At 38.0% G+C, this 108,672-nt stretch overlaps 2 protein-coding genes across 6 annotated transcripts; one reads left to right on the top strand and one right to left on the bottom strand.

The window, feature by feature from the left end:
* Positions 1 to 19,456: 19,456 nt before the first annotated feature.
* On the bottom strand, positions 19,457 to 86,190 carry WDR25 (WD repeat domain 25). Its single transcript, XM_065839304.2, has 7 exons — positions 86,122 to 86,190; positions 82,741 to 83,512; positions 48,623 to 48,770; positions 38,395 to 38,525; positions 23,183 to 23,353; positions 20,758 to 20,898; positions 19,457 to 20,383 (listed from the first exon to the last, which is right to left on the bottom strand). Exons 2-7 carry the CDS (start codon positions 83,455 to 83,457, stop codon positions 20,162 to 20,164), a joined length of 1,530 nt encoding a protein of 509 aa, XP_065695376.1. The 5' UTR covers positions 83,458 to 83,512; positions 86,122 to 86,190; the 3' UTR covers positions 19,457 to 20,161.
* WARS1 (tryptophanyl-tRNA synthetase 1) lies at positions 86,096 to 108,310 on the top strand. Of its 5 annotated transcripts, none has more exons than XM_065839309.2 (11): positions 86,096 to 86,117; positions 91,121 to 91,337; positions 92,410 to 92,617; positions 96,679 to 96,787; positions 97,646 to 97,765; positions 98,843 to 99,025; positions 100,271 to 100,371; positions 101,614 to 101,726; positions 102,816 to 102,989; positions 105,982 to 106,122; positions 107,350 to 108,310. In XM_065839309.2, the coding sequence occupies exons 2-11, from the start codon at positions 91,224 to 91,226 to the stop codon at positions 107,506 to 107,508; spliced, it is 1,422 nt and encodes a 473-aa protein (XP_065695381.1). In that variant the 5' UTR covers positions 86,096 to 86,117; positions 91,121 to 91,223; the 3' UTR covers positions 107,509 to 108,310. The 5 variants fall into 5 exon arrangements, with proteins under 5 accessions (XP_065695381.1, XP_065695377.1, XP_071665749.1 ...); XM_065839305.2 differs by lacking the exon at positions 86,096 to 86,117 and adding an exon at positions 86,396 to 86,472; XM_071809648.1 differs by lacking the exon at positions 86,096 to 86,117 and adding an exon at positions 86,957 to 86,979.
* The last annotated feature ends 362 nt before the right edge of the window (positions 108,311 to 108,672 follow it).

Below are 108,672 nucleotides of genomic sequence, written 5' to 3'. Positions count from 1 at the left end.
GGCTGTCTAAAATAGTTCCTTATAGAGCTAAAATAATAACCTACCATTCCATACCTATTTAAAAAAAACATATATTTTCTGCTGATTCTATCAAAGAGAATTGGTAAGTAACCGATAAGTACCTGGTAAGTAACTATGAAGCAGGAATACAGAACTGCTCATTTCCCACATAACTATCTTAAATCAAGATTCAGTGCATTTTGTATCAGCAGTTCCTACTGCTTTCTGTATTCTTCACGGATAATATAAAAATTTGACCATTATTGATGTCTGTAAGCACTTGCTGTACTGTTTTGAAGATCTGGTATCCAATCCCTCCAAGATCTCTACTGGCACTGTGGAGAATAATGGTAGGTAATAATATCACGTAGATAAGGCACAACATAACTCTAAAGCGAGGCTTATTTCAGTACAAAAACTGTAACACACCTTGTGCTTTTATGCTCCCATACTTGCTCAAAGAGAGTTGAGTAGCAGGTCATGCCACGAATAATTCCATTAAGTCCATAAAAACCACATGGAATAAAGTTCCCCAAGGCCAACTGCTTCTTATGGCAGAATCTGATCTGCAGTAAATAGACTTGGAAATAAAAAAAAAAAAAAAAAAGTTGTTGTTTCACCTTCAAAACACTAAGATACAAAACAGAAGCAAAAAAAAAATCTCACTGTTGACTCATTCAGGTATATAACACTTAGACTGTCTCTAAGGCAAGACATCCACTTATTTGATCAATGAATACAAGGATTTGTATGTAAGAAGTTAAAATTAACTGTTATCTAACCTACGAAAACATATGCGCTATAGAAAAATAAATCATTACTTTTATGAACTAGAACACAGTATCAGACCAACTCTTTTATAATATCATTCACTATTTGACACTAAACTGCTATTTTGGCAATTACACAAAATTAAGTTTCTACTAGATATTATATATCTGATTATTTAATATCGTGTTCTATTATGCTCTTTCATACTACTGCGGTTTCAAATTCAGCTTCTATGCTTCCCTTGACTCTTTTTCCTAGTTTATGTGCACTGATACGTAGATCAAAATCAGCCCTTACACTGAGTTAGTATGGAGTTTTCCTTGAAATATAGTCTACAACTTTGCAATATTTTTCTGTAATGAATCCTGTTATGGAACAATATGTGACCCCGTAATGAATTTCAACTGAATCAATCAAAATGGTAGAAAAGTTATTCAACTTCCATTTTAATTTCTCCTTAATCAGAAAAACTGACAGTAAATTTGCAAAACTTCTATGAACATGAGAAAAAAAAAATCACCAAAATCTTCCCAGGTTTACAAGTTTAGCTATAGTTTGGTTTAATTTTTCAAAACAAGAAGACTTTTGAAAGATTATAAGAAGATATTTATTCTGTTTTGGCATGTTCTGTTTTGATTGTTTTGACATAAGACTAGAAATACATTAAGTGTTTTCACAATAGATTTACATTTTCCTTGTGGTAGTGTTTTAATCTTTTGTATACCTTCAGTTTTCACAGTGGGAGAAAATCATCCAAAGAATCCTGTCATGGAGAAGATTATTGGAGTATGTCATTGGTGATATTTGAAAGTGACTACCTTTCTTCACTTGTTGTCTCCAGTCTCACCATTGTGTGCTGTGAATTTAGAAGGGCTCTGTTGGGCCTCCAGACGACACGTTTGGCCCAAGTAGAGATTTAATAGTCATGGAGGTTTTAGGAGGTTGAACCTGGTTAAAAATAGACAAAGTAGTAGAGAGAAAGCAAATCAATAATATCTTGTTCAGGAGGAGATGATCTAGTTTGACCCAGGTGAAAGAGTGGTAGGCCTGTCTGCTGCGATGTTCCTCAGAGCTCTTACCTTCTGTAGGACATTTCTGATGGAAGGCAGTACCTGAAACATTGTCCTCAGAACTGCTTATTTATATTCCATTCAAAGAGGTGTGGTTTGATGAACTTGACACTACTCTTGGGTTCACTTAGTGACAAGTGACTCCAAAAATACAAAACAACAGATCTCCAGACAAAGAAATATGCCACAGACCCCTCCACTCCACTGGCTGAGAATTTGCCTTGAAATACCTTTTCCCAAGGGCATAAATGCCCAGTTTTCTCTTAAACATTATAAAAATGCCAAGGTGTCTCCACACTGGCACAAAGCCTCACTTTTCCAAGTGACATCTGAGGGGGTTTGTAGGTACCTACAGCAGAATTTTTTTGTTTGATTAACTATTTCATCTGCCATGAGTAAGAGCAGAGGGGGTGAGGAAAATAAGTGGTAAGTCCTCAGCAGTGCAGTGAAGCAGAAGATGAGAAATGTCATTTTAATGAATGAAAACTGGAAGCAAAATGTGCATGGCACAGAACAACGATCAGGGGAAAACAAAGGAGTCTTAAAGAGATCAGAGTGAGGCATATCAAATCACATATTAAAAGAGATACAAAACAGATACAAAAAAGATACCAGGGAAATAGGATACGATCCATTAGCAACAACAGTGCATAAGTATTATGAAATCATGCAAAGCAAATGCATTTTTGAGATGTGAAAATCGTTTTCTCACTCAAAATTAAGGTTGAAAAAAAAGAGGCAAAATCTCAATTTTGAATAACACATACAAATTTCTTTTAAACTTTTTAGATCCTATTTCTATAGTTGTAATTTCTGAGTTTCAATCATGGCAAGCCACAAAATAGGTAGTTTCAATTCAACAGTTTCTTACTTCTCCTAAACTACAAAATTTATCAAACTAATCTTTTCCCCTTCCAGCACTTCTATTTTAAAATAATTTTCACTCCAACATCTATAACAGAGCATGATTACACAGCTACTTAGATTAATTTTGCCTTGTTTAATTTTAAAATACTAATTAACATCTTTTGAACTTTCTTATAAAATTCTTATCCCCCATTCAGGTTTACAATATTGTAATCCTTACTGACTATTATGATGTCTCTCCTTAAATACTGTTTAAATTGAGCAGATGTGGTCGTCTCAGCTTTTCCTTGGAAGATACTTCCTTCAGGACTGTTTCTAATTTTTTCAAGGAACACCCTCCTCACCTTTCTACTACTGAACACCAGAATATTTTAATATGAACACTGAGTTGTTCAAACACACTGTATGGAAAAGCACTACAAGGAAAGCGGGGACTACACAGACCAGTGCAACTGCATGTGGGATGTTCCCAGCACTGAAATTCTCAGTAACTATAGGTAGTTGGTCAGAGTGATCCACAAGCAAAGCCTCACTCAGAGAAATGTATTTTCATATAGCCAAATATAAAGGTTTGAATTTTCATGCAAAGAATGCCAGGCCATGTTTCTAGTATGGCAGCTTGTCTCCTGGAAATGGATGCATTTGAAAAGCAAGCATTTTTCATATGCTTCCCTTTCGTGCTGTCTGTAATTTTCTCAACTATTATGCAGTAGCATACTGGATGTTAATGAGGAAACTCTGGGTTTGCTCATGATGGACTTGAGTCCTATAGAGTTGATTTGTATTCTTCTTGTTCCTCCACCTCTGATAAGTTTGAAGATACATTTTCAGCTATATTGTTTTCAAGTCCTGCACAGTTTTAGTTGCAAGTTTGTTAGACATTAGAGTCCTTCTCAAAATCAATAGATCTGACTCGTCTTAGTATCAGGTTTTCTAAGTCTGTAACCCCCATACAGCAGTTCTATTTCCAGTCTTAGAAACCTATGTCACTTTCTAGAAAAGGGCTAAGGCAACTTTCCAGAAGTACCTTGGTTCTAACAACAGTCCTCAGCGTAAGCAGCAGCTTCTAATGACCTTCAGCCAGACATCCTGATCTGTACGCCTTAAATGTTTCACGTTCCTGTCCATGTGGTCTTATATCAACATTATCAGAAGATTTTCATTGTTTTCCCAATCTTTCCTCCATGTCTTTTTTTTTAAAAACCTCCTTGTTATAAATCAACTTCACTAATTCAGTCATTCTTTAATAGCCTGTCACTAATTCCAGTTCCCCTCTCAAGTTGTGGTATTTTGATATTTTCTTTTGACTGTATTAGTAAAGCTGTTTTAGGAATGGAGAGCTTTTGTTTACCTGGAGCTAAAAAGAATAGCTAGAATTCTCATGCAATGAAAGGCTTTGCTGCTTGTGCACTGGATGTGCTTCCATTGACGTTTAGTCTTGCCCTTTTCACTTGCTGATTTTACATTTTTATTCTGAGGAAAAAAACGTTTTTTCTCCCCTCACTTGTGACTTCTCTTGTGGTTTCTCTTGTTATTCTTCTCCACCTCTCCAGTGTGGGATCTTCTAGAACACTCAAATCCAAAGGCTGTCTTGCTTACAAAGCCGCAATTATCACTCCTCAGTCTATCTTAATTCCTCCATATTTGTTTTCTAAATGAAGCAATAAGTGCCTGAAGAGAAACTTGACCTCAGAAGTGTGTACTTAAGTGTTCTGCTGAACGAAGTCCTACATGATGTGGCTGGAGAGGATGCACCATTATATGTGGATCCATTATGTGCCATGAAAATTTGCCTAAGTATTAGCAATATATTCTTATCCTTTATGATGAGAGTTAAGTGTATATATATATATATTCTGTCTCTAATGAATAGCTACTAACCATTTTCATGCCAAACTATACTGATGTTGAGCATTAACTAGAAAAGCAGATAAATATAAATTTCTTGCTCATAACCTCTTAATTGCTTCAGAATAGTTAAAATGACACTTCCCCACAATAAAACAATTTTAACAAACAGGTCTTCAATTTAGGTTTCAAAGTGCAAATAGATTTATTAAGATTTAATCCATAATTATCTTATATTTATTAAGACTTTCTCTTTTAAAAGACAAGTAACTTGTCTTATAAACTATCCCCAAATACCCACAAAGCCAAACCTCTGATTAGTAAGACAGAGCAGATAAGAATGCCACTCTTTCAAGGAATCACAAGAGAAACATGATCCTAATGTCATTTTTAGGGCCATGTAACACTAAACCAAGGTTTCCTAAAGCCTTTTAAAATGTGACTTAAACTGCAGCTGGCCACACAGGTCAGAGTCCCAGAATGATCCTGGAGTAAAGTGTTCACCTGCAACAAAGATGGGCAGGAGGCTCAGGTGGTGAACATCCATTAGTGGTCCCCAGGCAGCTTTTTACCTCACAATATTGGCTTAGGCACCAGCTTAGTGTCAAAGGCACTACTGTGAAGAGCCTGGCACTGTCTTCCTGATAACCTCCTCGCAGGTTTTGGAAGGTTTCTGTTTGAAGCCCTTGATCTTCCTCTCCTCTGTCCTTCTGGGGCACCCATGCTGCAGAGAAGTGCACTCTGCTTTCTTCCAGGTGGGAGCTCCTCAAAGCTGCTGACAGCCCCACATCCTACATCTGTGTGAGGTGAAAAGGTCCCTCCCACCCCACTCCTCTTTTGCTGAGGCAAAGATCATCCCTGCAGACAGTTATTACATCCCTGAGCAGGGAGAACATCTTTATCTGCAAGGGCCAAAAATATGACTGATACAAGATGCAATCATTGGAAAAGACCCCCGATGGGAGTTAAATACCTTCTCAGCAGCATGCCCATCACCAACTTACATACATTAATACTCTAACTATGATTATTCAGACTAATTCTTATTTTTGAAGACAGCTCTAATGAATTCATATTTAGATTTATACGCCCATCTAGATTTTTTCTTCGGAATTTATGAATCAGAGCAGACGCACATAAGAGCTGCAGAACCACAACAATATTTACTACACATGACAGCTCTATGATTTAGAAGAAGAGGAACAGCAGCAAGTCCCAGATTAATTAAATTCATAGTGTCAGCATCCTTTCCCCTTCCGGTTCTTCACAAGTGACATTGTAAAACTGATCACATGGAATCTACTTCTCTGGAGGTCCCTTCCAACCCCAACCATTCTGCGATTCTGTGTGACTCTGTGAATAAAAAGTATGCTCAGCACGTAAGGGCTATGAATTTCAGTGGGCTCCCAGTCAAGCCCTCATTTAGCTTTTTTCCTGCAGTAGAAAGCCTCTTAGTCTTGGCACCAGTTGTGTGTGAGGTGAGATGAGGAGGAAGCCCTCTACCAAATAGCAGAGAGCACACAGCCTCTCACAAGGGTGTTTCTGTGTCACCAAACTGAAGAGGTAGAGACAACAGCAGCAGCACTTCTAACTGAGAAATTTCGAGCATTGATTCTGGTGGGCTTATTTTTGGCAGGGAGATAAGTCAGGGTTTATGATTCACTTGACCATAATTTGACAATTTATTTCAATGAACCTTCAGAACCTCACAGTCCTTATCCTCCACAAGTGATGGAAATGTTTTTATCCCCAAAGCCCGTAGATTTCCACTAAGATGAGATCCCTAATCCCAGCTAGATAGTTAGGAGTTAGCTACTTTAGTTCTAGCAGATTTTAAGAATCTGGGCCTTCTGTTTATGATATAACTTGAGAAACAGATAAAGAATGAAAGCTTGATTTCTCAAGCCTGGTCTTAGCACAGGAACTGAATCATCGTTTTCTGATTCATCCCCACTTACCTCTGCTTTCAGAGTCCACAACAGCCTGAATATGAAGAAGGCAAGGCTTGAAACTGGAAGAAAGAAAATTCAAAAATTAATCTGTACATCAAAACTATTAAAATGTGAAATAATTTCTAAGACATTAGTGCTCATGTATGATAAAACAGGGCTTTTTTTCATATTTTTGCCAGAGAACACACAATGGAGCTTCCCAGAAAAAATATGTAACTGAGCGGAGAACTTGCAGCTTGCTTTTTTGGACCAGCTTGAATTTTCCTGACAAGCTGCTGGATAGATAAGAGAAAGGAGGCAGAGCAAGGATGATGGCTGTGTCAGCACAAAATGCAGCAAAACATTCCAGTCACAACATTTACTGTGTTTCCCTGATCTTTAGGGTACGTTATGAAAAAGTCCCAGGAAAAGGTTTTTAGCAACACAAACTATTTTCTTTCAGTCTCATTTTAACTTTTTTCCCCTCTCTTTTTCAGAGAGAAAAAAAAAAATATCATGTTTTGCAAGCTACAGTGACATGGGGTTTTTTGCTGGAGCTGGCAGTCATGTCTATAATGACCTGACTTGTGTCAGTAGGGAAAAATAAATCCCCAAACTAAATCAGTTTAACAAAAGAATATTTGTTACTCAAGAAGAAATGGTCTAATTGAAAAGAATGTCAGTAAATAGCTCATTACTGAGATCTCAGATCCCAGAGAGCCAAGGTATGGAAACACAACAAATTCACTGAAGTCACACTTAGCAAAGACCCTGAACAAGTATTTTATTTAAAATAGGTTTAGACTGCCTTTTACTTTTCTTTCATTCTCTATTGATGTTGAAGATGAAATGCACTTTTTGGCACTCTAGACAGCACCAATTAAACTTGATTTCTTTCTTGAGCTTCACATAACTCCACTTGTCTCTCACTTCTAAGATTATTTTGTTTTGAGCTTTAAGTTTCTGCTTTGTTTAAAGAGAAAGTGTTGCTCCTGCTCAAATAACCCCACTTGCAACTCATGAAAACACACATACAATTCCCAAACTCTGCCAAACAGTTAATTTGTTCAACATTAGTATTTTATCCTTATAAAAATTTAGGATATTTTTTCTATCTTTTTTATCCTGTGAGCTTATGAAGGACAGATTGTCTCTTATTACTTGATTATACAGTACTTGACATAATAGTCTCTTGATTGTAATTGCATAGGCCATGCATATTGCATTACCTGCCTAGATTTACTAAATATCATGTTTTCTTTAGCTTTTTTTCCCTTTGGTTGTGAAATCTAAAATTTCCTCTTTATAGCCCAGTCCCTGCACGACAGTACCTCACTGCAGAGCTACACATACCTTGCATGTTGGATGAAGTTCAAATAGCCCCCTTCATTTCTCTACGGTTCAGAAAAAATATGGACTTTCAGCTTTCTGGGGCCAAGTATCTAGTTTATGTCCGAAAACAGCAATTAATCAGCTACATAACATGTTCATTTCTCTCATGGACCCACCTCAGGTAGAATAATTTCTGTCAACATGAACGTGGCTGCCTACACATCCCTCCAGTGCCCCTCAGAAACGCCCCTTGCCTCTAGAGAGCCTTTGTGGGAACCACTGCAGCCGCTGTGATCCCAACCATAGTCCTTCCAGCCCTCTAGGCTTGGCTTAGTACATGATGAAAGCCAGAGCTCTTCAGAACCAGAGGATCTAGCATTGACTTTTGACTGCCCTCCAGTATTTGCAGAAAGTCCATTACTGTGAACCACCCCTTCCTCTGCTAGTCATTTCTCCTTACAAAGCCTTCAAACTCAAACAGAGCAAATGTCTCAATGTACAGTATTCCAAAATTACTACGGAGTAGATGGGCTTCACCTCACGTTTCTACAGGCACTGACATTGCATGTATCACATTTCTTAACACTCATCGGTTTATAATTATACTTTCTTGCAAGCCAAAGCTATTTATCAATCTACACAAAGGATCTAATAAAAAAGGCAATACCCTTGCCACAAACCACCTTAACACATCTGCACCTTCTTCCATTAGTGCCAGTACTTATGGATCGAGTTGAATCTTTTCATATTCTGCTGCTGAGTGGATACTGCTTCACACAACCGTTGAAAGAAATAGCTTTTCCTGGAAAATAAATTAAAAAAAAAAGGAAGGCTTCAGAGAGGCAGGACTGTGCAGGGAGTTCATTGGACTGATACAGCTATGAACGAGGCAACAAAGAAATACCAGCCATCTGAGAAAGACTTTCCAGAGGAACCTACTTCATTGCAGAGCACGTTCACTCTCTTCAGCAGGTGGTTAACTAGCAAGAGTCTACAAGAGGCCTCATAAATGTAATGCTGCTGACAGATGGCAACAAGCAAAGTCTCTTTCTCAGTAGCTCTTTCAAAGACCGGTGACAGTCAGATTTTGGTCACATCTACACCAGTACAAATCTAGGATGATTCCTTTAAGGCTACACAGATGCTGTTGCATTAGTTGTACTCCACACAGCAACATCTCCTCATTACATCAGTGACAAAGGTAACACAGGCTATCTGGGCAGGTTTTGACATTTGGGGAATGTACAATGTGAGGGGAGTGCGCAGCTGTGAATACTGGGGCGGGGGATACATATATATATATATGTATGTATGTAAAAAAATGTAAAAAATAAGACAAGAGCACAAGAGAGAAAAAGGTACATTTATACTTCAAGTCTTGGGATATACAATCCTAGCCCAGGTTTGTGCAGTGACGACAAACAGAATTAAGTGAGACACATCAGAGAACAAGGGAGAAAACAGCAGTCAAACCTGGGGACCTCCCAGAGCCTCAGAATCTACGGTGAGATTTACCATCATTATTACTGAGCCTGCTGCCCGTTGTCCAGGCAATAGAGCCTGGAAAGCAGGAGAGGATCAGTTCTGAATTTTCCCACAGGCTGACAGGGCAGACCAGAGAAAATCATCGTGTCTCCTTGTGTTGTAGCCCCAATTCTGCAGAGCAGGCACTGGGGCAGCAGCTCCTTGGAAATATAGAACAGAGGTAAAAAAATATATAGTATAACTGAACTTACCTCTCAAAATTTTTCCTAATTAATGGTGATGTCAGAATCAGGCTTCTACCTCACTGTGCTGGCTGAATCAATTAATTTTTCTCTGCTCCAGCCCTATGCATGTGTCAGGCAGGAGTTACCCACTGCATTCAAATGTTACCATTTTGACATCCATCAGCATTTTCTCTCCTCTCTGGGCAATAGGGTAATTTTTCATGCCATAGTTTATTTACAGTAAATTCAATTCATGCCTCTAGCCATTCTAGGGACATCCCACACACCAAATCTTATAAAGGCTTTAGGGTTTATTTTAAACCTACTGATGATACACAGAGTGTACTATCTGGCAGTGGAACGTCACATTTAATTGCCTTACACATCTGAATCACATTAAAATTATTCAGGAATTTAAACAAATTAGAACACAAACTGCAGATAAACTACTCATCTTGATCCTTGTCAGCATAAACCTCCCAGCAGCTACAGCAACCTGCTCTGAATTCTATTTAACAAATGAATTACAATTTGACTGCTGTATTATATTGTTTGCATAGAAAAATAGAAGAGATTTTTGCTGGGTCCCACATTTTTCTTTGCATGTATATCCACACCCTGATTATGACAGAGATATTTTCTACCATTGAGCTTGTAAACTTACATGTATTATTCCTGATATCTAAATTGTGACAATTTCCTTACTATTAAAAACTTCTTAGTTTAGATGAGTTTCAGTCCTACAGCAAGAGCTGATCTGAAACCTGAGAAGCAAATTGGATGCATTATAAAAGCTAGATGTACTTTTCTCCTCCAGCCACAGAAGAGACATTAAATGCAGGCCACTAGTACACAAATAAAAGTCTCATTTAAAGGCAGAATTTAACCAGCATACGAAACTGTACAATAACATTACAGTGAGGAACAAATATGTTGGTTAAACAGTGTAATTCCTTGAAAGATGAGGAAGTCATCCTCCTCAAAAGCTCTCCTTGCAGAAGGCACTCTTACCCAAGACAGCTGCCAGTTGCAGGGTGGTTCTTGTGCAGCCTACAGCACAGATTTCATTATGCCAGGTCGACATCTGATGTGTTCAGACTCCTGGCATATGGGATCTACTGATCATTTTCCTCTTCACAATAAAGGTGCAAGGCAACCTATCAGCTCTACTTCTTTTACTTATTGCACTAAAGTGTTCAAAACACTTCCTAAAAATGCTACTACAATACAAAAGTGCATAGCAGTTTGTTTTCCTTCCCCAAATAGAGTCATAGTATCATTCCAGTTGGAAGAGACCCTCAGGATCAAACCCTAGTATTTTCCTCTTTCTCAGCATTTCTGCAAAGGGACATTTTTCTCACAGGCTTGGATGAGCCAAAGACCAACGTCTCAGTTAGAGGTGGTGTAAGTAAATACCTCACTGCCTGCACATTTCTTGGGACCCTGTAGACTACATGTATACTAGTGGGTGTTATCCATGCCAGCGAGACTTCTGTCTGCAAATGCACATTATTACGTGTCAAATGTTCAGTGCAAGGCCTGCACATCCTTTGGAAACATCTGCTCCCAGTTCCTCCAAAATCCTGTAAGAGCAATTTCCAAAGTACTGCCTAAGAAGTCCTATACCGATACAGCAGAGACACTTTCAGTTACGAAGACCTTCAGGTGGCCCAGTTGATGCTATCTCCCCTGTGGCAGCCACAGGGTGAGTGCTAAGCACTCAAAGGTGTCGGCCTTCCTGGAGCAAAAATTGTGTTGGCTGCACCTTACAGTGTCCTTTGCTTTCCCTGTCCCTCCACAGGGCTCTGCAGGAGGTGAGGCCCTCCTAGGAAGTTCCAGAGAGAACTGGTAAGTGCATTTCTCACCCTGATGTCTTCTCCTGTGAAGTGGTCCTCTGCGAGCACAACTTCAGGACCTCCTGTTCTATAACCAATACGATAAGAAGAACATATGCTTTTTACCTTATCAATGGGCTACAGGGAGTAAGCAGAATAGGCTCAAGCCAGTCATCTATGTCATAGATGCATCAATAGGTCAGAGAAGTATTAGAGAAAAAACAAGCTTTACCATCTCACTGATGCATACATCATAACACTAGAAAACGTTCCTAAACAGGTGCCTGGATGTCAGGCTGTTCTGAAAACTTGTTTCTGGAAAACTGGGTACCACAGAAAATAATTCATTTCATGTATGTCTTTTTCACAAATCATCATATTATTTAGTTGATCAAAGATGGCATTCAAAATAGAGATATCAACAATGCTGCTGTTGTGTTGATATGTACTTAATAAGTTCTCAGTCACAGCCACTTCCACGATGCTTTAACATGTTCTCTACAGGCCAGATAAAGTGATGGCTGAATGTCTTCCAGCACCAGGTTTCTTTGTGGTTGTGCCCATGGTGGGACAGATGCACTACAGGCATTCAGCAATGTGGTAGTCCTTGTCCTGAGGGGCCATTAAGGGCCAAGAAGTAGAGAAAATAATAGAAGCAGAGGGAAAAATAACAAAAAATCATGAGGCAATTTAAACGAATTCTTGAGAAATGTGGTAGAAGTTATATTTAAGAGCAGAAAGAAGAGGTTTGTGTAGGAGCTTGTGAGGGTTGGACCTACACAGTGACGTTTGTGGAAGCCTTTGTTGGAATTCCTGTTGAGTCATCAAGGACTGGCAGTGACTTCAGTATTGATTGAACCGTGTCCCACATTAACGTAAAAATAAATCACCCGGATAACGTAGTAACACTTCAAATGTACTTAATTGTCATGAATTTTTCTCACAGAGATTTAGAGTAGTACTTGCTCAAAAAAGGAATGATTGCAGAATTTGAAATTTAAGCAGTCAGAGAGCAAATTAATGTCTAATTATGAATGCTAAAAATAAAAACAGAACTATTAATTTCAGGAGCGATGATGAGCCCTTATGTTATGAAGAAAAATAGCATTCCTCTAGAAAATAATTGAAGAGTCCATTGATATTTTTTGTCATAATTTACTCAAATTACTGCCAAAATTTTCCTCTATCAAGTTCTCTCATTAAACTATTTTGTATTCCCTCATATAGTTGCCACCTTACAAGAAGATCTCAGGTTCAGAAATAATTAATGCAAAATTAATGGGAATTTATCAAACTAGAGGAGTTTGGTGGAAAGTTAAGTACAGATAGGGTTCCTAACTTAAATAAAAATGCTACTGTCAGCTGTCAGTCCAGATTGTGAACAATTTGATTTCTTTCAAAGGTCTCTCTTGACAGACATCTAAGTAAAAGGCATTTTAAAATGTAAAAGGCAATTTAAAACACATTGAAAGGGATAATATATATATATACACACACACATTATTTTATGACTGCAGTCCCTGAAGAAATGTTTCAGTATCCTTTAAAATGTCTGGAAAATGGGAATGTAGAGAAAAGTGGGAGTGAACGAAGTCATCTCAGGGATACCTGTCACTCATTCCTGTGGCAACATAACGTGAACCAAAAAGCATTATTTCCAGTGCCAAGCCCCAAACTCATCGAAGAGCCATATTGAAGAAGGAATGTAAGAGTTTTCATTTGGTGGAATACCATTTCCAAAGGTCGCTTTGCATGTCAAGTATTTGTGTGAGCACATCCAAATTGGAACACAGGATTTTTGTAGTAAAGACCCATAACTACTGGCCAAAATGCAAATATTTAAGCCAAGGATTGTTTTTCCTTCGGTCCTGGTTACATTTTATTTTGAAAAAGAGAACACATTTTTAGTTATTCCAGTGGCATTTAATTAATTTGCACCAAAGAAAGAATGCAACTTTATATAAGCAATTGGAAAAGTAAAAGGAGAAAATGCCATTTCCCTCAGAGAAACCTTGTCAGATTTCTGAGTTGCAAACCTCCCTCTCCCTGAAAGGCATTCAAAATGCACAAAACAGCAAAAATCCCTATAGGTGCATAATTAATGCTGACATTCAGCTTGTATGTTGGCAAACGAGGTAAACATTCTATACATCATTAATAAAAATATTATTAAAAATTGCACTTCTGAAGTAAAGACCAGGTGTTCAAGTGTAAATTATATCAGAAGTTAGAATCCTCAAAAATATTGGTTTCATTTTAATAATGATACAATGTCTCCACTGCCTTCTCTGTAATGCTCTCAAAATGCCAATTACGCAAGGAAGAACACAGGTCCTCAGGTGAATTTTGCAATTCACCTGACATTGCAGCAGCCGTGACCAGACTGCTATAGCACTGCCAGGGTTTACTAATTGAAAACTAAAGTGCTGCAGGGTTGTCGTGCAAGCACAGACACAAAACTGGGGCAAATTTATGTTATCTGTTATGATAGGTGCAGTATGAGCCAAAGAAAAGCTCTCTGCTCTGGCTAGCATGGCAAATACAGCCTGAGCAAGCAACACCAGCTGAGAGGCAGATTTATTATTATCAGCTAGAGGTTGTCACCAGTCTACTGCAGTTCTGCTGCTCTAGCAGGCTCACAGTGTGCACACAGCAAATTAGGAAAAACATGGGAAAAGGACCGTTGAGTTCTCCCTAGCTGCAGTAGCTTGAGATGTTGACAGGAATGGAGCCTCCACTCAGGTCACTGCCTGGAGAGAGTGATCAGCTGGCACCTGCCTTCCCAGCTTCACCCACTTCAGCTTGCATTGCCGCAGCCTGCTCAAGCTTCCCAAGCAGCCAACCTCTTGGCCAAGGGCACAACAGGTCCTTCGCTGGCAGACGACTCACAAGGGCAGGAGGCAAGTGCTGATGTCTTCTCTCTGGTGACCAATGACAGAACCTGAGGGAATGGCAGGAAGATGTGCCAGAGGAGGTTTAGGTTGGACATCAGGAAAAGGTTCTTCACCCAGAGGGTGGTGGAGCACTAGAACAGCCTCCGCAGGGAGTTGTCACAGCCCCAAGCCTGACAGTGTTCAAGAAGAGACTGGACAACACCCTCAGACACATGGTGTGAACTGTGGGGTTGTCACATATGGGGACAGAAGTTGGACTCAATGATCCTTGTGGGCCCCTTCCAACTCGGGACATTCTATGATTCTATGAAATCTAAAGGTCTTCCCAGAGCTAGATCCCCCAGCTTCTTTTATTCACATCTCATATTTGCCCTCACTTTCATGGCCAGGCCAGTTCCTTTCCTTGGTACAGCCATGCTGTGCACACCTCTGTGAATAGTGCTGAGCTCTTCTAATCTCCTCATGTTCTGTGAATAGCTGCATCCTTTCTTCTCTACTCTCATCTCGCCTTTCTCTTCTTATCTTCTCTTATACAATTTTTCACCGGCCATTGCTGCTCATCCTCCAAGCACATTCTCCCTTTCCCTTCTAATCTCCTCCTATTCTACAAAGCTTTACAGACTGTGCTGCTGACTGCGTGCAGCCCCCCTTCCCTCCTGTGCGCATCTCTGAACAGCCATGCACATACTCAATGTAAGCACTACAGAAAGTATTGACAAATTGAGCCTTGGACTATAGGATTTTAGGGCCTTGGTATTAGTCTTTGTCCTATGACTTGTGATATACAAATGGTGCCTGATTAAAACAAAACAAAACAAAAAAAAAGAGGAATTTCTGTATATGTTCAATTCTTGCATACCATGTATCCTATGGAGAGTGTGCAATGACTCAGATATCTTTTTACATTAGAGTGTGATTCACCTGAGTGCTCATCAACAGCCATTTAGTTTCTGAGGCATTAAAAATTAGGAAAGAACACACACTGAAGAGAGCTTGAGATTAGTACCAGTGAACTGAACAGAAATGTTACTTCCTCCGTACTTGTAGAATGAACCCCATGTCTTTTTCCCTCACCAGGATTAGAATCTCCTAGAAAATTTAAAAACAAAAAAAACAAAAAAAACAAAAAAAAAACAAAAAAAAAAAAAGAAAAACAAAAAAAAAAAAAACAACAAATTCTCATGTTTGACATTTGACAAAAGCAAAGATCTGTATGAGCTTTTGGATATGATTAAGATTTTGCTTTGTTGCTTTTGCCCAGATTCAGAGGTCATAGATCTGGTGAAAATATTATCTCTCTGAGGCTGAAAAAAAAACCAAACAAAATCAGTCCATGTCATGTCTACAGTTCACAGATCACGTCTTTGATATTAATGGCATAATGAGCATTTCCATTTTTGTACTAAAAGCAGTACACGATTTGAAATGGTTACTACATTTCAAGGAATTGTATCTATTGAAACGAATCACAAAGATGCGCAAATTAACCCCCTAGAATGGCTGGGGCTAATGGATCTTTTATCTTTACTTCTAAGACATTCTCTTTGGATACAAGACGAGCTTTCCTTACCAAGGATAAACAAATCAACAAAAGGGAGGAAATCAAAATAATTAATTTGCTTTATAAGATAGGATAATCTTTACCTCATATTCAAATTAAATAGTTTGCTATGCACAGAGGGGTGCAAGGGTTCTGGAATTTACTAGTTTTACTTGGTGAGAAGGTAACAAAGGAGGTGGTTATGCATTAAAACATGAAAAAATAATACTGTTCCCAGGTGAGGATATATATCTAAACGATATTCTGAGGCAATTCTTTACTACTTGCTTATAAAAGAGTGGTAACAATCCGAACACAAGCAAATGGTTTTCTCAAGGTAATCAAGTCTGTACCATGGATAATACACTTACAAGTTATTACATAAATTGTTCTTCTAAGGACACACTTCAAACAATTTGTTAGTACAAATCTTACTCAAAACTAGAAACACTACATGAGTTTAGTGGCCCTGCTAATGGAAACTGGAGACAAACGGATCTCGCTGAAGCTGTTTGGATTGTAACTTCAGGCATTTTCAACCTTGGTGAACTTTGACCTTCTCCAAAGAATTCCTGCAAGAGTTTTTAAGAGGTACTTATTTAAAATGGTGAATATGTAAAAAGAATTACATTTGGATGAAGCTTTATCATGTTTGTGCAGTACCTGGGTACTTTCTGGTAGGCTTCTATAATGAATAAATCTGTGTAGAAGCATATCCAGGGACTGGGAAACCGAGGTGAATAAGCTCCCACTCCCATCTAGAGACTCACCATTCCCATTATAGACTAGGCAGCTGTGTCCCAACTCAGAGATGTTCTGCACATGTGGCAGAATTCATCAAGCTCTGGGCAGGCGCCAGCTTGTCTTACTAACACGGGAGATCAAGTGCTTCTAAAATTGCTTTCTTTTTCCTTCATAGACTAATTTAATTTCCTGCATTTCCACTCTTTGAAGTGTGAAAACATCAGACATATGAGCGCTCTGCACAGAGTGGTGAGTCACGAAGAGATAGGTGAGAGATTTTTCAAAGAAAGGGGAAGGTGCCAAAGACTCTTTGAAACTCCTGAAGCTACGTTTATGTTAGTAAGTATGAAGGCCCAACTAGAGTAAATTTGTAGAGTTTGTCTCACTCCTGAAAATGCAGCATCTAACCTGCATGCATTTGGGGTTAGGGGATACTCTGAACTGTTTCCAGTCCAGTCCCACCAGTTGGGACATATTAAGTATGCTCTTGGAGCACATCTTCTCATTTAGTTTCATTTGAAAGAAGTGCAACTTGCGTGCTCTGCAAAACACAGCATTGTAAGTGGCATTAACTGTGAGATTTCTTTGGTTATTATTATTTTTTCCCAAGAAGTGCACTCCTGACAAACTAAAACACTGATGTTGGAACACCTTGTAAGAGCACCTATAATAAAAAGGATCTGCAAGACAGTAAAACAATCAAAAGCAGAAAGTGAAGCAGACAGAAGAGAGGCTAAGAAAGAGGTGAGACTCTCCAAAAGCAATAAGCCTCATTAAAACTGGAAAACAGAGAAAGGCATGAACGGAGTGCAAAGTGCTCTGGGATTTCTGGCTACCTTTCTAATGACAGCTGGAACAAAAGCCTGAAAGCCACAAGTCAGAGCACAGGAAAAAGAAATGTATTGAAAAGAAGATGAAGGTAGTGCAAGCATACAGGCTACTATACACTAAAATGTAGAAGACAAGGTGCTGAAACAAGGATAGAAAAACTGAAATTTAAATGGTGCAGATGCGAGCAGTGGTTAGGAGGAGCTGGGATTAAGAGAACAAGATGAAGGTAGCCAAAGCAAGCTGAGCAAATATTTTCTGTCGAATGCAGTTCCAAACCCATATATCAGGATAACAGAAAATTTGAGATCCCCTGATATTTTGATTCTCCTGTTTTGTTCTATTCTGCCATAATCTTGTAGCTTTACATTTGCCTGTCCCTACAGAGTCGTCCCATTGTAATGTCACACCTTATTTTCGTGATTAGTCCTACAGTTGAAATATAGAGTGACTCACCAACAGTATTTCAGCTGAGTGAACACAATAATTCTAATAACCATCTGTTAATTAGCAGGTTTGTGAGATAAAGACAGTTGAATAGCTTGCATCCTCTGACACCCCAAATTAATAATGGTCCAGTAGCAAGTAATAAAGTGGTAGAGATTGGCATTATTACTTTTTGCTACAGTACAAAATAGACTAAAATTAATCTGGTTTGTTTATCTACATAGCCTAAACCATTTCAAAATGCTGAAGATCTCTGCTTTGCCTCTAGTATATGATGCCCTAGAGAGTTCTATATAAAGCTAGAAGAACTGCTCCTAAAGCAAGATTTAAACAGTTCTAGATTATAATTTTATGAATAAAATTAATTAACCAACAATTCATTACACTCGAAAAGCTTCATCTGACCATAATAATGCTTGTTTGCAGCCCAAACAGTATTTGGTAATTGCAAAATGATGGAGCAATGTGGATATTTTCTGATTACAGTTCATTACATAAGATTACAAGGAAGAATATGTCTTTGAATCATAATGAAAACTTAATTGACACCACTATGCTAAAATATTTCCAACTATTAAATTTCAGTCTGTGTCTTTATCAGTTTTATATTAGAAGATATTTTAACAAGATAATGCTGTGAGCATAATTTCATTGCATTATAAAACCTTTGGCTGGTTCTTATAAGTAATTAAAATTTCAGCCATCTTGGAAATCTAACACAAATGCAATTCCAATTTTAATATTCTTTAAGATTATACAGTATCAAGTTGTTTTTAGTTTTCTCTACTACCATTAATCAAATTGAAGCTTTTCCCTCCTCCTCTATAAATAGTCTAAAATTTCTACTTGCAAGATCATTTCAGGAGGGATAAACACCAGACACCAGAATCATGCCTCAGGACAGAAATTAAACTTAAGCAACAACATGGGTAATATTACAGAATGCAGTTACTTTTCAACACGATATGTGCAATGATTCCTAAAGAATGTATGTGAAAAATGGTTAAAAAAACCCTTGTGTTTGTTCCAATTAAAAAAGTCATAAGAATGAAAAGATGCTACACAGAAAAAGCTGCTATTATACATGACTTCTGAATTAGACATTTACTCCGTACAATTATCCCGTGTATGTTAAAATATCTTTATAGATGAATCACACCAAACATAAGCCAAGCTTATAGCACTCACTGCAAGGCACTATATATCCATATGGAGTTAAGGTTGGGTTTATGTGATGCATAGATATATTTTTTCAGTGATACATATATGTATACACACACATATAAAATGGATCTTATAATAATTCCTAGAACCACACAACACACGTGCAGGGAATGCAAATTAAAAATACATTTACAAGCAATCTATACACATGCAAATACACATTTATGGCCTAATGAATTTTCTGTTCACTGTAGAATAGCCCAGCTCCTATTTGAATGTCAAAGAACATCCCCTGCACTGAAAAGCATAACGACAATTTTCTGTACCAAAGGGACATCAACAAGTATGGAGAAATACATGTGTGTTCACAATCAATTAGGATGGCATATTAATTGTTTCCCCCCCAAGTATCAATTCCATGATAGACTTGAGTACTAACTTGTCAAGAATACAGGAGTAAAACAGTGAAATAGACACCAGGTTTTAAAAAATGTTTATTTTTTCATTAAAAATATTTACACATAGTTTTGCTTTGTTTATGTACAGTCATAAATGTAAGTTTAAAACTCAAGTTTAAACACTGGGATTTCAAGAACACAAATGTATTGACTTTGAAATTACCTTGAAGTTATCTGGCACACCTTTCCCTGGAACTTTCAGAAGGCATTTTACAATAAACTGAGCTGGTAACAGCTACACATTTCCAGAAGAATCAGTTCCACCTGCCTAGCGGCCTTCCTTATTTTTGTGTCTAGAACCTGTTTTGCGTTGAATTACACTACTGGTTGTCTAACCCTTCAGTGACCGGGTCAGGGAGTTAAAGTACTGAAAACCTGGTTTAAGAAAGCTCCATTGAAAAGCTACATAAAAAACTTTAGTTTTCTTCAAGTTCAGCTACTCAGAGTAGAGTGGGGCTAGATGAGCCCCAACAGACTGACACAAAAGGGGCAGAAATTTGTCACCAGGGCCCAGAGAGACAGTAAGACCACTTCTTTGCTCAGCAAACCACAAGACCATCTGGGCTGCCTTGTGAAGGCATACACTTTGAGGTCACAGAAGAAAAGGCAACAGTCTCTCCTCCTTACAACACATCACAACCAAATTCCACATTGCCTGCTGTGGTTTATTTCCTATGCCTTTGGCAGACGAACAGGAGACACCCTGAAAAGCAACCCTGCTTGTTATTGCCAGATCTTGATTTCTCCAGCCCAGCTACATGTTGCAAGGAGAGATGGTAAGACTGGGTGAAATATTGCACTCACACAGGCTTCTTTATGTGCAGACAAAGTGCGAATAATCCTAGCAGTATGATAGTTGTAGAAAAACACTTTGCCATCTGAACTTCCTGTCACCAAAAGTGTTCCATCTGGAGAAAATTCACAGCCCACTGCAAATCCTTCCACCTGTGAAAATCAATAACAGTGCTGATTAGAAAAGTTCATTGTGATCTACTGAAAACGCATATAGTACCAAAAAAAAAAATTGTATCTTTAAATAAATATACACTAAGGACTTCTCCAGGTGTTTAGTAAGACACGGCTACAACACAAACTTATTTAATCAAGCTATTAAGTATTCATAAAGTCTTCTAATAACTATTTTCTTTAGAGCGCATATGAGTTAAAATAGACTGGCACATGGGAAAGCAAATCAAGCTAATTAATATCTATCACTGATTTATAATCAAAGACTACTAGCAGACATTAAAAAGCACAGGTATTTTCCTATCTGTCTTCCTTCCAGACTTAGATACTAGGGTCCTGATGAAAAAGGATACCTTGTGGCCTTCATATCTTTTCTTTTTGTTGATTCGGTAAGGTCGTTGGGCAGAAAACAAAGCCATATAGTTCCCATTCGTCTGAGCAACAAACACAGAGTCTTTTGGGTGCAGAGTCAGACTTGGGCATGTGTAACGCTCCTGAAAATAATTTTAAAGAAAGTTTTGTTGTATGAAACAAAAGGTTTGTTCAAAGGAATCGGGTTATCTTCTGACATATTTGAAAGACCATAAAAGGTAAGGTATATGTAAGTCATCTCCACTGAATACATTATATAAAGAAAGATACTTAATTCATTACAATCCACTGCAAATCTTACACCAAGGCAGATATCAAATCAAATCTCTAATTTGATTTCCTAGATACTGACCAAAACACCATCTCCCTCTGACTCGTAATTATACTGCAGAACACCTGCAGAAAGGTAATTTCAACCTGATGGTACACAGTCACCCTCTTCCTACCCAAAGAAAACTAGACTTTCATTGCGAAAGTGAATCCTCTTCTCCCACATCCCTTCTTCTACAGCAATAACTGTGCCTTCCATGCTACTTGGTACAGTTCTCAAATCCTCCATCCTCTCGGTTCTGGCTACACCGACAGGAATAGAAATCATCCCATTTATACAGAGGCTTTCCCCCACCTCACCCTTATAGAAAGAAAGAATTAAAAAAAAAAAAAAAAAGGGATCATTACTAGCCTACTAAGTCAGAAGTTCCTTATGACAGTGATTTGTAGACTATTGCTAAATATCTTCAAAAATCACTAACACTTAGCTTTAGTGTTCCTGTTTAAGACTGAATTACTTTCAAAACTCTGCACTGTGATTGAATCAGAAATCAACTGCTCTCACAAAGTTTCCACCAGGTCCAAACTTCTTCTAGCTTCAGCCTAACCCGAAGACACAGTATCAAATTTTGATGCCAGGAATACAAACTAAGAGAGTTTTGGCTGTAGGATGTATCTGTATGTGAAGGACACCAGGCTGACAGTGACCACTGGAGACTATGGGCCGTGTGGTAGATTGGGAAGAGCATCAGACTGGTGTTTCGGAGTGATTAACCGGGAAAAAAGTTCTGGGTATTGTAAGGTATTTGGCACAGAAACCAAAACAGGATTAGGCAGTGTGCCTGGTTAGGGGTGTGTTCCATGGCAGAGCACTGCTTGCTTCTGGGGAGAAACTGGGTGTAAGAGGAAGAGATCAGAAAGCACAACACAACCTGCAGGAGCACTGTGTAGTGCTGGGTATACTGTAGCAATGGGTTCTTCTAGAGCTCTTAATTATTCATTTGTTAATGCAGGCAAGCAATATATCAAGTCTTGCTGGGATCTAATCTGTTTGGAGAGTTCAGGGTTCTCTCCCATCTTGAAGGGTTCAAAGGTGAAATTCAGAAAAGTGAAGCAGAGTTTCCAAAATCACAATCGAGTTTTGTTTACTCACAGCACAGAAGAGGGGGAAAACTGTCCATTTCAGATGCTGTAGTCCAGAGGAGGTAGATTGTGTGGGTTGTTTGTTTGGTGAGGGATAAGGAGAAAAAAGTTGTTTGGTTTTTACTCCTTTATACTGAACCTGATTGGTCTGTACTTCATATATTCATAGGTTGTTTTTTTTTTCTCTATTGCCTATCCAAGATGTTAATAGACCCAATACTGGACAAAGACAGAACTGTGAAAATTAAACATCTAACAATCCCTTTAGATCATCAACTACATGTTCTTGTCAGTAGAGAACCGTTCGTTTCAGCTGAAAAGCATCTGTATACAACCCAGCCATATTATATTACATAGAATATTAGACTTGGGTTTTCAGAAAAGACTCAGGGAGCTGGAGTTATCTATTAACTTCCTTGGTAATCTCCTTTGAAGCTGTCAGCTTTTCTAGACAATTTAGTCCATTAAACGTCTTGCCTGGATAGATTACTGAGAGAAATACTGCACCTGCACTGATAAAAGTAAATTTTTCCTCTGTGATTATGCTCTACTAGATATTTATATGCCTGTACCAGGCTGCTGTTATTATGTGAATATTAAACTCCATTTGTCAATAGCCTTCATTGCAGCTGACAAAAAATGTATCATTTTGCTGTTCTAGGAAAAGTGTGGGAAAAGAAATGCGGCATTATAGCAACTACTGCCATGCACCACTGGCAGGCCAGAACGACACTGCAGTGGCCTTGCCTGACTATAGCTGAGATGTCAGTGAATGAGCACTGAAATGTAAATACTTTTAACACAACTACCAGTCTTCAAGGTTATTTTTAAGAACCGGTGTTTTTAAAATATAAAAGTAAAGAAAGCCCTCAACTTAAGAGCATTTTATATATCACACAACAATCTTATGGACAATCAAAAGCCTTTTTTTTATTTACAACACTGACAAGCATGAAGTACTAATTCATGACCCAAACAATACATTAATCTTACATGAAAAATCTGATTGGAGATTTTCGCAGCACTTTGGAAGTCCCATGCAATAACAGTACGATCAGCTGAGTCCCGGCTTACTGCATCTGTGCTTGTAAGAAATTCTCTTCCTTCAGGGAGAAAGAGTATATCCAATGTCTGTTGTACTGCAGCTTTGTACACTCTTAACACCTAGTGGATAAAAAAGTTTGGTATTTTTTGACAGATTAGAATAACATTATCAGATATATTTTCTCTCTTTGCATTAATAACTATCTCCAACAAATCATATATTATTTTAAAATGTGAAAAAGTAATTGATTTTTAAATGTTGAAGCACTAGTGTAATAAATAGCTTGTTAATTTATGTAAAGAGTCCACACACAGGAAAATTAGATGAGAGAAAAGAAAGCATCAGTTTGTACCATTATATATACATAAGATTTTGTTATAAATGCGCACAGAATTAAAGTTAGGTCCAATAAAAGCTTTAGACAACAGTGTTGTGGAGCTGGGTCTACACAAATTCCCTTCTATTTTATGAACTCAGAACACTCTGAGGATCTCTTCTTCCTCCTTCCAGGAAACTTCAGATGTGTGAGTTCACAGTCTTTTTGTTCTCAAACTCTTCTGTTAGTTATAGAGCCAGTGAAAGGAATCAGGTTAGTGGCGATTTGGGACTCACAGGTATGAAAAGGACATGGCAGGAAGTGAATATTCTTGTTGATCATTCCAAACTTCATTATAAATCATTGTTTATGGCTAGGAATGAGTAAACTTGATGATTCAAGGCTCTCCCCATCCCACACTGCTGTATGTCATTGCTTAACTTGGAAGCAGCGAGACCCCGGCATCAGGATCGCTTGGCAAGGAAGCAAAGCTGGCACAGTCGGTCAGAAACTGCCTACGAGGCCAACGTGGACACCCTCAGCAGAAGAATGCCCCACCCACCCTGCAGAAGACACCTCAATCCCATTAAGGGCTCGGTCTCACATGCTCTCCTGAAAAAAGAAACCCCAGCAGAGTTTGCTCTTTTAAGGTGCTGCCAGAGATGGTGGGTGGAGGTGACAGGAGCACTGCTGTCAAACAGTTCCATGCTTGAAGGACTCAGCCAGGATCCTGCCTCTGTCTATGGGGATTCAGTCCGACACCTGCCACCTCACCTGCCTACGGGTGGTCCTGGCAGGAACCAGTCTCTGCTGCTTCTGCTATCACTCTGGTGAAAATGAAGGGCAGCAGGGAATCAGAGTCATCAATACTTTGAAGTATGTAGAGTAAATAATGTGCCCCATAAACTAGTTCCCATCATGTAATTAATGCATATGAACAATTTCTAAAGCAGTTTGTGATGTAAAAGGAAATATTGAAGTTCGTAAATTTTCTCCCAAATTAAAACCACCTCAGTTCCCAAATCTAGATCCTCTTTCAGGCCTTATACAGAAGTAGGTTGGATCCATGCTCAGCAGGTCCTCAGCCGCAGGACTCTGAATATTTTAACAGCCTGTGAGTTGGATCTTAAAAAGTAAGAGATTTTGAACTATTCTAAGGAATATATGAATAATTTGAATTTCCTTTCTTTCCACCTTTCTTCGGGAAATTCTGCATCTATGTTGTCTGCTTTGAATTTTGCAAATCAATACCTTTGCTTTCCTCTCCTCTGATTTGACTCCAGTGAAAAGAAACTTCAAGGCAAGTGGCCAGATCAAAGCACTCCTTCTCTCTGAATATGGTGATCCTTAAAACTAGGACACTGGAAGACTCCTAGTTATTAAGATCTAAATCTCTCTCTCCAAGATAGCTAAAACACAGCATCCTGCAATTCTAATAGGGTGTTCAGAGGTTAGTCATTCCTCTAACCTCACTAGAAAAACCAAGAGAGCACAGAGAGTGCTTGAAGTACTATCCTGAAATGGTTCTAAATTTTGTGAGGCCTTTTAGTGCCTTCCTCACAGCCCTAACATGACACGTGACTACTGACCTCAGGCCTAGACCTTTTACAGACACTGTAAGCACATACATTTTTAAAGGAATAACCTAAATGTGTCACGGTGAAATAATCTGCATTATTACTCTGTTTTCTATTTTAACCAATAAAAGAAAAATAATTTCAAATACCACACATAACATGAGAACATCTTGATTTCTTGCCTCAAGCTCAAAAATCTACATCTGTTTGGAACTGTTGAGAACTAGTTGATCCTGCTTTACAGTAAAGATATACTGGGTGATCTCCTGAGGTCCCTTTCAGCTCTGCTGTCTGTGATCTCGACATGTGGAAGGAAGGCAGCAGCAGCTGCTCCAATTGCTTTTCACAGACTCTGTGAAATGTACAGTTCAGAAACACGACGTTTGCATTCAGGGAAGAATCTCGGTTATTCAAGCACCCTACACACCCTGTAATAACATCAGCAAGATGTAAACTTGCAGACTCAAAAAAACTGGCACACTTTTCAGAAGTCTGCCTGCATTTTTAAGACAGTGAATATACAAACATGTTACTTGCTCTCGTCAGATTTTCCAGCCTAGGAATCTGCATAACATACAAAGCAATTAAACTTTGTAAAGCCAAAAGTGACATTTGCATATTTATAGCTTCCACTTTGCCTATGGAGAAATCACTATGCATAGCTATTTCTTTGCATAGTTATAAAAGGAAACCCGTAGTTCATTAGTAAAGTAGAAAATGAAGCTATTTTATAAGAGCAAAAATTAAAAATAAATATTTTTTTTTTAAATCCAAACTAAAAAAAGCCCACAAAACATAATAGCTATTTGGAACGAGAAATGGAAAAACATACAGAAACCTGACAACTGCAGGAAATACAGAACTGAAATAAAGTTAAGTGGAGAGGAGGGGACACAAAAGGCTCTGCCAGCCTGACAGACTGAAGGCGGCAGCTACTTAGCAGCAGGCACCTTCACAGAAGTGACAAATCCCACCCAGAGAGTCGGGAAGATCAGAGAATGGAGGAGCACAAATGTGTAGAAAAAGGGACAGAGAGGCAGAAACAAAGCCCAATTGCTGCCAGGAAATAAAGAAGATCAATATAGAGCAAGAAAAGATAATCCCAAATTGTGATTCAAAGCAGTGATTCTTTGGTTTTTTCTAATTTTAAAGATGAAACACACTCAGACATAGCTTCCAAAAAATCCTTGTGAAATGTATGTGTGTACATATCCATACATACATTGTGTCCAGCACTGTTAATTGGTTAGATTTAGGTTTGAGACTTGTTTTTAACATGGCTTTGGAGCAACATACACCTCTCAGTAAGGAAAAAGACAAGATTGTAAAGTTGGTAATGTGAACACACTTTTAATTTTTGCTGAAATCCTGTTGGGCTCTTACATAAACTGCCACTGTCAATTTAAATATTTTCACTGCTGATCATTAAATGTATTTCATTGTCTGTTACTTAATAGACTGTCTAACCAAATTACCTGTGTATCTTATCTCTGCAACAGGAAACTGCCGTTATAAAAACTAGTAGAAAAGACCATCTTTTTCTATATGTTTGATACATACCTCAGAAAAACTATGTCATTTAATCTTCAAACCACATAGTAAGAACTGACTCAGAGGACAATAAATTAACAATTTGAATAGCAGCAGTATTTAAATTCTCCCATAAAGATAGCTTTCAAAAATAACTAATTGCAACACCCCTGCTCAGAAAAGTACTCATTATTAAACCTGCTTTGTTCTACCTTGGACAATTAATTCATGACATGCCTGAGGAACTTGCTTCGGCACCAGTTTCCCTACCCTGGCGGCTTTAGTTTGTTAATAACAGCTTTGGCTCTTTTTCTATTTGCAGATTTATCACCCATAAGCATTGGAAAACCACAGTCCACTTCTTCAATCTAAGCATTTTCTGGACATAAAAGAAATCATTTCAAAGGAAGGCATAATAGTTTCTAGTGTCAACAAAATTCAACATAATAATAAAGCTTCTTCACTGAGTCAAGAGTTCATGGCTGCAGGCATTCGACTAGAAAGGTAATTTAAGCAAATTAAATCAGTTTCAAACAGACTTTTAAGGTTCTGGTGATTTGAAAAGCATGCTGTGATGCTGAATTCAAGGTATACATTTCAGATGGGTTTTCCATAATACCTCTCTACATAAAGCACATGCAGTTCCTGGTATTTTGTCTGTCAAGAAAGCTCAAAGCCTCCATAGAAGCAATTCAGAAGCTGCTGCTCACACCAGCTCTGTGTTGGTCAATCGTAACCCACATGCACTGCGCTCTCCTAAAACCTCCTCAAGCTTTAGGTAAGTAATGAGAAAGAAATGTGCTTTTATAGCCATTGTCCTGAGCATTAGGAGATAAGGTCTCACAAGAAATCTAACAGGCAAACCGGTTGGTCATCAAAAAAAAAAAAAAAGCCTTGGTCAATCAGTGCTGTGGTTTCCAACCTGTAGAATGGCCATTTTTTTTTTCTACTTCTTGTCCTACCTTTTCAGATTGAGTGCTTTGGCATGAAACTGCTTCTTCCTACTGGCAGATTGAGTAATTAATGCAATGGGGGACTGATCTAAGTCTCCTCTGTGCAACAGTACTACACCTATACTAGTAATAAAAAGTACATTTCAACTGAAAGCTTATTTTGCACAAAACAGAAGCATTTTTATCTACTGTAGTGCAAGGCATTTGTGTTGATCTATTCTCTAGGGTAAGGTATTGAGGCAGATGACTATTACTTGATTTTTAGCTACACGCTCACAATAAAAGCACAACCCCATGACAAATTCAATTTATGTCTCTGATCTTCATCTGAAAGCTATAATAGCAGTTTTAATCAAAACACATGGCAATATCATAGACAGGAAGATCAAGCATGCTACAGTTTTCTGTTCTTTCAAAGTATTTGAACATAAGACTGATGTATTTCTCTTTAGGTTATTGAAAAAAAATTATTTTGCTTTTCAATTTCAGTTTTTTCCTGTTTGTAACTTCTCTGTTTTCAGATACCGCTCAAGATCATTGAGAGGTCCTGAGAATAATTAAAATGAAAGGGAGACTGATTACAATGAACAAGTGATTGAGCTTAATCTAGTGTTTACCTATAAGTTGTTAGGTATGAAAAATGTACATTGTGGTTTTTTAAGTCATTTTCAGATTGCTTGAGAAGGTACAAGAATCTTGTGATGGAAAGTATCAACCATTTATTAGAAAAGAAATATTTTCCCATTAGATATTTTTGTTTAAAATTATCTCATCTCAAACAGGGTAAGTGAAATCTGTATATAGGTAACAAACAAGGAACACTGTGCTACAGAATGGCTTTTCTGTGAGGAGCAATAATCAAGGACTTTTCAGTATAGAAATGAGACTACCAAGGGAATATGAAAGAACTGGAAATACAGTATGAGCAGCACGGAGAATGTGAATGGTTTCTCACATTATAAGAATTTAGGCTCCAAACTAGCAAAAAGCAGCTTCAAAACACAGAGAGATCCTTCTTCACACAAGGCATTTTTAAGCTGATGAATTCCTTACATGTTGCAGATGTAAAAGAGAAAAAAATCAAGAATAGCCAATTCCACAGCATGAACCCTCAAAGAGAGCCCTGAAAGACACAGACAGTATCTGTGGTGCAGGAGGTCCCCAAACTGCAAGTCAGAAAGGCCTGGGTAACCATTGCTAGGAATTGTGATAAAGAAGTTTGCTGTGCTTTCACACTCTCGGTTGTTTTCAGTGCATACTGGTCACTGCTGGGCGTGTAAAATTTGTCTAGAAATGGGCTGAAACTGGAACTGCTATTCACCGACAGCTTCTCACTCGAATGCTCACGCTCCAGGAGACACTTTGTGTTCCTGGTCCATTTCAGCCTCTCCAGGAGCAGCTGCTCCCAGAGAGCTTGTACGCACAGACAGGTCTATGATTCTCATCTGCGATGCTACCGCATGAGGTTTCCAAATAAACACAGCAGGACTGCTCACGTATGTGTTACAGCCATATAAAATGTGCCTTCGCACTCAGAAAGGATCCCTGAATGTTAACATTCAAAAACAAACGTCATTACACAAGTACAAATGCACCCTCACCACTTTCCTTTGAATTTTCTGTCCATAGATTCAGTAAGGATTCCTCTGACACAGTGTGAGAAGAATAACTTTTATTTTCCAAAGCGCTGAATAAATCATCTTATTTTAATTACATTGTTCTTTCTAATACCACCAGTACATGACGATGTACTGGCTGTTTCTATAGTAACCAGAAGTGCAAGTAGCTCCACCAATTTCTACAGCCTTTTTTCATATTTTTACGCTATCCAGAGTCAAATTCATTAGGTCTCCTAAATACATGCTACTTAAAAAGACTGCATCTCATCTGAAAGAAATTGAAATAAAATGTTTCCAAGGAAACAAATGCACTGCACTTGCACTCCAAATTTATTAAATTTTTAAGTCTGCTTTAATGGCTTAGGCTTATTTCTTTATAAACTCAAGGATGGAGAAATAGCTTAACAACATAAAGAGCATCTCTTTCATTTTTTTCTTTTTAAGCATAAAGGTATAGATGACAGTTGCAAATTTGTAGCTAAACGTTCAATTGAGAATAATAAACCGAGATGGGAAAAAAAAATAACCCTGCCTTGGCCTCCACTAACAATAAAAATTCTGCAGTGCATTTCTAGACTAATTTTAAAAGCTCAAAATAACTGATTCTACCATTTTTCTAGTTCTTTTTTTTTTCTATAGCTTAGAAGACCTCAGTTTCAAAAATGGGAATTTTGTGTAAATCCTCAAATCTAATTTTTCCTTAAATTTTTCTGTCACTCCAATAGACTGACTTTGTACTTGTCTTTTTTTAAATCATCTTATGTACTAACAAAATTTTGTTATTAAGCCCAAAAGGCTGGACCTTTGCATTCATTGGTACCCATCCCATTTTTAATAGGTCACTCCTATTTTTCCCGCATGGTATTATATTCTTTTTTATTATTACTGTTGATTGTGCTAGCACACTACTTTCTGTAACAAACATTTTTCTAAAAGAAAATATTGAATGTGGTGTCCAATTGAAGCCATTCCTGAAGCATTTCACTAAGTTCCTCCTAGTCAGTTTCCTTTTTTGCAATCTCCCCTTTAGTTAGTTTTCCCGTTTTCAGATACTTAGGTTAGTCCCTGTTTTCCCCAACTTCTCAAATTGCTCTGTCAAAGCCCAATGAAGAAATCATAGAGTAACATCAAGTAAGCTTCACACAGTCTACCTTTGCTTAACTGTTATGACTATTTTAAGGAGTTGGGGCTGTTCAGCCTGTAGAAAAGGAGGTTGAGGGGAGACCTTATCGCTGCCTACAACTACCTGAAAGGAGGTTGGAGCATGGAGGGTGTTGGTCTCTTCTCCCAAGCAGCAAGTGATAGGACAAGAGGAAATGGTCTCAAGTTGCACCAGGAGAGGTTCACATTGGATATTAGGAAAAAATTCTTCCTGGAAAAGGTTGTCAGGCATTGGAACAGGCTGCCCAGGGAAGTGGTGGAGTCACCACCCCTGGAGATGTTTAAAAGGCATTTAGACGAGGTTCCTAGGGACATGGTTCAGTGCTAGAGTTAGGTTATGTTTGGACTCGATGATCCTGAGGGCCTCTTCCAACTGAAGTGATTCTGTGATTCTATGATTTTTTCTTTTAATTAGTATTTCATTTATCCCTATGTTTTTAATTTTTCCTTCAAAGTCTGTTCTGTGGTTGTGTCAGGTTATACTACCGGGTCTCTACTGCTCCATGTCCTTCCTCTGTTTAACATAAGCAGTGGATTTGCATCTATGAAGGTCTAAGAACTTCCAAGTATTGCTTAAAGATCAAGAGCCACAGCCCATGGCCTTCCACTTATTCCCTCTCCAGATTACGAGATGGTGCTTCATCAGGACTTGCTGCTCCAGCAGCCCCAGCAGACACCTCTTGCCAAAGCTCCAGCAGGCCTGGGTGGTTTATGAGACAGAACACACGAACATCAACAGAGAAGAGATCAAAAACAGTGTACATCCAACAGCTGCATAAATTATTCCTCTGTTTTTAACAGAGTTCAAAAAAATGTTAGTGATCTCCCTGCCTTTAGAATTCCTTGCATTTCTGTGTGCGTGTGATAAAGAATGAGTTCCTGAATGCTTACTAAATATTAAGAGTTTCATCAAAGCGGAATGAAAAAAAAGGCAAAATATGCAAAATTTAGAAATAATTATATGGATACATTTAGAAAATTTAAATGAATATATTCAGATGCAAGTTCTTGAGTACTGTATGTCCTTTCAGCAGAGCTAATAGCATCCCTCCTTTACACTCTGCAAACCTTGCCGACAAATGTAAATAAATCTTTCCAATTCAGTCTGACAATTCACTCATGGTATAAGGAAACTGAGATCCTTTAAAAGTGTTATCAGTCCCAGACAGTCACAGTTGTAGTCTTGTTCGATATTACAACTGTGGAAGCTCTGAAACCCAATTTAAAAAGAAAAAAAAATCAGCTGTAGTCACATTTTCTTTTGTGAACACTAGCTAGAGGATACAAGTCTCAATCCTTTGTTCTCTTCGGTATTTCAAGGAATATTAAAATTTCAGGTAGAATAAGTAGTTGGAACACATATTGTCTCCTGTCTGAAAAGTGAATGTAGATCAGCCAAAGCAGAGAGTGACTTTGTAACTCAACTGGCTTGTGCTGAACTTCCCAAGAAATTCATCCACAGCTCAGAGAAAGAAAATACTTCAAAACTACATTTCACTACTTTAAGGTCTCAGTGTTATTGCACAATTGTTTTCACAGGGCATTTTACATGTTTTTTCTAGGTTCAGCTCTGAGGTCCAAAGATCCCATGGGGGCTGTTCGATATGATGCTCTCTCCTCAGTCGACATTGCAGAGATTTTTTTTTTTTAAACATAGCAGTTCACTCCCAAGTTTTCTGGTCTTTTCATGAAGTCTCTATAAACATTCTCCAAATGTTTTGTAAATTTAATCAATCTGTTATACAGCAATATAAGATTTTCAGAATAATCTCTTAGAGACAAAACTGGGCAGAAAGCAATACCACTATAATAAATCTCTACATGCTATTGAACAGTGTCTTTTACTCTTTTCTTTTCCTTTCAGGCTTTGATTACTTTTCTCTGTAATTTTGAGAAGCCTATGTACTTTATATTTCACTGAGCAGTTAACAAGCTGTTCCATCCACTCATTCCTCTGAAGTATATTGCTTAGCTTTATCTTGAAGATTTTAACTCCCATATTGTTCGTTCATTCTTTATCCTGCTCAATAGCAAATGCAAAAATGTAACACTTGAAATAATTTTGCCTATTTGCACAACAGAACAGGGTTAGCAATAAATGTCTTTCAACATTTCTCCTTTTTTTTTTTATATCTGCCTTTCTGATTAACAGCCTATTGTACATTTCTCTGTGTTCTAGTAGCTGAAAGGCTGCCTCAAACTCATCTTCATACATTGTCTCTGGGATTCAGAAATCTAATTTTTATACCACATTCAAGACATGAAAAAATATTAGTAATTTATGCTCATAAATTCATGCTCCTGTGGAAAATTAGTTGCCCATCATAATCAAAGTGAGATTTCAGAAGTACTAATTTGGAAAAATACCACTATCAGCTAGTCTGTGTCATTCTCCATCAGCAGAAACCATCAATGTGGCACAATGGCACAAAGCAACGCATTTCAACCACCACATATGTATGTGTAATTAGACATTATTTTTGTTATTAGTCATTCTCCCTATCTCTGTGATACTTAATGCTTTCTTCTGAATTTCCAAAATTCCCTCATTTCCTATTATACAATTATCATTTTGCCTCACATAGCTAAATTTAAGATGTGCAAGTGGATAGCCTGTTAAAACACAGGAGTACATCCTAAAGAATGACCTCTGAAATTGAATTACGAGTGAATGATGAAATTGAGTTTTCAATGTGCAATGAGTAACAAGATCCAAGCTCTTCATTTAGGGTGCTCACTCTATTGATGAAATATGATGCAAAGCCTGAAAAGGCTATCAGGAGTATGATGATGGGAACAAAAAGAATCATTAGTTCACCCACACATCATTCCAAGCTGAATGACAGGCAAACAGGAAAATCTTGTAATGAATTAGGATGAAAGCACTTGAAAGATATTAGGGTTGCTTGCATCAAAATTGAAACAAGGTGGTAAAAGGCATCAGACATCTATTTCTGTTAAGAGCAAGTGGCACTTGTTAGAACAGGATAAATTTCAAAATATTGGCCAGGACACTTTATCCAATCTTGAACATGTTCATAACTGTGTAAGATGGAAAAGGTAGAGAGCTGGCGGTTTCTTTTTTTTCTTGTGAATAAAGATAAAAATATAAGCTGAAAGTAGGAATATCTGGAGAACCCATTGAAATTCCTAACCTGCTTTTGGCTGGGATAGTATTAATTTTCCTCCTGGTAGCTGGTATAGTGTTGTGTTTTGGATTTAGCATGAGAAGAATGTTGATAATACACTCACGTTTTGGTTGTTGCTAAGTAATATTTATGGTAAGTCAAGGACTTTACAGTAAGAAGGCTGCAGGTGCGCAAGAAGTTGGCAGGGCGCACAGCCAGGACAGCTGACCTGAACTGGCCAAAAGGATATTCCATACCATATGATGTCATTCTCAGTATATATTTGGGGGGAATAAGAAGGAAGTGGGGGATGTTCAGTGTAATAGTGTTTGTCTTCCCAAGTAACAGTTACGTTTGATGGAGCCCTGCTGCCCCGGAGATGGCTGAACACCTGCCTGACGATGGGAAGCGGTGAATGAATCCCTCGTTTTGTTCTTCTTGTATGCACAGCTTTTTCTTTATCTATTAAGCTGTCTTTATCTAAACCCATGAGTTTTCTCACTTTTACTCTTCTGATTCTCTCCCCCCTCCCACTGGGGGTTGGAGTGAGTGGCTGCGTGGTGCTTAGCTGCTGGCCAGGGTTAAACCACAACAATCCCCCAAACCAGGGAGAAGCAGATGTGAGACACTGATGATACTGATGATTCATGCCTAACCAACATACTGTGGTATGGCCGAGAGTTTGAAATGTAACTGTTATTTTGCAGCAATGATGCATAGGTGATACTTGCCATTCTGCAAGAAGAAACCACAAGCAATTAAATAAGCGTTTGATATTTTTCGCTTTTCTCCACTCAGCCATGACCTTCCATATTCACTCAGTACACACACACCATTCTTCAAATTCTAAAACTAATATAAATGCAGTTGTCTAATAGTCTACACCCATCACTGAGCTACAGCTACCTCAGATGGAGGAAAAAAAACAAAATCAAAGGATAACAGAAACTCTCTCCGCCATTTGGAAATCCTTTAGAGTAAGAGAGTACACCACACAGCTGCTTTAGATAATCACAGTACATGCAAAATTATGGTTTTCAAATGAACAAACATGTCAAACGAACAAACACAAAAAGATCAATATCTGTTACAAGGGTAAACCCACGCCTTCCACTTTCTAAGGTAATTAGACACTACTTGCTATTAAAATTAATATTCCTCAAGAGCTACTTAATTGGCTAGTTTTCCAACTGATGAATTTCTGTATGAATGTAATTATTTCCTAATGAACAAAGCATATAATGACATCTAAAAAATTCCAGAGATAACCCAATACAGGATGTGTACAAAAGAAACACGCTGGGGTTTTTATTTTACTGAGCCTAAAAACTTCACAGAATCACAGAATGTTAGGGATTGGAAAGGACCTCAAAAGATCATCCAGTCCAATCCCCCTGCTGGAGCAGGAACACCTAGATGAGGTTACACAGGAATGTGTCCTCCCTGGGCAGCCTGTTCCAGTGCTCTGTCACCCTCACTGAGAAGAAGTTTCTTCTCAAATTTAAGTGGAACCTCTTGTGTTCCAGTTTATACTCATTGCCCCCTGTCTTAACATTGGTTGTCACTGAGAAGAGCCTGGCTCCATCCTCGTGGCACTCACCCTTTATAGATCTGTAAACATTAATGAGGTCACCCCTCAGTCTCCTCTTCTCCAAACTAAAGAGACCCAGCTCCCTCAGCCTTTCCTCATAAGGGAGATGCTCCACTCCCTTCATCATCTTTGCTGCCCTACACTGGACTCTCTCCAGCAGTTCCCTGTACTTCTTGAACTGAGGGGCCCAGAACTGGACACAACATTCCAGATGTGGTCTCACCAGGGCAGAGTAGAGGGGAAGGAGAACCTCTCTCGACCTACTAACCACCCCCCTTCTAATACACCCCAGGATGCCATTGGCCTTCCTGGCCACAAGGGCACAGTGCTGGCTCACGGCCATCCTGCTGTCCACCAGGACCCCCAGGTCCTTTTCCCCTTCTCTAAGAGGTCATTCCCCAACTTATACTGGTACCTGGGGTTGTAACTGCCAAGACACAAGACACTTGCCCTTTCCTGTTTTACCTGTCAGAATACACATTCATTCACTTACTGTCTCATAAAGTGAATTATTTCCTTGTACTATGGTAGGAATTTTCCTTATCTCTTCATTAGCATCAGGATATTGAATTATAGTTTACACATAATCTTCTTAAGCACAGGAATGTCCTGCAAGTACAGAGACAACCACATGTGCATCCCTCAGTGATCTACAGCTCTTCAGGCAGGCTCCAAGGCTGGAGCTTCAGCATTACAAAAATAAGTGTACAATTAGTCATTGAGATAAAAATGCATTATTCTGCTACTACATAGCATCCTGGTCACAATCTTGAGTACCATCTACTTTGGCAACAGTATTAAAAGTGGACAGAGTATGGCCCATGGAAAGACAAATATCTCATTGCACCCATTTGAAAAAGGCATCATAACCAGATTAGTAAGCTCAGAGGCAAAAAAAAAAAACCACAAATGAGCATTAAAGCACAAAGATACAATAAAATACTGTTTGAATCTCATATGATAATGTACTCCCTAGTTAGCAGAAAACAAGGGCTGTTTTAGAGTGAATGTCTAGTCAAATTAATAAAATGTTAAGCACTCATGGTTCACTTCTACATAGACATAAATGGCTTTTAAGGTGTCTGGAAATGAATCATTGATGTTGTCACCAGAAGTGTTCACTACTGGCTCAGCATGCAGACACACATGCAGCTTATACATCATCCCCTGCAACACACACAAAGGTGATTCCTAGCACAACTATTGTTTCTTATAACTGTTCAATGGTAAAGTACTGAAAACTGCAGTTTTCTTCTGCAGTTTTGCCAGATGTGTAGCTTATGCATAAGTTACTAGAATTAAAATATACCAGGACATTATCTCAAGCCAGGGTACTAGTAGTTTTATCAGAATGGCATAAGATATGAATGGGTGGGTTGTTGAAGTCTACAGTTTGTCAGTATGGATTTAGTCCTTCACATTCTTACAATGAGTTTTACAAAGGCCAATACCTCACAAATTGCACATTGCCCCTTGCACCAATTCAGAAAATCTCAGAAAGAACGTTTTGTCACCTATCTCTACCATCTTCTCCTTGGCGAGGACCAAATAACTCAAATTTTGACACTATAGTCAACAATCTTTAAGCCTTACAAAGATTACACCCATTTAATTTCTGAAGTACTTTTCAAAGGAAGTTCAACCTACCACGACACACAATGGTTTCTCTGTGTTAAAAAGGACAGCTAAGTGTTTGATTACAGACTGGACCTCCTCCCCATAATGAAGGTCTACTTTTATGAGAATCTTGAGAAAGAACACTTGTATTCCCTACCTCATTTGTATGCTATGAAACCACTGATCCTGTTGTTCAGGAGAGAAGATTTCTATTAGTCTTTCTTCTCCAGTCCCCTGCCAGAAAAACAGGAGTCCTTTGTAAAATTACAATCTGATCACCTTGAATGAACACCCTTTGAGCTGGTTCTACTTCCTATTTGTGTGATACATATTTTCACGTTCTGTAATTCGCCTAAAGACAGTATACCAAAACCATTTATTGACAATACCAGAATACTGTGTACCAGTGCAGAACTGGGAGAGGGAGGGAAGAGTTACTATGCAAAAATCTCATAACTTAAAAAAAATTCATAGATATTCTTTATCATAAGTAATTACAATTTTGCAATCTAGAACTAGAATCATCTTCCTTCATAGAATGGTGCTTTGAGTATCTCTTCACATCCTTACCAAGGAAAACTGGCCATCATACAAGCGTGATGGATGGAATAAATCCCATCAGACTTTTTACAAAGGTTTTCTAGCTGGTACTGTAATTCACGGTAAACTCACCATAAATTTATTTTCAGAGTAGCCTCTGACTTAGCAGTCTTCGTATGTACTTACTAACGTTTTTCTTTCAAGAACTTACTTGTGTGAGGGAGATCTGTGGTACAGAACCTACACGATTAAATTATTTTCTCAAAAATCAGTGACAAATCCAAAGGAACAATTGCAGCATAGGAATTAGACTGTTAACTGCACAATAATACTGTGTTTCCTTAATAAAGCAACTATTTCAGAGCTCTCCTGTTAGACCCCTCATACCTGAAAAGCATCTGTCTACATCTCTCACCTATTATTCTTAGCACACCTAAGTCAGAGTTTGGATAAGCAGTCTTATCTTTTTCAGATCCCTTCTGTCAACCTCAAGAGCAAACAGATGGCTAACTACAATGAGTAGGAACTACCCACATAGAAATTCAAAGGAAAACAGAGAACTACTCACTTTACAGGCAGCGCTGCTCTTTGAGCTGTTCTGGGCACGAGGAAGAGCTCGCCTTACGCCAGCACTGGCCTTACCCGAGCTCTGAATGGCAGCTGGGAGCACACCGTTCTGCACGGTTCAGGATAAAGTAAAGGCAGAGGCTACACATGATCCTCTGTGGCCCTTCATGAATGTGAAAATTACTGCAGGCTTCTACACAAAAGGTATCGCACGCACATCCTGACTCACATGTAACAGCTTGCAGAGCATGCTAGTTGTCTTGCTTCCTAATATATATATTTTTACTATCCTAGAGCTATTGGCTGTATTTATTTCAACCATATGTTACTCTCATTTACATAAACCAAAAAATCTTTGTGTGTGTGTGTACAATGTTCCCCTTCATGCTTCAAAAACATTACAGGGGTTGATATCAACTAATGGCAACACAATCAATGACAAACGCAAAATACTTCAGAACAACATTGCATTGAATGACCAGTACATCCAGCAGCTTAGTAATGCACAGCACATCCAACCTAGGAAACATCCTAAAAAAGAGAAAAAAATAGTTCCATTACCTTAGAAGTCCTTATATCCCAAGCTTTAACTTCTGGGCTGAAGCCTCCACAAATGAAAATATTTGACTCTGTAGGGTGGAACTTCAGTGTACTGATCCTAAATTCATTTTTGCTGCTAAATATCTGCTTTCCTAAAATAAAGTAAAAAGTGGTAACTTAAATTTGAGCAGAAAACAAAATGTTACTCATTTCAACCTAGTTTCAAAAACATTAAGGTTGTCAAAGGTGAATATGTTTATATTAACGCATATAAAGCATCTGGGGCTACTCTGATTTACTGAAAATACAAGACTGAACTCATTAATTCTATCCATGTGAAATTGCTCCTGGTCATGGGCCTCTGCACCACTGACTGCTTCCTTCTGAGAGGGGAGAACAACTGGTTTCCCACACTAAGGAGAGGAGCTCCACCAAGGTCCCAGTTCAGCCGGCATGCAGGACTAAATCTACAGATCTAATGGTTGAATGTTTCCCTACAGAGAAGTCATAGTCTTTCTTCCAGTGGGACAAAAATAACTTGAACAAAATATTCTCTGTACAGAAATACCATGTCCCAAACTATACCACAACTCTTGAGTTGTTTACTTCTCTTTCTGTGAAGGTAGGAGTGCAACTTTATTGTGAAAGTAGGAAATAATTTGCATACCACCATGTGAAGGCAATAGCTGTTCCCATGGATACACTGTTCCCAGCATTTAATTGTGTACACTAATCTCTGCAGGATCCTGTGGTTAGTATCAGTTGGATTGTCGACATTTTCAAAGGCAATAGAATTCAGCTAGGTTAATTTATAGGACTTCTGCGCAGTTCGCTGCTTCCTTTCATCCTAACAAATTCATGATATTAATGTATATTCACTGAAATATCATTTTTGGAAGAGCAGCATGGACAAAGATAAATACATTTACCTGGTTTCACAATTTCAACTGTGCTTTATATTCTACATATCACATATAAAGATCTACATTAAATAAAGTTACTGCTTTAAGCCATAGTGAAGAAGGCACTGCAGAAGTCAAAAAAAAAAAAAAAAAACCACAACAACAACAACAAAACACCTTAAAATACTCCCGAGAAAAGCTTCTTAAAATATTCATTAATTTACATTCCCAACAAGTAAGAATTGTCTTAAGATAGGCTTTCTCAAAAAACTGAAAATACTTGAGCTAAAAACACCAGTCATGGGTATAAATACTTAGGTGAACAATACTGAAAAACATTCATATAGATTTTTAAAGCTTATTTTATTATTTGGAGCTGATTTATTTGATTCTGTCATCAGTTCCATTTTCCCCACCTGCTGAACTCAACTTACACAGTTAAGAACCTAATACTTGTCAAAGTATTTATTTCTTCACTTTAAAGGAGAGATTTCACTTGCTGACATGCACTCTTCCAACTAGCGGGGTCAGGAAAAATAGATTGCAGGGAGCATAAGGGAGGGATGAATGTTGTTCTGTGTGAAAACAGGTTTTTGTAGAGGTTTTTGTTCTTTTTAATGGTTTCTCCACTGATTACCCATGCAAGACCTAAAGGCCCTCTCTGTCACTACTGTTTGAAAGACTCAATTTAGTCCACAACATTCTTCCCCAAAAAGAGAAAAAAAGTCACAAGGGCAGCAGAGATTCTCTCTACAAGTCTTGTGCAACAGTGACCATCTCTCACCATGGAAGCTTTCAGTACCTAAACAGGTACAACGCCACAGGGAAGGAAGAAAGTATTAAAATCATCAGTTATATGAGCAACAAGATACTGCTCTCATGTATGCCACTACCAGGCTTCATTTTCAGGGGTTAGAAAAGCCACAAACACATGTACCTTGCCCTCATCCACAGCACTTGAGAAAAATACTGAATTTGCCCATGGAGGCTCATCAGTCAGTTTAACAGCACTTTGCTCCCAAGGTTCCTACTAGTACCTAGTTGAATAAACACTCTGCAAGTATGATCAAGTTTTTAATCATACTGCAGCCTACCTGTACTATTGCTGTCAAACAGCCTGACAAAGGACACATCAAGGCAGTCATAGTGCTCCACAAAGTGTATTGTCCAAACGGCATTAGACATACACACAAGTGATCCAGCGGAATTAACCATCTAACCTTCCAAAACACATTAACTGGTTAACTGACTTTAGTGAGACCTGGTGTTACCTCCTGAAGACTTCTGCAAACTGCTTCTTCTATAATCCATACATTTTTCTTGTCATTACATTTTCTACAAATTCCTCTGGCCTAAGACACAAGAAAGCCACGTAAGACACAATCAAAAAAGATTTGCACTGAATTCAAGATGCATTTCATCTACTAACTACAAGATCTGTTACCTTTTCCACAGAAAGAAGATTGATTTAACATAATTTGTTCTTAATTAGTCCATCTTTCAATCTCATCCCCAGCTACTTCCAAGTAATTCAATCATTTGCTCGATATTTTCTCCAGAATCTCAAATTCTCTAATTCCCTACTCCATCTCCCCCTGGTTTAAGATAGAAGTGGGCACTGCATTTGCCATTTTCTTGTTTTCTAGAGTCTGTTATTTATCAAAAAGCTCTCATAGCACTGAGATCATTATAGTGCAATTCTATGAATTCTACATTACAGTGTAATGACAAAATCAATACAAAGAACTTGAGCATCTTATTCACCACTATACTTTTAAACCCCTTCCTTTTCCCACTTTAACCTGTTTGATGCATATATTAACCACGCCAGCTTTTTGACTGGTCTGAGGAGCAACCAGGATACATCAATCTTAAAAGTTCAGGCTCTCCAATCAACACTTTGAAATACAACTCTCTCATTTTCTCACTCCCTCAAGTGAAATTCAAGCAAATGTCTCTCTTTGGAAGTTCAGTAAACAGCATCCTGAAGAGTTTGGCATTATTAGATGAATATATGAATTTGATTCTACTGCCATGTCACAGAAAATTAGAAAAAGGCTGAGATGTAGAAAAGAAGTGCATGGAAGCAAAGCAGTAGATAACATACTCAAAAGGGCAGGATCACACCAATACAGCAAGGAAACCCTTCTATTTCTAGAATTTAAATTTATGCACAATACATAGAATCTAAATTGAACTGCTTGCCATACAAACATACCTGAACCCAGCAAAATGAACTTTCCTAACAGTTCTATGGAATCCTTCCCTTTTAGCTGCTAGGACAGCAGGGCTGAAGTGCTGGGGCACACTCTCTGCACAGTTATGAAACCTCTGTCATCAGAAATCTTTCAGAACCTTAGAAACTTAGGAAAAATATCTACCTAAGGGATGGAACAGATCACTGTGGAAGACGATGTGGGCCGAAATAGCCCATGCAGTTCAGCATGTTAAAACAATGAATTCAACTCTTAGCCCCTTTCTGTATAAACTTTATTTAGTGTGATTTACTCCTATGAGCAGAATTTGCTCCATGCTCAGGAAATCCAGCTGTAGGATTTGGGGAGATGCCGCTCCTGGCAGTTGATATTTACAGTTCTGCATATTTTTATCTGCAATTACTCAGTTTATTAACATCAAACACATTCAACTTTTCAGGCCTTAATTTATATGTTGCAAAAGATGTCCTTTGAGCAGGACTCCCTTATTCATAATAGAGTACAATGGCTGTAAATTAGTAAGCTTTATTGTGTATGTATTTATTGTATTTTAGCTCCTAAAGGCAGCATAACAAAGATTCGACTAACTCATAGGATGTAGAAAATTACATCTTCTGAAAATCTACTTGGCTAATTGAGACAAAATCCATACCACTTATAGTTTTTCTGTATAAGAGGTTGTTATTCCAAAGAAGAGAGCAAATGTTTCTCTCCATCTTTAATCTTTGCAATTTCATTAACAGTATCTACTACATCTATGCAGTGTTTGGTATTCTCAAGTGCTTTAATTCAATTCTTCATTCATTAAAGGCTCACCACTAACATACACAGTATGAAAAAGATATATTTTAAAGATCTTGAACATATGTTTCTTCTCCTTTATGCTGCAGCCTGCTGTGAAACTGCTCGACTATGAAATCAGATATTTTAAAGGCTATTTAACATTGTGAATTTTTCACAGAACACCAGCACAGTTATTGAGCACAGGATGCTTCTGTAACTGTGTTTAGTGGTCCTCAGGTTCACACCCCTACCTGCACGATCCAAAAACATTAACTTCCTCATGCTAATCTGCAAAGAAAAGTGAAGCCTAAGACTTACAAGGACATGAGAGTAATCTTGCTAAGCAGAACAGATTTCCCTACTGTGTTTACAAAAAGACATGAGATAATATATTTAAAGAAAATCTCATTACAGTTACAATCTCTCTCATGCACAACAGTGAGAAGGAAATTAGATTGATCAGATATAATTGGTTCTTAACAAATCAATGTTGGTGTTACTTATCCATTTTATCTTGCCATGCTTACAAATTGCTTCATTATTTTTCCAAGAACTAAAGTTCTTCTGATTATATGTATTTCCTATTTTTTCCCCTATGCAGTCACAAGTTTCTGGCATGCAAAGGTGCTCAAAATATTAAATAATTGTATCTTTTACCCTCGAAAATGTCCCCAAAACAAGCATTTTTCTTTCTTCCTATTGCAAGGACTTTATATTAGTGAATATAGAAAGTAAAATGCTGTTACCTCCTAGCTAGAAAGTGACCACTAAGCCATGTTCAACATATTACTTAAAACTGCTGAATTTTAGAGGGAATCTTGTGACCTCACATCAAAGATGCCCGTAGAGATTCAAAAGAAAAAAAAAAAGCATTAAAAAACCACAATCAACTGGGCTTTTTTTTGACGTGTCATATAAAACCTTCATGCATATTAAAATAACACACTACCTACACAGTATTAGGAGAGAAGTGGAGGAATAGAAGAAAGTCACAGCCATCCCAAAGCAGTGTTTATGTATGAACGCTAAAACTCCTATGTGAACAAGTACGTTAATAATAATGTTATGTCTATAGGACTACCAAATTAGACTATAAAAGACAATATTAGAAAAGCAAATTTGCACCATCCTCTTGGAGGTACAAACTTTCCATCAAGAAATTCTCCAAATACTGTAAAATAAAACAGGTTAAAAAAAACCCTAAACTATACTTAAGTGGCCACATTAGATATAATCTGAACTTTGCTTAATTTCAGTATCCTGGTCATGGTAATGTGAAAACTTTCAAAGCAATGAGGAATTTAAATTCCCTGTTATAACCCTGAGGATGTTTTATCTGAAATCAAATTCAGTCCATGAACTAAAACACAATTGCAGCATTTGGCAACATAGGAAATGTGCCAAAATTTCTTGGAACTTTCCCTCTGTCATAATATTAAAGAAATGAAAAGTATCTACAATATGCAAATAGCATAAACCCAGCCACTGTTCTGCCTATGCTATTGTACCAATTCATTTGTGACTAATGAAAAATCCACTGATGAATAAAACATAAATTCCAAAAATAAAATATTTATAAATACATTCTAAAAATACAGTTACCCTTCTAAAGTTGGTAGAGCATCTCCTTTACATCTGGACATCATAGAAGTTAAATGTCAAATGTACTTGACGTAGAATTGTTTTAAAAAGAAGGATTTTTTTCAGTGCTTTCTGCATGTAACACTTCTTACTACTCTGTAAATAACAAAGTGTCTGAACTTACACCAGTAGAAGGTGACTGCGAGTGTGGTGTTAGTAAAAATGCACAAAAACAGGAGTCTCACTGGTTCAGACATTATTTATCACATTTGTGAAACCTTTCAAAAAGCTTTATTTTCATAAAAAAATAAAGTATATCAAATAGAACAATAGAAAAAAAAATATTAACCAGAAATCTTTACAGGCAGCTCAGCTGCAGTTTTTGGGTCTACCGATATTTATGAAAGCTCATACTGCAGTACTGAACTTGCCTCCTGCAAACTGCAGCCATAGATCCACTCATGGGAATAATGTGTGAACAACTTTGAGTTCCTTAAACATTTTATGCATGTTTTGGATCAGACCCACACTCTTCAGAATAGGCACAACAGTTTTCACTAAAATCATGTTTGTGGACAGTCTTAGCTTGACCTCTTGGTGTTAGGACAACGGATGATCCTGTAAGATAATAAATAGTGACCTATAAAAATGAATTTAGAAAAAGAAGACTTGTACAACAGCATCTATTTTCACCAAACCAGGACAAGTGAACTCCTTGTACCTCAATCATTTGAATTCTTCTCTTTTCCTTTTCTTCATCACAGCATCAACAAATCATGTAGGTTGGTCCTCTGGGCATCATCTAGTTCAAATCCCTACTCAAAGCAGGTCTGGCTGCAGCAGGTTACTTAGGGGTCTGCCCACTGGAGTTCCAAGTATCTCCAGTAGAGACTCCACAGCCTCTCTGGGCAGCCTGTTTTAGTGTCTGATGACCCTTGAGTTGAGTTGTAAAGTTGCTTGTGTTCCTACACCTGACCTTTGCCTCTCATTCTTTCACTGCACATCTCTGTGAAGAGCCTGGCATCATCTTCTCTGTATATCACAGAATCACAGAATGTTAGGGATTGGAAGTGACCTTAGAAGATCAACTAGTCCAATCGCCCTGCCGGAGCAGGAATACCCAGATGAGGCTACACAGGAATGTGTCCAGGTGGGTTTTGAATGTCTCCAGAGCAGGAGACTCCACAACCCCCCTGGGCAGCCTGTTCCAGTGCTCTGTCACCCTCACTGAGAAGAAGTTTCTTCTCAAATTTAAGTGGAACCCCCTGTGTTCCAGTTTGAACCCATTGCCCCTTGCCTTACCATTGGTTGTCACTGAGAAGAGCCTGGCTCCATCCTCATGACACTCACCCTTTATATATTTATAAACGTTAATGAGGTCACCCTTCAGTCTCCTCCAAGCTAAAGAGCCCCAGCTCCCTCAGCCTTTCCTCATAAGGGAGATGCTCCACTCCCTTCATCATCTTTGTTGCCCTGCACTGGACTCTCTGCAGCAGTTCCCTGTACTTCTTGAAGTGAGGGGCCTAGAACTGGACACAAAATTCCAGATGTGGTCTCACTTGCTAATCTGGCTGGGGATGAAGTTGACCTTCATATTCTGCACCAGGACTCCCAGGTACTTTTCTGAAAAGCTGCTTTCCAGCCAATTTAGGACCAGCCTATTCTGTTGCACATTCAGATGCAGGACTTTGCATTTGTACTTACTGAACTTCATGAGGTTCCTATCAGCCTATCTTTCCCACTTGCACCATCTAAGATCTTCTTATGTATAAGAACTTCCATTAAATACACTTGACAAGTGAAAGAGGTTTGATGGTGTAAAACTGCAGGATGGATGATTGTGTCTTCTACCTTTGCACCAGGATTTCTATGCCAACAACAAAAATTCTGCATTATGATGAGACTTCAGTGTTTGCTTGTTCCAGTCACAAAGATTAAAACAAGGAAATCACTCCATAAAATGAAAAATGCAATGTCCTACCCAACCTTAAGTCTAAGCTGAGAAGAAAATTTATGGAGAATTTATTTTAGTACTGTTTGTTGCAAAAATGTTGGCACATTCCTTTGAAGAATCTTATCACTACCTGTCATCAGATCCAGAACAAACAATTAGCTAGACTACAATTTTGATTTAATATGGCAGAACCTATTTTCCTAACAGAAAAGCAACACAAAATGAAAAAAAAAAAAAGAGCAGCTTAATACCACACATGTACTCAGCTGCATTTCCAATCTTTCTTCAACTTTTCATAGTAATTTTCTTAAGCCTTTTAGGTTTCTTTTGGTGATGGACATGCAGCAATTTTTTATAACACAGGTGTAATATATAAAAACTATTCTGAATAGAAATACAAGAGAGATTAGAATTTAGCAAACATGACTAGAAAAAACATCAAACCAGAACAACATATACATAAGACAGTAGCACAGAGCCTTAAAGACAGCATTTTTATTTATAAAATCCCACCAGCATGCATTTACTGCATTTAAGTACACTGGTAGTTAGTTCAGTCTAGCAATGGCAAGTAATTAAGACCAAAGTCTAAAAAAGTATCTAAAAGTCCTCTGTGAAGGAACAGTTCTAACATCTATCTGAAGTTAATCAAAGAAGAAATCATCCCAGCACTGATGAAGAAGTGAGGAGGAATGAATGATTCAGTGAACTAATGTAAATCAAAATCTTATAGCTGCCTTAGTGTTTTTCAAATGGAAATGAGGCTTTTTATATAAAATTGATTTGGATTCTAGAGGCAAACTGCTTGCCCTGTTTCTCTGAAAAGAATTGACTGAGATGTTTAAAAAAAAAAAAAAAAAAGAGTAACTTTACAACAGGGAAGGAAATCAGAAACTGGCCTGCATAGGAAATCAGAATAAAATTCCAGTCACTCATATCACACTTTTCCAAATGACGGCTGTATCACCAGAAGTTGAGTCTAAACATCAACATTACAACTGCAGTTCACAGGAGCTACAAAGAATCCTACATCCCTAGAATAAGGCAATAACGAATATCTGGTATTTTCAAGGATTATAAACATTCATTCTGCCTTTACACATGCAGTTAATTTAATTAGCTAGAAACACCACATAACTCACAAGTCAGTAAGGAAAGAACCATTTATAAGCTTATTTGTTTTGAAACTTGCTAAATATGATTTGTTACTGTTATTGCCTAAAACACTAGAAATACCTTTTTGCAAATAAACCACTACAATCAATTTAATCCAGACTACTATCCCATTACTGGGTAGTTAAGTTAAAGGGATGTTAGAAATTAAAGCATATGATTAAAAGTACAAATCTTTGGACTTTGATCTATGATTTTATAAAATGAAATTTTCCCCACAGCAGTCTCTTCAAATGACTCAGGCATGCACATAAAATCTATTCTACTGCTATAAATTCCTTTAACGGCAGTACCCATTCTGTTTAGCATTCATAAACACTACAGTCAAAATTAAATCCACTTGGATTAGTAAGATTTAGTTATACAGAAGACTAGAAATGAGAAGGTTGCTGCAATGAGACTGAAAATTAGAAATAAAGACAAGAAGTACGACAAAATGAAGAATTTGGTGTTTTATCCTCATGTACTACTACATCAGATATATAAAGCACTTTTTCCCATTACAAAACCTGAATATTCTTGAAACATCAATATACCATAACTATGTCACATGTCTTACATTCCCAAACTACAACTGCTCCCTTCCGGCCATCATTGAATTCAAATACTCCTGGTATGACAAATGTTGAGAAAAACAAATTCTTTGAGCATGGAAAAGCATGTGAACAATATCCACAAATTTCCTTGGCCACTTTCCCAGCCCATCTGAATAAGACTTGTACTCTCCAGATACTCACATGCAATATACTTCTTTCTTTTACGTAAGAGAAAACCATCCTAGACAAGAAGTTCTTGTAATTTTTGTAAGGAATTCTTTTTTTTTTTTTTTTTTTAATACAAAAGAAAAACAATGCTTTTGCAGGAGTTAAACATTTAAAAATAAATTAAGTGGAAACAATAAAATTGCATCTCTTCACTTTACAAGGTACTTCCTTCGGGCCTAATCCTTCACTTACACACACACAGCCTCCCTGAATGCTGCCGTATGAATGCTGATAACATCCATCAAGAGGAGAGGAAATACAGTTGATAGAAGTACTTTAGTTTGTGAAGGAGACATGAGGAGATATAGCATCCAAGAGATTAGTTGTTAAGGTCACAACAATTAAATCCCAAATCAAATTCACAGTTGCATCAAAACAACACAGGTTCAGTCTCAAGGTTTCATATCAGGATTTATGTTGCTATACTCCTAAGTGAGGTCGTATTTGCGGGGGGGGGGCAGGGAAGACCTAATTAACTAAGCACAAACTTAAAATCAACCCAATTGAGAATGAGGTACAAGCCCGTGTTTAAATTAATCATATTTATAAATGTTACTGAAGTCAGCCTCCTTAAGAGGTTCTTCAAACACTTCAATGAATGATCATGACAGAGCATTAAAAAATACATGTTTCATTCTGTTCATTTGTGCAGAATCTGACAAAAGAAATTACATGTGATCATGAAGTTAAAGATAAATATCTCCAAATACTCTTAATTGCTGAGATCTTCTTTTGTGTGAGGACATATTTCAAGAATTCTAACTTCTATCTCTAGATTTCATCCATATTTTTGGGAAAAAGAATAAGGTTAATGAGATCCAAAGTTATCTGTACAAATAAAGATAGGGTTATAATGCACCCTTTCATGAACTTTACCTGTTTCCACATCTGTTAAATGCAACACGGAATCAAAGCCCCCACTGAGGATCCTTCTTCCACAAGATGACCACTGGGCAGCTCGAACAGCACCGGAGTGATAGGAGTATGTTCTCAAACAGCAGCCTGTATCTACGGCATCCCATACCTTAAAAAGAAGGATAAGAACAAGTTTATAAAGAATCACTTTTTTTTTCCCCGTGTACTGGTAAGGGGCTACACCAAATCATCGTGGCTGAAAAAGCTTTGCATTCTGAAGTATCTGCTAAGCTGTAAAAGTCTGTCTGAAATAATTGCACAGTTGATTAGCATTAGAGCATTTAATTAACAAGGCACAAATCAGTAATACATTTTAATGAGTTGTATTATTTCTTGAAATGTCTACATTGCCGTGAATGGCAATTCAAGTTACAGTCTCCCATTCATAATGCTGTCCTACCTCTGTGCAGGGATGTATCCAAACACATTTTCCCTTTAAATCATTTTTCTTCCAAATTTTTGTCTCGATCATATCTTGCTTTCCGTCAAGTGACAGCAGATTGCAGTTTTCACATCTGCCCATAGGTAGGCTATTATATTTCTCATTCAGTTTGCATTTTTCAGTAGAACTTTACCTTAATTCACTGAGGAGGCAGATAAGAATATAATCACACAGATATATGGAGATTTCTAAAGACTGGTCTAAGTCCTCTCATTTTTCAATTTCTTCTGGACAGAATTAGGTTGATGCTGAGCACTTCTGCAAATCCTGTTCTACTAGTAATCCAATTTTTCTTAAGTATACAACAGCTAATATTTTGAGAACATAAATAGTCCTCATGTTTTTAAATCCCTTTAAAAGAGAAAGGCAGTTGTTTCCAAATAATGTTTTAAAAAACAGAACTAGTCTGAATTATAATTTCAGTTACCAATTATAGTTCAAAATAATCAAAAGCACATCCTTTGGTGCTCTTTTTATCATAGTTTTAAGATAATATTAGAAGTTCAGCAAAAAATGACAAATCTAAATATCCAGTATGCTCACTTTTGTGAAAGAAGGCTAAATATCAAAATTATTTTCCCTATGAATATTCTGCTTCAGGAAAAGCAAGACTTTAAAGTATCTTACAATTGTATGATACAATGTAATACCTGCTGAGTTGTCTAATAAAATGGAAACCAAATGCTATAACCATACCAGTATATCCTACATTTTATTATTTCTAATATTAGCAGTATAAATAAATCAACACTTTGACAGTGCTTGATGATAGTTTTATTGCATTTTCACTAAAGCCAAAGCAGTTTATTGCTTTAAAGTCACCATTTTACTTCACAGTACTTCTCTTTGCGATTAGTCATTTTCATCCTGTTGACACAAGAGCATTAAAGTTAGTAATAAAATTGATTGCATGTTTGTGAATTTTAAAGGATGTTAAAATGAAAAACAATCCAGTAAATCAGAAAATATAAGTAGAAGTTTGCTTTCTTGTGGCAACAGCACAATTCAATATAGAGCAGAATGTAAAGGGGAAGAAAAAAAATCAAGACTTCTGGTAATGTATTGTTATCTTCAGTTATATTTTCTTTTTACTGGACAAAAAGGACTCACTGACAATATCATTATTATATAGTCCATACTCAGAAGACAACATTTTTTTTCATCAAAGCATCTTCTAGCATGAAGCACAGTTCTGCAATGCAAAGCAACCAATTATCATTAATTACTTGAGTAGTCAGTTAAGACCGGAACTGTGATGGCCACGGCCCAAGTATTCTACCCTATCCACAAGAAAAGAAATCAGGAAAATCTTAATATTAAACTGCTTTTGAAAGCAAGTTTCACTGCTTTAATGAGTTTTAATGATCATTTCAAGCTTCACAGTATTAAAAAAGGGTTAATTGTGTCTTGGAGGGCTTTTAATATGAGGAAGCTAATGAATGAATTCAGATGAAAGGAAAAACAGGTGGTACATGCTTCAGATATTTTTCTGTAATGTTTTAGTGATTAAGTATGAAAACTCAATTTTCACAAGAAGGATGAAGTAAAGCAAGTTCAACAGCACTTCTGAGCTCCTGCTTGATTTTTAATTAAAAAAAAAAAAAAAGCTGTACAAATGGAAAAAGCACACCCCTAAAGCTGCACATTTCCCTCCATTATGTGAAATGGAACAAGTGATTGACTCTTGTGGATGACCATGCACAAGAGACAAGTTCCCAAACACCACGCTTCCCACCAGCTCTTTTTGCTCAGGTAACAGCAGTGCTGCAATGCTTCTGGAATTCAAGCTGCGTGAGCAAAGCAGTCTTGACTGAGCAAGTTCACTTAGTTTGTTGCTAATTAAAGTAAACTTTTAATAACCGATTCAGGTATTAGGAAAAAAAGACCAAGAGTTAAACAAGCACTTATGGGAGCACCTTCCCTCCCCAGGCTCCACTTCAGTCCAGCAATTCTTCCCTACTCCTATCCCAGCTTCCCCTGTTTTCACCAGGCACTACACCTGGTCCTTTTCACATCCCTTCTGTGAGACAACAGCCATCGCCGGAGCCTGGGGTCAGGGCCTAGAGGTGTCTTGTTCCCTTTCCTTGCTTCCTACTCTCTTCATCCCCTGCCCTTTGCTTCTTACTGCTTCTCTGCTCCTTCTCTCCAAATGCACATCTCTTTATCTCCACCCAACACCTTTGGTGCATCCTCACATGCATCCTCAAGTTTCCTCACATGTGTCCTCATGTCCCCTGGCCCCAGCAGCAGCTGCAGTAGCCCAGAGCAGCTCATGATCTTCTCCCACACAGGCCAACCCTTGCAAGCCCTGCTACCAAACCCCACAGTTAATGCCCAAAACAAGGCATCAGTTCAGATCTCCATCAAGATACAGCCCAATGCAAACTCACTGGAGCTCACAAATGTGCTTTTAAATAATGCTTAGAGGTGCCACTTCTGCTGTGGCTTTACAGCTTAATGGAAAGACACATCAAATAAGGCAGCAGAACAGGATGGCAGACCCTGTCCTGCTGTGCACTGGCAATGCTCTGCAAGCTTCACCCAAGCACTTTCATTCCTAGGTGTGTTTCCATATGACCTGCCTGGGATTTTCCTTCAAGTCTCACATCTGGTGAATTTAGTTCCGTGTAACTTTGACATATTAGAAAGTGCCCTGCTGCAAGGAGGATTCTGGGCAGTGCATCCTCGGAACTGTTTCAGAGTTTTAAGTTTCAATATTCATCTTCCACAAGAAAAGGGAAGATCTACTTGCTATTTACAAGAAGTGGTATTCAGTAGTCACTTAACAGTTGCAGTTTCTTTCTTCACTTTTTCCATATGCTGGCTCAAACCAGATGGAACAATAAGACTGAAAGACTATATGGGTGTAACATGCAGAGTCAATGAAATAATCTGCATCCCCAAAGAGCATCCAACATGATGCCTGAACCAAAAGGCACTTCTTCTAAATTACCGAGATAAATAATAAACAAGCAGATGCTAATCAACTGGCTTAGAGCACGGTAATTTTGCAAGGAAGCCAGAACTACACAATATAGCCACTGGACTTCATTCACAAAAGAAAATATTTTTCAGAGCCTGGTACAAAACAGGGATCAAGAGTCCCCTAGAATTATGGTCATTAAAACTTCCTATTTCAAGCAAGTGAAGTTGTTGATCATGCCTTCTCTGCCAAAAGAAAATTAATTGCAGACTCTTTACCAGAAGAAGATCCCAAGCTCTTTCTTCTGAATGGCATCTATGTGCGAGCTCAGGAAAAGGGTTTGTATCCAAGATCAGTATAAGGCTGCAAGTCCACAACAGTATAATTTAAAAAGTCATGGTTGTAACAACTACAGCTTTAATTTCAAAATAAGTGTTTTTAAGAAACTAAGCGTCTTAAGAAGTTGTATTTTAAACACCAGAGGCTGCTGAACTTTAAGCATATCTAGTAATAAATATATTTAAAATAAAGGTTTATAAAATTAACTCATAGATTTACATGGAATAAAGGCTTACATGTTTAATACACAATAAATTACTCAGGTGGGGGAACAGTTCATTAATAAATACACAGGCTGAGATATCCCTTTCAGAAGCATTTAAATGTGTACTAAATATTACAGGACAAGATGCTATCATGCATCCAGCAAAGGAATACAGATTTATATTCAATTATTTTTACCAAGAGATCAACTGTTTTAAGTGTTGTTGCTTGACTTCAAAATTCAGCTTTTACAGACATTCAGTGTTAATTCTAGAAGAAATACTAAATTCTCATTAAACCTGAGGTTGTTCTTTTATCTTGGGATGTCAGATGTGATTTTAATTGCTGAGCTAAAAAGTTAAAAGCACACATTTCAACCCTCTACTCTGAAAATACTGCTTATTGCCACACAGTCAAGCAATGTTTTACGTTATAAACAGTAACCCATCCATTGTTTCCTCTTATAAAGAATCCCCAAAACAATGAAATATGCAACTGTTATTAGGACAAAGGTACACATTACTGTATTACCTCCCCTAAATCTACAATTATAAACTAATGAATTCTCCAGTATTTGAAAGACATATACAGTCAAGACTCAAAGCTTTTAAATTAGCTAGTGATTTTCAAAGACTTTCTTCAATGCCTTTCTGGCACTAAGGTATCATGAACTCTTCAATTTTTTCCAGTTTTATTAAAATTGTCTTTAATGTGTCAAGCTGGTTCATACTTGACTACTAGTTCTTACTCTTCTGTACTTCACTATTTATGACATTGCCCTTCCATTTGGTTTCCATTACATAGTTATCTGCTAGAATTAATATATGGGGCCAAAATGGCAGGTGCAAACAGGCAGGTGACAAAATTATATAGATTGCCTTCTCTGAGGCATGTTGTAATTCAATTGCTCTTTTACATTCTTTATAATATCTGGAAATAAAGGTTTTAGAAGTTGTTTGCTTTCCTTTATAGCTCAGGAACACTGTGAAAATACTGTAACTAGCATTTTAGGTAATATAACCAGACCTCCTCACCCTCACGATCAAAAGTTCACAAAGCACATAAGCAACTAAACAATCTAACAGAGGAGATTTATTATAGATTATATGTTTCCAGATCCTATTTTCTGACTGAAAGCTTTCAGGAAAACAGCACTTGAAAATAAAGTACTTTGGGCTGAAGATAATAAAAACTCTCTCGGTAAGTCACAAAAGAAAGTAGGCATTCCATAATTAAAGAGCACCCACAGAAGGATGTTCCAGGGTCTGCTATGCTATCAACCAGCTCACAGGACACAAAATAAAGGCTTTTATCTTACTGACCATCCAAACCGGCATTCATTCCTAAAAACAAGTCACAGCAACATAAGCAGAGTAACCAAAGTAATGTGAGAACTCATCTAGCATATGAAAACTGATAAATTAGGAATTGAGCACATCTCCTCCATTGTCATTCTATGATTATCTATAACGCACTTGCCTCCCAATTAGATTGCAGAAAATAAATATAGCAGCCTTGCTTTTAGAAAGAGGTGCATCTATTCAGTCAGTCACCAATTTCACAGTGAACCCAAGAACAATGATGTAACTGTGATAAACTAGAGGTTGGAAGCAAGTATCAGGAATTAAGTTGTACTCATTTCCAATTTGCATGCATAAAGGAACAAGAGCGGAACCAATCAAGAATACTAAACAAGAAACTAATTTCTCAAGCATTCACAACAAAATTAAAAATGTCAATGGATCGATTCAAGTTAATTTCAATATAACATCCATACTAAAATAACAGAACTCTTCCCCCTCAAATCAACCACGTCGTGCCATTCTTCTGTAATTACCAGCTTCGTCCTTCAATGGCTGCCACTGCATGAGCGACAGCAAGAAATCCTTCCCAACTTCTCAGTTTATCTAAATACAAAGATGGCATTTAAGAAACAGTCCTGTTCAAGGATGATGTGGGATAGTACTGAGTTACAGGAAGCATGAAGAATTATTGTGCTTTGACTAGAACAGATGCTGCTCCCTTTCAAAGCATGTTCAGGTTGCTCCACAGACTTGTGAACCTGAAGAGACATGACCCTTCTCCTTTCCCTTTTTGGAATAACATTGTTCCCTGGTGTGTCTCAAGAAGAAAAAGAACTTGAATTGTTGTTTTCTATTTTTTTTTAACTGCAGAACAGAATTTGTCTCTGAAATTTGAAATGTCATGTCTGCTACCATGCACAGAGAATGGTACTCCCTGAATCATATTGCTTTTCTGATCTCATAAATGCCTAAATACTGTAAGTTCTAATAAATACAGTAAAGAAGGAAGCCCCACACTATCTACAGAACATCATGTCTTTTCTAGTTTGAAAAGCAGGCTCGGAACTGTTGTTTAAAAGGCTATTTGAAAGTCAATGGGCCAGAGGGCAGAAGTAGTCCCGCAGAAAACTTGCAAAAAGATATTTGCTGCTGCTTCTTCAGATTCCCCACTTGGATAAGGTGCAGCTTTGGGCAGGATTGCAGCAGTTAAAAGTGCCCCTTGGGTGTTTCTAACCAAGAGCAGTAGGATAAGGCACACAAGTACATTCTTTTGTTCATGCAACTGAGGCAACACAAAGCCAGGAAAAAAGCAACAAGTAGCTGGAAAACAATAAACAGGCAAGCATGAGAGTCAGCAGCTGTGCCTAAGCCTCTCCAAGCCACTGCGTGACTGAAAAATCTCTGATCTTGAATGGGCAGGTAATGTAATATGCAGAAATTCCTAGAGTAACTACAGGAAGAATCAAGAAGGTTTTAGTAGAATATAAAATATGTTGAAAGGAGAATTTCAAAGTAGATCACTGTCTTTGCATTCTTCTGTCTAAACATGTAGCTAAACTGTAAAAAACTAACTATGAGCTGAGGTCTAGCTTAGTGTTCTAAGTGTTAATAAACTTATTTTCATACAATTATGAAGGATGTAAACAGATGCTCAGATTGTTATATAGACTATGACTGATGACATTTTGGGCATACTATCTTTATTGGTAAACCAAGCGTCCCAAAAAAGAGGTTTTCAGCAGGATTTTGCAAAGTTAGATAAAGCTTACACTTTTTCAGATGTGTTGAACACTTGCTCCGAGAACATTTAAAAGTGTGCTAGGGAACATATTTTAAATGACATCCATCTTCCTAATCTAGACATGGTGTAAGAAGTATATACCAGCGCTGTCATTCGAGCAATCACTTACAGATTTCCACTAGCTTTCTTCTTGCAGCAGATGTAACTCAAAACACTATTATCTTACCAATCTAGTGACAAATAAAAAACAGTCACCTCCATTATTACTCTAATATCTGAATAAGAGTTTGTATTTGGATAGTTTATTACCAGACTACCCTCACTACTGTAGAAACAGAATGGAAAGTAGCAAAATATAATAAATTCAGTTAGCTCAGACAGCCAGCATAAGGTCTCGATTCATTTTTTTTCATCAAAAATTTTAATATTAAAATATGTCAAGTACATTCATCAAACCAATGAGGTGAAAAATCTTCTCTTTTACAAAAAACAAACAAACAAGACACCAAAAACCCCACAATACGTTAGACCTTAAGACAGCACTTGTTTTGTAGGAGGCTTTATTCAGGCAGAAGCATTTTAAGTTATAATACCAGGGCATACTGCTAACCAAGTTAGCAGTACTACTAGAGACTAGTTGGTGACACGAAAACTGATTTGCAAATATGTAAACGAGCTTTAATTCTGGTGAATCCAGCAAAGGCTGAGCTATATTCAAGCACTACATTTAGCTTCAGGAGGCAGCACTAACATACTAAGCATGCCTATGAAATACCTTTCCATTTATTTGGAGTCTTTTAATCTTCCCTCTCACAGAAACTCAGGAGTCCTTTCCCCAAAGAAGTCTCCATAATTGTTAATTGTGAAGCTTCATTTGGGTGGTTTTGCCATTAAGGAAAATAAAAACCTAAACAAACACATACTTTGAGCTGGCAGCATCCTATAAGGTTTTAAGAAAACGCTAATAGAATAAGATAAAACATCGACATTTTCAGTTGGCAAGGGTAGAGACAAGAGTAGTAAGATAGAATTCTCTAAAAGGAAAACAAAACCCTCAAATCACTATGGCAAGAGCTATCCATCTGATTATGTACAATAAGGGAATGTTCTTAGTAAAGCTTTAATAACAAGAGCTACTACACTTAACCTAAGCCTGTTTGTTGGCCCTCTACTCCTGGAAATAGACCTTAGTGACTCCACACTTCAAAAGGTACCTTGTAGCACTAGGAAAATATAATCAGCCAATCAAAATTGAAAACATAAATCATTTTAAAGTATACAAACTGGCTGTGTTTTTGCCAATATAAATAATTAATACAGTCTCCATGGGAGCCTTTCAAGTTAAAACTTGCAAACAGGAAGTCTGATACAAACATTACATAGACATCTCTATTAGAGAATTTCTAATTACAGAATGCAATTGTACTGAAAGCTAAAGTTTTAACCCACATGCTATGTTTCTCAGGACACACTAATCTCACCTGCAAATAACATTTTTTCCATCCCCTTGATTCGGAAGCGGAAAAAGTAAAGAAAGCATTGACACTAGTGAATTCCTGTTTCTTGGATGTTACTCATGCCTGGAATTACAGAAAGACAGACAAAATGGATAGGTGGGACAAGACATTATTTTCATTTGCTGGTTTTCAATATTCTGCCCCTGGTAATTCTATGCAGTTTCTGGCCAAACAAGCTCAATCCTCCAGTGTTTCACATCCCCCTCAGAGGGTTTGCTTTCAGTTGTTTGGAAGCTCATACACACTCATTTGGTGTCCGAGGAAATGCTGCTAAACATTGACAAACAACACATGCACGGATGTTGCAACATGAAATATCAGAATACTAATAACATATTTAAATGCTCGATTAAAGTTAATAAGTGCTAGAGTATTACATAATTATTCAGAAATAGGTCCTGCTGCCTTTATAAACTGAAGCTACAGATTAGAATTATAGAGGATGTTTACCTAAAATTAACATCTCTGTGATGAGAGCTGAAATAAAACTGTCAAAGTACGAACGAGCTCAGCATGAAATCTTGGCCTGCCAGGTCATTTACATGAAAACACAGTTGGAATTTTCAAACTTATATATTTGAGTGCTTTCATGACACAGCAACAAATAGTAAAATCTTCTTTTTATTATAGCATATCTGTATCTGTGCCGATTGAGCTGAATTTGTGCCAGATTTATAGTGAGCTATTTCCATTCAACACCTGGGCTTCACAAAAATAACAAAGCTGAGCGGGCAGAATAACATAAGGATGGAATATGTAATAATATGTAATAATTCTTCATGACACCAAACTTCTACGTCACACATACACATGAAATAAAGAGTGTAACATGACAAATTCTCCTCTTGGACAGTAAATCAATTCAATATACACACTACTGCTATTTCACTATATAGTTAGAATTTTATGAAAATCAGTTACTACGTTATTATTGCTGAGACAGACAAATATTTAAGTGTGGAAGATATACCTAATAAAACAATCAAAAATATCTGATACTTCCTTTATTTGACAGAATGGTAACTTAGAGGGTTTGTTATATTTAACAAACTAATGAAAAAATTAAGGAGACGTTAAATTGTGCTGTTGCAGTCCATTATGAAGTGCAATTATAAGAAGGCAAAATTATTTCAATGCAAGTCCTTAGGCCATTAAGGTACCATTAAAAGACCATTATAATGTTTAACTTCAGCAGTGAAGCTACCTCATTACAAGTCATACTATCATTTTAAAGAGAGGAACACAATTTTCACCAAAAAGATGTATTCTAATTCAAAATAAATACATCATTCTGATTTTGGCTCTTTTATTTGCAATTTTAAGGCTTGTTAACCTCCTGCTTGCTTATATAAGAATGAAGATCCAAGTGGTCCAATTTCCAGATGTGTTGGCACTTACAAGAGTCATTAATGCCAACAGAAGTTGAGGATAGGGGGTTAATAAACCTCAAGCTTTAGATGGATTTTGAAAATTCGGATTTTAATCTCTCAATAGTATAGCATCTACTGTAACTGACCCTCCTGTCTGAGGGAATATTAACACCACTATTGATTTCTGATTAACCAATTAGCAGTTTCATGCATATACTGCATAAGTATGCAGTTAAGAACAATTAGAAAATATAGTTGTGACCCTCTAATAAGCATTTGGGACTGGAAAAATATTGCAGAATGACTTTTACATTCATCATATACGTAGTGATTCTTCACCTTTAGATTTTGAAAATAGCTTATCTTTTCAATCTAGAGATTCTCTAACCTTTGCTTCACTAAACATCAGAAAGACCATTTCCCTCAAAATCGGAATAAGTCTCCCCTGCAAAATTTTGGGTTAAGTTGCACTTATAAGGCTGATCTAGCCACTATTCTGATGTGGCTCTGCCACAGTGAAGTGACGATGAATAATTTCCAAGGCAGGAGATATTTCAGAGCTGTCTGGGCCACAGCGCGTGGTGACCCCGCAGCACAGGTGATGCTGACGGATCGTCTCCTCTCTCCACCCGCACACCCCAGCACAGCCCCAGGGATCAGCCATGGCTCCCAACAGAGGAGCAGGGCAGAACCTGACATGGGCAGCACTCGGGAGAGGCGTTCAGGGGAAACACAACCAGACGTTGTGGTACCAAATACAGTTTTTAAAGGGTACTGGATAGGGAATGGCGAGAATCAACAGCATCTCCAAAAATGTGAGTTTCAAGCTGTTTCAGTTTCCAGAACTGAAAGAAACCCCCAGAGGAGACACAGGCTACGCAGCTACCTTGAAATGACTACCAAGTAATGCCATTCCTTAATCCCTTCTTACAGATCCCTTAGAAGTAATATGTGTTCCCACGGATCCAGTAATCACCGGCTTAAGACATTACGCCTATCATTACATTATTGAAGTATGATTGCTTCTGTGCAAGCTTTGGCCTATCGTTTGTTGGAAAGGTACTTCAGCTTTGAACTGCACACCCAAAATAAATGAAAACTACTTCAACAGTAGTTGATTTTTCAACTCTGATAATTACAGGCTGAAGCGGGGAGGGGGATAAGAATTGGAACTATTGTATCTTGTTTGAGGAATAAATTATTCCATGCTATTTAGAACCGAAAAATTTTTCCCCAGCCAACTCAAAATAAACATTTCAGGGTCAAAGAACTATATATCTAGATATAGATATAGATCTATATATACACTGTTTAAACAATACTTGGAGTAACTAGAACCACTTATGCACTTAAAATCAATTATGAATTTGAATAGTGACAACAGTATTATAAAATAGCACAGAGAGAGATCTAGATTCTACAAATGAAAGAGTATCCCATAATGTGTTGCACATGTTTGATGTTAAATACCACATTAAAGGATAAGTTAAAACAGCATTCTATTTTTTGTGTCATAATCCTTTAAGGATCAATATCTGCTTTAATTCTTCACATCTTTGATCACTATTTAAACAAAAGGCTTTTAAATTTCAGGTAGTCTTTTAAAATACATCTTTCTAAAATAAAACTTCAGAGCATTTTTAAATGCTGGAGTACTCACATATTCACTTTCAAATAAAAACAATCTACAGTTTCTTGTTTGAGGGGCTGTGGGATGCTTCTCTTTTTTAAAGTGGGTTTCATAACACAACCATGGACCATCCGACTCCAGTTCATTGTTTTGTAGCACTTCCAGGGAACATCTAGTTAAGACACGGCACCAAGCTTTGAGTTCTAGGAAAACAAAGTTTACTCGTGTACAGTATGTGTGGTAGAGAAGTTTGCTTTTTAAACAGGGCTGAGGGCTATAAGTTTTGAATATGTCACATTTTAAAAGTGACAAAATCCGTTTCAACCAAGTGAATACAGTAGGAGCTATGTATCTCACTTGTTTACTGAACAGTACTAGCAGCACTGGTTCCAACCCTACTAAAAAAATATAAAACAAATATTAAAACAGGTTCATTAAGACGATCACACTCTTTAAAAATACTTCCAGGGAACCAGGCAACAAAGAGAAGCACCAACACAATTCAGTGTTCCTTAGACTGAATCTAAATTTCTCAACAGGAATAACTGTCACACCAGGGAGGGATATAAACTGAAAATTGAGCAGACTTGTTGAACGACCAGAGAACTATCAAATTTTACTATTTGTTTAAACTATAATCAAGGTGGGCAGGTACACAGAGTGGTGTGAAAAAGCAGTTTACTTTCTGGTAATTCATGTCAGCACTTCAATTCATATGTTGGTAAGAACCATGGCATAAATCTGTTCAAAACACAATCATTGTGCAGTTTCTAGAATTTTTTTTATTGGTTACATTTCTTTTCATCATTGAAGCTGAGGGAAAACTAACACGTTTATTTTCATTACTTTTATGGATTTTTTTCTACATTGCCAAGTGAGTTCTTCACAGTTCTAGTTTCCCTCCTTGAAACCAAAACATCATTATTAACAAAATTCTCCTGAAACCATTTTATCTTGCCAGCTCATTTAAAAACTTCAGGGAAATTACACTGATAGACTTTCAAAACACATTGATTCCTTCTGCAAAACCACATATTTGTTAGAATGCCTTATATAGAATCATAGAATCATTTTGGTTGGAAGAGAGCCTCAAGATCATTAAATCCAACCATAACCTAAATCTAGCACTAAACCGTGTCACTAAGAACCTCATCTATACACCTTTTAGACACCTCCAGGGAGGTATCATTTTAAAAGGCACTAGAACACGCAGCTGTTTGCAGCATAAATTCTTCACATAGTAAGATCAAGATCTCCAAATACACTGATCCTTCTTTTTATTTTGGCAGACAGCTAGAGTTTTCCTGGTTCTTTTGTTCTTATAAAGGAGATTCCAAAAGAACAGAGTTGCTATAGGGGTAAGAGCAGCATTCTTTCCCTTTCCCCTGTTACAAGATGTGGGAAAATACTTTTCATTGATATCGGACCACTCTAAACACAGCCCTGTTGGCTACAAGCCCTTTGCAGGCCAGGAAGACACTTGTGGCACAGCAGTGTCGCTGGCAGCAAGCACCCCTGGGGCAAAGACACCAGCTCCTCAGCCCAGCTCAGCATCCTCAGCACCAGGTCGCTCCACTGCTGGGTTCCACATAACCTCTGCAGCACCGGGGCCTCAAGGGAAGGCAAACGAAAGGGTCACACCACACAGCACTTGCCCCTCTCTCTACAAGGCAGGGAAGCTGCAGCCTCTGAAAACTGTACTAATCTAGAGACACTGGGAACAGCAACATGGGATGTAGGATCCACGGTAACATGCATTTGAAGATACTGGATTTTGGCTACACATTTTAACAGCCAGATGTATCATTAATTTAAGACTGCCCACCACATCTTGTAGTAACGTTTTCCTGAAGCTGTATTACACAAATACAAACAGGTTGGAGTGATCTTTACCTTCAGAGGAAGAACTATCAGAGCCATCTGGCAGCAGATCAGCTTTAACAGCTTGATTCGTTTCCACAGAAACAGCCTTATTCTGCAGGAGTCCAGAAACGGTGGTAGAGAAAAAAGTCGGTTGCAAGCCCACTGTTTGATTAAGTTCTTGCAGTAAAAGTCTTGAAGTAAAAGCAGATTTTTTTCATTTCCCAGCATGAAATACTGTCTGAGCAATACAAGCAGCAGACTGATTATTGAAGTGACACTGAGGATAAGGCTAAACTTTAGTTGTAGCAGAGATAACTTTGTACTAGAGTCAGTTCAGCCAGGTCAACAAGAGAGGACTGAAAATGGCAATTTATTTTGATAGCTTATTTAAAATCATGCTGGATTTTTTTTTTAACTTCTCTGAAAAATACTCTTAGCCTGTGAAAACTACAGGGATAAACTTTGGTTGAGGTCTTTTCAAGACTTTTCTCTGTAAGATGTTATTTAGCAAGATACATATACAATATAGAAGCCTCCACTTGTTCAAGTTATACCAAGGTCACACAGACTGAGAATCTTTCCTATTTTTCTTGTGGAAAACATCCTGCTTATAGCAATTGTTTGTATCATTAGTGACCTATTATGAATTTCTGTAAGGACTAAGGAAAGCAATGGGGAAAACATACAGGAAGTTTATGATCCAAGTGACAAAGGTCTCTGGGTACATGGTTTGGTCCCTGCTTCCCCTGGAACAAGCTGCTAGGTATGTATGTGCCTTCTAACATACACATTGAATCATTTCACGTGAATTGGAAGTGTGTACTTCCTATGAAAATTAAAGAGCCTCCAGACAAGTCTGAGCACAAATATGCCTTCCGTAATGCTCATTGACAATTCCTCTCAGGAAAATCAGCACAAGGTCCAAATCTCTCTGTCACAGGAATTCCTGCTCAGGTGGGTCTCCACTGGATGGCTGAAGGCTGATTTTTATCTAGAATGAAGTCTGAGAAAAATACCGCTAAGTCCTGGAAGCTGAAGAGTATCACAGAATTAATAACATGGTGAGAGACAAATGATTATTACATTATGGATGTTTGCATTTCCTGACCACTCAGAAGGAGTGTCTCTAGTAGTTGGAAGTGTAGGAGGCAGATGCCCCAAAGACCTCAGGATTTCTCAAAAGTTCGCATTTGTCTCCCAAGATACTCAGTGCTTCCTATAAGATCTGCTGACTCAAAGCAAACAGTTTGCACCACAGATGGGGATGGTCATCTTCCACAGAGCCCAGGTTTTCTTTAATTTGTGCAGCAGTGCACATTTAAATGTAGCAGAGACAATGCTGCTCTGCAGTGGCTATCTAGGAAACAAGTCAGTTGTATTACAACTTGCAATTTTTAAATTTTTTTTTTAATTTTAATTTTTTTGCAATTTCCCTCTAAACACACACCACAAATCCGTTTTCTTCACCCAGAGCAGTCATCACCATAAGCACTCCTTGGCCCACTGGAGAGCACTGCACAGTTGCGGGGCTGGTGAGCCCACTGAGAAGCTTCATATGACCTACAGAAGTCCCTCCAGCTTCCCTTCCAGCTTCCCCTATGTTACAGGCAAAAATATTCCACTTTCACATTTATCTCCAACATACTGAGGCCATTGCACTGATTCCATCTCTTCACATCCATGTGTCTCCACACTAAAGAGAGGGGTACAGTTTTGGTTTGTTTCCCCAGTTGGTAAAGTCCCCACCAGCATTACACCAACTGTCTCAGGTTAACTGAGACTTGACTAATTCACAGTAATTTTAGCCCAGATGTACAACATTGGCTGTGTCATCCTCTTTTCAAGTATATTCATTTTTCAAGTGAAGTGATTACAGCAGCTACTCTTCTCCATGCAATTTACACAATGTCAACGTGCATCATTAGAAAACTCAGATTTTTTTTTTTTCTTCAAGGGAACTCAAGTATCTACATATTAACAGCTTTACATAAAACAAAACTGATTAGCTTTTGTTATTTCTCCTTTGCATGTCTATGCAATCTATTAGACAGAAAGGGGCCTGGCACTCATATGATAAATAACAGAAAATTGCAGATATATTTAACATTCTTCTTTGCAATATAGTTTGATTCCTATAACATCATTTAGATTGCCCTACGGAGTTTCTGTACTTTGTACTTTATAACATTAAATCTCTCCCCTGCGAAATCACAAAGAACAACTTATTACATAAGTCAATGGAACAGTAAGTTATTGGCAATGATTTCATGAAGGCCTTTATCCCAAAGGGCATTGAGATGTAATTTGCAAATCTAATGTACATCTAGTCAGCAGAGGGTTTTCTATACTCGCTTACATTCCTATAATGTAGTACAGTGATACAGTCAACCTGAAGTTGAACGATGGATCTTTGATTATATTTTTCATCAGTACAAATCAGAACAGTTTTAAGATTCAAAAATAACCTTGAAAGAACAGCTAGCTACTTCTTTCACATCCTCCAAATGACTTTCATAAATAGCATTTTCTTTATTAATGCATCAAGGGCCTGTTTAATAATAGATTTAACAACATTAAACAAAGCCTTAATATTCATTTTTTTTAAATTACTGTTTTCTTTAAGCTGACAAGCATCTAAAAATTACATATTTGCTTTACCTAGCTATCACATGGTGGAAAAATGACAGCAATTAAAGATACAAGAAGGTGTACCTTAAAGAGAGATTATTATCATCATTATTAGTATTACTGTAGTCCAAGTGTTTCAAAGCTACTTTCCAGATGTAACTATTGTTTTTAATCTAAACTAGGACCACAGCTGAAGTGAGATATCCTGTTTCAGAAGTGCCAGGGAAAGCACTATAAATACTCAGAATTGTAAAATTTTAAAAGTATCTACTATATTACTCTATGGAAATAGTTTAGAAATTAAGTAACAAAGTTGCAGAATTGCTGTGGTTTGTCATATTAGGCAGACAGTATTGCTAACTTTCATTCTGCAGCTGGTATAAGAGCATACCTTTGAAGCTGGACATGAAAATAATGATACTGCATGCTAAAAATCTAGCACCAGGTTAAAAGCTAGCTTTGAATGTCGAACTGAAACTGTGAATTAATGACGGAGTTACCAAGAAGCACATATGAACATACTAACCCAAACATTGCCTGGCATTTACATCAGACCCAATTAAGTTATTTTTAACTATTTAGGGAAATGTAATATTTAGATACTCATAAAATTACACACCACAACCCCTCCTATATGCTTTTTTTCCAAAGCCTGATGAACACATTTCATTTTTGCAAGAAACAGAATCACACAGAATCACAGAATGTTAAGGATTGGAAGGGACCTTAGAAGATCATCCAGTGCAATCCCCTGCCGGAGCAGGAACACCCAGATGAGGTTACACAGGAAGGTGTCCACGCAGGTCTTGAATGCCTCCAGAGCAGGAGACTCCACAACCCCCCTAGGCAGCCTGTTCCAGTGCTCTGTTACCCTCACTGAGAAGAAGTTTCTTCTCAAATATAAGTGGAACCTCTTGTGTTCCACTTTGTACCCATTACCCCTTGTCCTATCATTGGTCGTCACCAAGAAGAGCCTGGCTCCATCCTCATGACACTCACCCTTTATAGATCTGTAAACATTAATGAGGTTGCCCCTCAGTCTCCTCTTCTCCAAGCTAAAGAGACCCAGTTCCCTCAGCTTTTCTTCATAAGGGAGATGCTCCACTCCCTTAATCATCTTTGTTGCCCTGCTCTCTCCAGCAGTTCCCTGTCCTTCTTGAACTGAGGGGCCCAGAACTGGACACAATATTCCAGATGTGGTCTCACCAGGGCAGAGCAGACATACAACAACGCATAACTATTCTATTCTATCAGTACGGGCTGATGCTGATTACATTCAGATAGTGCAAACCTACTCGGCCATCACACCAGCACGGTGGCACCACGAGACACCCCACCATTAAGCTCATCCCCAAGGAGCATCCCACCAACACCAGCTCCAAGCTGGGGCTCGATCGGCACCAAAACGTGCTCAGAAACCCGAACTTCCAGTACAGCTCCCGGAGCGCTCTGCTCCTCGGCACAACCACAACATAAATATTTAAGCGATACAACCACAAATCAGGCAGAATTTGGTTCAGGATTTCTCACTGCAGTACAACACGTCTAGAGAAAGTGTTATTTCACTGCTAGAAGTATCTCTTTGCATTTACTTCACTATTGCTGTAGAACTACAGAATGAATAATTTAAAAATTAAAAGCTAATGCAAATATTTTGGGTTTGGGTTACTTGAAAATTCTAGTAGTATCACAGGCTTCTGCATATTAACAAAAATTTGAGGAGATTAGCGCCCATTTTTTAATATATTTTTCAGGAGCATTTACTTTCTATGTAGGCACATAAAAACAATTTCTAAAATAAACATCATGTCAGCTACTGCATATCAAGTTTTTTTTTTATAAGCCAGGCTCTGTATTGAGATACCCAAAGGTAGATTTTTCTCATCAGCCCTTCCAAAGGAAAAAGAAGAGTCCTTCATGTATAACAGTGGAAAACAAAAGTAAGCAACAAGTGCTATTTTGTTTCAACCCATTTGACATAGCAGACATACAGGGGGAAGCTTTTTGACATTCAGAACGTTACCATTAAGTTAGAATGGGCCTATGATGTTCTCCCAATGTTGAAATAAAGAAAACTTTTGGTTGTGAAAAGTTTTTTTTCTCCAAGTCATTCTACAACTGAAAAATTATTATTGGGAATTTTCCACAGTGAAGTGTTTACCACTTCCAACACTATTTTCACAGAACACATTGAAGACCCTTCCACAATCAGATTCACGTTATTATCTCAGCTTCCTATCACTCAGCTGCTTCTCCATCTGTGTTGCCACTAAAATATTGTCATTACATAACTCCAAACAGTATTCTTCACTTCCTTGGATATGTCTTCATGTACCTGCAGTTATTTCCACTCCCACTGCACAAAGCACAGATAATTAGTTTAATTAATCTTCATGACTGGTTCCATAATGTAGTAGCTTTTCTTGCTGTTCTCTGAATTAGCTTTAAATTGATGTTTGAGAACTCAAGCATCTGTTTAGTATGTTGTAAGTGCTGTCAAAAATTTTGAACTTTATTGCAAAGCATTTAATGTACTTTACAGGAAAACGTGATTATGAAATATAAGTTATGCATTATTATAGGATTTCAATGGACACCCCATTCACATAGGTGAATGAAGTGTGATGGCAAAGAAAATACTCAGTTTTTAAGTACAAGTAATTGACAATATAGGTTTTCTGATAATCTTAAGCTCTTCGTATATATATATTTATATATAAAAACATATGCATACACAAGCACATGTAAAGTGTGCTGCTGCAAACAAGGAGACTATCATTGATGAAGAAAGATTTCTTTTTTCAAGGGAAAAAAATTCAAGAAAATCCTTTGATATTTCAATTAAATTTCTACAATAAAGGCAGAAAAGAAAGAAGAGGAAAGCTGGAAACTAGAACACAGGGAGGATTTTCTAGGATCTGTTACATGAGGGGGTTTTTTTGGTTGCAGTGTAAGCTGTCCTGGGTTGTGTAATACTCTTTCCGAAGAAAAATCATCCTTACAGAGAGAAAAACACACTGAGCATAGCTGCTATCACTGAAAACCCTTCTGGTATTATCATAAGCCATATTTCTTTAGCTGAAGATGTCAACACACCTTTGTAACACCTCATGATGGGTCTAGACTGCAAGTCTAATTTGCTACTGCTTCTCTCTTCTTATTCTGCTGAAGAAAAAAAATCAACTCCTTACTTCATTTTGTTTTGTTTTAATATTATATAGAGCATGGTTCAAGTGTTAAAAACACTGCCCAGATGTAGCAGAGCAAATGAAATGGAATAACTGATTCTTCAGTGCTACAAGTAAAAAGTGCAGAGGGCCTAAGCAACAGTAGCACTTTAAGAATGCGTTCAGTAAAATCTGATTTTTATACTGCTAAACCTTTAGAAGCAAAGTATATTTTTCACAGTAGGTAAGAAATTCCAGAAACATAAGTACTACCTTGAGTAATTATTGTTAATTAACTAGCAATGAGGCACTATTTCCAAATGTGACATTTAAAGCACATAATGTGATTGTGAATATTCACAAAGATAATTAAGTTCATCTGCTTCAAGTCCTTGATTTCAGCACATCTGAAAACACCTCTTAAACTATCATTAGACCTGTAATCAAGTATTTTGTTGCTCAGGAAAATTGGATACCTTTGCTTACCTGCTAATATAGGGATATGTGTTCAAATGCAAGTACATGGGTTTTGTTAAGAAACTCTTCCCTCAGCTTTTGCCTGAAGGAAAAAACCAAAAACACCACTAATTCTGTTTGTTTTCTCAGAAGCGACAGTTAAAAATAAATTCTTCGTAACATCAGATGGAAACAAAAAAATGACTGAGCTTCCTTAACTGAACTCAAGGTGACAAGACTGACATGAGGGATATCGTTCAAAGGTGTTCATCAGCAAGCCAAGGGTACTGCTGCTGTGCATGCTATGGATACTATCAACAGTAGGTTGTATACCTATTCCTTCCATCTTGTTTACAGTGAAGTCAAGTTCATTACAAAAAGAAAATTTCAACCAAATTACAGGGATGAGATACAATGTATAATGTAAAAATCTGGTAAAATACAAAATGTATTGACACGATTCTGTTGAGGGGAAAAAAGTTATAACCATTACCGTCTCCAGAGAAGGAAGAAGACTTTGATCATCAACACTGTTCTTGGTCCTGATCAAGACTTCTTGGAGAAATAAACCCTGAAAATAGGAAAAAACTGAGCCCAAGAACAGAGTGTCAAAACAGTCATTCCTTGGTATTTTATCCATTATTCTTTTAAGAGTAAAGAGAGCTTCTTTCCACTAAAAAAGAGATTAATGTGCTCCAAGATGGAGAAAAAACAGGCAGCATTCTAAAGTACAGTAGACGAAGTTTACTCTATTGCTCTCCAATTATTCGACAAAGAGGAGTTTTAATCAGTCAAAATAACAGCGTGAATAATTATATGCTGTAAGGATGTCCTACTGGTCTGTATCTCTCAGCCCAGTTTGACTAGCCGTTTTATCCTATCCCTGAAGACTCTGCTGATGAGAGCTTTGGAGAGAGAAAAATGAGGTGAAATCTTTCTTAAAAAAGAGAAAAAAAAAATATCAAATGTTCTGAAAGTGCACAGTGGCAAGAAACTCCTGACCTTGTCCAAATGACAGAGCCAGCTACTGTTTGGCAGCGTCAGGTGCACCCTTAGTGCTCGGCATCAAAGGCGCATCGCAGGCGCTGGCAACACCAACCACCCGGAGAACAGGGGAGGGGGTGAGATGCTTCGTGCTGGGGGTCATAAACTCCCCAGTCTGTACCTGGCTTATAACAGCAGCTCACTGGACCTCGCTCAGGAGGACATCATCCTCCAAACAAGCTGTGGTCCTTTTGTCATCAGTGAAAAGACAATAACTGACCCCAAACAGCACAAACATCTCAGACTCCCAGTTCCAGGTTTGGGAAGAACTTCCCTGAGAGACCTTACCCACTATTAGCGAATAGACTGCCTCAGCTTATGGAATTATTTGCTTTACTGCTTCTTATAGAACTTGTTTAGAAATTGCTTATAAAGAACTGGCTTAGCATAAGTAACTTAGGCCGCAAGCTGTGAACTTCTGAACTTATTGCCTTGTTAAGCTAAAAAGGGCCCCAGAATTTGTTCAAGCAAAAGATAAAGGAGCTTTTGATCATGAACAGGAGCTACATCCCTAGAGATAAGTAAAGGAATGGAATAGAACATCTAAAAGACGACCAGAAACAGAAGAACATTTTGTTTATTGCCAATGACTTATTCTTTTTCCCCAGATGCAGATGGAAAATAGTAACTGAAGGTCAGGACTTTGATTCACATCTACACTAGTCAGTAAAAGACAAACAACTACCCACAGAGATAAGAAGTGGCCCCCTTGAAAAAAATGCAGGGATCCCAGGAAGAATGAGAAGACCCCAGACTCTATTTTTATAATTGGCCCAAACTGACATGCAAGGGGTAGGAATCTTATATTTTAAGGGTATAATTTCCCAAACTTGTCTTTATTCTAGGTTCCCCTTCTGAAGGCACCCAACTCATGCTGCTTTCTATGCTGTACCTTATAAATAAACTATTTATTTAAGAATTTCTGGAATCCATGGCTGAGTCTGCTTCAGGAAACTTAGGGAAAAGAAACTTACTTAACAACATCTTCCTCGATATCTGTTTTCTTAAACTGTAAATAAACTGAGAAAAAAAAAAAAAAAGTTTAGAAAGTCTCTGAACAGTGAGAATTACAACCATGTTGCTCAACTCCCACTAAAGACACAAGTTCAGATAAAAGTGATGTTCAACCAAACTACTCAATAAAATCACAGATGTTGGAACAAGTGCTCAAGGCATCTTTCAGACAAAAAAAAATACTTATCCAAAAAAAGAAATTCAGTGGAAGAGTAAAACAGTATAGATCTTTCTTGTCCCTCTCTTTATTCTGTGTAAGAACACCAAAAATACTGCTGAAACACTTTCTTACAGCCAAAATTCAGTAGTAGTCACTTTCAAAAAGTTTCATGAGAACTATTTCTGTTCCCCACATAAAATGGTCAGCAGAATAGAACGGGCCACGGGGAGGTTACGTTACACCAACATTACCAAACGTGAAAGGTTAGCCCTAAAGCAAGCCAGGCTGCCACAGAGTCATCAGTTAAAAGCCAACTGCTACGGCACATGTCCTCAAAGCTACTGCAGATTTTAATCCCCCCCCCCAGAGCAGCTGGGCACTCTCCAAGGGGTACTGCTATTTAGAACAACACAACCAGGGAATAGAATGAATAAATAAGAGGCAAAACTATGCTGTTAGTATTGTTCTATTTTATTTCTGTGTAAATATGACAAGATAATGCCTTTTGACATTTCAGGGGAATAAACATATATGTTTCTGATGCTCTTCACTGAACTTATAGAAAAATTAAGAAGAAAATGACATTTTAAAACATGTTTTTCAAATTAATTCATCTGCCCTACAGAGATAGTATGAAGGTATTAGATAATATACTTCATTACTGAACATGTAGATTACCCATGCTATCTTCTCAAACCATTTTAAAATCCAAAATCAGTATTCTCTGAATTACTGCAGAGTTTTGCACTAACACAGCCTAGAATTTAACACCCTCTGTACTAGGCAGTCCAGATGAAACATCAGAAATTCTCAGCCAAAATATCAAATAACAGTTACAGGAACAATTGAGGCAAATCAGGCCAAACAATAAGATTCATACAAAGATTTTATCTGATATTTTAGTCCCCTGTACCAATCAATCTTTTTTAGTTAATTCCCACTACTTGCTTACCAAATGCTGGAAAATAAGGCAAGTTGCCAAGGGAAGAAAAAACAAAAGAAAAAGAAAAAAGAGAACTATACATATATTTCATTATTATTTACACTCTGAAGACAGGCAACCTTTACACTACAAGCAAAGCTCACAAAAAGGCAATTTGTAAATAAGTATATATATATCTGGCAGAGGATACTTAAAATCATTGGTTACCACCAAGTCTGTCCTTCTCAACAGTAAAGTGTCTCTGCCACCAATTGCCACCTTTTAACATAGTGTGGTTTTTGTCGTGCAGAAAGATTCTGGGATAATCACACCTGATGCAAATCACAAATTCCCCATAAACCATTGACTCTAAGGAAGCTGCTCATACAGACCACATTTTCAGCCAGCTAAAAGTCATGAGTGTGACTAGTTTTTCTGTGCCTACAAAATAGAAATTGTACACACATGCTGGGCAGACAGTGCAAGAGAAGTAACGTCCCACACACACCAAAATAAAGGGAAGAATTCACACCTACTTTGCAGTTAACCTTTAAGTGTTCTGTGACTAATCATTGTAATATGGCTAACCCTGTGGATATATCTCAAATGGCAAGTTCCTGGAATATTAAGAAATGAAAAGAAGTTACAGTGTACTTATAAATCAGTTAGTGATTTTTAAGCTATGGTTTGTTGTACAATATGAAAAATCGTAATTATTTTAGCAGAAGGTGAAGCAGAGTATGGCAAGGACACTTAAATCCTTGTTCCAGTTGTATACTACACTTACTAAAATTTGGCTTGAGAAAAAGAATACACCATCATTTACTTCAGCTAAATCATTTACTTCATAGACAGTATTAGGTATATTTGGGGTGCCACAGTTAAAGCAGAGCAGTTTGATGCACATATTCAAGTAATTCAAGAGAAACCAATATATAATGACAGGTAGCTATTAAGAACTACTTTAAAAACACTAAATTTTCTACTGCTGAACCTATGTGGGAGAAGAATAACAAGGCATAAATTTGGCAGTTTCTCATCAACTTCATAGCGTAATAGCAGTGTGTTACTCATGACATAAAAATGTTCAGAACACCTAAAAGCACAACCACAGTAGGGTTACTAGTAGTTAGTATTTGTGCCCAAAAAACATTTAATCAATACCTAACCAGCAGGCAAAGAAGAAGAACTTCAAATGTATTGCAACTTCCCAGAAGATGATTAGCTAAATTACTATAGCCATTTATTAAATAATCTGATTTTCCCTTCCCCTCTATGTATCATATTCATTAGCATCAATCACTTCCCCAAGTCGCATACGTTTATGTTCTGTTAAAGGGGAGATTTCTCATGTTAAACACCTCAATTTCAGACTTATAGCACTTTGGAGGCAAACTGTTTTAAGGGTCCTTAATTACTACAGGTAACTAACGACTAGATAGATATAAGGACAAAAATGCATCCCACAGATACTTGCATCCCACAGATTTTGAACATCCACTACCAGAGTAAGAAACACTGTTCTATTCAGAACATAAGTACAGTCTTAGTAACTGCACTTCCCAGCCTCTGAAACACTGTATATCTATTTGCTGTTGACCTACAATTTATTTCTGAAAAGAGGAGGGAGAAGAACAACACTGATCAACTCCCAAGATGCTGAGTGTTTTTTTTTTCCTTAAGCTTCAGTTAAACAGTGGCTGTTCAAAACATGTCTATTTGCACTGTACCTCAATATTACCATATTTTTAATACAAAATTGTAAATCAGTTAAGGCCATTCATGTGCTTTACAGTGTTGTATTGATATATGTACATATATAAAATCACCTAACCACCTCTTCTATTCATACAGTCAATAAAACAAATAAGCACAAACACAACAAACAAAAAGGAGCAATTTAAGCTGCCTCGTTCTTGCACATTATCCATGGGGTGCACAACTGGCAGTACTTGTGCAACAGCACAGAGTGACACATTGCTACTACCGTTCTAGAAATAATAGTAAACAGTTGTAGTTACAGACAAATTCTGTCCCATCCCCAACAGTAGCCAGGTGGCTTTCTTATTTTAAGAAGTAGTTATCGCAGCCTTATTGCCCAAACTGATTTGAAGTAATATCTAAGTATGAGGAGCACGATACACTTAGTGATTTAGAACCGCTATCTGAAAACCTTCAATAGATCTTGCATTCATTTATCAGTGAGCCTGGGTAAGTAACATTTTCTTCACAATTCTTATTTTTTTCAACTAAAAATATTCTTTTTATTATTCCCAAGGCCATTTAGAATGTAAATAGCTGACAAAAAAATCCTAGGCTATGGAACATATACATGCAATGTTAAACCCACTGATGCCAGTGACATAACCCAGTCTGAAACATGAGCAGAACTAGGTATTTAAGAAAATAAACTATTAATTTATGTCAAGCAGCTATGTGTTTTGCTGGCAACGAGGACATTCATAACCAGTACTATTTCAATACTAGCAAGCAGAATAAGGCTGAACTACCTAATTAATTTTAATTTCTTTTGCATTGTTAACATAGCAGTAGCTTCAACATATCTGCCAAACTTTAACATGTTTATAATGACTATATCATCCCTAACCACCTGCATCCCTAACTGCCACCCTTTCCATAGAAAACCAGCTGTGCTACTTCCTCAGCATATAACAATATACAATTCCAGCCACCAGTCACAATGTTCAGAATAAGAAAAATGATTTTAATGATGAAATTATAATATGGAAAAAGATGAGATGACTAGAGAACAGGACCAATTCCAAAATCTGACTTCAGGAAGAGAGGTGTTACACAGTTGGCACATGCATAATGTACAAGCACATGTAATCTTTACTATCTGTCATGCCCAATATCTTTAATCAATTACCCAACTGAAACATTTGAGAAAGGTAGAACTTTCTACAACTACATTTTAAGATGTGTTCTAGAAGAAAATTGGCAGTTTTGTTTACTAAATAAAAAGCCTCCACAAGCACATTGAAGATAAAGCTCAGTCCTAATATCCCAACCAGCAGGTCAACCATGTACATACTGGAAGACATCAAACACAGCTCCAGACTAACCACAAAATGCTTTTTCTTTGAAGAGAGACAATTACTGCAATGAAACATGAGACGTTTGATAAAGGATGGTAAGTCATTAGTTCCACAGTAGCGAAGCAAGTCCTCTAAAGAACAAGGGTATTTTTAATGTTTCTTTCCCCTTTAATGTAAAGGGAATCTATAACTAACAGTTGTCTTTATAGCATAAATATAGAGCAAATGTCATTAAAATTCTTTCTATCAGGCTTCATCTAAAGATCAAGTGTCAAAAATCTTCGATAGATTCACTGATATTATGACCTTAAAGATGCAGCTATTTCACACATGCTAAAAATAAAATTTGCTTTAAAAAAAGCAAGGACATGAACATACTGAAAAGAATAGAAACTTCAGGCAAATTGTTTCTACTCCTGATACTGGCTAAATCTTACACAAGTCATCTCTCTATAGAACCTGAAATAGTAGAGCAAAGCTTCTCAAAAATTTGTTTCCTTGACAACATCGGCAGACCAAGAGAGGTAAGGAATTGAAGTCGTAAGATGCCTTGTAGCTTTGTTAGCAGATTTAAAATATACATGTATATATATCTGTATATGAGATGCATCTAGAAAGCTAGACTTCTAGAAAAGAAGCAAAGTTAGACTGGTGTTATTTACATTTTTAAACAGTAAAAATATTCAGCATTTCTCAACTGTAAGGAAAAAAAAAAGGAGAGATATTCCCATAATATATTACAGTCACTTAAGAAGTTAAAACTACCCTAGCTCATTTTTTTTCCAAGCATCAAAATCTTGACTTTTTTACCAGTAATCTTACTGAAGCATCCAGAATGGGGTAACAGCACCACTCGTTTCTCCCATCTTATTCTAACGTGACACTGCTCACCAGCTGCCCACACAGGTTCTATGCATAATTGGAGGGCTTCATTTATGACATTATCAGTTAAGCTTCATTACACACACTACTTCATTGACAGCTCTAGCCCTGATTTTGTTCTTTCCTCGTAGGCTGGCTGTGCTGGAGGGAGGACGGGGTCCTGGTGGACAGCAGGATGACCATGAGCCAGCACTGTGCCCTTCTGGCCAGGAAGGCCAATGGCATCCTGGGGTGTATTAGAAGGGGGTGGTTAGTAGGTCAACAGAGGTTCTCCTTCCCCTCTACTCTGCCCTGGTGAGAACACATCTGGAATATTGTGTCCAGTTCTGGGCCCCTCAGTTCAAGAAGGACAGGGAACTGCTGGAGAGGGTCCAGCACAGGGCAACGAAGATGATGAAGGGAGTGGAGCATCTCCCTTATGAGGAAAGGCTGAGGGAGCTGGGGCTCTTTAGCTTGGAGGAGATTGAGGTCAACCTCATTAATGTTTAGAAATATATAAAGTGTGAGTGTCACGAGGATGGAGCCAGGCTCTTCTCGGTGACAACCAACGGTAGGACAAGGGGTAATGGGTTCAAACTGGAACACAAGAGGTTCCACTTAAATATGAGAAGAAATGTCTTCTCAGTGAGGGGCACAGAACACTGGAACAGGCTGCCCAGGGGGGTTGTGGAGTCTCCTACTCTGGAGACATTCAAAACCCGCCTGGACACCTTCCTGTGTAACCTCATCTAGGTGTTCCTGCTCCGGCAGGGGATTGGACTAGATGATCTTTTGAGATCCTTTCCAATCCCTAACGTTCTGTGATTCTGTGATTTCTCCACCATGGGTTACTTCAGAGACACTGAGTAAACAGCTGGAAGAGTTCTCAGTAGAAAGGAAGGGCAGAACTCAGTCATTCGGGACTGATGGGTTTCTAAGAAAAAAGTCAGATAAGCAATATTCTTGATATTTCTGTAGGTAACAACACAAGTAACCAAAACTCTTTTCAGGTAACAAGAGGAAATAGAATCCTTTCTTCCACATCATTGGTAAGTATATAGAAAAGTCACTCTCCATCTTTCTGGATTTCTGCAGAAAGGTTTGTGAAATAAGACTGCCAAAACAGCCATGTTCTCTGTGCATCTCACGTGTGGCCACTTTGCACTTATTGGTCAATGTCAACCACCTTTCACAGAGGTCTCAGTATTTTTCCCTCAAGATTTAATCAAGCTAAGCAGCTGAATAAAAGCGAAAGACACTGCAGAAGTCCCGAAGCAGAAATTGAATCACAGAATCAGAGAATCACAGAATGTTAGGGATTGGAAGGGACCTCGAAAGATCGTGCAGTCCAATCCCCCTGCTGGAGCAGGAACACCCAGATGAGGCTACACAGGAACGTGTCCAGGCGGGTTTTGAATGTCTCCAGAGTAGGAGACTACTGAAGAGGATCTACAGCCAGCTTCAGGATATAGCCAGGCTCCATTAACTTTACCGCTATTGGGAGAACTTTAATTTCTGAATTTTTCTTTAAACTATTCCCAATTTTGTTGGGAAACATAGGTATGTTAGCTGTTTCACAAAATATCCATCTCCTCCCCCTCTTCTCCCCATAGCCAAATTCTGTAACACGGCCATAAAAATGCTTTGCAATACCACTCTAGTATTCTTTAAGGAGATCCTAATTCAGGAGACATTTCCAAGTGTAAAGAAAAACTAATGCCCTTACAGAACTGAAAACCTACCCCAGAAGCTGAGAGGTTCACTGCATTTTTGCCACTTCTTTTTTTTTATGTCAGTTTTCACACAAGTGTTAAGATAAATTCCAGTCCAAAGCCGCACTGAGTTTAGTTCTTGTTAGTGAAGAAGGAACAAAACCAACAGCCTATCAAACCGTATAGAGATCAGGATGGTGCCATTTATACTCAAAGAAACATATTTCTTTGAAAAAATCATTTCAGGCACAAGAGTGTGTCAACTACTAAGAACATAATAAAAATTATACAAGTCATCTCCAGCTGTGGATTGTGAGAAAGTTAACAAAGGCATTACAAGGATTTCTGTTTCCTTGACAACAACATTGTTGGAAACAAGAAAATAATTTAAAAAATACCTCTCTATGTAGCAGTCATCTCTAAACATATCTAGGTATTAACATACTGAATGTGGAACAACCCTTACCCGCACATACTTTTCAGATGAAAGGACTAAAATTCACCACCTTTGTGAACTGTTCTTTGCCAACTTGTGCTAATGGCTTTTGCAGAACAACGGTGTGAGAGCTGGCGATTACATCCTGACCCCTATTATCATCTACGCATAAGCACAGTCAGAAGCTTTCATTGATGGTCAAGCACATTCCTTCCTGCATGATGTTCCTTTTCTTACAAAACAAGCATCATGGAGGACACTTCTCATTGAAGCGTATGAAACCATTTTGTTAGAAAAAGATCAAGGTATATAAAGAAGCCCTTTCAGCACTCAGTAAATTGGTATTACTATGCATATATCTATTAAATAATAAGTGTACTGCCGTCTTAATAATCAGCAAGCTTAAAGTCCTTGCAAAAAAATACACATAGCTCTAAATAGACACAGGAAGATCAGAACAAGGCATTCAAAGAAAAATCAGCTTCAGTATTTCAGAGTAGCCTATTTAGTAGCCTCTTCAACAATAGCCTCTTCAACAAGAAAATGACAGTTCTTTTCTCACACTTCCAGGTAAGCAGCACACAATCTCCAGAATATAAGTATCTCCTTGCCACTTCCAAGGTAATGAGAACTTTTTGTTAGTTTTAAAATATGGTATTAAAAGTGTACTAATATCAGAGAGATCTTTTTTAAAATATTTCTATTAAAGTGGAATATACATATTGAATAGGATGACTCCCCAAATTCTCATCTTATGCATCAGCTACAGTTAAAGGAGCATTGCCACAATTAGATTTTAAAAATGAATCTAAGGATTGCAATACTTGGGAGCAGCAGCACATTACCCAATATCACATAGGGAACAGTTTGAATCTAGCCTAGCAGTGACAGTGCTATCACCACCTGACAGCTATGCACGAGTTTATAGGAAATACGCTGGCAGCTTCAATTCATTCCTTCATAAACAGACATGTATGTGACCAAACAACAAGAAACACTGCCTATGTCAAGAAAATTGTATACAGAATGGTTGAAAACAGAAACATTAGTTTGCTAGGAAGAGGCAGGGTAAGGGCAGTATCTATTGAATCTGTATTGCTACCATCGCTGCTATGCACATTATACGGATGAACGGAGGCTACCATTTTCCATCACTTTCAGTCCAATACAACATGATCAACCATAAGAAATTCCTGGAATATACCATGTTATCTTTCTCCTGACAAACACATAACCACAAAACAAGAACATATTCTGAAAATATTAATAAAAATGGTATTTCTTGAAGTACTTGATATACTCCAGGAAGCAAAATGTGTACATTAAATTTGACCAGTATGAGTCATACACCACTCTAGATTTAATGATCACAAGAGAGTCTCACAACACTGGACAAGTATCTGGAAGAGATCTCTTGAGGTAGCACGTTACAAAGATGAACTGCCTTGGAGCTCAGAAATCCCTGGATTTGAAAACAAGCAGAGACCAGAAGATGACTTAAAGGCACTTTTGACTTGTTCTTTCTCTGGTCATCTGCTTATAGACACTACTAGAGAGTGATCACTGAGCTCGACAGAGCCTTGGTCTGAACCCGTACAGCTGTCCTTGTGTTCTTAATCATGAGAAGTAGGCACCACCTCTGTTCAACAGGCTGACATTATTAAATTGATCTTAAAAACTTTTACTTTCCTTGTATAGATTCAGCTGTGACTAAATGGAGATACAGTTCATCTAGGCAAGTAGGGAAAAAAATGCATAAGAAAAACTTCCAACTATGTGTCACAATACAAGTCATCCCAAAGTGCTATTAATATACATTTTGCATACCGAAGAATTACAGTACTTTCTTGCCTTGATCCTGTTCATCAGTGGAGGGTGAAAGTGCTGAAAATGAAGAAATACTTTGCAACAAATAGAATACCTGCTGTGACGCTCTAAATAGAAAACCAGGAACACAAAATTAAAAGTTCAGAGATGATTATATGAAGACGTTACCTTGAGTTAATTTTAAGACAAAATAGGAAATACAGAATAATGGCATGAGAGGCTTGAAGTTATGAAGAATTGTTAAAAAGCTAAGTCAAGCATAAGTAACTAGTGAAAATGTTTACAACTCTGTGGCTCTATGCAATTACAAGGTCTTCCAAATAAAAGAGACTGCCGATGTGAATGCTGTATAGCTATTTCTGCAGTTGGTAACCATGGCTTTCAAGAGACAACTTTTTATCTACCCTGCCACCAAAGGTAAACAGCTGTATTCAACGGTAACCTGGGATTTCAGATTCTATATTCAGGGTTCTAAACCAGAAATACCTAAACAAGGTCTGATGTTCTGAATATGTTGTATATCCACACTACAGAAACCACACAACTTTAATAACAGTGCTGAATCTCAAAATTTATGCAAAAAATAGTAGACAAGATACTAAAATCATAAACACTATTTCAGTGTTTAAGTAGGCAAAACTAAAAATGGCAGTAGTAGCCTAAATTTCATTTACAGCAGCTATTCAAACAGAAGACAGAGAAAAAGTGTTACCCAAAGATAACAAAATTAATCAGTTCAGACAAACATGTTTCACAATCCTTAAAATACAGTTAAACTAGAAATATAAGCCACTGGTAATACAGTAATAGTGAAGAAGAGCAATGCCACAGTATGAGCTTCCTTAACTTGAATCAGGGTTCCCGCCCCTTTCTCCAGCTACCAAGGCTGAAAGTACTATCAGCTCCCCTTCCAAAGGGGAAGCTCAAAATCCTAAGAAAATAGAGGGTGAAAGACCTACCAAAGCCTAAATCTAAGCACTTTTTCCCCATTCCTAACAAATTTAAAATTTAGCGTGAAACAGTCTTCTCTTAATGCTCATGGAGGCACACATTGAAGTCTTCCACTCTTTAGGGGCAGAGTTTAGTCACTGTCCCTTTCCAAGATGCTGGGGAGCCCCATCTGCTGGTAGAAGCGTTTCTCTAAAGAATTACACCACTCAGCTGATAACTGACGCTCTTTTTTTTTTCAACAGTACCACTAGATAACTGTTTGGGTTATTTCAAATGCAGCCACAGAGAAAAAAATAAGAGCAAATACTTCTAGTAAAAAATATAAAAACCTCTGAAATGGTGCATTCCTTCCTAAATACACAAGGTATCTATAAAAACTGTTTCAAATGACCTTTCCTGACACTAAGCTGTTCTTCAGTCAACACAAACTGAAAACATCGACCGATTTTTTGCACATTTTAGTATGACCTACACTGATTCATACAGAAGATGGTAAAGTGCACATTGGTTAACCTTGGAGAACATAAAAGGAAGACTGTTCTTTTGCCCTGATTTAAACAGGATACACTCGGTTAAAAAGTAAGGAACCACATAACCAGTTCTACATATACATTTTAGATATATTCCTGTGCTACACAGACAATTTAGTCAGAGTAATTTAGATGGGACTACAGAAATAAAAACCACTAAATGAGGATAACTAAGCCAAGTATTTATTACTTCTCCATGCCATTAAAAAAAAAAAAATCCTTCCCCAGAAAGGTAATTATTTGTGATGAAAAATTTGAAAGGAAAATATTTAAGCACATAAGAACAGATAACAGCTGCAAAATGGTTTGGCTAAATACTTTAAAAATTACATACAACTATAGATCTTTTGATTTAAGCACAACTTAATCTATCACAGTCAGATCTGCTTAGACAGAAACCTCAGTTCTGAGAAATCTCCACTAATATTGGGTCTTCAAAAGATGTCTTAATGTATAAGCTGCATGTAAGGACTGAATCCAAGATATTTACACATTAAAATATTCAGTCACAGTTATTCACATGACTCACTGAAAGTACAGAGTTTGGAGGCTTTGGATTGCCTGCTCTTTCTGATCATACAGGGATTTTAGGCTTCTAACTGTGCTTTGCGTTTTATCTGAATCAGATGTTCAAAGTAAATAGTTCAAACATCCCGAGTGCCTGCATATTCCCATTAAAGGGAAAGAGGACACGTTTCCACTGCCTGGATTTGCACTAGCAATTCCAAGCAGGTGTTCTTGGAAGAAACGACAGAAAATGGAAGCTGTGGGAAGGTGCAGGATTGTTTGGGGAAAAAAAAAAAAAACAAAAGGTACATCTGCCTCTGCATTCGCAATCACTTGCTTCATGGAGAACTTCAGGCAACCGCAGACAGCCCAAAAATCCTCAGAAGACAAACTACTGCTGTCACAGTCATTAGAGGTGCCTGGGCTCGTGACTCTGGAAACTCAGCGAAATCAGTGACATCACTTTGGTGACACGGAGTCAATCCCCGATCGCAGCGCGCCCCCTGCCGGCCCGAGGCGGAGGCGCGGGAAAGGCCCACGACACAGACGCCGTTGCTCCCATCGCGACAGACTGCGACTGCACCGGGGACAAACCACCCCCAGAACCCTCCACAGGTGTTGCACTACAGGCCACCTTCCAAAATAAGGGAATGTGTTTTAATACACTCTGGAACAGTTCCATGATTATTAATGGTTTAGATTCGCATGCTGTTAAGTTTCACCAACATTGACACATAATATTTATATTGAATTTCCACGGTTTGTGGCACTTAAAACAATTGGATTCCTTCAAGACACAGCTTTACTGTTAAAGACTGCTTCCAATCAGGGACTATTAATGCTGCTTTAGAAAACAAACTAATCTTTCTTTCTGCTTAGAAGACAAAACAGACAGGCTATTATTTCCATTTTTAAACAATTTTACACGGCAATGACAACTTTCATTTTAGATTGTTTTACCAAATGTAACACATCCATAGTTTCAATCATTAGTAAAAAAAAGTTCTGGGACAGTTATCAAACATTAAGCATATGGTGTGACAGTTTAAGACTAAAAGTCAAATTCAGACAAATTTTGTACAATTTGAATTTAAATTGCTGTTCACCAAAAACATCCATCAGCACATTTTGCATACCTTAGCCTTTTCCTTCTAAGTCTGTTTTTCAAGTAGCAGCCAAAATTTAACTTATTCAATATATTAAAGAACACTTGCAAAGAAAAACAAAGGTATTTTTTTCCTCCATTTAATCTTTCAGACAAAGATGTAAAAAAGGTTTTGGAAAGATGATGAAGGGAGAATTACCCACAGTTCAAATGATTCAGACTCTGATGGTGTGACAGCTTATGCTGACTACAGAACCAGTGAAGTTATTACAACTTAAGAGAATAAAAGATGAGTAATTGAGAGCAGTAAATTTTATTGATGCTATTCATCAATGATTGCTCCACAAAGCATCTCAGTTTACATTACCTTAATTGTTTTATCCATAGAAGCAGAGAGAAGCATGTGGCTTTGTTCTCGTACAGGACACCACTGGATTTCATTAACAGGGCCACTGTGTTTTGACATGTAAAATATTAAGCTTTTGGGAACTTCAGTTAATTTATATTTGGATCCCAAATATGGTCTAATTAATTCAGAGATCTTTCTCGAAGTCTGCTCTCCTGATACGTCTAGCTTAACATCATAGTCTGCGCTATCTCTCTGATCAGGTTCTTTTCTTTCAGGCATGCTGGAGTTTTCTTGACGCAATCTTTTAGGGATATATGGTCTAATTCCTTTTATGGCACCAGTACTGTCTTTATGTATTCTCTTCCGGGAAACACTGTTTCCAGAGTTCGTTGAAAAGCTTGAGGTCTGTTCATAGTTTTTGTAGGACACACATAACACAGTATGGCCCGAGTACGATCTCATACAATACGGAGATGTCAAGTCAGTGTTATTATTCTGTGCATAATGCTTGGGTGGATCTTCACCAACAGCGCTTGTGCCAGAACTGCCAGTGTTCTCAGTAGGATGCATTTCATACGTAGATTTTGTACGCGAACTACCAGGTGCAAAGTACTGAACCTGATCCACAGAAGAACTTAGAAGGCTTGATTGTCTGCCAGAACTATTGGGGAATTCAGTCTTTTCAGTTTCTGCCTCAGAGTCTGAATCATCATAAGCGACCAGTGATGAACTCATGGCTAGACACAGCAAACTCCAGAAATCTCAGCGCTGGAATCCTTCAAATTACAACCTACAATAAAGAATTGATTATTCAAAGCACAATTTATTTCAGAGTCTACAGTTTGAGTAACTTAAGGATTCAAATATGCTTTTCTTAAATAAAATCCATAACTTTAATTCCTGTTTATTAATGGAATTTATTCTTCTATTGTAACACATCTGTACATTCAATTATGCAACACCATTTGTCTCCAAGCACTTTGCATACATTTTTAATGTACTGCAGAGAAGCATTTGCATACCACAAAACAATGAAAATGAGTATGAAAAGGAAAACAAACTTGCAACATAAGTACTGCAAATCACTTTAACCTTACTTGCAGTAGCAATTCCCCCCACACAAGAGAGGGTAATTAATTATGCAGTGTTTGGGTAGGTATATTAACAAGAATAGAAATCCTACAACTATTTTGAAGTCAGTCTAACAATATCTACATCTTAACAGTACAGATGATTTGAAATAAGTATGAAGGGGTTCAACTGGCAACTAAAAAATACATGGTTTTTTGACCCATTCAGCAGTCTTGCAGCATGAGGAAATTTTCCAGCTCTTTCCACAGAACAAGTTCCACATAGCCTTCAGTTTTACAGAACAGGCTTGTGCCAGAAGCTACCCTGAATACACCGTTTGCATTTACTTACAGAAAAATAAGAGCACAGATGCATTGTTTACTGCATAATAAACTTTTTCAAAGTGTTTGTGAGAAAGAAATCTCGTGCTGAGACTGCATATATAACAAGCTGAATAACTCACCACCGTAACAATCCCACCAATTCGTACAGAGCATGTGGAGTATAAGGTTAACTACATTCAAACAATTGACGTGTCCGCAAAAATAATCTTTCAGCCTCTGCTGTTTATAGTCAAAAAGTACTGCTACCCTTCAATTGCCAAGATTGATTAAATGGGACATTTTATTTCTGCTTTGTTTGCTTGCCCAGCTGTTAGCACTTCTCATGCTACAGTGATTTAACACTTTCAGATCAGCTGCTGAAATTCTTGCTTTAGGTCAGTGAAGAAACTGCTCTCAAAAGCATCTTGATTAAAATGAGAATGCTGTGTGAAAGTCAGTATCTACGTAAGCATTTGCAGAATAAATGCCACAAATGTAGGTCCTATCAAATACTACCGCAGGAGTAGCACACTGGAACTCGTAAATACTACTCACTTAACTTCAGAATTAGATCTTCTTGAATTAAAACAAGCACATTTCATTTAACCTACAGAAGTGTTACATCACACTGTATTCTGTAATGAAGTTTCCAAGCACAGATCTAGAAGGCAGGTTCCTTTCAAGACGTAAAATTCATCATCACAGACCCTTTCCAAAATCGGTGATCAAGACATTTAACTGGAACAAGGTGACTATCATTTTAGCACATAAAAGCATCAATATCTCCCCCTAGAGGACATTTTGCCTTCATCTGAAGTTTATGACAGCTGTGACAGAAACTGAGGGCAAAGACATTTCTTTTTTTAATAACACAGCATTTCACTTAAACAGCGTCAAGGAATAAAATAACTAGCATTTCAGGAAAACTTAACAACCAATTCAATTTCAAAACAGGAAACTGAGGTTTTTAGCAGTAAACTGAAACCTCTTATCAAATAAATGGTAACTTTCATGGCCAATAATTGCAGCAAGTGGTTCCTATTTGTTATTGCAGTGCTGAAAACAGGCCCCAGCCAAAATGCCTGATGCTCAAAGAGCAATCACAGCACGAAGTCAACCTCTGACTGAAAGCTATAAATGTAGACACACAAGTAGATTGGGTTGGACTTTCCAAGTTACTTTACTTCATTTTAACACAAAAAAAAAAAAAGGGGGTGAGATTCAGTGGTAGGTGAGAGATGGTGCCTTACACATACCAGGTTAAAAAAGTTTCCCATGGGATACTGGAAAGAAACTGTCCCATTAAATTTGGCCACCCCATCACATGCATCGCCTATAAAGCACCAGTGGTTTTGCAAAAGCCAAGTATCTCTGCCATCTTAAGACAGTTTTTGAAGAACCACCGCCCCAAACCTTCTTAAGCTGCCCTAACTAAAGAAAAATGTGGGGGGGGAAAACCACAATGTACTTCACTGGAAACATACCGTAACTAAATTGTGAACTTATTAACGGTATGGTTTACAACGTACTAAGCTAACAAATAAGTTTATAGAGTTTTTATTTCCTTTCCACATGCCTGCTCTGCGCGAGCTCAGCCCGCACAGCGCCCCCGCCCGCCCGGTGCCGGTAAATGTCACCCGGGCTGTGACACGGCCCACGACAGCGCTGCCGGCCGCCCCGCCGGGATTCCACACGCTCCTCCGGGCCGCTCCCAGCGTCACAGCGAGGGGACCCCAAACCCGACCCGCCGCAGGATCCGGGCACCGAGGCAGCTTCCTCCCTCCTTCCCCCTCCCCCGGCAGCGAGGACATTGCACTCCCCGCCCAGGCAACCCACGCCATCCGCGGGTCCACCTCCACCCCGGCGCCGCTGCTGCTGCTGCTGCTGCCGCCGCCGCCGCCGCCGCCGCCGCCGCCGCCGCCGCCACCACCACCACCACCACCACCACCACCACCACCGCTCTCCCGGCACCAGGGCCGCCCGACCCCGCCCGTTCCGCAGGTACCTGCGCGGCTCAGCCGCTGCCGGCAACGCAGCCCGGAACTCACTCGCCGGCCTGCGGCGGCTCCGCCTTCACAAGCGCGCCGGGTGGAAACAAGGGGTCCCGCTCAAGCAGTTCCGTGTGCCACCGTCCTCCCGCAGGGCCGGGCAGGGTCAGGTCGAGGTTCGGTGAGCGCGCAGGAGCTCTTTCCCCCGCGCTGTAGGCGGCCTAGGGGCGCTTTGGTGGGTTGGTGTCTGTGGGGGGAGGAAGGGAGGACAATGGAAAGCAATGGTTCCGGGGGTAAGCGTTTCCCAGCCGGGAGTTGTGAGCGCCGTGCTGGTTATAGAGTGATGAAATGGCAGTGACAGCGGAGTGGTGAGGAGAGCGGGGCAGCTGGGCAGGGCTGTGGCGAGACCGCGGCGAGCGAGAGAGGGCTTGGCTGGGTGGCCATTACCGCCCCGTGGTGGCTGCGGGGGGCTGGGGGTCTCTGCTGGGCACGTTCTTTCTCTCCCTTTGCCAGGTGTTTGGGGGCTTTTCCCTCCGCTCCCTGTGGGGCCGCAGCCCCCGTGGCTCCCTGGCCAGTGCGTCGGGAGAGTAAGGCGTTTTCCCCGGATGTGGTGCGAAGACAGGCCCGGCCGCTGGTCAGTGCGGCCCAGCCCGGGCTGGGGGAGCTGGCGGGTGGCTCGGCCCTGCCTGGGGCGTGCGGCGGGGCCCCGGGGTTGGAAACACTAGTGTCCTCGTTAATTTTAGTGCAGGAAATATTCATATTGGACTTTCTTCACAGTAGAGTGGTTGAATGGTCATGTTATCGTCTCAGGAAATAATCTTGCACATGTCGATTGCATTTTTGTAGATAAATTGGTGATTACCGTGACCAGGAAGGTGGGTCTGCTATAAAATGCAGCGTATGTTGGAGTACCCCTCAAGGCATGTTTAACCCTACATCTGTGTGCATACTACCTACTTTAATTTCATTTCTCATTTTTTTTTTTGTTTTATTTCCAGGAAACAAAGCATATTTCAGGAATGTGTGTGGTTTTAGACTTAAATTCACCATCTTTCATTTGTTCATGAAAATTGGGGTGGCTTTTGTATTAGTGTTAGCTTTAGAAGTCTTGATGTACATTCACACAATGTAATGAAAGAGCTCTTCTTAACATACTGTGAAGCCCTGTTCTTTGATTCTCAGGTCTCTGACTTACCCAGGCAGATAGGAAACAGTGAAAATGATCATCGATCTGTGTGTGTCATCTAGCTGGAAAGAAAGGAGAATACAATTTTCTTCTGATAGCTATGTCAAGGATTACTTTTGAGCTTTGTCTCATGATGATTTAATATTCTGAGACAGTCACTGGAGCAGTACCCATTACAAGTTACCATGCATTTTGTGGATAGAAGAGGCACACAGTTATTGGCTTTTAACTTAATCTTAGACTCTGATCCTAAATGTCTTAATACTCTGTTCTCAAGTTCCCATGTATCGTTTTTGTCTTCCAAATCTGTTTGCATATGGCACCTCATGTGTCTTGGGCTGTCAGTTTTCGTAATACCAATAAGAAGGCAAGAAAAAATGCCCTGATAAAATGCAGAATATCCAGTTATTTGTTTTAAACAGCTCACAGTTGCATTTGTGCATTTCAAAAGATAAAGACCTATGTGCCGTATTACTGAATTCCTGGCTTAAATTCCACAAGCAAAAAAGGACAGTATTGAGGTAAACAGCGATAAGTTTTATGTAGCAGTCAATACCTTTTGCATTCTATGATCGTAGTATCCTCATCTCATGTTTCAGTGACTAGATTACTTTTGCTGCTTCTTAAGAAAATGCACCTTCATCTGGGCTTCTTTGCTCAGTTTAAGTCCATAATATTCCAAATTTTTTTAAAAAGTCTTTCTGTTTCACCACTCTCCAGTATGAGTGCTCAGTCTTGGCTGTGACATTTCAGCAGTCTATCAGTAAGAATGTACATTCAGGAATTAAGTTAAAACACTAAGACATAATTTGTTCTACACCAGAGTAATTCTTGTTTACCTTTTTCTATTTTGTAAAATTTGAAGCCAGTAAATGTAATTAGCATGTTCCTACAGAAAGGATTTGTGTTAATTTTTGTAAACATTTTGAACATACGAATTTATATACTTTTTTGTCCAGTTAAATATCTTGTACCCATGAAAAAGAGGAAAACATTATTATCTAAATAAAAGAATAAAAGTAAGTTGTAGGAATATATCAAAGAATTCTTGGATATGTTTCAAATTATCTCTTTAAAGTAACACTGTCAACCAGCAAATAATCACGCTTGAAGGGATCAAGATTAGGCTAAAAACTTTTGTATTACTGATAATATATTAGTCAGCCTTATTTTTAGTCAATTGTATGTAATCTAAGTATGGTGTGAGTGTTAATAGACTAAGTAAATTAAATTAGCAAGTAGATGTGTACACTTCTCAGCTTTCTCAGGGTATTCAACTGAAGCTGAAATCTGGGAATATTGCAGCTGTCTGACAAATAAAGCCTCAATGATACATATGTTTTGGTAACCAGCAAGTTACCAAAGCAACCTTCTGAACTTTTCTAGGCAGGTGAAGGCTTTTTACTGTGGCAGTTTAAATATATACTATGTAAATATAACCAAGGTTGTGTTTAGGCTGATTATTTTGTAGAAGGAAGCTTTGAAATATTGCTGAACAGCTAGTGCGATTATTATATGCTTTTGTTCCTTCTTTTTTAATTCTGAGAAAAGGGAGCCAAATGAACATGGTTCTTATTAACAGCTTTTATGATTCACTTCAGTTGTGCATCTTGTAATCTCAATCTATTCATGCTCCATGTGTAGCAGTGGATCAATAATATGCTGGGGAGTCTCTCCAGAGAAACATAATCCTTTGCAGATCAATAAGACTTTACAGAGTTCTTCTTCGTGGACATGGGCACGGGATGACAGAGGATGCTTGGGGTGAATATTGCGTTTCCAACACACCACTGTTTGCAACTCAGTATGAAACTCATTTACTCTTTCATCTTGCATTGCATTTGTCACTGTCACATCTGAACACAGTGCATGTAAAATAAACATCAGCTTATTCATGAAGATGACATCACTTTCCTCTAGCAGAAAAGCTACATAATAGCTTGGGTTGTTGCGTAAATCAACCGCATCAGATTGTGAGGCAGCGCTTCACAACCCTGGCCAAGTTGCAAGGATAGTTTTCATGGAAAATTTACTTCACCCTTAGTTCACTTTTGTCATTAGGATATGCACTGTTATCTCATTTTAACAGCCTCAGGTTTTATGAAATTATTTTCCAATTCTCTGTCTGCTTCTCTGTGTACCTTGTTGTGGTGTGTTCATCCCAAATGGATTAATTTGATATAAGATTCAGTTTCACTTACAATTGTGTTTTTCTGACAGATGGTGTCCTCCTTACCCATTTTTAACACTTATTTTCTTCTGTGTGAATATGGCAAGCTTACTATAATCAGAACCGTACTGGTTTTAAAACTCTCTTCCCAAATCAAGTTGATGTCTTTTTATCCTCAGTTCTGAATACTTAAGCAGCATGATGCTTGAATTTTTACCCAAAAAAAAGGATTCAGTACATGAGTACTTCTAAAGACCTCATCGTTTTGTACAAAGAGCTGCTGAGCATGAATATTTTTTTTTTTAAATAAGGATTTCTTAAAATAAGGAATTCTGCCTTTGTAGTTGAAATTATTTTTCACTCATAGCAGGTTGATAACAAATTCACTGGATTTCCTAGGCATAAATAAAATTTTTAGATCAGAGGTTAACTGAAGACAGTTTATCAGGTTATTTTAGAAAAACTGGAGGAAGGAATTGCTGGGATACCATTAATTGCTGTGCCATCTTTATGGGAGGCATATGTTGTAAAGTATGAATTAATTTAATGCAGTCCCTTTTACAGGCATATCCTGTCTTGGAAATTACCAAGAGGTGTTCAATGCATTCATTAAAATTAAGTACAGCAGAGCTTATTTGTAGCATTTTAGATTATAACTGATGGGACAAAGATCAAGATATTTCTTATGTAGGGTGAAAACTATTTTAATGCATTTGAAAACGGACAGTATATGCCTACTTAGCATTTTAACAGCATTATTTATGTTTCTGTACTTTCTGTGTTTGCGTCCTGTAACTATGCAGTTGTGGTTTTCCAAAGCCTCAGCTGCTGTTAATTAATAGATTTCTAAGAAACTTTCAGATTATATTATTCTTAATATATACGACATTATAGGTGTTAGCCTGGGAGAGAAGCCCATTTGTGGAAGCACGGATGCCCTCTGTGCTAGGAAGCTCTAGTGATCCAGGTACATGTTGCACATAGGAAGACGGCTGTGTTATTATTCTCAGCTTTCTCATCATCTTAAGCCATCTCCTAGGGCTATTTTTCCTAAGTACTGCTGAGAAACAAATAGTTCCTCAAATTTACAGCCTATTGCTTACCCAAGGATTGATCGTTCTTTAGAAAGCAGCATTTCTCACTAATAATCAGTGTGTTTTGTAACCGCTGCAGGAAACCAGTAAAGAACATGACTAAGCTTTTTTTCTTGTATGTTTTTGAGCTGAAGTACATATATTAAGATACAATTCCCTGTGATAGTTATAAAATCTAATGATTCTGAATTTGACAGGGTATCAAGTAGAGCAAAAACATTAATCAGGAGTCAGAGAATCTCTACGAACTGTTCTGAGATATTCTGAATTGTGCAGATATTTAATTACTTTTGATTTTGTCAGAAGTGTGACTTTTAGAGGGTGTTCTAGTGTTAAATACATAGGCAAACAACATTAAGAGTGATCTCTAAATGTATTTGGTAGTCTTGTCAGTCTCAGTCCGTTTCTGTATGAAACTGAAGGTCATTGTGTTAATGCCTCCACATTTACCAATCTGATATGAGTAGAATTAGATATGGGGCAAGTATCATTTTTATATTCTTATTCTGTTCATCTAATTTTCAAGATATACATGAAAGAATAAACCACTATTTTTTGCCTTGCAGTTCTCCTTGATGTTGCTTCTGTTTTGAATCTACAAGCCGAAGAATTGGAAGACGTTGAATTCAGTTGAATTGTAAATAAACAGATCCTTTGAAGTCTGGCAAAATGGCTGATAGTCTGAACTGTGATTTGAAATCTCTGAATCCGCTTCAGCTGTTTGAAAGAGTAACTGAACAAGGAGAGAAAGTCAGAGCACTGAAAGCAGGAAAAGCACCAAAGGTATCTCCATTTCATGTTTTGAACCCACCCCTTTTCGAGTTAGGTCTGTCTCTAAGAGTACTGAAGAATATGATTGTTCTGAGATTTATTTTGTATTGCAGTAAGGAAAAAAATCTTGTTAAAAAATATTTGTCTGTTTTTGTGAACTGGGAACATACCTGGAGCCAGGTAGTCACTAGGAAGAGCAAAGTTTTTACTCATGAAGTAAGAACAGAGAGTCATAGGCTTAGAAATCTAGTTCAGCTAGTTGCCATGCTATGTGACAGGATCCAGGGAATTTGGTTTTTAAGTAAAACTTATATCACTTGCATTCTTCTCTGGTTTTAGATGCTTCGTTAAAATCTTTTTCTCCATGTGTTAATTGTACATATTAGCAAATATGTCTTCCTGTGACTGTACTGGCAGTCCCTGCTTAATCTCCCTTAATTTAGTAATTTGCCAGAATTTCAAGTTCCCTATTCTGTCATCACTATGTTTTTATTTGGGCTTAGTGTGTTGCCTGTGAGACTAAGCCTTGAAAACTGCGAGTCAAATAAAGTGTTGATCTATTTATTGCTTGCATGAGATGTTACAATAGTTTTGTACTGAAAAGGTCATATCGATGAAAGTTCTGAAGAACTTTTTCTTCTAGTTTGTCTTCAAGTCTGTCAGTGAATTGTAATAAATAAATTACTATAACGTGAGCCACTAATAGCATTGTAAATTAGATACTAATTTATATTATATTTATATATCTGAGAAATTTGTACTTTAAGCTTGTTACACCTGTGAAAAGCAGGCAAGCATATTTTTCCTCAGACAGAAACTGAAAAGTGAGACAGAGGAGCTTTAAATATGTTAACTGTGGTGATGCTCTAAATTCTGCCAGTTAGAAATGGTCACCTGTTATTTGCTTTTCTTTCAACGTTGGCAGTGATGCTGCAAACATGTAACTAAAGACTTAGAATTTATGAATAACGCAATTCAAGTCAAAGCATGGGTGCAGGATTTTGAAGTGTTGGGACATTAATGTAATTGTTTATCTTAAATACGTTAACCCAAACAGCTCTTTTTTTTTTTTTCCTTTGTTCAGGATGAAATTGATGCAGCAGTGAGGATGCTATTGTCATTAAAACTGTCATATAAAGCAACAACAGGGCAAGATTATCAGGCAGGCTTGCCTCCAAAAGATCTTGTACTAATAAACAATGGTACAACTAAAGAAGGGGATGAGGATTTTGTGGACCCCTGGACTGTGCAGACATCGAATGCTAAGGGCGTGGATTATGACAAACTCATAGGTACACCTCTTTCTTGACTGCTACTAAGAAATTTATGTCAAATGATCCTAATAACCACAAAACCAGCAAGTAATCATAACAAATCCTGATAAAAAACATCATAGGTATAATGCAATTTATGTCTAATTTTAGCATTTTCATGTTTAAAGAATTTGCTGTAGAAATTGAAAATGTCCAAGGCAGGCATCTCCTATGGAAGATTTAAATACTTTGCGAAGAACTTTTCCGTTTAAAATAAAAGTTTTACTCACAGTTTAGTTTTTGGCATAAGAACTATTGTTAGAAATTATGTTAATGAAGACACTGGGAGTGAATATCTGCATCTTCTGTGACTGCGATGCAGAACAGCTGGAGCCCAGAGCATTCTGACCAGGCTGTAGGAGCCTTCATACCTTCTCCCCACAGCTGCCTTGAGTTCCAAATTAGGGAGAGCAGGGTTGATCCAAAACTAATGCAGAAATCTTTAAGTGTAATAACTCCTTCACAAGACACTCTATCAAACAGCCATGTGCTAGTTGGGATGAAAAAGATGCAACTTGTTTGAAAAATGTGTGTGTAATGGAAAATATTTTAGACAAGAATGTTACAAAACTTGCGAAGTTTTGTAATTTAAGAAACGGGTTAGTTAATTTCCTTATTTGTTTTGCAGTCTACTTTTTATAGCTTGCTTGGGTCTAACATAGAAATAAAGTGAGAGAACTATTTATTACATTTTACTATTTTCCTTTTTCTAAATTCTTGTAAATCTTCAGTCCACGTTTAGTACCTCAGTGAAGATTCTTTAACTGTTGTACATTGTTGGTGTCTGCTTAGCAGCTTGTTTCTCACAGCAGAGCATGCACCCTTCTGTGTCAAAAACCATATATTTGCTTCTGAGAGGTCAGTTGCTAGTGTCAGCGTTCTTTCAATTCAGTGTGATGCTTTTTATAAGATCGTGTCAAATGTATGTGCGAATTGGCTTAGTCTGCAGAGGTTAATAGGAGAAAGAAAATGTTGGAAAGGGAGAAGTGAACAAAGGAAGATATATGTTGGCGGGGGAGAAGGAAGAATGAGAATTGTTAAAATCTAGAAATGGACAAGATCTCTCATCTTGTTACTTGTGTAGGAGTTATGGAGGAGGTTTTTTATTTTCTGGGGGAGGGAAGTTTTAAGTCTTGTAGAAAAGTGGAAAGAGTACCATACTTATGTTGGCATGATCTCAAGATCTTCTGATAATGACTAGCATGACTTCAATGTAAATAGATTTTTCTAAAGCCATGCTAACGCCTGACAGCTATGTTCTTTTTTCTGGTAATGGTTTGTGTATGTGTGTATATGTATGGCCTTTTGATCTACCCTAGAGGGGTGGGTTAGCCTGAAGGGTTTTTACTTATTTACACTGCTAGCAGAATGGGGAAACTGGTGGATGAGTCATTTTGCTTGTTCTAAGTGATGCATTGGAAATTTATCAGAGGAGAATACTAGCCTAGCCACTTCCGGAAGTGAAAATATTACTATTTGTTGTTAATAAACTTCCTCCTCATCCTCCCCCTTTTAAAAATAAGAAGTAGTATTGTTCAAGAACTTGACATCTGATAGGTCTTAGAGTAAAGGAAATTTTTTTTACTGCCTGTAATCTGTTTATTTACTAGTTGTACCAGGGTAGGTTGTTGGTGTGTTTGTTTACTCACAGACCAAATGAAAGTACCAAAAAGTACTATGTAATTGAAAGGGATATACTTCTCAAATGGTTCTCCTAGACCTGCATTTAAGTGTATGGTTACACAACAAAACAGCCTGAAGATATTCTGGGAAGAAAGGTTCTGTTAGCTAAGTACTATATGTGAACATCACTGGAGGATTTTTTGGTTTTTTTGTTTATTTGTTTGAGCATGAGCAAGGAGCAGAGCTACAAGTGAGAGTTTTGTATGCTAACCATGCTGATCCTTCAGGGACCTGAATATTACAATTAATACAAAATGGTTTAAGTTGGCAAGGATTTTTGGAGATCATCTGGTCAAACCCCCTACTCAAAGCAGAGTCAATAGAGCAGGTTGCTCAGGACCTTGTCCAGTGGGATTTTTATTATCTCCGAGGATGGAGATCCCATGACCTCCCTGGATAACCTGTTCCAATATTTGACCATCTGCACAATATGATGGCTTTTCTTATGTTTAAATGTAATTTCCTTTATTTCAAATTGTGCCTGTTCCTCTCCTCCTTTCACTGGGCATCACTGAGAAAAGTCTGGTGCTGTCGTCTTTCCTTTTCCCTCACCTCCCCTATTCAGATATTTAGACACATTGATAAGATCCCTCCTGAGCCTTCTCTTTGCCAAGCTCAGCAGTTCCAGCTCTCTCAACCTCTCCTTGAATGACAGATGCTCTAAGCCCTTCATCTTCATGGCCCTTTGCTGGATTCACTTTAGTGTGTCCATGTCCTTTTCATTCATACTGGAACCCAGAACTGGACCTAATGCTTCAGGTGTGTCTCATCAGTGCTGGGCAGAGTGGAAGGTCACCCCCCTCGACATTCTGACTGCGCCATTCCTAACGCAGCTCATACATCTGCTGGCCTTCCAATGTCACAGGAGTGTGTTGCTCGCTTACGTTACACTCCGTGTCTACCAGGACCCCAGGGTCTTTCTCTGTCAAGCTGCTCTCCAGCCAGTTGCCCCCCTGCCTGTACCACTTATTCCTCCCCTGCTTCAGGACTTTGCATTCCCTTTTTGTTGAACTTCATGAGATTCTTGTCAGCCCATTTCTCCAGCCTGCTGAGGTCCCTCTGAATGGCAACACAACCATCTGGGGTATGCAAACTTGCTGTGGGTGCTCTGTCCCATCATCCACATCATTCATGAAGATGTTAAACAGTGTTGGCCCCAGTATCAGCCCCCTGGTGTACACAAATAATGTTGGGCTTCAGCTGGACTTTGTGCTGCTGGTCACAACTCTTTGAGCTTGGCAGTTCAGCCAGTTTTCAGCTCATCTTAGTGTCCACTTATCTATTCCAGACTTTATCAGTTATCTATGAGAATGAAATGGGAGATGGTGTCAAAAGCCTTACCAAAGTTGAGATAAACAGTATCCACTGTTCTCACCTCACTACTACTCTACTAGGCTCACTCTACTACTCACTCTTCTAGGCTGGTAGTAGAAGGCTATTAATTTGGTCTGGCATGATTTCCCATTCATAAGTCCATACTCGCTACTCCCAGTTACCTTCATGTTTTTAATAGTGTTTGGGAATGGTTTCCAGGATTATTTGCTCCATCACATGCCCAGAGATTGGGGTGAGGCTGGCCAGCCTGGAGTTCCACAGTTCCTTCTTCTTGCCCCTCTTCAAGGTAGGAGTGGCATTCACTTTCTTCCAGCCCCCAGGAATCTCTCCCAGTTGCCATGACTGTTTGAAGAGTTTTTGAGACTGGCCTGGTCAGTAAAGTTACTGCGTAACAAATAGTAGGATGTTTGTTTTCTGTGTGCGAATACAACATGGCAATGGCAAAGAGGAAAAGTACATAATAATTTTTCAGCAAATGCAAAGATGCTTTTGAAAATGTCAACTCCAAGGACTTTTTTTATGTACAGTGAGTTGAAAACTCTTTTGGTACAGACTAGAACACCAAAGGCCAAAAGCACAATAGGAATATTTTTAAAACTTCTTAAGGAGTGGAGACTGTCCTGGTCAGAAGCAGTTTAGGAAGGCAGATTCTTTGTGGACAGAGAGCTTGAAATGTTTTGAATGACCTCATAAGAGAAATAAGAGGAAAAAAGATAGGGAAAAATTATCCAGTAATCCTCCTGCTATCAGGAGGCTGCAGTTATAATCAGTCATGGGTGGAGCAATACTACAGGCTGTGAGCAGACTGGGTCTCCTGTCGTGGAGTTGGTGTCAGAGGTGACCGCTGGGACTCCTGGCAAGAATCTGGAAAATCTGGCCATTTTACGTTTTACCTGAGACTTCCAGGAGATGTCCTTTTTAGTCTAGGCTGAATTGCTATGTTCTTGGTAAATCTGAGACCTGGTTGTATCTGTGCTATGCTTTTTTTTTTTTATTATTATTATTATGTTTTATTATTATAGTTCGGTTTGGCAGCAGTAAAATTGACACAGACCTGATCAATCGAATAGAAAGAGCTATTGGGCAAAAACCTCACCGCTTTCTACGTAGAGGAATCTTTTTTTCTCACAGGTGAGTTTTTTCTTGTTTTAAAATTCAAAAAGGTCTGATTAGGTAGGCTTGCTGTGAGCATTACTGGGAGAAACCTATGACCAGTAAAAGACCACCAAGGCAAAACAAGTGTGTCATCTGAAATTAGCAACTACTGCACATTTCCACAGCAACATTTGAAACACTGGATTGTATCAGTTTCTGATATGTCCTCACTAATCCCCAACTAAAGAAATGTGGGGAGTCTTTGCATTGTACTGGTTCTGTTTTGATGCTGTGGTAGCAGCCGGACAGAGGAACTGGCCTGGGAGGGAGGTCCAGGGCTCATGTTGTGATTTCAACAAGGGTCCACATGACCAGTGGACCTGTTCCTCTGTATTGCTACATAAAAAAGGCTCAGAGAATAATCTTAAGTACCAGCTTGCCAGTCATCTACACTGTTGCATTGTTAACATGTGTGGGATTTTGGACTAAGGCAGCTAGGACATTTCAAATAAGTGCCTGAGCATGATTCAGGACACAACCTCCACCAGAGACCATTCCAATCTGGTTGTCTGAACCTGTTTGGGAAATAATTCCAAGCTCTGTGCTACTGGGCCTTAGAAATTACGATCCAATTAAGTAATTTTAAAAGTTGTACATTTTGTTTTGGTTTTTAATTTATTTTTTTCTTTGAGTTGCTTTCTGGGGGACTGAAGGAGACACTTACATTAAAAAAATGAACAAACAAAACCTTTTTATTTCTAGGATACTTAACATACTATATTTTATTTATATATAAGTTTGGCTTTAAAAGCACTCAAGTTTTGAATCAAGGCTTTTAGCTGTAGATGTTTCTTCCTAAAGAGTTGCATCATGTTTTCTCTGTTTTATCTTTAGAGATATGGACCAAATCCTTGATGCTTATGAAAAGAAGAAGTCCTTTTACCTTTATACAGGCAGAGGGCCATCCTCTCAGGCAATGCATGTGGGTCATCTTATCCCATTTATATTCACAAAGTAAGTTATTTCTACCATTTTTATTAATCAAAACACTTTTTGCCTAAGGAAATATTGAGTGTGGTTTATGTAACTGCCAAAATGATACATTGCAAGGAGTTCTGTTTATGTAAGGTGAATATTAATGCATTTAAACAGTGGAATTGTACCTTTTCACTTAAGTTATAATCCCTGCATCGCCACCATAAAGCCCTCTTCCTTGCACCCTTAACCCTGTGGCACTCCTTAGAATTTTTGTTCTTAAAAACAAGTTTGTGAAGAGACTCAGTAACATGACTCTTATGCTGCAGTGCCTGCCGCAGCAGGAAACAGAGACATTGGACTCAGACCTGAATCATAGAATGGTTTAGGTTGGAAGAGACCCTCAGAATCATCAAGTCCAACCATAACCTAACCTAACTCTAGCACTAAACCATGTCCCTAAGAATCTCGTCTAAATGCCTTTTAAACACTTGAGGGGATGGTGACTCCACCACTTCCCTGGGCAGCCTGTTCCAATGTCTGACAACCCTTTCCGGGAAGAATTTTTTTCTAATATCCAATCTAAACCTCCCCTGGTGCAACTTGAGGCCATTTCCTCTTGTCCTACCACTTGCTACGTGGGAGAAAAGACCAGTGCCCTCCATGTTACAACCTCCTTTCAGGTAGTTGCAGACAGCGATAAGGTCTCCCCTCAGCCTCCTGTTCTCCAGGCTAAACAACCCCAGTTCCCTCAGCTGCTCCTCATCAGACTTGTGCTCCAGGCCCCTCACCAGCCTTGTCGCCCTCCTCTGAACTCTCTCCAGCACCTCAGTGTCTTTCTGAAAGTCTCTTTGAATTCTCTTTCCATTGCAAATGGTGACCGCTGTCATACATACAGGAAATAATAAGTGTGAGTCTTGTTTACAGGTCAGCTACCATTTTAATCTGTATGAAATGTTTATTCTGATCACGTAAACATAACCGCATATGCATATAAAGAAAAGACAAACAAAAGGATACAAAGAGATCTGTTTAAATGTATAAACATATTTTAGCTGTGTGACTTATGTCTTCATTTTAACTTACTTAGAGATAAAATCTTTCTGCTTTTATTAGGTGGCTGCAAGAAGTATTTGATGTTCCCTTAGTTATACAGTTAACTGATGATGAGAAGTACCTTTGGAAGGACCTGACAACTGAGAGGGCATATGAATATGCTAGAGAAAATGCAAAAGACATCATTGCGTGTGGTTTTGACGTCAAGAAAACCTTTATATTTTCTGATTTAGACTATTTGGGGTAAGTATACAGCTTTTTAGGATATTGCAATGAAAAATGTCTGTATTTTCTCTCCAACTCTAACAGCCAGCAGTGTTTTAATAAATGTATCTAGATCTGAAAGCTTCAAGACAAGTTTTGCAACTCTTAAAATATAAAGTTATTAATTTTTCTGCTAACATGTCTATCCTATTGTCATTCTTCTGTATAACATAGGAACAAATACTTGTTTGTGTGATGCTTAAATTTTAAATTATGAAAAAATATATTAAAGGAGCTAAATTGTAAGAATACCTGCGTGACCAAGAAACCTCCAGATTTAAGATGGTATCAAAATCTTTGAGATGTGTTTACACTTTATCTGTGTTAACGAAAGGCATTTCAGCAACTTATTGTGGTCGATTAGTTTAACAATACAGCATGAAAGATTATTACTTGAACTTCAAAGATTTAAGAAAAATAAACTGCTGTTGGAAGTGCCTTCTCAGAAAGAAGTAGTTTCATGACACAGTTCAGAACTGAAGTTGTGAGCTTTGTTCCTCCATGTGGAGTGATGAGCTTCCTTAAAGACTTGAATGAGACAATATGTTTTAGAGATGCACTGTATAATATACAGCCCTCAGAATGTGGAGCCTACAGTTTTTCCTCCCTTCACTCCTCTGACATTCCTGCCTTTGAAAAGTTGCATTAACACACATCTGCCCTGTGGCTGAACAAGGGCACGTCAGAACTGCTGTTCCTTTTGCTTCGTCTCTTCAGCAGAAATAAAAGAAGGAAGAAGTTGCTGAGCTATTTTTGCTTTGGGAATGCTGCTGCTCTATTTGGTGACAGAAAAAGTCCAGCCAGCGAATTCAGTCTGTAGAAAATGAGAATTTGGAGGATTGGGATACTAAGTAATGCAGAAGACAGGATCCATTCAGGTTGTCTGAGTTCATGGAGAAGCATAAGGATAAGTGAACTTCAGGCTCCGTGAGGCATTTCGGCACCATTTCTAAATTAAAATATTTCTGGATTTAGACAGTTAATGGTGACAAAAAATGTTCACAGTAAATTTTGGGAGGAGGGAAGAATAAATTAAACTTTCAAGACATAAAGTTCTTGTTTGTAAGTAGATCTCTAATTGTCATCTCAATGGGCCACAAAAAGACAAAAATGTTGAGATTTAATCCTGCAGCTTTTTGGCATTCTCAGCTTTTGCAGTGAATGTTTGTAACTACTTTTCTGCTCTTGACTTCTTTTTTTGTTTTTCCACTTTCTTTGTCACAGGACGAGTAGTGGATTCTACAAAAACATTGTCAAAGTTCAGAAGCATGTGACATTTAACCAAGTGAAAGGAATCTTTGGCTTTACAGACAGTGATTGCATTGGTAGGAAACAATATGAGTTACTAGAAGTGATGCTTGCTTTTACTCTCTATGGCACTATTGAAGTAATTATAAGAAGATCCTTGTTTCTAGGCTGATTGTAAAAGGATGTTATTGTGGCTGCTTCAGGATAGCTAACACTTCACAGTGGAATTTCTTGCATGATATCTACCTTTTTTGCCTTAGTAACAGCAAAGTACAAAACACCAACATTGAAGTGTCCAGGATAGAGAAGTAGTCTTTTGCATTGTTTGGTTTGGTTTTTGCCTTTTTTTTTTTTTTTTTTTTTTTAGTAGTGATTGCAGCTATAGTCAACTATGCCTCCTAGAAATTTCGAAGACAATTATATAGAAGCTTTTCTCTTCAGAAAGTTATATTAATACACATATGCATATACATATGTGAAAAAGTTAAGGGGCATTCAAAAGCCTGATTATCAAGGTGCTGGGTAACTCTGTCTTCCATTTACTTTACTGCAATTGCAAATTTCTGTTGCATTAGCAAAAAAAAAAAAAACCAAACCACATTGTGTCAAAGATGGCATTAAAACCTTAGTGTTCCTGAGCACTAACATGATTCTTTGACTACTTATTGGGCCAGTGACAGCTTTTCAGCCTTCACTGTAACCAAGGAACAGATTCCTATTTCTGACTTAACAGCACTCTAATACAAATTGGTGTTGTGCTAATGGCTTCATTACATGTGTGGAAAAATCTGCTATTTGCTTTCTGTTCTGGGAGGGCTTTGATCAGGAAGGGAGATTGGTGACCCCATGATTTAAACAGAAAACTAGACACATCTGAGATGCTTCAGGAGTACAGCAAGCATATTAGTGATGATTCCAAGACTGTAGAGGGGAACTTGCCTGATAAGTAGCTCTGTAGTCATTCTCCCACAAAGAGGGAAAAAATGAGCAGCTCAAAGTGATGATACAGTTGTATTTCTGGGATGGGTAGATAATTCAGTGATGAAAAAGTATGGACTGATGAACCTTTTTTGGAACCTTTGTTATCACAGCCTGCCATTTTTCCTTAGTTTCTGTGTTATTTGAAGTTTTGTTGACATCATAGAAGGTAAAGATAAAACAGTTCTCTCAGATAAGACGTCAGTGCTTGATAAAGATAGGTGTTAGTCTTCAAGTGAGTATCTGAATGATTCACCTGTGCATTTTACGTGTTTCAAAAAGTTTCCTCTATTTATCATTGCTCATGTTGGCTTCTCAGCATTTCCAAACATGTTTTCTAGGAAAGATCAGCTTTCCTGCTATTCAGGCTGCTCCATCCTTCAGTTCGTCATTTCCACAGATCTTCAATGGCAAGGAGAACATTCAGTGTCTTATCCCATGTGCTATCGATCAGGTAAGAAAATCATCTTACTTAATTTGGTTTTCATGGCTTTGTTCTTGTAATGTACCATTCAAGCTTCATGGTGGTATCAGAACATCTGTAAAACATTCCTGCAAGCACCTCTCTTGGGCAGAAGCTGGAAGAGATAAAAGGATGTCGTGCAGAGTCCTAAAAATGATGAAGGCTTAACCCAACAATCATGTATTCATGCATTACTCATTCTTGCCAGTCTTGGATCTGTCTTGGTCTCAGCCCAGTTCACAGTGAGCTGGTGTGTATGAAAGCAAAGACAGTAAAATCTGTGCAAAGCTTTACTGACATGGGAGTAGGAGGGAGCCTTTGACCATCTCCATGGTAACTAGGACAAGATGTAATGAGCTTAACTTAAGCACAAGAGATTTATGTTGAACCATAGGAAAAATGCTCTATCAGTAAGAATAAAGAAGCATTTGTCAGAAAGACTGCAGAACCTTAAGAATTCACATTTATATAGAGAGGAAGGAAGAACAACATCGGCTACAAATGACAGTGGTAGTGTCGTTACTTTGAATGAGTATTGTTTCTAGTAATCAGATTCTGTACTGTCTGAATCTTTAGCTCTTTTAGCCACAGGGACAGTCACTTAAAGATGATGTAAGTACATTCATCAGCCACAAAATTACATAGTAATATTATTGCAGTTGGTTTAAGTCTGATCAGCAGCACAGCACTGCCAGCCTGATCACTTATTTAATTCAGATTCTATGCTGGTTGTTAAATGGTTTGGGAAGAAGTTTGCATCTTAAATAGGCATCTGTCTGCAGGCCTACTAAGCGTATTTTTCACAACTATTTGAAATCTTTGCAAATATGCCTATTAATTGAGGGAATCGGAGTGTACAGCAGAACTATGGAAATGAAAAAAGGGATTTTGTTTGTTTGTTTCTCTTGATTAACTGGATTGGAAGTAGCTTCTGCAACATTTTGTGGTTTGGGTTTGTTTGGTTTTGAGTTTTATTTGTTTTTTGAGACCACCTGGTAAGGCATGAACAAGTCAGCATTGATCAGCTTTTAATTCACATTTTTCAACTTTATTCTGTGCTTTTGTTGATATTTGTTCTAGGATCCTTATTTTAGAATGACCCGAGATGTAGCACCTAGAATTGGGCTGCCTAAACCAGCCTTAATGCACTCAGTCTTCTTCCCAGCCCTGCAAGGAGCACAGACAAAAATGAGTGCTAGTGACCCGAACTCCTCCATTTTCCTCACTGATACACCCAAACAAATCAAGACAAAGGTAAGAACCTGCAAAACTTGAGAGTGCAAAGCTTTTTTAACAAAGAGTGGTGGTCCTCTTGGTTACAATGGCAATTTTTAAATGTTTTCTTTGAGCATATCTGCATCTTTTTTTCGTATTTTTCATTGCAAAGCAGCTTCAGGAGTTGACTCAGTTATGCAGATATAGCAAGACTATCAAATATAATGTTTTGCCTTGCCAGCTAGTCTAACAGTACAAATATTAGCTAGAATAGTGTACAAAACACTGTGTGTGTTTATCTGGTATCTGCAGAGCATTGGTGAAAGAACAAAACCTCTGGAGGCTGATGCTCTAAAAATACATATTATGTTACCATAGTTTTGAAATCTGACAGTCCATGATGTAAATCAAATAAGCAGCTCTTTCTCTTGACTGCCTCTCCATGCCGGGAGCACCAAGCATTGCAGTGTCGGTTACAACACAGGTCAGATTTTTGCTGCTGCTTGGAGATCTGCTGCTGCCGTGCGCTCCTCCCTCCGATTCACAAATGTTATGTTGAATTTCACAAAAATTTTTTAGAAGGGGTATTTTCTCCTATCTGGGTTTATTCCTAGCACTCCTTCCAGCACAAAGGAAAATCCCTCTTCCCCAGTGTCAGGTGATTTAATTCAACAAAAGTTCACCTGTGTTTTGGTATTAAAAAACATAAAGAAAAGTCAATCTTTGGAAAAGGATTTATAGGCATGATAACCAGACATGAAACAACTACCTGTCAAAGCAAGAAAAAAAATGCATATGTTGTTTCTGATGGGTGGGCTTGAATTAGTTCTCTTATGATTGACAAACCCATGTATAGGTCAGATTCTTCTGCAGTCATCTCATAGTGATTCATTATCTTACGTAGAAGCTGATTAAACAGTACTGGTCTGACGAATTGGAATTCTTCGTGTGTTTGGATTATACTAATTCCAGTTTCACACAGTTACACAGGTTTTTTTTTTTAGAAAAGCATTAAAATTTCAGAATAGAGGATGCATCCTTAGTGGTAATATTGGTAATATTCTTGCATTTTTTCCTGGCAAGTAGCTAGTAATCTACAGAGAGATCCAAGAAGTCCTGTGTCCAGTTAATAAGTCTTATTTCTGCTATCCTTAAACTAGTTGGAAAAATAACAAAATCATTCTAACTGCTTGGAGTATAAAAGCTGTAAGAGAAAATTCTGAACATCTTGTGAAGTATTGAGAAATGGAAGACAAACTGAGACTTATTTCAGCTTCTGAAACCCATCAGAAAAATAAACCTTAGGTTAGAAGAGCTTGAGTGAAAGAACAAATATTGTTATGGCCAATAAATAACAAAATAGAGTAGGAGAGGTGATTTCTGGTGATGGATGAAGGTTAAAAGGAGACAGCCACTGCCACACAAAATAATTACTGCTTACAGCGTTATTCGGATCACTAGTGCATTGCTATGTAATGAGTTCCAAAACTTACAGGTAATAGAAGATGAAAAATTGCTAAATGTTGGGCAAGGCTGAGAAACTTTTGGGAAATCCAGGGAGATGAATGGCAACATTATAACAAACTTCGTATTTCAACTATCAGCACCATATTACAGCTTGGTTATTTACTTGTTTTCATAGAAACTGTTATTTAGATTCTAAGTCTGTACTAATTCAGGAAACAGACCAGTGCATCATTATAGGTAAATCATGGAAATCCTCAGTCAACAAATGGGTGCCAGAATATGTAAAAATTAGATTCATATAGAAAATGTTTGGTATAAACAGTAATCTGCCTTCACCTGACATACCGTGTTCAGTCCCTCTCACCTTAGTAAGAAGACAAACTGTAGAGATGAGGAACATGGAAAAAAATTCATACAAAGACTTTTAAAATCTAGTAAGGAGACAGGTGAGGGGAAGTGCAGCACACTGTGTAAAAACTTAGTTTTACAGATAGTGAGACAGCTATTCACCCTGTCCTACAATGTAAGAATAGATGTAATCTGACACATGGCAGTTTATTTTCTGAAGATATTCATCAGTGCATCATTTTTGTATGTAATTCATTGCCACAATTCGTCTGTAACATGGTGGTTAGAAAGATTCAAAAAAGCACTAGACAGTTATACAGAAAAGAAGAATGTTCAGAAATTGTAAATATTTAGCAGTTCCTAGATACCAGAACTAAAAAAAAAATCTACATCATATGCATGTGTGTTTCTTGACTGGTTGATATCTGAAAAGATACAAGAGCCAAATGAAAGCTCAGCTAATGATTGAGAATTTTTTTTGCCTAGCATTTTATTTTCTTTAGCTTTGTAGGAAGGTTAGTACCCTCTGAGAATTCTACACATGTATACGTTTTTAAAATAGGCTGGTGGCTGCTGAATTTACTGGGAATGGAATGAGCAGGTAGATGTATTCACCAGTGCAGTTCATCTCCCCATAGGAAGCTGTGCTTAAAAAGAGGCGGTGAGTCAGCGAGTATTCAATTTTTAGAGTGAACAATTGGGCATTTGTCTAATTTTAGCCATTCTAGCCAGAATTTTTTAATCTTTAACTTTGTTTTCTCTTCTTTTTCTTTTCTCTGAAAACAAGAGGAGCCTGGGTTCTCTCTAGGATTTCCTCAAAATTTCCATGCCATTCTTTTTTGGGATGATTATCTTTTTTCTTGCATGGAATACATTTCGTTTAAGCACAAATTCTGTTCAATAGACAACAACTTCAGCAAAAGGGACTTAAAACTTTTTTGACTGAATCTTGGGTGGATTATTTTTAATTTTTGCTGCATTTTTGTTCTGGTTATGCAGTCTGGGCAGTATGTATAGAGCCATTTTTCCCCGCTGGGTTTTAATGACCACCCTTTGCCTCCCTGCTTCAGTCCTGAGGCTCTGCATTAACTTGCCCCACTCACCCATCAGCTTGCCTTTAATATAGAATTCAGAGGATTGTGATACACCTCTGTTTACAATATAGTGAAACAGAATTTAGTAGAAATTATACAATAAAATCATGATGCTGTTTCAGATTAACAAGCATGCCTTCTCGGGAGGCAGAGACACCATTGAAGAGCACAGGAAGTATGGAGGTAACTGCGATGTGGATGTGTCTTTTATGTACCTGACTTTCTTCCTAGAAGATGATGACAGGCTTGAACAACTGAAGCAGGTGAGTAGCCGAGTTGAAGATAATATTATTAATTCCCTGCTATGAGGAAAAAGCTGGCACTAAGGCCTCCTGGGAGCCTTCTCCAGGAAGGTAATTGTGGTGTTATTCTTGCACTCTCCATCCCTTACAAGTTTCAGTGGTAAGACCTCTGTATTTGCTTCAATGTTTTTCTTTCTCACAATTCATCTCTTCTTTTTTTAAAAAGAAAAAAAAAATCTCTTATTTTGATAAGGATCTCCAACACTGTGTAGGACAGTATCTTCCCTACTTTTCAAATGAGACCACTGTAGCATTAGTGTTGGTTTTAATTGTATTATACACTCTACCTGTTCCTTATGGTACCTAAATACTCTGCAAAACTCAAAAAGCTCATGCCAAAAGCTTGTTCTTGTGGTTTTTTTCTTACCATCACAAGAAATGCAATAGCTATGAGAAACTGATTCACTGATCTCAAGTGAAAACTGCTTCATATGAGTTGCATTTTCCTTAAAACTATCTGGCAGACTTCTGTCTCTGGGGGCAGTAGCAAGACATTTCACTCCTCCAGCTACATGACCGTCATCAGTCCCAAATGTGCAAACGTGTTCTTGGGAAGGTCGTGTCTGTATTTGGTTGTACCCACGTCACGCTGGTTTATCAGCTTTTCCCTCCTGGAAACAGCTGCAGCCTCTCCTCCAACCTTCTACTCTTTCCCACCCAAGAGCAGGGCTGGGCAGCTGCAAACTGTGAGTTACCGACTGTGAATATGACTGCTAGTCTGAGCAGAGATGCTGAGTGTCTTTGCTGTGAAAAAGATATTTTAATCACCCCTAATCTCTTACCCAAATGCAAGGAGAGAAAAATATGGTAATTTATACATCTCATTGCAAAAAAAAAAAAAGCTTGGAGTGAGTGACTATTTATTTGAACCAGGATTCTGGGGAGAAAAATTCGCAGTTTCCTGCAAATAATTACAGGATTTCCATGTTACGTTCTTGTGAATGTAGCTTTTTCAGTCCATCAAGCTTGTCACAAATGAAATTGCCCAACTGCCTCAATCTTTTAAAAAGCAACGAGCAATTTTGCAAGTTACATTTTCAGTGTGATACCACATGAGCTTCTAAGGCGTGTGCTTATTTTTAAGACCTCCAAATCTGTATTTGCTAGGGCCAGGCTTTTAAGGAAATGCTTGTCTCCGAGTCCTTTTCTGTATAGCACCATATTTAGCAATCGACACTTTCTTGACAGGCGTACACAAGTGGGGAGTTGCTCACGGGGGAGCTGAAGAAGGTTCTTATTGAAACGTTGCAGCCCTTGATAGCAGCTCATCAAGAGCGACGGAAGCAGGTTACAGATGAAGTAGTGAGGCAATTTATGACTCCACGGAAGCTAGCTTTTGAATTTTGAAGAAATACGTATGGAATTTACCACTTGATAAACCAAAACCAAGGAATTGTTGTCTCCTCTTGTATGTCATCACTCCCTAGTTATGTACAGCCTGCAATCAGCGCTTTATAAATATTGCTTTCAATGAGTCAATTACAATGAATGTCAGAGTACAGGAAAAGTTTAAAATAGGACTCGTATCTATTTAAAATCAGAATATACATGACAGTATTGCCCAATCTTGCAGAAAAGCATGTCTATCAGCATAACACTGTATTTTATTGTATTTCATGTTGAAAATATAAATAAAACTTCCATTTTGATGATAAAGCCTAACTTGTAAATTGTTTTAGATACGTCAGTGAGAGGTCATATCTCAAAGGAATAACTAGTTGTTCTATTTTCTTTTGTCCTGTGTACTTTGGTTTACTAGACTGTATGTCCTTTTGGGCTACTGGGAACATGCTGCACACAAAAAGATAATCAATGTTACAAAGCAGATTACACAGTGACTTAGCCCTGGGATCAATACCGAAAGAATGGAAATCTGTAACACAGGAGAAGGAATATCAAGCTGGTTTTGCTATTGTCTTCCTCTTTGACCGAAGGGCAAGTCTCAGAAATCTCACTGTACTTTTGTTTCTGCAGCTATTCAATTGGTCTGACTCCTCTGGAGGGAGGAGGTTATCACAAGGTTGTAAACTTCCTTCATATTCTCAGGTGCAAGATAGTGCAGGAATGCGTATTTTGGTTTCTAGTTAGAAAAAAAAATGACAAGTGTTATATCATGCTGTGAAAATAAAGTTGCTGCTGCACACAGGGATACTTCTGGTACTGTCTGTTCTGTTTTGCTGCACCAGGTCATTGAAACTAAGGGCACTTATTTTAAGATGTATTCCAGTGAGAAAATATACATTGGAAAATACCTCATGATATTTAATTATCTCCTTTCTTAAAAAGAACTTCAATGTCTGTGCTATGATTTATGGAAGAAAAACTCAAATGATCAGCTAATGTGTTTTCATTCAGCACTGCACATATTGAAACTGTTAGATCTGATGTGTATTTGTGGGGAATAGAAAGTTGCTAGCCCAAACATAGTCTTATCTACATCAAATAAAAACACCTTTGATAGCACAGGTGGGTCTTGATATGTGGTATTTTGCAAATAATTAAAAAATACAA

Source organism: Patagioenas fasciata, chromosome 5 (assembly GCF_037038585.1).
Source record: "Patagioenas fasciata isolate bPatFas1 chromosome 5, bPatFas1.hap1, whole genome shotgun sequence".
Classification (NCBI taxonomy): domain Eukaryota; kingdom Metazoa; phylum Chordata; class Aves; order Columbiformes; family Columbidae; genus Patagioenas; species Patagioenas fasciata.
This window is presented reverse-complemented; position numbering and strand designations above follow the sequence as displayed.

Bases quoted from the DNA above. Each gene is read 5' to 3' on its own strand.
- WDR25 (XM_065839304.2), bottom strand. From the start codon at position 83,457: ATGAGTTCATCACTGGTCGCTTATGATGATTCAGACTCTGAGGCAGAA. The intron at 23,354-38,394 runs GTAATGGAACTA...TTTATCCACTAG, and splicing joins GGGATATAAGGACTTCTAAG to GTGTTAAGAGTGTACAAAGC. The intron at 20,899-23,182 runs GTAAGATTAATG...AATTATTTTCAG, and splicing joins TCTCCAATCAGATTTTTCAT to GAGCGTTACACATGCCCAAG.
- WARS1 (XM_065839309.2), top strand. From the start codon at position 91,224: ATGGCTGATAGTCTGAACTGTGATTTGAAATCTCTGAATCCGCTTCAG. The intron at 99,026-100,270 runs GTAAGTATACAG...TCTTTGTCACAG, and splicing joins TCTGATTTAGACTATTTGGG to GACGAGTAGTGGATTCTACA. The intron at 102,990-105,981 runs GTAAGAACCTGC...ATGCTGTTTCAG, and splicing joins CCAAACAAATCAAGACAAAG to ATTAACAAGCATGCCTTCTC.